The sequence below is a fragment of the Myotis nattereri genome (genome assembly GCF_964212035.1).
Source record: "Myotis nattereri genome assembly, chromosome: 11".
NCBI classification, from domain to species: domain Eukaryota; kingdom Metazoa; phylum Chordata; class Mammalia; order Chiroptera; family Vespertilionidae; genus Myotis; species Myotis nattereri.
This window is the reverse complement of record NC_138086.1, coordinates 6,529,885-6,674,063: the sequence shown is the minus strand read 5'-3', so window position 1 is coordinate 6,674,063 and position 144,179 is coordinate 6,529,885. Positions and strand designations below refer to the sequence as shown.

At 47.4% G+C, this 144,179-nt stretch overlaps 4 protein-coding genes and 1 pseudogene across 7 annotated transcripts in view; all 5 read left to right on the top strand.

The window, feature by feature from the left end:
• LOC308527291 (diamine oxidase [copper-containing]-like) overlaps positions 1-2,100 on the top strand; it is a gene marked incomplete at its 3' end in the record, with an annotated part of 6,623 nt that extends 4,523 nt beyond the window's left edge. Inside the window, exons 4-6 of the mRNA XM_081102628.1 lie at positions 506-791; positions 1,497-1,629; positions 1,831-2,100. Of these exons, the coding sequence (XP_080958754.1) occupies positions 506-791; positions 1,497-1,629; positions 1,831-2,100 (689 nt within the window). The remainder of the gene's footprint in view (positions 1-505; positions 792-1,496; positions 1,630-1,830) is intronic.
• A 12,777-nt stretch (positions 2,101-14,877) lies between these two features.
• On the top strand, positions 14,878-23,419 carry LOC308527080 (diamine oxidase [copper-containing]-like; the record flags this gene model as incomplete). Of its 2 annotated transcripts, XM_081102407.1 has the most annotated exons (5): positions 14,878-14,987; positions 19,355-20,997; positions 21,866-22,151; positions 22,816-22,948; positions 23,150-23,419. In XM_081102407.1, 4 exons carry the CDS (start codon positions 19,413-19,415, stop codon positions 23,417-23,419), a joined length of 2,274 nt encoding a protein of 757 aa, XP_080958533.1. The 2 variants fall into 2 exon arrangements, with proteins under 2 accessions (XP_080958533.1, XP_080958532.1); XM_081102406.1 differs by lacking the exon at positions 14,878-14,987 and having other exon boundaries at positions 19,413-20,997.
• Positions 23,420-34,707: 11,288 nt separating this feature from the next.
• On the top strand, positions 34,708-43,254 carry LOC308527062 (diamine oxidase [copper-containing]-like; the record flags this gene model as incomplete). Of its 2 annotated transcripts, XM_081102390.1 has the most annotated exons (5): positions 34,708-34,821; positions 39,182-40,829; positions 41,701-41,986; positions 42,651-42,783; positions 42,985-43,254. In XM_081102390.1, 4 exons carry the CDS (start codon positions 39,245-39,247, stop codon positions 43,252-43,254), a joined length of 2,274 nt encoding a protein of 757 aa, XP_080958516.1. The 2 variants fall into 2 exon arrangements, with proteins under 2 accessions (XP_080958516.1, XP_080958515.1); XM_081102389.1 differs by lacking the exon at positions 34,708-34,821 and having other exon boundaries at positions 39,245-40,829.
• Positions 43,255-46,829: 3,575 nt separating this feature from the next.
• On the top strand, positions 46,830-96,249 carry LOC308527290 (diamine oxidase [copper-containing]-like; annotated as a pseudogene). Its single transcript has 7 exons — positions 46,830-46,870; positions 54,142-54,318; positions 55,240-55,287; positions 92,228-93,812; positions 94,660-94,945; positions 95,627-95,759; positions 95,980-96,249. The product of its transcript is annotated as a diamine oxidase [copper-containing]-like (transcript).
• Positions 96,250-110,527: 14,278 nt separating this feature from the next.
• LOC308527481 (diamine oxidase [copper-containing]-like) lies at positions 110,528-131,691 on the top strand (the record flags this gene model as incomplete). The annotated part of the gene is made up of 6 exons (XM_081102803.1): positions 110,528-110,637; positions 111,559-111,606; positions 128,035-129,623; positions 130,481-130,766; positions 131,088-131,220; positions 131,422-131,691. Exons 3-6 carry the CDS (start codon positions 128,039-128,041, stop codon positions 131,689-131,691), a joined length of 2,274 nt encoding a protein of 757 aa, XP_080958929.1. The 5' UTR covers positions 110,528-110,637; positions 111,559-111,606; positions 128,035-128,038.
• Positions 131,692-144,179: the final 12,488 nt, after the last annotated feature.

Here is a 144,179-nt window from a genome sequence, read left to right as displayed (position 1 = left end):
CCCGGGGTGTGGCAGCCTGGACCCTGTCCCTGCCTTGGGGCTGGGCTGACCCCTGGGTCGGGTGGGTTGGGTAGAAAGGTGCGCTCAGGGTAGCAGAGAGGACAATGCCTCGATGTCAGCAAGGTCGCTGCTGCCTGGCACCTGGAGGTGGACGCAGCACAATTGGGGTTACTTGCTGTGTCTCCTGGGTTAATGGTGTCACCGCGGCATAGGCCGCCTGGCAGGATGTGGCCTGACATAAGTCAGAACCGCCCACAGAACCAGAAAGGTGGCTCCCTTTCCTAATCCCGCCCTCCCCACCCGGCTCAGCCCCCTTCACCCACGCCCTGGGCACAGCAGGTGGTGGACACAGCCCCTGCCTGGGGAAAGATGGCCGCCCCTCTCTGGGGCTGCAGGACAGCCCAAAGCCTGGGACGTGGTCTGGGGTGGAGAACCCAGTGTAAAATGGGGGGAGGGGTACTTTGGGTGCTGGATCCTCATTCTGCATCTCCCTTCACACACACAGGCACCAAGAATAGCTTCCAGACGCTGGGCATGAAGCTAGAAAACATCACCAACCCCTGGAGCCCGGAGCACCGGCTGGTCCAGCCAACCCTAGAGCAGACGGGGTACCACCGCGAGCGCCAGGCAGCCTTCCGCTTCGGACGGACTCTGCCCAAGTACCTGCTCTTCACCAGCCCCAAGGAGAACCGCTGGGGCCACCAGCGCAGCTACCGGCTGCAGATCCACTCCATGGCTGAGCAGGTGCTGCCGCCCGACTGGCAGGAGGAGCGGGCTGTCACCTGGGCCAGGTAAGGAGGCCTGGGAGGTTGGGGTGGGGGAGGACTGGAGGCCCTGCCCTGTGTTTCCCTGAACCACGTCCAGCACTGCCAGGGGTGAACTCTCCTCAAAGCTTTATTTAATAGTCAGATCACACAAAGCAAAGCAAGGGGAGTGGTCAACATGTTTAAATGTTCTTGCGAGTTTTAAATCTATTTCCTTACTCAAGCCTTGTTTTAGCAGCACTTACTGCACCTACAACAGCCCATTAGCTACCTAGGACCAAGGGAGGTCTCTAAGGTCAATCTTAATTGTGCTAGGAGGGCTCTGCCCTCCAAGTTGGGACTTGTATGAGGTTCTGCCACAGGTCAGTCCAAGGCTTGACTCTATAACCTCTCCCTACATTTCCCTGTGTCTGGGGTGGCTGTGTTTCTGTCTATGAGACTCTGGGTCTGTGTGTGTGTGTGATTATGTGTGTTTGTGCGTGCATGTGTGTGTGTGTGTGTGCGTGCATGTGTGAGTGTGTGTGTGTGTGTGTGTGTTACAGGGCGTGGCTCTGTATTTGAGGACTCCTGTTCTGAGCACATGAGCCACCGCTGACCCTGGGTCAGACTGACAGGCTCCCAAGACATGATGTGGAAATCGGGGAAAGCCACGTCACTGACCCTGCACATGTGCCCCGGGAGGGGCTGGGCCACCCCCAGTGCCCAGAGCCACCTGGCTGCTCTGCCCGACAGGTACCCCCTGGCAGTGACCAAGTACCGGGAGTCTGAGCTGTGCAGCAGCAGCATCTACAACCAGAATGACCCCTGGGACCCGCCTGTGGTCTTTGAGGAGTTTCTTCGAAACAATGAGAACATTGAAGAAGAGGTACTGGCCCCACCTTCTTCCAGCCCCAGCCCCAGACTAGAGCTGCGCCCTATCCCGGGGCCTGTGCCAGCAGCACCTCGCTGTGTAGAGAGCAAGCTCACTGTCCCCAGAACTGCCCATTCCTTATGAGGAGAGCTTGAGGGGTCGTCCACCCCTCGCCTCTCCGAGACCGTCAGCACTGCCCACCCCTCTCTCCCACAGGACTTGGTGGCCTGGGTGACAGTGGGCTTCCTGCACATCCCCCACTCAGAGGACATCCCCAACACGGCCACCCCCGGGAACTCCGTGGGCTTCCTGCTCCGGCCCTTCAACTTCTTCCCTGAGGACCCATCCCTGGCATCCAGGGACACCGTGATTGTGTGGCCCCGGGACAAAGGCCCCAACTACGTGCAGCGATGGATCCCTGAGGAGGGCGGGGACTGCTGGAAGCCTACCCCCTTTAGCTACAATGGGACTTACAGGCCCCTGTGAAGGGCCGCTGCCCCCAGCTAACTCCTCACTAGAAGCCCGATTCCCCCACCCCACCCAGGAATGGATAATAAACCCTCCAGGGCTCAGCTCCAAGTACTGCTTCTTGTGGGGGGCACAGCGGGCGAGACACACCCCTGCCCTTGGCCTCCATTCACCTTATCTACTCTATCCCAGAAAAGACCTCCATTACAAAGGCACATGGCAGCCCCTGATACACGAACTTTACCTGTCACATTGGTTTTGAAAGCCTGAGGCTGACAGCTCCCTCTAGGGTGGCTATGGTGGAACTCCCCTACATCACCAAGGGGCGAGCAAATTAGCGCAACGCTATGGGAAATATCTAGCAAAATTGCTGACACCTTTACCCTTGGACACATTGATCCAGTGTCTAGCAGTTTATCCCAGAGATCTGCTCACAAACACAGAAAAAAGTGTGTACACAGTGACTCACTACAGAGCTGTTTGTCATAGCAACGTCTGGAAACAACCCAAACATCCATCTATGGGAGAGAGCTTGCAGGTCTGAGTAAACTATGTCACGTCCACACGGTGCAATTCTAGGGGGTCGTAAAAGAAGCGTGAAGGAGCACTTTCTCTGTAACGATGGGGGGGAACCTAAGGAAGTAAACAACATGGGTATAGAACAGTGATGGCGAACCTTTTGAGCTCGGCGTGTTTGCATTTTGGAAAACCCTAACTTAACTCTGGTGCCGTGTCACATATAGAAATTTTTTGATATTTGCAACCATAGTAAAACAAAGATTTTTATTTTTGATATTTATTTTATATATTTAAATGGCATTTCACAAAGAAAAATCAACCAAATAAATGAGTTCACGTGTCACCTCTGACACGTGTGTCATAGGTTCGCCATCACTGGTATAAAACAATCTCTACAGCGTGCCAACTTCCGCATAAGAAAGGAGGATGTATGTTGACTTATAAGACTACACACGTGTTTACATTGATTTGTAGAAACTCTAGGAAAGTGGCTGCCTGTCCTCTTAGCCCCTTCAGGCAGCTATAACAAAATGCCACAGCTGGGGCGTTTCTGAGCAGAAGTCTATTGCTCACAGCTCTGGAGGCTGGAGATCCAAGATCAAGATACCAGCAAAGTCACATGAAGGCCCTCGTCTGGCCTGCAGACTGCTGACCTCTGTCTGTCCTCACCTGTCTGAAGAAGTGCGGGGCTGGGTGCCGTGTCTGAGAGCTCTAGTCCTGCCCTGGAAGCTCCTCCCTGGTAACTAAGCTCCTCTCAAAGGCCCATCTGCTCCCACATCTCAGTGCCTTTCCCAGGCTGCACTTAGTGGGCGCCCAGCCGTGCTTGTTGAGGACTGAGGGACTGACCCACAGCTTAGGAAATGCAAATTCCAAAGTACACCTACTCCTCATACCCTGCCTCCCCCTCCCCCCTGTCCCTTTCTTGTCCCTTGGCCCTAATCATGATTGTGGCTGTTCCCTTGGCTATGACCACACTCTCTCCCCCTGTAATGAGATGGCAAGAGAACCTGAGCCTTGCCCCTGAGAAAGGAGCCCAAGAACCCCAGAGCATTCACTTCTCCCTCTCATGAGATCCGGTCCCTGGTGGTCCTCGCAGGCAATCAGTTTCCCACCTTCTTCCCTGCTAGTCCCTGGAGTCTACTTACCAGGATTTCTCTCCTTGCTTCTCCTTGCTTTAAGCCTAATGCAAACCCAGGATACAAAGGGAGACAAAAACGAGGAAGCTAGAGTCCCATCCTCAGAAGTCTAGGTCAAGCTAGGGAGACAGGCCAGAGAGACAGGGCAGTGCCACTGAGAGGGCTGTCCCCAGATGGTCATCTCATTTTCGACACTGGAAGTCTGGTCTGACCTAGAGCAAGAGTGTGACCCCAGCATTCTCGAGTTTGCAGCATCCCGGGCCCTGAAGGAGGTTCTATCGTCAGGTTCTCCTCAGGTGGGAGAAAGGAGACTAGTACATGTCCCCACCCAAGTCCTGGCCCTGACTCAAGATAGGGAGACACCAGAATCCTCATGGCCAGTCTGACTGGTCCTCTGAAAATATAGGTGCCTGGAGAAACCCAAGTCCAGCTACACGGGGTGGTCCAGCTGGCCAGCCAGGGACCAGTACTTCTTGACAGCAACCTGCCAGCACTCACAGGGCCTGAGGGCAGCAGCGATGGGACAAGGTCTCTACAGCTGGAGAACCACAGTTACAGGGGTGACAACTACGAAGTCCTGGGGCGTGGAGTTGACTCGTGGAGTCTGTGCTGGTGGCCCCTGTCTAACCCTCCAGGTTTCCTGGTGACCAGCCTCCATTGTCATCCCCCTTGGCCTCTGGGTGCCCCAAATCCTCCTTGTGGACTTACACACCTTCCAGAATCAGCCACCTGTCCTTCCTAGTGGGAGATAAGTCTCAGCTTCCATCCAAGCCAGCAGCCTGGCCTGCTGCGGACAACTGCTCACCAGGACCAGCAACATAACTTGTGGCCCAAATGAAACTGCATGCCAGGCCCCTGGTTCAAAAGTTAAGAATTTGAAGGTGGTGCTGGGTGGTGTGGCTCAGTTGGTTGGAGCATCGTCCCATGCACTGAAAGGTGGCCGGTTAGATTCTTGGTCAGGGCACATACCCAGGTTGCAGGTTCCATCCCCAGTTGGGGCACATATGGGAAGCAACCAATTGATGTTTCTCTCTCACATTGATGTTCTCTCTCTCTCTCTCTCTCTCTCTCTTCCTCTCTCTCTCTTCCTCTCTCTATGAATGTCCTCAGATGAGGATTACAAAAAAGAATAATTTGAATATGGTGACAACAGAGAATTAAACTAAGTGTGGGCCCTTCAGACTACGGCCACGTGCCCAAGAGGCTGGTTCTGCTGCCTGCACCCACAGCCGGCCTTAGCCATCCCCAGGCTGCTTCCTTTCAAGGAGCAACATGGTAATAGAGCATGTGATCTGCAAAGTACTTTCCGCCTCCCAAAAGGAAATACATATTCAATCAATATGCCTATTGCCATAATATTTCATTTTTAACCAAATTCAAGCTTATGCAAATTGCAGCAATTACACACTTAACCCTAAATTATCATGGCAGTAAACTACTTTTGCTAAAAAGACATGATTAGTTCAACGTTTTTCTCACCTGAAGATTTGCCAAGAACTAACCCTAAACCCTTGGCCAGCTACAGGCAGTTTCTCAGAGCCGTCAATCTGGCCTCTTTAATTCTCTCTGCTCTCCAAGTTAGGTGTGACGTCTGTAATTTATTACTGCACATGAGATAAGTTACCTGCCCTATTGCATTGCCTGATCCCCTGTCCTGGGGCCTCTTCCAAATCCACATCCCATAATCTGAAGTTTCTCATTTATATTTTAGAAAAATAGATAAAACTGACCCTGCACTTACCCATGACCAGCAGTCATGCTCTTGGGCATTTAGCCCAGAGAAATGGATTCCTATGTTCACACAAAAACCTGTGCACTCATGTTCACAGCAGACCGATTCATCATAGTGGACTGGAAACAACCCAAATGTCCCTCAGTGGAGAAGTCCTTGAACAACTCTGTACAACAGAGCACTGATTGGCAGTGAAAAGGAATGAACTTGTGATCCAGGCACTATGCTTGGTGAAAACAAAAGTCCATCCCAAAATGATGCATCCAGAACGATATCATCCAGATGGCATCTCAAAATGAGAAAACCGTGGAGATGGAGAAGAGGTGAGTGGGAGTGGGCGGGGCACTCGAATAAAAGAGGCAGCAGGTGATGGAGAGGTTCTGCATCTTGATTTTTGTGGTGGATTCACAAGTCCATGCCCGAGAGAAACATGGTGGAAACTGAGCCCCTCCTGTGGCCTAGCTAGCAGTGTGCCAACATCAAGGTCCTGTTGTGACTTTGAACCACAGCACTAAGATGGCACCACTGGGGAAATCAGGATTAAGGGGACTCTGATTCCTGGTACCATTTCTGCTATCCCTTGCGATTTTATAATTATTTCAAAATAAAAGCAACTTTTTACCTGAAAAAAATACATGTAGCATTCCTCAAGCAAAGGAGACCAAAGCTCTTCTTACTTTTTCAGGTTTCTTATTCCTTTAGCTGTAAATTGTTTAAAAGATATGGAACTCATAGAAACAGAGCAGATTGGTAGTTGCCAGAATCGGAATGGGTGATAGTGGTCAAAAGGTACAAACTCCAATTATAACAATTGCTGGGGCTGTAATGTGCAGCTGGTGGCTGTCGTTTACAGTACCGTATTGCACATTTGAAAGTTGGTAGGAGAGCAGATCTTAAAAGTTCTCATCACAGGAAAAAAATTGTGACTCTGTGTGGTGATGGATGTTAACAAGTTGTTGTGGTGATCATTTGCAATATTAGCATGTTTCAAATCATCAGATCATACACCTAAAACTAATGCAATGTAACATGTCAGTTACATCTCAATAAAACCGGGGAGATTGAAATGTAAAAGGAAAGAAAGGGGTACAACATGAACAAATACTGTGGCGGGGATATTTCAATAACCCTCAACTCCCCACATTCAAGAGCTGGAGCACAAGAACAAAACACTGTGCCCAAGCAATCCAGCCATTACTCTTTCAGTAACAGTAAGGACCTGAAGAAGGACAGAGAAAAGAAGCACTATTTTCCTACCTCAGGCAGCAAATCAGCATATTTTACAAGGACTCATGAATTCAAGGGTACACGTCCAAAGAGCAAGGGGCTCAGGCTGTTCCTATGCTTGTTTCCTCATCACCTCCCTGCCCTCCCTCTGCCAGGACTTCCCAGGCACTGAAGGCCTATTGTTTCTGGGCTCCCTTTCTTTTCTTTTTTTAAAATAATTTTTATTTCTTGAAGTATTACAAAGAGTATTACATAGGTCTCCTTTTTTCCTCCCCCTTGACATTCCCCATCCCCTACCCCCTAGTGTCTTGTGTCCACCGGTTATTCCTATATGCATGCATATAAGTCCTTCGGTTGATCTCTTAACCATGCCCCAAACCCTCCCCAGGCTTCCCACTGTAGTTTGACAGTCTGTTCAATTCTGCTCTGCCTCTGCATCTACCCCTGTTCATCAGTGTACTCTGGTGCCCATTATCTGTCCCAACCTCACCGGGGCCATCTCGGCCTCACTGGGGCTGTTTCAACCTCACCGGGGCCATCCCGACCTCACTGGGGCCATTTCAACCTCACCGGGGCCATCCCGACCTCACCCGGGAAGTTTCAACCTAACCAGGGCCGTCTCAACCTCACTGGGGCTGTCCCGACCTCACTGGGGGTGTTTCAACCTCATCAGGGCCGTCCCAACCTCACTGGAGCCGTCTGGACCTCACTAGGGCCATTCCGGCCTCACTGAGGACGTTTCAACCTCACCGCGGCCGTCCAGACCTCACCAGGGCCGTTTCCACCTCACCAGGGCCATCCTGACCTTGCCGGGGCCGTTTCAACCTCACCAGGGCCGTCCCAACCTCACCGGGGCCATCCCGACCTCACCGGGGCCGTCTCAACCTTTCCTGGGGCATCCCAACCTCACCGGGGCCGTCCCGACCTCACTAGGTCTGCCCCGACCTTACCGGGGCCATCCCAGCCTCACTGGGAAACACAAAGTTTGGCACTCTGTCCCCTGCCGGGCGGCTCCCCACCAGACAAAATCTCCAGGCTTTCCTGGTGGCTGAACATCCAGTATGCCTGCTCGGACTTCACCCTCCACTGAGTGCACAGACTGCCCATCTGCCGTCCCCCAGCATCCCACGCGAGACTGGAACCGGTGGGTGTGCTTGTGCACCTGCTGGTACAGCGGTTCCACATCACCAGCCCAGCCGGGCCGGCTCCAGCCTGCCCCGAACCCGACTCCGCCCCCCGAGTGCGTCCCTCCCGGATGCGAGGAGCCGAAATCTGCAGCCTGCTGGGTTGGGCTCTGTACTTGGTGCCTCTGCCCATCCTACTCAGTATCAATGCTCTTCTTTCTTTCCTTCCAGTTGTAGAGCCTCCACTGGGCCAGCTTTCCCATGGTTCCGTATGATAGCTGTTTGTCCCACAGTTGGTAGCCTCGATGTTGTGGGAGGCAGCACCCACCGTCTCTTCCTTACACCGCCTTCTTGGTTCTCCTGGGTCTGTTTCTTGAGCGCGTCTCACATGGGTGTGGGCAGTTGAAGTCTGCAATTTGTTGGGCTAGGCTTAAAAGCACAGGTGGGTCTTTTTGTGCACCTGGCACAGCTTTGATGGGGATGTAAATTGATTTGGGCTCCCTTTCTTTGTTTTTGGTGGGAGGGGGTTGGCGGGTGGGGAGGACACTTTTCCGGCACCGCCACAGGTAGGCGCTAGGTGGCACCCTGAGCTGCTGCGACTCTTGCGCCCAAGGTTTCCACCAGAACCCAGGCTCTGAGGCTATCCTACTCTTTGTACCACTGGGTCCAAGTTCATGGTCCACACCAGTGTGCCTGGGGAGGACCAGGAGGGCTGGAAGGCTAAAGACAGAGCGGCCAGATGCCTGCCTTCCTGCAGGGAATGTCTTCTCCAGGCACTGACATGTTTTGTCTGTCTGTTGCACCCCCTTACTTTTTCCTGCCCTCTCTGTTTCTCCATCTCCAGGCCCTGAAGACTGTGCCTTCACCTTCTCATCCCAAACCTCCCAGGGTGTCTCAGGCCCCCAGGGTGATTCACTTTTGAGTCAAAAGGGCAAGCCACACGCTTGCAAGAAGAGCACCTACCCAAAAGCACAGGCACTTCTCTATTGGCCAGGAAAGCACAGTTTGTTGAATTAGTGAATTATTTTAATTCTGTGGATTAGTCTCCTCTTGTCTTTACTTGAAGTAACAGAACATCTCCAAGCAGCTTAAGCATAAAGGGAGAATGTATTGGCAGGACAGTGTGAACTGGCCGTAACCAAGGAGGACTGCAGGCTGGGAGCTTGGGCCTGCAGGGAACTGCTTGGGAATCATTGTGCGGCATGCTGGTCCCTGGAGACAGCCAGGTGCCCTGGCCACAATCACAGAAGTGGCTTTCAGAAGTGACAAAGCGCTCCTACAGCCACCCAAACCCCTGGACAATTAGACTTGGCCACCAAACTCAATAGGTTAACAAGGGACAGTGCAAGTTAGAGGAGAAACCGCTTTCTCCCACATCCCCACCTTCCCCAGACTTTCTACTCTGGCCTCAAAGAGGAGATGATGCAGAAAAAGATGCAGCTGCCCCCTCCCTCTCCACAACGCCTCAGCATACAGCGCTAGTGCCATCCTCAGCTGGGAGCTGGCCTAACCTTCCCATCCCTGTCCTTTACCATCCACCCAAACTGGGGAGCGAAGCGGGGCTGCCCAGCACACCCATCATCATTCACTTCTCTCCCTTCTGAGCCTCCAGCTGGTGGGAAAGTCTGAGAATGGGCTGTGGAGGGGGGCTCAGAGCCGCCCCCCTTTACCTGCTGTGTGGGGGTCCCTCACCAGGCTTGGGGCCCACCCCCTGCTGACAATCCATGTGACCTTGCTTGCCTTTGCCTTTGCTCCTGGTTTTCTCCATCCTACCCCGGGACTCCCTGGGAAGGTGTGGCCATGGTCTGGGGCAGGATTAGTCTGTCCCCCCTGGTTTCCAAGGGATGTCTTAAGCAGACAGACCGTTGATTATGCACAATATTCCAGAAACTTGTCTGAAGAGCTTTCACGTGTAGGGCAGTAGAAAAATGAACCTCAAACCTTTTCTTTTCACACTATTAAGGTAAACATTCTGGGATGTGGACAAAGCACTTTTATAACAACCAATACAATATTTAAAACATCAACAATTTTTATCTTGGTGATTTTTTTTAATTTTTAAATCATCCAAACATTGTATCAAAGCTTTGAAACCATTAAAAAACAAAGGAGCATAAATGTTCATAAAAGGAAAGGGAAATAGCAAATCTTTCAGCATTAGGGAAAAAACATCTAATCTTCCCCAACAAAAAAGGGTTAGGGGTTCAGTGAACAATAACTTCTTGTAAAGAGGAGCCAGAAGTGTACTTGCTTTGAAAGTGCCTAGTTGTCACCTTCAGTCTTACTGAAGAAGGAGGTCACTGTGCTTTAACAATTTTTTTTTTCTGATCATCTTTTCCTTGAATTAAAAGGAGTGTCTTCAACATTAGCTAGTCAAGGTCCACCAGCACTGCCAGGGGTGAACCTGAGGAGGGGCGGTGAAGGATTAAAGAAGACAGACAAGAGAACACAGTTGGAACAAGGTGATCACTTCCTGGATGAGGAAACAGTGACACAGCCTGTAAGCAGAAGCTTTATTTTATAGTCAGATCACACAAAGCAAAACAAGGGGAGTGGACAACATGTTTAAATGAATGCTCTTGCGAGTTTCAAATCTATTATCTTACTCAAGCCTTCTTTGGGCAGCACTTGCTGGGCCTCCCACAGCCAATTAGGTACCGAGGAACAAAGGAGGACTATAAGGTCAAGTTTGTATGTGGCTCTGCCACAGGTCAGTTAGAGACTTGACCCTAAAGCCACTCTGTACATCTCTCCCCTTTTTTGTTTTTATTTACTTCCATTTACTTTATTCATTATAATCACTTGGAATTATAAGGATTATTCCAAAGTTAGGAATTCTAAAAATTTTTAAGCTACTACAATAAACATAAAACTGGAATATCAAGAACAAAAGGCTGGCTATTAATAAAACAATAACAAAACAATGCCAATGCAATACAGCAACAAGAGAGAAACCAAACTACAGACATTATAACATTTTTAGGACTATTTCTACAAAATGAAAGTTTCTTTTGCTGCTGGTGTATATCTACTCAAGACTACAGAAAACTGGCAGCTCACCAACACTATTAAGAAACAAGGCTGAGGGAGTAGCTTCCACTCCTTGCTTTTCTACCATCTGCTGGGCCTCAATCCTTACCTTCTTCAGCTGACCCCATGTTACGACCTTGGCCCCTGGCGTAACATCGTTATTTTTTTCTTCCGCATCACTATCATCCGGGCAACTCTCAGTCTTTTCAACGGAGGGACCAGGAGCTTCTCTGGGCCTATCATGGTGATGCACGTATGCTCTGGCACCCATATTGGCTGCACTGCTCCTTCTGGAAAGGAACAAACACAACCTCTGCCCCACATCATTACTGGATCTGGTCCAAACCATTGTCCAGTTTGTGAATCCTTCCCCCAGGCTAACTCAGCAGAGGCTATTGTACTGGAGGTCCGATGCCTTTCGGCTGCTGTACAACCCTCTGCATCGTAATTCAAAAAATTTAGCACATGACATCCTCCTCCCCCTTTTGTTTGTGTAGAGAGTAGATCTTTGTGTCACCTCAGGGCCCTTGAGATGTCACAAAGCTAAATTCTTGAAATATTACATTTGGAAAAGCTGTCAAGTATATCCAATTTAAATTTTTTCCGTCCCCTCCTGCTTTGCCTCAGGTGGGGAAAATAATGGTTTGTTAATTATACGTAGGCCTGGCTGGCCTTGGCTTAAACTTCCCTGGTTTGCAACCTTTATAAATTTTACACTTTCGCCGAAACCGGTTTGGCTCAGTGGATAGAGCGTCGGCTTGCGGACTGAAAGGTCCCAGGTTCCATTCCGGTCAAGGGCATGTACCTGGGTTGCGGGCACATCCCCAGTAGGAGATGTGTAGGAGGCAGCTGATCGATGTCTCTCTCATCGATGTTTCTAACTCTCTATCTCTCTCCCTTCCTCTCTGTAAAAAATCAATAAAATATATTTTAAAAAAAAAAATTTTACACTTTCACTGAACCTGCAAAGCCCCATGAGTTCCAGTGCCCATGAGCACATAAATTTTTAAAAATTTAATTTCCTCCTTGTTTTTGTTCCTGTGCTGTCTTCTACTTCTAGTTTTCTACTTAATCTGTATCTTCTAAGCAGTATCTCAGTTAGTACCTTCACTATTTACATTTCAGTCCTCTTGACTTCCATTTTTAACTTTACAGTCCTGGCTTAACTTTAAGCAAAATGCCCTGGCTTAGCATTAAGCATCACTATCAGGACTTCCATTTTGTGCTTTACACTTCTTAGACTCAACTTAAGAAATTTAAGAATTTGACTACAATTCTTTGAGCATTGTTTTAGAGATCCCTTTCCTGAGATCCTGAATTTCCCATGTTTTACACCCAGCTGCTACAAAACCTCACTCCCTACATTATTTTGACTTTCTGTGAGTGCTTCACTGGAGCATCCTTTCACCTTACAATTGTAGTTCCCCCTTACTCAGACCCCATGCTCAGGCGCCACATGAACCGTGTCCAGCATGGCCAGGGGTGAACCTGAGGAGGGGCGGTGAAGGATTAAAGAAGATAGACAAGAGAATACAGTTGGAACTAGGTAGAATCACTGTGCCTGGATGAGGAAACAGTGACACAGCCTGTAAGCTGAAGCTTTATTTTATAGTCAGAGCACACAAACCAAAACAAGGGGAGTGGTCAACATGTTTCTTGCCAGTTTCACCTTGTTTTAGCTGCACTTGCTGCACCTCCCACAGCCCATTAGGTACCTAAGAACAAGTGAGGACTATAAGGTCAAGCTTAATTATGCTAGAAGGGCTCTGCCCTCCAAGCTCAGACTTGTATGTGGCTCTGCCACAGGTCAGTCCGAGGCTTGACTCTACAACCGCTCCCTACAGTCCTTTGTAGAACAGAAACAGGTTGCACTTCTCAACATCAGGTTGTTCCTACAACTCTCTTAGAATGCAAACCTCCTCAAGTCTCCATGGTGAACCCATGACTGAAGGTGAAAGACATAAGTGAAGTCACTATATCAATCATCCTTTATGCATTTAAAGTTAATTGCCTTCTGGAATTGCAAACAAGTATCAGGTTAACTAACTATTTTCTCCTTCCTTTATCTAGCTGCCAATAAATACTGAAATCACTTGAAGTGAAAGTAGCAGGATGTTAATGATGACAAATACAAAAGTCAGCCCTGGCCAGATGGTTTGGTTGGTTGGTGCATCGTCCGGTACATCAAAGGTTGCTGGTTTGATTCCTGGCCAGGGCACATACCTAGGTTGCAGGTTCAGCACCCAGTCAGGGCACGTAAGGGAGGCAACAGATAGATGTTTCTCTCACATCAATGTTTCTCTCTGTCTCTCTCTCTCCATTCCTTCTCTCCAAAATCAATGAAAACATCCTTGGATGCAGATTTTAAAAAGAAGACAAAATAAATATAAAAGTCATCTATACTAATAACAGGATAACATGCTAATTAGACCAGATAGACTGGACATCTTCTGGCCAACCTTCCCGATGTCCTTCCTGACAAAGCCAGGGCCCGGGCAGCGCCTTCTGGGGTCCTGGGTGCTTACAGCCACCCCAGGCAGTCCTGGCCCGGGTCTCAGGTGCCTGCAGCTGGCCAGAGGAAGGGAAGCCTTGGTTCCGGGTGCCTGCAGCCAACCAGAGAGAGGGAAACCTGCGTCCCGGGTGTGAGGGCCAACACAGAGGCAGTTAGGGGTGATCAGGCAGGCAGGCGAGTGGTTAGGGGTGATCAGGAAGGAAATGGGGATAGGAGCAACCAGGCAGGCAGGCAGATGCAGTGGGTAATCAGGCAGGCAGGCAGGCAGGCAAGTGGTTAGGAGCCAGTGGTCCCGGATTGTGAGAGGGATGTCTGACTGCCGGGTTAGGCCCGATCCCGGCAGTCGGACATACCCCGAGGGGTCTCAGATTGCAAAAGGATGCAGGCCGGGCTGAGGGACCCCATCCAATGCATGAATTTTCATGCACCGGGCCTCTAGTCCTATATAATAAAAGGCTAATATTCAAATTATCCCCTTAACTGGGAGTTCAACCAGGAGGACGAACAGGGGGTGTGGCTGGCTGGCCAACTGTTCGTGGCCTCTCCCTCCCGGCCAGCCAGACCCAACCAGATATGATCAGGGCAGGCCAGCTGAACCCAACCTGTGTACAAATTTGTGCACCAGGCCTCTAGTATAACAATAAAAAATAAGCACTCAAGACTTGGTGATTAAGAAGATAAAGACCTGTTGGTTCTTTCTATCAAGCCCAAGCTTGCCCTTTTCATCTAACTAAGCCATCTTAGTACTGTGTCCCCTCCCAGCACAGGTGCCTCCCCCACCACCCAGCCCCTGTCCCTTCTCCTTTCTCTGTTCCCTCCCTGCACAGGTGCCTCCCCCACCACCCAGCTCCTGTCACTTCTCCTTTCTCTGGGCCCTGGCCACAGCCATCCTGAGGACTTTCTCCCAGCCAATCCTTCCCTTCATTCTGAATCCTTTCAGGGTCTCCGAGATGCAAAGAAGACTTCTAGAGTCTCAGCTCAGTGGCTTCACGCTTCCTGTGCTGCTCTGGCTCTGGCTCTGGCTCTGGCTCTGGCTCTGGCACAGGCTCTGACTCCCCATCCTAGACGTGGGTCAAGTTGCCTATTTTTGTTGTGGGTGTCCGACTCTATCAGCCTCCGCCTTTGTCTATCCATTCGCTTCAGCTGAGACTGCTTGTTGCTAAATTTCCTCTTGTCTTTATCTCTTGCATCTGAAACTCAGCATTTAATAAATTATGGCATCACACAACTTGCATTGCTCCCAACGGGGAATAGGACACCATAGACAGCTCCTGTGGATGGTACCCTATGGCACGAGGAATGAAAGGAAACAGACAACTAGGGCACGGGTGTTGGGAGAAACAGAAGTGAATCCCGCAGCTGAAGTGATGGAGGCCTGGGGCGTTTCCAAACTTGGGTACTTGTAGGGGCAACAGGACCCCCTGGCTGCAGAGCCCCGTCCGTGCCCATCCTCGGCCACCACCCTTGCCCTCTGAGAGCCCCCTCAGCCCTACATGGCTCCACACCTTGGTTGATCCAGCCCTCACTCTGTCCCTCCCTCTAGGGCGGGTCCAACAGAGCCATAAAGCTCCAGAAGGAGCCCAGACAAAGGCTGACTGCAGACGCGAGAGGAGCAGAGCACACAGGTATGTTCTGATGGGCCATCGGGAGAGTCTAGAAAGGGATGACTGGCAGGGGAGGGAAGCGAGGCCTGGAGTGAGGGGCCAGGAGAAATGAAGACCCGAAAGGCCCAGAAAGCCAGGGGCAACCTCCTGGAGGCGAGATGGGAAAGGCTCAGTGGGGAGCTGGATGCTATTCTCACGCGGAGAGGAGCAGAGCACACTGGCCGCCACGTTCTCCCCTATTGTGGTTTCAATGCCACAGTCCGCACCCCAGCGGCCCACTGGGGCACCACACACAGGACTGTGCTGGGGAGGATAATCTTAAAGGGACAGCCAAGTCACCTCCCTCTTCTACAGAGCAGAAAGGCATTTGGGGATAAGCAGTTCTAACAATGAGGGCCCAGCCAAGAAAAGACATTAGGAACTTAAATACATATTCCTGAGTGAACGAAGCCAGTGTGAAACGGCTACAGACTGGTGACCCCAAACTTATGACATTCTGGAAAAGGCAAAAGTATGCATATAAATAGAACAGAGTTATTAAACTTTATTTGATAAAGCTTCCCATGTGATTTCAAGTATAGTAGATCAACCTAATTTGGTTTAAAAATATTTCTTTTAAGAAAAGAGAATAAATCCTTGAATCATTCCAGGGCTCTTAAAATGTCCCAAAGCTATCTCTCGGTTAAAGTCTTGATTTTAACTTGGAAAGACTATCAAATATACATAACCCAAAGATTATATTATACACTCTTTGTAATTAGTCTAAAAGATATCAATTAAATGTAAACCGGTTTTTATATTAAAAATTTGGTTCAGACCATAGAATTATTCCTTTTTCTTTTAATCAGGCCAATAAAATATTATATCCTAGGTTGGAATTTTACCACACGTAGTACATATAAGGACTACAATATATTTTGAACTACTAATTTTTCGAGAGAGAATACAAGAATTATTTTTCTCAAAGATGAATTACTATACTTCATGTATTTTGTTATCACAATCATGTAATTTCTCTGAACTTAATTTGACCTTTAAACTCTTAGAAGCCTCAAATTTTAGGTGGCAAGTTAAATACTTAGCGTTTCTTAGATTAGTAATATATTTATATTTTTAAGGATATATTTCAAATAAAATACAAGACATATTTAAGTAATAGATTCAAATCTATGTTTTTAGATTTTTCATATGAGGCAAACTCAGATTAATATTCCAGTGTTTAGTCATTTTAAAATACCTAGATATTTAATAATTTGTATTATTTAATTCAGCAATGTTCTAAAGTTTTAAGTTACCAAAGACTTTGTAAAACTATATGTGAGGCTGGCGAATATCCCTGCCTGTCACGTGGAAAGCTGATGAAAAGGCAGGGGGAGGAGGGAGCAGGCCTGTAGCCACTTTGATTTTAAAACTGCCAAATTCTTCCTTAGAGATAACTTCTAAGGATGCTGCTGCGGGAAACACAACTGGCTCTTTCCTCTAACACAATGCAGTCAGTCTCCTCTTGAGTGACTGGATAATATCATTATTAATATATTTATAACTATTACTGAAAAGCTTTATTATAAACTAGAGGACAGGTGCATGAATTCGTGCACGGGTTGGGGTCCTTGGGGTGGCCTGCAGGGATCGGGCCGAAACCCGCAGTCCAACACCACCTGCAGATCCTACCTGCTGCTCCCACTCATCCCGGCCCCACTGCGCCTGCCCTGGGTTCATGCCCAATCAGTCCCAATTGGGAGAGGTTTGCATTGCCACAGCAGCGCTCGCCAGCCATGAGCTCTGTGTCTGGCACCCTCTGAGGGGAGTGGCTTGCGGGATCAGGTCGAAACTAGCTCTCCAACATCCCCTGAGAGGTCCTGGATTGCAAGAGTCCGCAGGTCAGGCGAAGGGACCCCACCAGTGCACGATCAGAGCTGGGGAGAGACCACAGGAGGGCTCCAGGGCATGTCTGGCCCTGTCTCGCCCAGTCCTGATCAGGCTGATCTGGGGTGGGCTGATTGGGGCTGGCAGGTTGGGGAGGGATGCAGGAGGTTGGCCAGCTGGGGAGGGACTGTGGGAGGGCTCCAGGGCATGTTCAGTCCATCTCGCTCAGTCCTGATTGTCCAGACCTCAGCAGCAAGCTACCCTACCAGTCGAAGAGTCTGCCCCCTGGTGGTCCATGCACATCATAGCGATGGGTCAACCAGTCGACTGTCTGCCCCCAGTGGTCATTGCTTGTCATAGCTAGCGATTGAGCAGCCTTAGTATATCATTAGCATATTACACTTTAGTTGAACAGTCCACTGGTCACTGGATGACCGGACACTTAGCATATTAGGCTTTTATTACATAGGATTCTTTATTTTAGTTACATCTATTTATTTATGTTTTGATAACTTTAAGATTTTAAAGCCAATTACTATTATCCAAGGCATTTTCTTTGGCAAATTCTGTAACAGAGATAACTTATTGACTTCCAGTGGCTTTAATGTGAAAGTATTATTTGATTTTTATTTTATAAAACCAGGAGTGCCCCAAGATTTGGGAGGCAACCTTGGAATGCGGTCCATTATTATCCAAGAACTACCCATTATTATGGAAACACTAATCTTGTTGCCCAAACACAGCCTGTATATTTTCTTTCTGTCATTATTGCCATCTTTTAAAGAAAAACAGTCTTGGATTTATTCTATAGCATCCGTGAAGAGATGGGGCTCAGTCCAGGAGGCCAGCCAAAATCGGGCAGGGCGCACCTTCTCTTAACCTAGCTTTTTTCTCTTCATGGGTACAGAAATCCCAAACGCATCCCTAAATTGTGAGAAATGTCTCATCTATTCAAATTTCAAATGATGGACTGGGAAATAAAAACATGGCAAAAATGAGACTTTTAATAACATGCTTGAGAGTTGGCGTCCATTTTACAGGATCACCATAAGACTGGGCAGGGGCCTTTTTTAGTTACTTCCCTTTGTCTAGGGAATTTCCCTAGGATCTCTGTTATCGGCCACGTGTTCCACTTATATTCTTTCTCTCCCCGTTCCCACCTTCTGTTTGCTTTGGGGAAATTTAAAATGGCCTGTCCATCTACTGTTTCTTTTCTATTAAATTAAAATAAAGGCATGCTTAATAAACTAACAATAAACAACAGAGACAGATAATAATCAAAAGACAAGCGCCCATAACATATAGACAAGAATTACTAAGTCAGAGTTCCTTTCATGGATCTTATCCTATTCTATTCTCCATAGTACTGACTTGCCTCTAAAATTATTTTAGCTAAAATTTGCTTGTCCCAAGGTGTCCTATGGTCATTTTCAGACAAAGCATTAAAGAGTCCTTTTGTAAAATGACAATTAGCCCCGTTTTTCTAGCTGTTGAGCCTTTCCACACTACAGGCAGAGGATCCAGGGCTTTAGGTATTACAGAATTTTGATGCGTAATACGAAGTGGGCATAATGCAGTTCAAACAAGAGCCCACATACTTAAAGATGACAAGGGCACTTGTTTATTTGAGCCTGATTTAAGGGAGTATCCTTTGACACCTAAATTTCTTTATCCTTGACCATGCAAGCTAGAAATTTACATTGATGTTTTTGCTTTTTACTCAAATTCTTCCCCATTATAGCCTGGCTGTAATAAAAGACATTCCTCGTCCACTTATGGCTCGTGACTCTGAAGCTGCAACGGGTTCTGTGCACAGTGAATTTCCCCACCTTTTCGGTGAACCTCCCACCTTCCCGGGGAATTTCCTTCTTTCTTAGTTTTTCGCTCAGGTGAATCTTCTTCTCCTGGTCCCTTAGGAGGCACCAGATGTGAATGCCACATCCATTTGTGGCTATGGTTCAGGATCCGGAAAAGGAGCCGTGCACTAACTAGACAAGAAATATTAATTTAGAACGCATAGGGGGCCAGGCGGAAAACCTTTCTCTAGTGGAGAGGCTCTCTGACTTGCGGGTCTCATTTGCTTTTATTCAATTGAATACACATTTGCCCTTTAAGAATGCATAAGGCATATCAAAGGTAAAGTTTGATAAACAGTAACAGGATTATCAGGGTAAGGATTGCCCTGAGCCATTTGGCCCACAGCAGGGCAATATTATCCTGATTTTCAGCCCTGCTGAATATCACATTGATAAGCTAATTACTGTTAGTCTTAGCCCACAGCACTAGAGGTGCAGCCATTCTGAGATAATGCACACATAAGGGGAAAGCAGAGTTGACATAGGTATGAAAATCTGCAGGACTAAACAAGGCTTACAGACAAGCGAGGAGAGTGTAGAATTAAAATCAATGGAAAGCACAGGTCTGAGCAGCCTGGGGCCCCCGCTGCGCCAACATGGCCACTGGATGGCATGGCGGCCAAGGGACGAAGCTGTGTCTGTTGGGAAACTACGGGGCCAGCCTAGTGGAAACCCATATCTTCCCATAAAACAACTAAGTTCATCTTTCCCACATTCTAGAGCCATGAGGCGAGAAAGCCCGGCCCTCGGCTGGGCCATGGCTGCCGTCCTGATGCTGCAGACGCTGGCCATGGGGAATAACTCCCCACGGACCCTGCGGAGCCAGGCCGAGGTGTTCGCGGACCTGAGTACGGAGGAGCTGAAGGCTGTGCGCAGCTTCCTCTGGTCCCGGAAGGACCTGAGGCTGGAGCCCTCCCAAGGATCAACCATCACCAAGAACACCGTGTTCCTCATTGAGATGCTGCTGCCCAGGAAGCAGCAGGTGCTGAAATTTCTGGACCACGGTCAGAGGCGGCCGGCTCGGGAGGCGCGTGCCGTCATCTTCTTCGGAGCCCACGATCATCCCAATGTCACCGAGTTTGCCGTAGGACCCCTGCCATGGCCCCATTACCTGCGCCCGCTGCCCCCCAGGCTGGGGCACCAGATGTCCTGGAACTCCAGGCCCATCTCCTCGGCGGAGTATGTCCTACTGAGCCACACCCTGCAGGAGGCCACCAAGCCCTTGCACCGATTTTTCCTGGACACCACGGGCTTCTCCTTCCAGGACTGCCACACCCGATGCCTGACTTACACCGACGTGGCCCCTCGGGGCTTGGCCTCGGGCGAGCGCCGCACCTGGGTCATCTTGCAGCGCTTTGTGGAAGGCTTCTACTTGCACCCCACAGGCCTGGAGCTCCTCCTGGACCACAGCAGCATGAACGCCCAGGACTGGGCGGTGGAGCAGGTCTGGTACAACGGGAAGTTCTACCGAAGCCCAGAAGAGCTGGCCCGGAAGTACGATGCCGGAGAGGTGGACGTGGTGGTGCTGGAGGACGTGCTCCCCAAGGACAAGGGGGCCGAGGGCAGGGATGAGCCGCCCCTCTTCTCATCCTACAAGCCACGCGGGCACTTCCCCAGCCCCATGACCGTGAAGGGCCCCCACCCGGTCCAGCCCCAAGGACCCCGCTACAGGCTGGAGGGCAACGCCGTGCTCTACGGGGGCTGGAGCTTCGCCTTCAGGCTGCGGTCCTCCACGGGGCTGCAGGTGCTGAATGTGCATTTCGGTGGGGAGCGCATTGCCTACGAGGTGAGCGTCCAGGAGGCAGTGGCGCTGTACGGAGGCCACACACCTGCGGGCATGCAGACCAAGTACAGCGACGTGGGCTGGGGTTTGGGCACCGTCACCCATGAGTTGGCCCCTGGCATCGACTGCCCAGAGACAGCCACCTTCCTGGATGCCCTCCACTACTATGATGCCGACGACCCTGTCCACTACCCCCGAGCCCTCTGTGTCTTCGAGATGCCCACGGGGGTGCCCATTCGGCGCCACTTTGACTCTGACTTCAACGGTGGCTTCAACTTCTATGCAGGGCTCCAGGGCCAGGTGCTGGTGCTGCGGACGATGTCCACGGTCTACAACTATGACTACATTTGGGACTTCATCTTCTACCCCAACGGGGTGATGGAGGCCAAGATGCACGCCACTGGCTACGTGCACGCCACCTTCTACACGCCCGAGGGGCTGCGCCACGGGACGCGCCTGCACACCCACTTGATCGGCAACATGCACACTCACCTGGTGCACTACCGCGTAGACCTGGACGTGGCAGGTAGGACTCGCTGGCGCCAAATGTCCCCAGGCCAGACCTCTGTGTACAAACATTAACTCCCGCTGTTGGAGACGATGCTGCACCCCGGACGCACACCATCAGGAGAACGTGCCCCACCTGCTCTGAGCCCGCAGGGCTGGAGTCCCTGAGCCCCCGGAAGGGGTGAACGTGAACAGCGCCCCAGTGCTGCCCGGGGTGTGGCAGCCTGGACCCTGTCCCTGCCTTGGGGCTTGGCTGACCCCTGGGTCGGGTGGGTTGGGTAGAAAGGTGCGCTCAGGGTAGCAGAGGGGACAATGGCTCCTTGTCAGCAAGGTCGCTGCTGCCTGGCACCTGGAGGTGGACGCAGCACCATTGGGGTTACTCACTATCTCCTGGGTTAATGGTGTCACCGCGGCATAGGCCTCCTGGCAGGATGTGGCCTGACATCAAGTCAGAACCGCCCCCAGAAACAGAAAGGTGGCTCCCCTACTAAACCCACCCTCCCCACCAGGCTCAGCCCCCTTCACCCATGCCCTGGGCACAGCAGGTGGTGGACACAGCCCCTGCCTGGGGAAAGATGGCCGCCCCTCTCTGGGGCTGCAGGACAGCCCAAAGCCTGGGACCCAGGGCTCAAAGAAACTGCTCACAGTCCCACCCCAACCACCACAGCTGATGTGACCTATCGCATCGTCCTCCAGTTCCCCTGTTGGTTTTTGTGTTTAATCCCTTCCTCCCACCCCACAGCTGGCTCCATGCGAACCCCCGACACCCCCTTCGCCCCTGATGGTTTGCTGTTGGACGTGGTCTGGGGTGGAGAACCCAGTGTAAAATGGGGGAGGGGTACTTTGGGTGCTGGATCCTCATTCTGCATCTCCCTTCACACACGCAGGCACAAAGAATAGCTTCCAGACGCTGGGCATGAAGCTAGAAAACATCACCAACCCCTGGAGCCCGGAGCACCGGCTGGTCCAGCCAACCCTAGAGCAGACGGGGTACCCCCGCGAGCGCCAGGCAGCCTTCCGCTTCGGACAGGATCTGCCCAAGTACCTGCTCTTCACCAGCCCCAAGGAGAACCGCTGGGGCCACCAGCGCAGCTACAGGCTGCAGATCCACTCCATGGCTGAGCAGGTGCTGCCACCCGGCTGGCAGGAGGAGCGGGCTTTTACCTGGGCCAGGTGAGGAGGCCTGGGAGGTTGTGGGCTGGGATGACTGGAGGCCCTGCCCTGTGTTTCCCTGAACCACGTCCAGCACTGCCAGGGGTGAACTCTCCTCAAAGCTTTATTTAATAGTCAGATCACACAAAGCAAAGCAAGGGGAGTCGTCAACATGTTTACAATGTTCTTGCGAGTTTCAAATCTGTTTCCTTACTCAAGCCTTGTTTTGGCAGCACTTGCTGCACCTCCCACAGCCCATTAGCTACCTAGGACCAAGGGAGGACTCTAAGGTCAAGCTTAATTGTGCTAGGAGGGCTCTGCCCTCCAAGTTGGGACTTGTATATGGCTCTGCCACAGGTCAGTCCAAGGCTTGACTCTATAACCTCTCCCTACATTTCCCTGTGTCTGCAGTGGCTGTGTTTCTGTCTGAGACTCTGGGTCTGTGTGTGTGTGTGAGTGTGTGTGTGTGTGTGTGTGTGTGTGTGTGTGTTACAGGGCGTGGCTCTGTGTTTGAGGAGGCCTGTTCTGAGCACATGAGCCCCCGCTGACCCTGGGTCAGACTGACAGGCTCCCAAGACATGATGTGGAAATCAGGGAAAGCCACGTCACTGACCCTGCACATGTGCCCCGGGAGGGGCTGGGCCACCCCCAGTGCCCAGAGCCACCTGGCTGCTCTGCCCGACAGGTACCCCCTGGCAGTGACCAAGTACCGGGAGTCTGAGCTGTGCAGCAGCAGCATCTACAACCAGAACGACCCCTGGGACCCGCCTGTGGTCTTTGAGGAGTTTCTTCAAAACAATGAGAACATTGAAGAAGAGGTACTGGCCCCACCTTCTTCCAGCCCCAGCCCCAGACTAGAGCTGTGCCCTATCCCGGGGCCTGTGCCAGCAGCACCTCGCTGTGTGGAGAGCAAGCTCAGTGTCCCCAGAACTGCCCATTTCTTATGAGGAGAGCTTGAGGGGTCGCCCACCCCTCGCCTCTCCGAGACCGTCAGCACTGCCCACCCCTCTCTCCCACAGGACTTGGTGGCCTGGGTGACAGTGGGCTTCCTGCACATCCCCCACTCAGAGGACATCCCCAACACGGCCACCCCCGGGAACTCCGTGGGCTTCCTGCTCCGGCCCTTCAACTTCTTCCCCGAGGACCCATCCGTGGCATCCAGGGACACCGTGATCGTGTGGCACCGGGACAAAGGCCCCAACTACGTACAGCGATGGATCCCTGAGGAGGGCGGGGACTGCTGGAAGCCTACCCCCTTTAGCTACAATGGGACTTACAGGCCCGTGTGAAGGGCCGCTGCCCCCAGCTAACTCCTCACTAGAAGCCCGATTCCCCCACCCCACCCAGGAATAAATAATAAACCCTCCATGGCTCAGCTCCAAGTACTGCTTCTTGTGGGGGGCACAGCGGGTGAGACACACCCCTGCCCTTGGCCTCCATTCACCTTGTCTACTCTATCCCAGAAAAGACCTCCATTACAAAGGCACATGACAGCCACTGAAACACGAACTTTACCTGTCACATTGGTTTTAAATGCCTGAGGCTGACAGCTCCCTCTTGGGAGTCTATGGGGGAACTCCCCTATGTCACAAAGGGGCGGGCAAATTATCGCAACTGTAGGGAGACGCTATGAGAAAAATCTTGCAAAATTGCCAACACCTTTACCCTTGGACACACTGATCCAATGTCTAGGGGCTTATCCCAGAGATCTGCTCACAAACACAGAAAAAAAGTGTGTACCCAGTAACTCACTACAGAGCTGTTTGTCATAGCAATGTCTGGAAACAACCCAAACATCCATCTATGGGAGAGAGCTTGCAGGTCTGAGTAAACTATGGCACGTCCACACGGTGCAATTCTAGGGGGTCGTAAAAGAAGCGTGAAGGAGTGCTTTCTCTGTACCGATGGGGGGAACCTAAGGAAGTAAACAACATGGGTATAGAACAGTGATGGCGAACCTTTTGAGCTCGGCGTGTTTGCATTTTGAAAAACCCTAACTTAACTCTGGTGCCGTGTCACATATAGAAATTTTTTGATATTTGCAACCATAGTAAAACAAAGATTTTTATTTTTGATATTTATTTTGTATATTTAAATTGCATTTCACAAAGAAAAATCAACCAAATTAATGAATTCACGTGTCACCTCTGACACGTGTGTCATAGGTTCGCCATCACTGGTATAAAACAATCTCTACAGCGTGCTAACTTCCGCATAAGAGAGGAGGATGTATGTTGACTTATAAGACTACACACGTGTTTACATTGATTTGTAGAAACTCTAGGAAACTGGCTGCCTGTCCTCTTAGTCCCTTCAGGCAGCTATAACAAAATGCCACAGCTGGGGCGTTTCTGAGCAGAAGTCTATTGCTCACAGCTCTGGAGGCTGGAGATCCAAGATCAAGATACCAGCAAAGTCACATGAAGGCCCTCGTCTGGCCTGCAGACTGCTGACCTCTGCCTGTCCTCACTGTCCGAAGAAGTGCGGGGCTGGGTGCTGTCTCTGAGAGCTCTAGTCCTGCCCTGGAAGCTCCTCCCTCGTAACTAAGCTCCTCTCAAAGGCCCATCTGCTCCCACATCTCAGTGCCTTTCCCAGGCTGCACTTAGTGGGTGCCCAGCCGTGCTTGTTGAGGGACTGAGGGACTGACCCACAGCTTAGGAAAAGCAAATCCAAAGTACACCTACTCCTCATACCCTGCCTTCCCCCATCCTGTCCCTTTCTTGTCCCTTGGCCCTAATCATGATTTTGGCTGTTCCCTTGGCTATGACCACACTGTCTCCCCCCTAATGAGATGGCAAGAGAACCTGAGCCTTGCCCCTGAGAAAGGAGCCCAAGAACCCCAGAGCGTTCACTTCTCCCTCTCATAAGATCCGGTCCCTGGTGGTCCTCGCAGGCAACCAATTTCCCACCTTCCCTACTAATCCCTGGAGTCTACATACCAGCATTTCTCTCCTTGCTTTAAGCCTGATGCAAACCCAGGATACAAAGGGAGACAAAAACGAGGAAGCTAGAGTCCCATCCTCAGAAGTCTAGGTCACCCTGGCGAGACAGGCCAGAGAGACAGCGCAGTGCCACTGAGAGGGCTGTTCCCAGACAGTCATCTCATTTTCCACACTGGAAGTCTGGTCTGACCTAGAGCAAGAGTGTGACCCCAGCATTCTCGAGTCTGCAGCATCCTGGGTCGGGGTGGCTCTATCCTCAGGCTCTCCTCGGGTAGGAGAAGGGAGACTAGCAGATGTCACCACCCAAGCCCTGACCCTGACTCAAGATAGGGAGACCCCAGAATCCTCATGGCCAGTCTGACTGGACCTCTGAAAATATAGGTGCCGGGAGTCGGTCCATCCTTGCTGCTTGACACAGTCGCTGCAGGGAAGAAACATCTGCACAGCATATGTTTCAAGGGACCTGGTGTATATGACATACTGTCCTTAATGTTTGCTCACCTTGGCGCTATGTGTTTTAACCAAGGTCACCTCTCTGAGAAAGGTTTCCCCGGGTAGGGATTTTTCCCTGAAGTTAGAGAGGGAATAAAACCCCTTAACTAAGTGCCAGGTGGGTAGTTAATCACTTTAACTATGAACAATCACGCTTAAGCTACATAATCTTTACTCCCTGGAATGGAGATAAGAAACGCCCTAACCTTTGGAATAGAGATTGATGGGATTGGAATCAACTGGTATAAATACAGATGTAACAAGACAACAGGACACAGAACCTAGAGACAGAACCTAGAGACAGAACATGGCAAAAGATCCTGGACAGAAACTGGCAACAGAACCTAGAGACAGAACCTAGAGACAGAACATGGCAAAAGATCCTGGACAGAAACTGGCAACAGAACCTAGAGACAGAACCTAGCGAGAGAACCTGGCTGAAGATCCTAGAGACAGAACCTGGCTACAGAACCTGGATACAACATGGCAAGAGAACCTGACTAGAACCTGGTGACTGAACCTGGCTGGAGAACCTAGACAGAACCTGGCGACCGAACCTGGCTAGAGAACCTAGCGAGGGAACATGGCAACAGAACCTGGCTGGAGATCCAAACCAGAACTTCGCTGGAGATCCTGACCAGAACTTGGCTAGAGATCCTGGCTAGGCTGCTGATCAACTGAACGCTGTCTCCGTGTCATTCCTTCTTCGCCGACTCCGTCCACACCTTTGGGAACCCCTGGACCTGCTGGGGTTGGACCCCAGCATCTGGCGCCCAAACAGGGAAACATAGGAATATCCCTCCATATTTGGGATGGATAGGACTGCACCATAGGGTGCAGAAAGGATGGACCGGATCCCGGCATATAGGTGCCTGGAGAAACCCAAGTCCAGCTACACGGGGTGGCCCAGCTGGCCAGCCAGGGACCAGGACTTCTTCATAGCAACCTGCCAGCACTCACAGGGCCTGAGGCCGTCAATCTGGCCTCTTTAATTCTCACTGCTCTCCAAGTTAGGTGTGACGTCTGTAATTTATTACTGCACATGAGATAAGTTACCTGCCCTATTGCATTGCCTGATCCCCTGTCCTGGGGCCTCTTCCAAATCCACATCCCATAATCTGAAGTATCTCATTTATATTTTAGAAAAATAGATAAAACTGACCCTGCACTTACCCATGACCAGCAGTCATGCTCTTGGGCATTTAGCCCAGAGAAATGGATTCCTATGTTCACACAAAAACCTGTACACTCATGTTCACAGCAGACCAATTCATCATAGTGGACTGGAAACAACCCAAATGTCCCTCAGTGGAGAAGTCCCTGAACAACTCTGTACAACAGAGCACTGATCAGCAGTGAAAAGGAATGAACTTGTGATCCAGGCACTATGCTTGGTGAAAACAAAAGTCCATCCCAAAATGATGCATCCAGAACAATATCATCCAGATGGCATCTCGAAATGAGAAAACCGTGGAGATGGAGAAGAGGTGAGTGGGAGTGGGCGGGGCATTCGAATAAAAGAGGCAGCAGGTGATGGAGTGGTTCTGCATCTTGATTTTTGTGGTGGATTCACAAGTCCACGCCCGAGAGAAACATGGTGGAAACTGAGCCCCTCCTGTGGCCTAGCTAGCAGTGTGCCCACATCAAGGTCCTGTTGTGACTTTGAAGCACAGCACTAAGATGGCACCACTGGGGAAATCAGGATTAAGGGGACTCTGATTCCTGGTACCATTTCTGCTATCCCTTGGGATTTTATAATTATTTCAAAATAAAAGGATCTTTTTACCTGAAAAATACCTGTAGCATTCCTCAAGCAAAGGAGAGTAAAGCTCTTCTTACTTTTTCAGGTTTCTTATTCCTTTAGCTGTAAATTGTTTAAAAGATATGGAACTCATAGAAACAGAGCGGATTGGTAGTTGCCAGAAACGGAATGGGTGACAGTGGTCAAAAGGTACAAACTCCAGTTATAACAATTGCTGGGGCTGTAATGTGCAACTGGTGGCTGTCGTTTACAGTACCGTATTGCACATTTGAAAGTTGGTAGGAGAGCAGATCTTAAAAGTTCTCATCACAGGAAAAAAATTGTGACTCTGTGTGGTGATGGATGTTAACAACTTGTTGTGGTGATCATTTGCAATATTTACATGTTTCAAATCATCAGATCATACACCTAAAACTAATGCAATGTAATGTATCAGTTACATCTCAATAAAACCGGGGAGATTGAAATGTAAAAGGAAAGAAAGGGGTACAACATGAACAAATACTGTGGCGGGGATATTTCAATAACCCTCAACTCCCCACATTCAAGAGCTGGAGCACAAGAACAAAACACTGCGCCCAAGCAATCCAGCCATTACTCTTTCAGTAACAGTAAGGACCTGAAGAAGGACAGAGAAAAGAAGCACTATTTTCCAACCTCAGGCAGCAAATCAGCATATTTTACAAGGACACATGAATTCAAAGGTACACTTCCAAGACCAGGGGCTCAGGCTGTTCCTATGCTCCTTTCCTCATGGCCTGCCTGCCCTCCCTCTGCCAGGACTTCCCAGGCACTGAAGGCTTATTGTTCCTGGGCTCCCTTTCTTTGTCCTTGGTGGGAGGGAGTGGGGGGGTGGGGGTGACGCTTTTCCGGCACCACCATCGGCTGGGCGCTAGGTGGCGCCCTGAACTGCTGCGACTCTGGAGCCCAAGGTTTCCACCAGAACCTAGGCTCTGAGGCTATCCTACTCTTTGCACCACTGGGTCCAAGTTCATGGTCTAGACCCCTGTGCCTGGGGAGGACCAGGAGGGCTGGAAGGCTAAAGACAGAGTGGCCAGGTGCCTGCCTTCTTGCAGGGACTTTCTTCTCCAGGCACTGACATGTTTTGTCTGTCTGTTGCACCCCCTTACTTTTTCCTGCCCTCTCTGTTTCTCCATCTCCAGGCCCTGAAGACTGTGCCTTCACCTTCTCCTCCCAAACCTCCCGGGTTGTCTCAGACCCTTGGTGTGATTCACTTTTGAGTCGAAAGGGCAAGCCACACATTTGCAAGAAGAGCATCTACCCAAAAGCACAGGCACTTCTCTATTGGCCAGGAAAGCACAGTTTGTTGAATTAGTGAATTATTTTAATTCTGTGGATTAGTCTCCTCTTGTCTTCACTTGAAGTAACAGAACCATCTGCAACCAGCTTAAGCATAAAGGGAGAATGTATTGGCAGGACAGTGTGAACTGGCCGTAACCAAGGAGGACTGCAGGCTGGGAGCTTGGGCCTGCAGGGAACTGCTTGGGAATCATTGTGCGGCATGCTGGTCCCTGGAGACAGCCAGGTGCCCTGGCCACAATCACAGAAGTGGCTTTCAGAAGTGACAAAACGCTCCTACAGCCACCCAAACCCCTGGACAATTAGACTTGGCCACCAAACTCAATAGGTTAACAAGGGACAGTGCAAGTTAGAGGAGAAACCGCTTCCTCCCACATCCCCACCTTCCCCAGACTTTCTACTCTGGCCTCAAAGAGGAGATGATGCAGAAAAAGATGCAGCTGCCCCCTCCCTCTCCACAACGCCTCAGCATACAGAGCTAGTGCCATCCTCAGCTGGGAGCTGGCCTAATCTTCCCATCCCTGCCCTTTACCATCCACCCAAACTGGGGAGCGAAGGGGGGCTGCCCAGCACACCCATCATCATTCACTTCTCTCCCTTCTGAGCCTCCAGCTGGTGGGAAAGTCTTAGAATGGGCTTTGGAGGGGCTCACAGAGCCGCCCCCCATTACCTGCTGTGTGGGGTTCCCTCACCAGGCTTGGGGCCCACCCCCTGCTGACAATCCATGTGACCTTGCTTGCCTTTGCCTTTGCTCCTGGTTTTCTCCATCCTACCCCGGGACTCCCTGGGAAGGTGTGGCCATGGTCTGGGGCAGGATTAGTCTGTCCCCCCTGGTTTCCAAGGGATGTCTTAAGCAGACAGACCGTTGATTATGCGCAATATTCCAGAAACTTGTCTGAAGAGCTTTCACGTGTAGGGCAGTAGAAAAATGAACCTCAAACCTTTTCTTTTCACACTATTAAGGTAAACATTCTGGGATGTGGACAAAGCACTTTTATAACAACCAATTCAGTATTTAAAACATCAACAATTTTTATCTTGGTGATTTTTTTTAATTTTTAAATCATCCAAACATTGTATCAAAGCTTTGAAACCATTAAAAAACAAAGGAGCATAAATGTTCATAAAAGGAAAGGGAAATAGCAAATCTTTCAGCATTAGGGAAAAAACATCTAATCTTCCCCAACAAAAAGGGTTAGGGGTTCAGTGAACAATAACTTCTTGTAAAGAGGAGCCAGAAGTGTACTTGCTTTGAAAGTGCCTAGTTGTCACCTTCAGTCTTACTGAAGAAGGAGGTCACTGTGCTTTAACAATTTTTTTTTTCTGATCATCTTTTCCTTGAATTAAAAGGAGTGTCTTCAACATTAGCTAGTCAAGGTCCACCAGCACTGCCAGGGGTGAACCTGAGGAGGGGCGGTGAAGGATTAAAGAAGACAGACAAGAGAACACAGTTGGAACAAGGTGATCACTTCCTGGATGAGGAAACAGTGACACAGCCTGTAAGCAGAAGCTTTATTTTATAGTCAGATCACACAAAGCAAAACAAGGGGAGTGGACAACATGTTTAAATGAATGTTCTTGCGAGTTTCAAATCTATTATCTTACTCAAGCCTTCTTTGGGCAGCACTTGCTAGGCCTCCCACAGCCCATTAGGTACCGAGGAACAAAGGAGGACTATAAGGTCAAGCTTGTATGTGGCTCTGCCATAGGTCAGTTAGAGACTTGACCCTAAAGCCACTCTCTACATCTCTCCCCTTTTTTGTTTTTATTTACTTCCATTTACTTTATTCATTACAATCACTTGGAATTATAAGGATTATTCCAAAGTTAGGAATTCTAAAAATTTTTAAGCTACTACAATAAACATAAAACTGGAATATCAAGAACAAAAGGCTGGCTATTAATAAAACAATAACAAAATTGCAATGCTAATGCAATACAGCAACAAGGGAGAAAGCAAACTACAGACATTTTAACATTTTTAGGACGATTTCTACAAAATGAAAGTTTCTTTTGCTGCTGGTGTATATCTACTCAAGACTACAGAAAACTGGCAGCTCACCAACACTATTAAGAAACAGGGCTGAGGGAGTAGCTTCCACTCCTTGCTTTTCTACCATCTGCTGGGCCTCAATCCTTACCTTCTTCAGCTGATCCCATGTTACGACCTTGGCCCCTTGCGTAACATCGTTATTTTTTTCTTCCGCATCACTATCATCCGGGCAACTCTCAGTCTTTTCAACGGAGGGACCAGGAGCTTCTCTGGGCCTATCATGGTGATGCACGTATGCTCTGGCACCCATATTGGCTGCACTGCTCCTTCTGGAAAGGAACAAACACAACCTCTGCCCCACATCATTACTGGATCTGGTCCAAACCATTGTCCAGTTTGTGAATCCTTCCCCCAGGCTAACTCAGCAGAGGCTATTGTACTGGAGGTCCGATGCCTTTCGGCTGCTGTACAACCCTCTGCATCGTAATTCAAAAAATTTAGCACATGACATCCTCCTCCCCCTTTTGTTTGTGTAGAGAGTAGATCTTTGTGTCACCTCAGGGCCCTTGAGATGTCACAAAGCTAAATTCTTGAAATATTACATTTGGAAAAGCTGTCAAGTATATCCAATTTAAATTTTTTCCGTCCCCTCCTGCTTTGCCTCAGGTGGGGAAAATAATGGTTTGTTAATTATACATAGGCCTGGCTGGCCTTGGCTTAAACTTCCCTGGTTTGCAACCTTTATAAATTTTACACTTTCGCCGAAACCAGTTTGGCTCAGTGGATAGAGCGTCGGCTTGCGGACTGAAAGGTCCCAGGTTCCATTCCGGTCAAGGGCATGTACCTGGGTTGCGGGCACATCCCCAGTAGGAGATGTGCAGGAGGCAGCTGATCGATGTCTCTCTCATCGATGTTTCTAACTCTCTATCTCTCTCCCTTCCTCTCCGTAAAAAATCAATAAAATATATTTAAAAAAAAAAAATTTTACACTTTCACTGAACCTGCAAAGCCCCATGAGGTCCAGTGCCCATGAGCACATAAATTTTTAAAAATTTAATTTATTCCTTGTTTTTGTTCCTGTGCTATCTTCTACTTCTAGTTTTCTACTTAATCTGTATCTTCTAAGCAATATCTCAGTTAGTACCTTCACTATTTACATTTCAGTCCTCTTGACTTCCATTTTTAACTTTACAGTCCTGGCTTAGCTTTAAGCAAAATGCCCTGGCTTAGCATTAAGCATCACTATCAGGACTTCCATTTTGTGCTTTACACTTCTTAGACTCAACTTAAGAAATTTAAGAATTTGACTACAATTCTTTAAGCATTGTTTTAGCGATCCCTTTCCTGAGATCCTGAATTTCCCATGTTTTACACCCAGCTGCTACAAAACCTCACTCCCTACATTACTTTGACTTTCTGTTAGTGCTTCACTGGAGCATCCTTTCACCTTACAATTGTAGTTCCCCCTTACTCAGGCCCCATGCTCGGGCGCCACATGAACCGTGTCCAGCATGGCCAGGGGTGAACCTGAGGAGGGGCGGTGAAGGATTAAAGAAGATAGACAAGAGAATACAGTTGGAACTAGGTAGAATCACTGTGCCTGGATGAGGAAACAGTGACACAGCCTGTAAGCTGAAGCTTTATTTTATAGTCAGAGCACACAAACCAAAACAAGGGGAGTGGTCAACATGTTTCTTGCCAGTTTCACCTTGTTTTAGCTGCACTTGCTGCACCTCCCACAGCCCATTAGGTACCTAAGAACAAGTGAGGACTATAAGGTCAAGCTTAATTATGCTAGAAGGGCTCTGCCCTCCAAGCTCAGACTTGTATGTGGCTCTGCCACAGGTCAGTCTGAGGCTTGACTCTACAGCCGCTCCCTACAGTCCTTTGTAGAACAGAAACAGGTTGCACTTCTCAACATCAGGTTTTTCCTAAAACTCTCGTAGAATGCAAACCTCCTCAAGTCTCCAAGGTGAACCCATGACTGAAGGTGAAAGACATAAGTGAAGTCACTATATCAATCATCCTTTATGCATTTAAAGTTAATTGCCTTCTGGAATTGCAAACAAGTATCAGGTTAACTAACTATTTTCTCCTTCCTTTATCTAGCTGCCAATAAATACTGAAATCACTTGAAGTGAAAGTAGCAGGATGTTAATGATGACAAATACAAAAGTCAGCCCTGGCCAGATGGTTTGGTTGGTTGGTGAATCGTCCGGTACATCAAAGGTTGCTGGTTTGATTCCTGGCCAGGGCACATACCTAGGTTGCAGGTTCAGCACCCAGTCAGGGCACGTAAGGGAGGCAACAGATAGATGTTTCTCTCACATCAATGTTTCTCTCTGTCTCTCTCTCTCCATTTCTTCTCTCCAAAATCAATAAAAACATCCTTGGATGCAGATTTTAAAAAGAAGACAAAATAAATATAAAAGTCATCTATACTAATAACAGGATAACATGCTAATTAGACCAGATAGAATGGACATCTTCTGGCCAACCTTCCCGATGTCCTTCCTGACAAAGCCAGGGCCCGGGCAGCGCCTTCTGGGGTCCTGGGTGCTTACAGCCACCCCAGGCAGTCCTGGCCCGGGTCTCAGGTGCCTGCAGCTGGCCAGAGGAAGGGAAGCCTGGGTTCCGGGTGCCTGCAACCAACCAGAGAGAGGGAAACCTGCGTCCCGGGTGTGAGGGCCAACACAGAGGCAGTTAGGGGTGATCAGGCAGGCAGGCGAGTGGTTAGGGGTGATCAGGAAGGAAATGGGTATAGGAGCGACCAGGCAGGAGGCAGATGCAGTGGGTAATCAGGCAGGCAGGCAGGCAGGCAAGTGGTTAGGAGCCAGTGGTCCCGGATTGTGAGAGGGATGTCTGACTGCCGGTTTAGGCCCGATCCCGGCAGTCGGACATACCCCGAGGGGTCTCAGATTGCAAAAGGATGCAGGCCGGGCTGAGGGACCCCATCCAATGCATGAATTTTTGTGCACCGGGCCTCTAGTCCTATATAATAAAAGGCTAATATTCAAATTATCCCCTTAACTGGGAGTTCAACCAGGAGGACGAACAGGGGGTGTGGCTGGCTGGCCAACTGTCCGTGGCCTCTCCCTCCCGGCCAGCCAGACCCAACCAGATATGATCAGGGCAGGCCAGCTGAACCCAACCTGTGTACAAATTTGTGCACCAGGCCTCTAGTATAACAATAAAAAATAAGCACTCAAGTCTTGGTGATTAAGAAGATAAAGACCTGTTGGTTCTTTCTATCAAGCCCAAGCTTGCCCTTTTCATCTAACTAAGCCATCTTAGTACTGTGTCCCCTCCCAGCACAGGTGCCTCCCCCACCACCCAGGCCCTGTCCCTTCCCCTTTCTCTGTTCCCTCCCTGCACAGGTGCCTCCCCCACCACCCAGCCCCTGTCACTTCTCCTTTGTCTGGGCCCTGGCCACAGCCATCCTGAGGACTTTCTCCCAGCCAATCCTTCCCTTCCTTCTGAATCCTTTCAGGGTCTCCAAGATGCAAAGAAGACTTTCTCTAGAGTCTCAGCTCAGTGGCTTCACGCTTCCTGTGCTGCTCTGGCTCTGGCTCTGGCTCTGGCTCTGGCTCTGGCACAGGCTCTGGCTCCCCATCCTAGACGTGGGTCAAGTTGCCTATTTTTGTTGTGGGTGTCCGACTCTATCAGCCTCCGCCTTTGTCTATCCATTCGCTTCAGCTGAGACTGCTTGTTGCTAAATTTCCTCTTGTCTTTATCTCTTGCATCTGAAACTCAGCATTTAATAAATTATGGCATCACACAACTTGCATTGCTCCCAACGGGGAATAGGACACCATAGACAGCTCCTGTGGATGGTACCCTATGGCACGAGGAATGAAAGGAAACAGACAACTAGGGCACGGGTGTTGGGAGAAACAGAAGTGAATCCCGCAGCTGAAGTGATGGAGGCCTGGGGCGTTTCCAAACTTGGGTACTTGTAGGGGCAACAGGACCCCCTGGCTGCAGAGCCCCGTCCGTGCCCATCCTCGGCCACCACCCTTGCCCTCTGAGAGCCCCCTCAGCCCTACATGGCTCCACACCTTGGTTGATCCAGCCCTCACTCTGTCCCTCCCTCTAGGGCGGGTCCAACAGAGCCATAAAGCTCCAGAAGGAGCCCAGACAAAGGCTGACTGCAGACGCGAGAGGAGCAGAGCACACAGGTATGTTCTGATGGGCCATCGGGAGAGTCGAGAAAGGGATGACTGGCAGGGGAGGGAAGCGAGGCCTGGAGTGAGGGGCCAGGAGAAATGAAGACCCGAAAGGCCCAGAAAGCCAGGGGCAACCTCCCGGAGGTGAGATGGTAAAGGCTCAATGGGGAGCTGGATGCTATTCTCACGCGGAGAGGAGCAGAGCACACTGGCCGCCACGTTCTCCCCTCTCGTGGTTTCAATGCCACAGTCCGCACCCCAGCTGCCCACTGGGGCACCACACACAGGACTGTGCTGGGGAGGATAAGCTTAAAGGGACAGCAAGTCACCTCCCTCTTCTACAGAGCAGAAAGGCATTTGGGGATAAGCAGTTCTAACAATGAGGGCCCAGCCAAGAAAAGACATTAGGAACTTAAATACATATTCCTGAGTGAACGAAGCCAGTGTGAAACGGCTACAGACTGCTGAGCCCAAACTTATGACATTCTGGAAAAGGCAAAAGTATGCATATAAATATAACAGAGTTATTAAACTTTATTTGATAAAGCTTCCCATGTGATTTCAAGTATAGTAGATCAACCTAATTTGGTTTAAAAATATTTCTTTTAAGAAGAGAGAATAAATCCTTGAATCATTCCAGGGCTCTTAAAATGTCCCAAAGCTATCTCTCGGTTAAAGTCTTGATTTTAACTTGGGAAGACTATCAAATATACATAACCCAAAGATTATATTATACACTCTTTGTAATTAGTCTAAAAGATATCAATTAAATGTAATCCGGTTTTTATATTAAAAATTTGGTTCAGACCATAGAATTAATCCTTTTTCTTTTAATCAGGCCAATAAAATATTATATCCTAGGTTGGAATTTTACCACACGTAGTACATATAAGGACTACAATATATTTTGAACTACTAATTTTTCGAGAGAGAATACAAGAATTATTTTTCTCAAAGATGAATTACTATACTTCATGTATTTTGTTATCACAATCATGTAATTTCTCTGAACTTAATTTGACCTTTAAACTCTTAGAAGCCTCAAATTTTAGGTGGCAAGTTAAATACTTAGCGTTTCTTAGATTAGTAATATATTTATATTTTTAAGGATATATTTCAAATAAAATACAAGACATATTTAAGTAATAGATTCAAATCTATGTTTTTAGATTTTTCATATGAGGCAAACTCAGATTAATATTCCAGTGTTTAGTCATTTTAAAATACCTAGATATTTAATAATTTGTATTATTTAATTCAGCAATGTTCTAAAGTTTTAAGTTACCAAAGACTTTGTAAAACTATATGTGAGGCTGGCGAATATCCCCGCCTGTCACGTGGAAAGCTGATGAAAAGGCAGGGGGAGGAGGGAGCAGGCCTGTAGCCACTTTGATTTTAAAACTGCCACATTCTTCCTTAGAGATAACTTCTAAGGTTGCTGCTGCGGGAAACACAACTGGCTCTTTCCTCTAACACAATGCAGTCAGTCTCCTCTTCAGTGACTGGATAATATCGTTATTAATATATTTATAACTGCTACTGAAAAGCTTTATTATAAACTAGAGGCCCAGTGCATGAATTCGTGCACAGGTTGGGGTCCCTTGGGGTGGCCTGCAGGGATCGGGCCAAAACCCACAGTCCAACACCACCTGCAGCTCCTACCTGCTACTCCCACTCATCCCGGCCCCACTGCGCCTCCCCTGGGTTCATGCCCAATCAGTCCCAATTGGGAGAGGTTTGCATTGCCACAGCAGCGCTCGCCAGCCATGAGCCCTGTGTCTGGCACCCTCTGAGGGGAGTGGCTTGCGGGATCGGGTCGAAACTAGCTCTCCGACATCCCCTGAGAGGTCCTGGATTGCAAGAGTCCGCAGGTCAGGCGAAGGGACCCCACCAGTGCACGATCAGAGCTGGGGAGAGACCACAGGAAGGCTCCAGGGCATGTCTGGCCCTGTCTCGCCCAGTCCTGATCAGGCCGATCTGGGGTGGGCTGACTGGGGCTGGCAGGTTGGGGAGGGATGCAGGAGGTTGGCCAGCTGGGGAGGGACTGTGGGAGGGCTCCAGGGCGTGTTCAGTCCATCTCGCTCAGTCCTGATTGTCCAGACCTCAGCAGCAAGCTAACCTACCAGTCGGAGAGTCTGCCCCCTGGTGGTCCATGCACATCATAGCGATGGGTCAACCAGTCGACTGCCCCCAGTGGTCATTGCTTGTCATAGCTAGCGATTGAGCACCCTTAGTATATCATTAGCATATTACACTTTAGTTGAACAGTCCACCGGTCACTGGATGACCAGACACTTAGCATATTAGGCTTTTATTACATAGGATTCTTTATTTTAGTTACATCTATTTATTTATGTTTTGATAACTTTAAGATTTTAAAGCCAATTACTATTATCCAAGGCATTTTCTTTGGCAAATTCTGTAACAGAGATAACTTATTGACTTCCAGTGGCTTTAATGTGAAAGTATTATTTGATTTTTATTTTATAAAACCAGGAGTGCCCCAAGATTTGGGAGGCAACCTTGGAATGCGGTCCATTATTATCCAAGAACTACCCATTATTATGGAAACACTAATCTTGTTGCCCAAACACAGCCTGTATATTTTCTTTCTGTCATTATTGCCATCTTTTAAAGAAAAACAGTCTTGGATTTATTCTATAGCATCCGTGAAGAGATGGGGCTCAGTCCAGGAGGCCAGCCAAAATCGGGCAGGGCGCACCTTCTCTTAACCTAGCTTTTTTCTCTTCATGGGTGCAGAAATCCCAAACGCATCCCTAAATTGTGAGAAATGTCTCATCTATTCAAATTTCAAATGATGGACTGGGAAATAAAAACATGGCAAAAATGAGACTTTAATAACACGCTTGAGAGTGGGTGTCCATTTTACAGGATTACCATAAGACTGGGAAGGGGCCTTTTTTAGTTACTTCCCTTTGTCTAGGGAATTTCCCTAGGATCTCTGTTATCGGCCACGTGTTCCACTTATATTCTTTCTCTCCCCGTTCCCACCTTCTGTTTGCTTTGGGGAAATTTAAAATGGCCTGTCCATCTACTGTTTCTTTTCTATTAAATTAAAATAAAGGCATGCTTAATAAACTAACAATAAACAACAGAGACAGATAATAATCAAAAGACAAGCGCCCATAACATATAGATAAGAATTACTAAGTCAGAGTTCCTTTCATGGATCTTATCCTATTCTATTCTCCATAGTACTGACTTGCCTCTAAAATTATTTTAGCTAAAATTTGCTTGTCCCAAGGTGTCCTATGGTCATTTTCAGACAAAGCATTAAAGAGTCCTTTTGTAAAATGACAATTAGCCCCGTTTTTCTAGCTGTTGAGCCTTTCCACACTACAGGCAGAGGATCCAGGGCTTTAGGTATTACAGAATTTTGATGCGCAATACGAAGTGGGCATAATGCAGTTCAAACAAGAGCCCACATACTTAAAGATGACAAGGGCACTTGTTTATTTGAGCCTGATTTAAGGGAGTATCCTTTGACACCTAAATTTCTTTATCCTTGACCATGCAAGCTAGAAATTTACATTGATGTTTTTGCTTTTTACTCAAATTCTTCCCCATTATAGCCTGGCTGTAATAAAAGACATTCCTCGTCCACTTATGGCTCGTGACTCTGAAGCTGCAACGGGTTCTGTGCACAGTGAATTTCCCCACCTTTTCGGTGAACCTCCCACCTTTCCAGGGAATTTCCTTCTTTCTTAGTGTTTCGCTCAGGTGAATCTTCTTCTCCTGGTCCCTTAGGAGGCACCAGATATGAATGCCGCATCCATTTGTGGCTATGGTTCAGGATCCGGAAAAGGAGCCGTGCACTAACGAAGACACTAGACAAGAAATATGAATTTATAAGCATGGGAAGCCAGGCGGAGAAACTTTCTCTAGTGGAGAGGCTCTCTGACTTGCGGGTCCCATTTGCTTTTATTCAATTGAATACACATTTGCCCTTTAGGAATGCATAAGGCATATCAAAGGTAAAGTTTGATAAACAGTAACAGGATTATCAGGGTAAAGATTGCCCTGAGCCATTTGGCCAACAGCAGGGCAATATTATCCTGATTTTCAGCCCTGCTGAATATCACATTGATAAGCTAATTACTGTTAGTCTTAGCCCACAGCAGTAGAGGTGCAGCCATTCTGAGATAATGCACACATAAGGGGAAAGCAGAGTTGACATAGGTATGAAAATCTGCAGGACTAAACAAGGCTTACAGACAAGCGAGGAGAGTGTAGAATTAAAATCAATGGAAAGCACAGGTCTGAGCAGCCTGGGGCCCCAGCTGCGCCAGCATGGCCACTGGTTGGCATGGCGGCCAAGGGACAAAGCTGTGTCTGTTGGGAAACTATGGGGCCAGCCTACTGGAAACCCATATCTTCCCATAAAACAACTAAGTTCATCTTTCCCACATTCTAGAGCCATGAGGCGAGAAAGCCCGGCCCTCGGCTGGGCCATGGCTGCCGTCCTGATGCTGCAGACGCTGGCCATGGGGAATAACTCCCCACGGACCCTGCGGAGCCAGGCCGAGGTGTTCGCGGACCTGAGTACGGAGGAGCTGAAGGCCGTGCGCAGCTTCCTCTGGTCCCGCAAGGACCTGAGGCTGGAGCCCTCCCAAGGATCAACCATCACCAAGAACACCGTGTTCCTCATTGAGATGCTGCTGCCCAGGAAGCAGCAGGTGCTGAAATTTCTGGACCACGGTCAGAGGCGGCCGGCTCGGGAGGCGCGTGCCGTCATCTTCTTCGGAGCCCACGAGCATCCCAATGTCACCGAGTTTGCCGTGGGGCCCCTGCCATGGCCCCACTACCTGCGCCCGCTGCCCCCCAGGCCGGGGCACCAGATGTCCTGGAACTCCAGGCCCATCTCCTCGGCGGAGTATGTCCTACTGAGCCACACTCTGCAGGAGGCCACCAAGCCCTTGCACCGATTTTTCCTGGACACCACGGGCTTCTCCTTCCAGGACTGCCACACCCGATGCCTGACTTACACTGATGTGGCCCCTCAGGGCTTGGCCTCGGGCGAGCGCCGCACCTGGTTCATCTTGCAGCGCTTTGTGGAAGGCTTCTACTTGCACCCCACAGGCCTGGAGCTCCTCCTGGACCACAGCAGCATGAACGCCCAGGACTGGGCGGTGGAGCAGGTCTGGTACAATGGGAAGTTCTACCGAAGCCCAGAAGAGCTGGCCCGGAAGTACGATGCCGGAGAGGTGGACGTGGTGGTCCTGGAGGACGTGCTCCCCAAGGACAAGGGGGCCGAGGGCAGGGATGAGCCGCCCCTCTTCTCGTCCTACAAGCCACGCGGGCACTTCCCCAGCCCCATGACCGTGAAGGGCCCCCACCTGGTCCAGCCCCAAGGCCCCCGCTACAGGCTGGAGGGCAACGCCGTGCTCTACGGGGGCTGGAGCTTCGCCTTCAGGCTGCGGTCCTCCACGGGGCTGCAGGTGCTGAATGTGCATTTTGGTTGGGAGCGCATTGCCTACGAGGTGAGCGTCCAGGAGGCAGTGGCGCTGTATGGAGGCCACACACCTGCGGGCATGCAGACCAAGTACAGCGACGTGGGCTGGGGTTTGGGCACCGTCACCCATGAGTTGGCCCCTGGCATCGACTGCCCAGAGACGGCCACCTTCCTGGATGCCGTCCACTACTATGATGCCGACGACCCTGTCCACTACCCCCGAGCCCTCTGTGTCTTCGAGATGCCCACGGGGGTGCCCATTCGGCGCCACTTTGACTCTGACTTCAACGGTGGCTTCAACTTCTATGCAGGGCTCCAGGGCCAGGTGCTGGTGCTGCGGACGACGTCCACGGTCTACAACTATGACTACATTTGGGACTTCATCTTCTACCCCAACGGGGTGATGGAGGCCAAGATGCACGCCACTGGCTACGTGCACGCCACCTTCTACACGCCCGAGGGGCTGCGCCACGGGACGCGCCTGCACACGCACTTGATCGGCAACATGCACACTCACCTAGTGCACTACCGGGTAGACCTGGACGTGGCAGGTAGGACTCGCTGGGGCCAGACGTCCCCAGGCCAGACCTCTGTGTACAAACATTAACTCCCGCTGTGGGAGACGATGCTGCACCCCGGACGCACACCATCAGGAGAACGTGCCCCACCTGCTCTGAGCCCACAGGGCTGGAGTCCCTGAGCCCCCTGAAGGGGTGAACATGAACAGCGCCCCAGTGCTGCCCGGGGTGTGGCAGCCTGGACCCTGTCCCTGCCTTGGGGCTGGGCTGACCCCTGGGTCGGGTGGGTTGGGTAGAAAGGTGCGCTCAGGGTAGCAGAGGGGACAATGGCTCCTTGTCAGCAAGGTCGCTGCTGCCTGGCACCTGGAGGTGGACGCAGCACCATTGGGGTTACTCACTGTATCTCCTGGGTTAATGGTGTCACCACGGCATAGGCCTCCTGGCAGGATGTGGCCTGACATCAAGTCAGAACCGCCCCCAGATTCAGACAGGTGGCTCCCTTTTCTAACCCCGCCCTCCCCACCCAGCTCAGCCCCCTTCACCCACACCCTGGGCACAGCAGGTGGTGGACACAGCCCCTGCCTGGGGAAAGGTGGCAGCCCCTCTCTGGGGCTGCAGGACAGCCCAAAGCCTGGGACACAGGGCTCAAAGAAACTGCTCACAGTCCCACCCCAACCACCACAGCTGATGTGACCTATCGCATCGTCCTCCAGTTCCCCTGTTGGTTTTTGTGTTTAATCCCTTCCTCCCACCGCACAGCTGGCTCCATGCGAACCCCCGACACCCCCTTCGCCCCTGAAGGTTTGCTGTTGGGCGGGGTCTGGGGTGGAGAACCCAGTGTAAAATGGGGGAGGGGTACTTTGGGTGCTGGATCCTCATTCTGCATCTCCCTTCGCACACACAGGCACCAAGAATAGCTTCCAGACGCTGGGCATGAAGCTAGAAAACATCACCAACCCCTGGAGCCCGGAGCACCGGCTGGTCCAGCCAACCCTAGAGCAGACGGGGTACCCCCGCGAGCGCCAGGCAGCCTTCCGCTTCGGACAGGATCTGCCCAAGTACCTGCTCTTCACCAGCCCCAAGGAGAACCGCTGGGGCCACCAGCGCAGCTACCGGCTGCAGATCCACTCCATGGCTGAGCAGGTGCTGCCGCCCGGCTGGCAGGAGGAGCGGGCTTTCACCTGGGCCAGGTGAGGAGGCCTGGGAGGTTGGGGTGGGGGAGGACTGGAGGCCCTGCCCTGTGTTTCCCTGAACCACGTCCAGCACTGCCAGGGGTGAACTCTCACCGAAGCTTTATTTAATAGTCAGATCACACAAAGCAAAGCAAGGGGAGTGGTCAACATGTTTACAATGTTCTTGCGAGTTTCAAATCTATTTCCTTACTCAAGCCTTGTTTTGGCAGCACTTGCTGCACCTCCCACAGCCCATTAGCTACCTAGGACCAAGGGAGGTCTCTAAGGTCAAGCTTAATTGTGCTAGGAGGGCTCTGCCCTCCAAGCTGGGACTTGTATGTGGTTCTGCCACAGGTCAGTCCAAGGCTTGACTCTATAACCTCTCCCTACATTTCCCTGTGTCTGCAGTGGCTGTGTTTCTGTCTGAGACTCTGGGTCTGTGTGTGTGTGTGAGTGTGTGTGTGTGTGTGTGTGTGTGTGTGTGTGTTACAGGGCGTGGCTCTGTATTTGAGGAGGCCTGTTCTGAGCACATGAGCCCCCGCTGACCCTGGGTCAGACTGACAGGCTCCCAAGACATGATGTGGAAATCAGGGAAAGCCACGTCACTGACCCTGCACATGTGCCCCGGGAGGGGCTGGGCCACCCCCAGTGCCCAGAGCCACCTGGCTGCTCTGCCCGGCAGGTACCCCCTGGCAGTGACCAAGTACCGGGAGTCTGAGCTGTGCAGCAGCAGCATCTACAACCAGAACGACCCCTGGGACCCGCCTGTGGTCTTTGAGGAGTTTCTTCAAAACAATGAGAACATTGAAGAAGAGGTACTGGCCCCACCTTCTTCCAGCCCCAGCCCCAGACTAGAGCTGTGCCCTGTCCCGGGGCCTGTGCCAGCAGCACCTCGCTGTGTGGAGAGCAAGCTCAGTGTCCCCAGATCTGCCCATTCCTTATGAGGAGAGCTTGAGGGGTCGTCCACCCCTCGCCTCTTCGAGCCCATCAGAACTGCCCACCCCTCTCTCCCACAGGACTTGGTGGCCTGGGTGACAGTGGGCTTCCTGCACATCCCCCACTCAGAGGACATCCCCAACACGGCCACCCCCGGGAACTCCGTGGGCTTCCTGCTCCGGCCCTTCAACTTCTTCCCCGAGGACCCATCCGTGGCATCCAGGGGCACCGTGATCGTGTGGCCCCGGGACAAAGGCCCCAACTACGTGCAGCGATGGATCCCTGAGGAGGGCGGGGACTGCTGGAAGCCTACCCCCTTTAGCTACAATGGGACTTACAGGCCCGTGTGAAGGGCCGCTGCCCCCAGCTAACTCCTCACTAGAAGCCCGATTCCCCCACCCCACCCAGTAATGGATAATAAACCCTCCATGGCTCAGCTCCAAGTACTGCTTCTTGTGGGGGGCACAGCGGGTGAGACACACCCCTGCCCTTGGCCTCCATTCACCTTGTCTACTCTATCCCAGAAAAGACCTCCATTACAAAGGCACATGACAGCCACTGAAACACGAACTTTACCTGTCACATTGGTTTTAAATGCCTGAGGCTGACAGCTCCCTCTTTGGAGTCTATGGGGGAACTCCCCTATGTCACAAAGGGACGGGCAAATTATCGCAACTGTAGGGGGATGCTATGGGAAAAATCTTGCAAAATTGCCAACACCTTTACCCTTGGACACACTGATCCAATGTCTAGGGGCTTATCCCAGAGATCTGCTCACAAACACAGAAAAAAGTGTGTACACAGTGACTCACCGCAGAGCTGTTTGTCATAGCAATGTCTGGAAACAACCCAAACATCCATCTATGGGAGAGAGCTTGCAGGTCTGAGTAAACTATGGCACATCCACACGGTGCAATTCTAGGGGGTCGTAAAAGAAGCGTGAAGGAGTGCTTTCTCTGTACCGATGGGGGGAACCTAAGGAAGTAAACAACATGGGTATAGAACAGTGATGGCGAACCTTTTGAGCTCGGCTTGTTTGCATTTTGAAAAACCCTAACTTAACTCTGGTGCCGTGTCACATATAGAAATTTTTTGATATATTCAACCATAGTAAAACAAAGATTTTTATTTTTGATATTTATTTTATATATTTAAATTGCATTTAACAAAGAAAAATCAACCAAATGAGTTCACGTGTCACCTCTGACACGTGTGTCATAGGTTCGCCATCACTGGTATAAAACAATCTCTACAGCGTGCCAACTTCCGCATAAGAGAGGAGGATGTATGTTGACTTATAAGACTACACTCGTGTTTACATTGATTTGTAGAAACTCTAGGAAACTGGCTGCCTGTCCTCTTAGTCCCTTCAGGCAGCTATAACAAAATGCCACAGCTGGGGCGTTTCTGAGCAGAAGTCTATTGCTCACAGCTCTGGAGGCTGGAGATCCAAGATCAAGATACCAGCAAAGTCACATGAAGGCCCTCTTCTGGCCTGCAGACTGCTGACCTCTGCCTGTCCTCACTGTCTGAAGAAGTGCAGGGCTGGGTGCCGTCTCTGAGAGCTCTAGTCCTGCCCTGGAAGCTCCTCCCTCATAACTAAGCTCCTCTCAAAGGCCCATCTGCTCCCACATCTCAGTGCCTTTCCCAGGCTGCACTTAGTAGGGCGCCCAGCCGTGCTTGTTGAGGGACTGAGGGACTGACCCACAGCTTAGGAAAAGCAAATCCAAAGTACACCTACTCCTCATACCCTGCCTTCCCCCATCCTGAACCTTTTTTGTCCCTTGGCCCTAATCATGATTTTGGCTGTTCCCTTGGCTATGACCACACTGTCTCCCCCCTAATGAGATGGCAAGAGAACCTGAGCCTTGCCCCTGAGAAAGGAGCCCAAGAACCACAGAGCGTTCACTTCTCCCTCTCATAAGATCTGGTCCCTGGTGGTCCTCGCAGGCAACCAATTTCCCACCTTCCCTACTAATTCCTGGAGTCTACATACCATCATTACTCTCCTTGCTTTAAGCCTGATGCAAACCCAGGATACAAAGGGAGACAAAAACGAGGAAGCTAGAGTCCCAGTCCTCAAAAGTCTAGGTCACCCTGGCGAGACAGGCCAGAGAGACAGCGCAGTGCCACTGAGAGGGCTGTCCCCAGACAGTCATCTCATTTTCCACACTGGAAGTCTGGTCTGACCTATAGCCCGAGTGTGACCCCAGCATTTTCGAGTGTGCAGCATCCTGGGTCAGGGTAGCTCTATCCTCAGGCTCTCCTCAGGTAGGAGAAGGGAGACTAGCAGATGTCCCCACCCAAGCCCTGACCCTGACTCAAGATAGGGAGACCCCAGAATCCTCATGGCCAGTCTGACTGGACCTCTGAAAATATAGGTGCCGGGAGCCGGTCCATCCTTGCTGCTTGACACAGTCGCTGCAGGGAAGAAACATCTGCACAGCATATGTTTCAAGGGACCTGGTGTATATGACATACTGTCCTTAATGTTTGCTCACCTTGGCGCTATGTGTTTTAACCAAGGTCACCTCTCTGAGAAAGGTTTCCCCGGGTAGGGATTTTTCCCTGAAGTTAGAGAGGGAATAAAACCCCTTAACTAAGTGCCAGGTGGGTAGTTAATCACTTTAACTATGAACAATCACGCTTTAGCTACATAATCTTTACTCCCTGGAATGGAGATAAGAAACGCCCTAACCTTTGGAATAGAGATTGATAGGATTGGAATCAACTGGTATAAATACAGATGTAACAAGACAACAGGACACAGAACCTAGAGACAGAACCTAGAGACAGAACATGGCAAAAGATCCTGGACAGAAACTGGCAACAGAACCTAGAGACAGAACATGGCAAAAGATCCTGGACAGAAACTGGCAACAGAACCTAGAGACAGAACCTAGCGAGAGAACCTGGCTGAAGATCCTAGAGACAGAACCTGGCTACAGAACCTGGATAGAACATGGCAAGAGAACCTGACTAGAACCTGGTGACTGAACCTGGCTGGAGAACCTAGACAGAACCTGGCGACCGAACCTGGCTAGAGAACCTAGCGAGGGAACATGGCTACAGAACCTGGCTGGAGATCCAAACCAGAACTTCGCTGGAGATCCTGACCAGAACTTGGCTAGAGATCCTGGCTAGGCTGCTGATCAACTGAACGCTGTCTCCGTGTCATTCCTTCTTCGCCGACTCCGTCCACACCTTTGGGAACCCCTGGACCTGCTGGGGTTGGACCCCAGCATCTGGCGCCCGAACAGGGAAACCTAGGAAAGTCCCTTCGTATTTGGGACGGATAGGACTGCACCATAGGGTGCAGAAAGGATGGACCGGATCCCGGCATATAGGTGCCTGGAGAAACCCAAGTCCAGCTACACGGGGTGGCCCAGCTGGCCAGCCAGGGACCAGGACTTCTTCATAGCAACCTGCCAGCACTCACAGGGCCTGAGGCCGTCAATCTGGCCTCTTTAATTCTCACTGCTCTCCAAGTTAGGTGTGACGTCTGTAATTTATTACTGCACATGAGATAAGTTACCTGCCCTATTGCATTGCCTGATCCCCTGTCCTGGGGCCTCTTCCAAATCCACATCCCATAATCTGAAGTTTCTCATTTATATTTTAGAAAAATAGATAAAACTGACCCTGCACTTACCCATGACCAGCAGTCATGCTCTTGGGCATTTAGCCCAGAGAAATGGATTCCTATGTTCACACAAAAACCTGTGCACTCATGTTCACAGCAGACCGATTCATCATAGTGGACTGGAAACAACCCAAATGTCCCTCAGTGGAGAAGTCCCTGAACAACTCTGTACAACAGAGCACTGATCAGCAGTGAAAAGGAATGAACTTGTGATCCAGGCACTATGCTTGGTGAAAACAAAAGTCCATCCCAAAATGATGCATCCAGAACGATATCATCCAGATGGCATCTCAAAATGAGAAAACCGTGGAGATGGAGAAGAGGTGAGTGGGAGTGGGCGGGGCACTCGAATAAAAGAGGCAGCAGGTGATGGAGAGGTTCTGCATCTTGATTTTTGTGGTGGATTCACAAGTCCACGCCCTAGAGAAACATGGTGGAAAATGAGCCCCTCCTGTGGCCTAGCTAGCAGTGTGCCAACATCAAGGTCCTGTTGTGACTTTGAAGCACAGCAAGATGTCACCACTGGGGAAATCGGATTAAGGGGACTCGGATTCCTGGTACCATTTCTGCTATCCCTTGCGATTTTATAATTATTTCAAAATAAAAGGATCTTTTTACCTGAAAAATACCTGTAGCATTCCTCAAGCAAAGGAGACCAAAGCTCTTCTTACATTTTCAGGTTTCTTATTCCTTTAACTGTAAGTTGTTTAAAAGATATGGAACTCAGAAACAGAGTAGATTCGTAGTTGCCAGAAATGGAATGGGTGACAGTGGTCGAAAGGTACAAACTCCAGTTATAACAATTGCTGGGGCTGTAATGTGCAACTGGTGGCTGTCGTTTACAGTACCGTATTGCACATTTGAAAGTTGGTAGGAGAGCAGATCTTAAAAGTTCTCATCACAGGAAAAAAATTGTGACTCTGTGCGGTGATGGATGTTAACAAGTTGTTGTGGTGATCATTTGCAATATTAGCATGTTTCAAATCATCAGATCATACACCTAAAACTAATGCAATGTAACATGTCAGTTACATCTCAATAAAACCGGGGAGATTGAAATGTAAAAGGAAAGAAAGGGGTACAACATGAACAAATACTGTGGCGGGGATATTTCAATAACCCTCAACTCCCCACATTCAAGAGCTGGAGCACAAGAACAAAACACTGTGCCCAAGCAATCCAGCCATTACTCTTTCAGTAACAGTAAGGACCTGAAGAAGGACAGAGAAAAGAAGCACTATTTTCCAACCTCAGGCAGCAAATCAGCATATTTTACAAGGACACATGAATTCAAAGGTACACTTCCAAGACCAGGGGCTCAGGCTGTTCCTATGCTTGTTTCCTCATGGCCTCCCTGTCCTCCCTCTGCCAGGACTTCCCAGGCACTGAAGGCTTATTGTTCCTGGGCTCCCTTTCTTTGTCCTTGGTGGGAGGGGGTGGGGGGGTGGGGATGACGCTTTTCCGGCACTGCCATCGGCTGGGCGCTAGGTGGAGCCCTGAGCTGCTGCGACTCTCTAGCCCAAGGTTTCCACCAGAACCTAGGCTCTGAGGCTATCCTACTCTTTGCACCACTGGGTCCAAGTTCATAGTCTAGACCCCTGTGCCTGGGGAGGACCAGGAGGGCTGGAAGGCTAAAGACAGAGTGGCCAGGTGCCTGCCTTCTTGCAGGGACTTTCTTCTCCAGGCACTGACATGTTTTGTCTGTCTGTTGCACCCCCTTACTTTTTCCTGCCCTCTCTGTTTCTCCATCTCCAGGCCCTGAAGACTGTGCCTTCACCTTCTCCTCCCAAACCTCCCGGGTTGTCTCAGGCCCTTGGTGTGATTCACTTTTGAGTCAAAAGAGCAAGCCACACGTTTGCAAGAAGAGCACCTACCCAAAAGCACAGGCACTTCTCTATTGGCCAGGAAAGCACAGTTTGTTGAATTAGTGAATTATTTTAATTCTGTGGATTAGTCTCCTCTTGTCTTTACTTGAAGTAACAGAACATCTCCAAGCAGCTTAAGCATAAAGGGAGAATGTATTGGCAGGACAGTGTGAACTGGCCGTAACCAAGGAGGACTGAAGGCGGGGAGCTTGGGCCTGCAGGGAACTGCTTGGAATCATTGTGCGGCATGCTGGTCCCTGGAGACAGCCAGGTGCCCTGGCCACAATCACAGAAGTGGCTTTCAGAAGTGACAAAACGCTCCTACAGCCACCCAAACCCCTGGACAATTAGACTTGGCCACCAAACTCAATAGGTTAACAAGGGACAGTGCAAGTTAGAGGAGAAACCGCTTCCTCCCACATCCCCACCTTCCCCAGACTTTCTACTCTGGCCTCAAAGAGGAGATGATGCAGAAAAAGATGCAGCTCCCTCCTCTCTCTCCCCCACGCCTCAGCATACAGAGCTAGTGCCATCCTCAGCTGGGAGCTGGCCTAACCTTCCCATCCCTGCCCTTTACCATCCACCCAAACTGGGGAGGGAAGGGGGGCTGCCCAGCACACCCATCATCATTCACTTCTCTCCCTTCTGAGCCTCCAGCTGGTGGGAAAGTCTGAGAATGGGCTGTGGAGGGGCGCTCAGAGCCGCCCCCCATTACCTGCTGTGTGGGGGTCCCTCACCAGGCTTGGGGCCCACCCCCTGCTGACAATCCATGTGACCTTGCTTGCCTTTGCCTTTGCTCCTGGTTTTCTCCATCCTACCCCGGGACTCCCTGGGAAGGTGTGGCCATGGTCTGGGGCAGGATTAGTCTGTCCCCCCTGGTTTCCAAGGGATGTCTTAAGCAGACAGACCGTTGATTATGCGCAATATTCCAGAAACCTGTCTGAAGAGCTTTCACGTGTTGGGCAGTAGAAAAATAAACCTCAAACCTTTTATCTTCCCACTATTAAGGTAAACATTCTGGGATGTGGACAAAGCACTTTTATAACAACCAATTCAATATCTAAAACATCAACAATTTTTATCTTGGTGATTTTTTTTAATTTTTAAATCATCCAAGCATTGTATCGAAACCATTAAAAAACAAAGGAGCATAAATGTTCATAAAAGGAAAGGGAAATAGCAAATCTTTCAGCATTAGGGAAAAAACATCTCTATCTTCCTCAACAAAAAGGGTTAGGAGTTCATTGAACAATAACTTCTTGTAAAGGGGAGCCAGAAGTGTACTTGCTTTGAAAGTGCCTAGTTGTCACCTTCAGTCTTACTGAAGAAGCCAGTCCCTGTGGTTTAAAAATTCTTTTTTTTTTTTTGATCATATTCTCTCGAGTTAAAAGGAGTGTCTTCAACATTAGCTAGTGAACCCCCTCCAGCACTGCCAAGGGTGAACCTGAGGAGGGGCGGTGAAGGATTAAAGAAGACAGACAAGAGAACATACTTGGAACAAGGTGGATCACTGCCTGGATGAGGAAACAGTGACACATCCTGTAATCTGAAGCTTCATTTTCTAGTCAGATCAAACAAAGCAAAGCAAGGAGAGTGGTCAACATGTTTACAATGTTCTTGCGAGTTTCAAATCTATTTCCTTACTTAAGCCTTGTTTTGGCAGCACTTGCTGTACCTACCACAGCCCATTAGGTATCTAGGAACAAAGGAAGACTATAAGGTCAAGCTTAATTGTGCTTGAAGGGCAGAGCCCTCCTGGAATTTGTATGTGGCTCTGCCACAGGTCAGACCCGGGCTTGAGTCTATAGCCATTCCCTACATCTCCCCCCTTTTTTGTTTTTATTTACTTCCATTTACTTTATTCATTATAATCACTTGGAATTATAAGGATTATTCCAAAGTTAGGAATTCTAAAAATTTTTAAGCTACTACAATAGACATAAAACTTGAATATCAGGAACAAAACTCTGGCTATTAATAAAACAATAACAAAACTATGCCAATGCAATACAGCAACAAGGGAGAAACCAAACTACAGATATTTTAACAATTTTAGGACTATTTCTACAAAATGAAAGTTTCTTTTGCTGCTGGTTTATATCTACTCAGAGTCCTGACATTTGGCTGCACAAGACTTTACAGAAACTGGCAGCTCACCAACACTGTTAAGAAACAGGGCTGAGAGAGTAGCTTCCACTCCTTGCTTTTCTACCATCTGCTGGGCCTCAATCCTTACCTTCTTCAGCTGATCCCATGTTGGCACCTTGGTCCCTGGCGTAACGTCATTATTCTTTTTTTTCCGCATCGCTATCATCCAGGCAACCCTCAGTCTTTTGAACAGAGGGACCAGGAGCTTCTTTGGGTCTACCATGGTGATGCACATATCACTCTGGCACCCAAATTGGCTGCACTGCTCCTTATGGAAAGACACAAACACAACCTCTGCCCCACATCATTACTGGATCTGGTCCAAACCATTGTCCAGTTTGTGAATCCTTCCACCGGGCTAACTCAGCAGAGGCTACTGTACTGGAGGTCCGATGCCTTTCAGCTGCTGTACAACCCTCTGCATCGTAATTCAAAATTTTAGCACATAACATCCTTCTCCCCTTTCTGTTTTTGTAGAGAGTAGATCTTTGTGTCACCTCAGGGCCCTTGAGATGTCACAAAGCTAAATTCTTGAAATATTACATTTGGAAAAGCTGTCAAATATATCCAATTTAAATTTTTTCCTTCCCCTCCTGCTTTGCCTCAGGTGGGGAAAATAATGGTTTGTTAATTATACGTAGGCCTGGCTCGCCTTTGCTTAAACTTCCCTGGTTTGCAACCTTTATAAATTTTACACTTTCACTGAACCTGCAAAGCCCCATAAGGTCCAGAGCCAATGAGCACATAAATTTTTAAAAATTTAATTTATTCCTTGTTTTTGTTCCTGTGCTATCTTCTACTTCTAGTTTTCTACTTAGTCTGTATCTTCTAAGCAATATCTCAGTTACTAACTTCACTATTTACATATCAGTCCTTTTGACTTCCATTTTTAGCTTCACAGTCCTTAGCAATATGCCCTGGCTTAGCTGTAAGTGTCACTATCAGGACTTCCATTTTGTGCTTTACACTTCTTAGACTCAACTTAAGAAATTTAAGAATTTGACTACAATTCTTTAAGCATTGTTTTAGCGATCCCTTTCCTGAGATCCTGAATTTCCCATGTTTTACACCCAGCTGCTACAAAACCTCACTCCCTACATTACTTTGACTTTCTGTGAGTGCTTCACTGGAGCATCCTTTCACCTTACAATTGTAGTTCCCCCTTACTCAAGCCCCATGTTCCGGCGCCACATGAGCCCTGTCCTGCATGGCCAGGGGTGAACCTGAGGAGGGGCGGTGAAGGATTAAAAAAGATAGACAAGAGAATACAGTTGGAACTAGGTAGAATCACTGTGCCTGGATGAGGAAACAGTGACACAGCCTGTAAGCTGAAGCTTTATTTTATAGTCAGAGCACACAAACCAAAACAAGGGGAGTGGTCAACATGTTTCTTGCCAGTTTCACCTTGTTTTAGCTGCACTTGCTGCACCTCCCACAGCCCATTAGGTACCTAGGAACAAGTGAGGACTATAAGGTCAAGCTTAATTATACTAGAAGGGCTCTGCCCTTCAAGCTCAGACTTGTATGTGGCTCTGCCACAGGTCAGTCTGAGGCTTGACTCTACAGCCGCTCCCTACAGTCCTTTGTAGAACAGAAACAGGTTGCCCTTCTCAACATCAGTTTGTTCCTACAACTCTCCTAGAATGCAAACCTCCTCAAGTCTCCAAGGTGAACCCATGACTGAAGGTGAAAGACATAAGTGAAGTCACTATATCAATCATCCTTTATGCAATTAAAGTTAATTGCCTTCTGGAATTGCAAACAAGTATCAGGTTAACTAACTATTTTCTCCTTCCTTTATCTAGCTGCCAATAAATACTGAAATCACTTGAAGTGAAAGTAGCAGGATGTTAATGATGACAAATACAAAAGTCAGCCCTGGCCAGATGGTTTGGTTGGTTGGTGAATCGTCCGGTACATCAAAGGTTGCTGGTTTGATTCCTGGCCAGGGCACATACCTAGGTTGCAGGTTCAGCACCCAGTCAGGGCACGTAAGGGAGGCAACAGATAGATGTTTCTCTCACATCAATGTTTCTCTCTCTCTCTCTCTCCCTTCCTTTGTCTCCAAAATCAATAAAAACATCCTTGGATGCAGATTTTAAAAAGAAGACAAAATAAATACAAAAGTCATCTATACTAATAAAAGGATAACATGCTAATTACACCAGATAGAATGGACATCTTCTGGCCAACCTTCCCGATGTCCTTCCTGAGAAAGCCAGGGCCCGGGCAGCGCCTCCTGGGGTCCTGGGTGCTTGCAGCCACCCCAGGCAGTCCTGGCCTGGGTCTCAGGTGCCTGTAGCTGGCCAGAGAGAGGGAAGCTTGGGTCTCGGGTGTGAGGGACAACACAGAGGCAGTTAGGGCCGCTCAGGCCGGCAGGCGAGTGGTTAGGGGTGATCAGGAAGGAAAAGGGGATAGGAGCAATCAGGAAGACAGGCAGATGCAGTGGGGCAATCAGGCAGGCAGGCAGGCAGGCAAGTGGTTAGCAGCCAGCGGTCCCGGATTGTGAGAAGGATGTCTGACTGCTGGTTTAGGCCCGATCCCGGCAGTCGGACATCCCCCGAGGGGTCTCAGAGTGCGAGAGGGTGAGGCCAGGCTGAGGGACCCCCATCCCATGCATGAATTTCGTAAATGGGGCCTTTTGTCCTATGTAATAAAAGGCTAATATTCAAATTTTTCCCTTAACTGGGAGCTCAACTAGGAGTTCGAACAGGGGGCGCGGCTGGCTTGCCAACAGTCCACTGCTTGTACCTCCCGGCCGGGCAAGCCCAATCAGACCCGATCAGGGCATGCCGGCCGAACCCACCCTGTGCACAAATTTGTGCTCCAGGCCTCTAGTATAACAATAAAAAATAAGCACTCAAGACTTGGTGATTAAGAAGATAAAGACCTGTTGGTTCTTTCTATCAAGCCCAAGCTTGCCTTTGTCAACTAACTAAACCATCTTAGTACTGTGTCCCCTCCCTGCACAGGTGCCTCCCCGACCACCGCCCCTGTCCCTTCTCCTTTCTCTGGGCCCTGGCCACAGCCATCCTGAAGACTTTCTACCAGCCAATCCTTCCCTTCCTTCTGAATCCTTTCAGGGTCTCCAAGATGCAAAGAAGACTTTCTCTAGAGTCTCAGCTCAGTGGCTTCACGCTTCCTGTGCTGCTCTGGCTCTGGCTCTGGCTCAGGCTCAGGCTTAGGCTGCCCATCCTAGACGTTGGTCAGGTTGCCTATTTTTGTTGGTGGTGTCCAACTCCATCAGCCTCCACCTTTGTCACTCCATTCACTTCAGCTGAGACTGCATATTGGTAAATTTCATCTGGTCTTTATCTCTGTTTTCTGAAACTTAACATTTACTTTAATAATTTATGGCATCACAAAACTCACATTGCTCCCAACAGGGAATACGACACCTTAGACAGCTCCTGTGGACGGGGCCCTGTGGAAGGAGGAATGAAAGGAAACAGACAACTAGGACACGGTTTTGGGAGAAACAGAAGTGAACCCCGCAGCTGAAGTGATGGAGGCCTGGGGCATTTCCAAACTTGGGTACTTTTAGGGGCAACAGAATCCCCTGGCTGCGGAGCCTCATGCAGATCCTCGGCAACCACCCCTGCTCTCTGGGAGCCCCTGAGCCCTACGTGGGTCCCCACCTTGGTTGACCCAGCCCTCACCCTGTCCCTCCCAATAGGGCGGGACCAAAAGAGCCATAAAGCTCCAGAAAGAGCTCAGACAAAGGCTGACTGCAGAGGCGAGAGGAGCAGAGCACACAGGTATGTTCTGATGGGCCATCGGGAGAGTCGAGAAGGGGATGACTGGCAGGGGAGGGAAACGAGGCCTGGAGTGAGGGGCCAGGAGAAATGAAGACCCGAAAGGCCCAGAAAGCCAGGGGCAACCTCCTGGAGGCGAGATGGTAAAGGCTCAGTGGGGAGCTAGATACGATTCTCAGGCGGAGAGGAGCAGAGCACACTGGCCGCCACGTTCTCCCCTCTGGTGGTTTCAATGCCACAGTCCACACCCCAGCTGCCCACTGGGGCACCACACACAGGACTGTGCTGGGGAGGATAAGCTTAAAGGGACAGCCAAGTCACCTCCCTCTTCTACAGAGCAGAAAGGCATTTGGGGATAAGCAGTTCTAACAATGAGGGCCCAGCCAAGAAAAGACATTAGGAACTTAAATACATATTCCTGAGTGAACGAAGCCAGTCTGAAACGGCTACAGACTGCTGAGCCCAAACTTATGACATTCTGGAAAAGGCAAAAAATTATGGAGATGGTAAAAGATCAGGGGTTGGGGTGGGGAGGGCTGAGTAGCTGAGCAGAGAGGATTTTTAGGGCAGTGAAACTACTCCGTAGGATTAGCAATGGCGGTTACATGTCAGTACACATCTGTCCAAACCATAGAATGTACAGCACCAAGAGTAAACTATGGACTGTGGGTACTAATGAAATGTCAGTGTAGGTTCACTAATTGTAACAAATGTACCACTTTGGTGAGGAGTGTTGAAAATGGGAAAGACTGTACATGTGGGGGAAGAAGGCAGACGGGGAATCTTTGTACCTTTGTCCAATTTTGTTGTGAACCTAGAACTGCTCTAAAAAGTAAAGTCTACTTTAAAAAGATGTTGACCCAAAATGTAATAGTAAAACAAGAGCTCACCCCATAGCCTTCTGTGATCTCTGGCTTCTCCCAGGGCCGCTGTGTCTCACCCATCTCTTCAGGCTGGACAGCACAAAGTCAGGTGAGTCCCCGCCTTGCACCAGGGCCAGGGGGACAGGACGAGGCACAGGGACAGATTGGCTGCCCTGGGGGATGGGCTATGAGTGAAGACCCTGACCACACCCACCCACAAAATAGAAGGGAAAAGGACATCTCCCTGTACCACCACCTTGGATGGCTACACCCTGAAGTGCCCTCCCAGGAGCCACAGATGGTCAATCGGCCAGAACCTGAGCGCCCCACCAAGGACACAAAGCAGCCAGGCAGCACTGGCCAACTGGTCCTCATTCAGCCATAGTCTACAGCAGGGGTGGGCAAACTTTTTGACTCGAGGGCCACAATGGGTTCTTAAACTGGACCGGAGGGCCAGAACAAAAGCATGGATGGAGTGTTTGTGTGAACTAATATAAATTCAAAGTAAACATCATTACATAAAAAGGTACGGTCTTTTTTTTTTTTTTTTACTTTTATTCATTTCAAATGGGCCGGATCCGGCCTGCGGGCCGTAGTTTGCCCACGGCTGGTCTACAGCCTAATCTCAGTCAAATCTTTCTATGCTGCTCAAATTTAAAATCTTCTGGTACCACTGAGCATCTCCTAAAGGTTGGCTTTTAAAAAGAAGAGTAGCACCGGCCATGGTGGCTCAGTGATTGAGTGTCAACCTATGAACCAGGAGGTCATAGTTTGATTCCTGGTCGGGGTATATGGCCGGGTGGCAGGCTTGATCCTTTAGGGGGTGTGCAGGAGGCATCCAATCAATGATTTTCATCATTGTTGTTTCTTTTTTTTTCTCCTTTTTTTTTAATTATATCTTTATTGTTCAGATTATCACATTAGTTACTCTTTTTTCCCACCATAACTCCTCTCCACCCAGTTCCCACCCCACCCACTGTCCTCATCCATAGGTGCATGATTATTGTCCAATCTCTTCCCTCACCCCACACCTCTTCCCCCCCCCAAGAATAGTCCATTCCCTTTCTATGTCCCTGATTCTATTACAATCTCCAGTTCATACTGTTCATCAGATTATTTATTCCCTTGATTTTTAGATTCACTTGTTAATAGATGTATATTTGTTGTTCATAATTTGTATCTTTACCTTTTTCTTCTTCCTCCTCTTCTTAAAGGATACCTTTCAGCATTTCATATAATACTGGTTTGGTGGTGATGAACTCCTTTAGCTTTTCCTTATCTGTGAAGTTCTTTATCTGGCCTTCACTTCTGAATGATAGTTTTGCTGGATAAAGTAATCTTGGTTGTAGGTTCTTGGTATTCATCACTTTGAATATTTCTTGCCACTCTCTTCTGGCCTGCATGGTTTCTGTTGAGAAATCAGCTGACAGTCATATGGGTACTCCCTTGTAGGTAACTGACTGTCTTTCTCTTGCTGCTTTTAAGATTCTCTCTTTGTCTTTTGCTCTTGGCATTTTAATTATGATGTGTCTTGGTGTGGTCCTCTTTGGATTCCTTTTGTTTGGGGTTCTCTGAGCTTCCTGGACTTGTATGTCTATTTCTTTGACCAGGTAGGGGAAGTTTTCTGTCATTATTTCTTCAAATAGGTTTTCAATATCTTGCTCTCTCTCATCTTCTGGCACCCCTATAATTCGGATGTTGGTACGCTTGAAGCTGTCCCAGAGGCTCCTTACACTATCTTCGTATTTTTTTATTCTTTTTTCATTTTGCTTTTCCGGTTGGGTGTTTTTTGTTTCTTTGTATTTAAAATCTTTGACTTGATTCTTGCGATCCTCTGGTCTGTTGTTGGGAGTCTGTATAATGTTCTTTATTTCAGTCAGTGTATGCTTAATTTCTAGTTGGTCCTTTATCACAACATCGAGGGTCTCTTTAGATTTCTTGAGGATCTCACTACATTTATCAGCGGTCTCACCAGTCTTCTTGAAGATCTCACTATATTTATCAGCGGTCTCACCAGTCTTTTCGAGGGCCTTATTAAGTTTATCGGCGGCTTCTAGACAGTTCTTTAAAGACCTTAAAAGTGTGGTTTTGAACTCTATATCCAGCAGTTTGCTTTCCTCCGATTCTGTCGTTTGTGTCCTGTTTCTTTGTCTCGGCATTTTTTATGCTTCGCTGTGTCGATAGAGTTCCTTTCTGTGCTAAGTGTCCCAATTACCTGAGGTAGACGCTCTTGGTGCACCCCCTTGTGGGCTTTGTACACAGTCTTGTTGTAATTAAGCCTTGATTGTTGTAGTTATCACTGTGAGGAATTGACCTCCAGGCCAATTGGCTGTGAGAATCAGCTGTGTCTGCAGTGGGAGAACTTCTGTGCTGGAGACACCCCTCTGGGAGAAGACTTGCTTCGATGGGGCTTTGGTGCTCACTGAGTCTGCCTCCTGAGTGTGTCTTTTATGGTTCCACAGAGCTGCAAACTGGATGGTCCCACTCTGACCTCTGGGCTTCCTGGCTCCTGGATCTCTAGGGAGGTGCTAATCTAGCCTTTGCCTGAGGCTATCCAGCAAAAGTCTCCCTGCAGGGCTTGGGCGGGGCGAGTCCCACGGGATCAACAGGGCGGGGTTAGCAATTATGGCTGCTCTCAGTCTTGCCCTCAGAGGCTCTGCTTCTCAGTGTCCCAGTAATTGCTGCAAGCCCCATGGAGAGAAAGCTGCCCTAGGGTTCTGAGCGATGCCAGACAGTCCCGCTTCTCCCGTATGAGTCTGGGTCCCTAGAGTCTTGCCCGGAGCTGGAGCTCAGACTCTGAGACTCCCTCCCAATTGAAAACAACAACCACACCTTCAGCCCCAGCCCGCTCCGCATGCACTCCACACCTTAGTATTTTACTTCAGCACTGCGCCTCCTCTGAGTCTCGGTATGTTTTACTCTTTCCTCCTAGTTGTAGAACTTCCACTCAAGCCAGCCTTCTTGTGGTTCTTGATGATGTCCATTCCGTCTTTTAGTTGTATTTTTGAAGTGGTTGTTCGAGGCAGCTAACTCCGATGTTTACCTATGCCGCCATCTTGTTTCTCCGAGGTGATCCCCATCATTGTTGTTTCTATCTCCTTCTGAAATAAATAAAGAAGAGTAGCTTGGGATTATTGAGTGCTTCCTAGAAGGTAAGCACAGTTCTAAACACATTATTCTACTGACCAATTGATTTCTCTCTAGAAAAATCAATTGTGCATTGGCCCAACTAGGTACTGTTGTTGTTTATTTCCATTGTACAGTTGAGAAGCCCAGAGAGTTTAAGCAACCTGCCCAAGGTCACACAGCTGGTCCTACGGGCGGGACATGTAGCTCTTGAACCCAGGCAGCCTGACACCAGAGCCCACTCTTTGAACTTCTGCACTGCATTTCAAATTTTAGAATGAAAAAAATTCTGGTGTATCAAAAATATAGCTCTACTATTAATACCCATGTCAACATAAGAAATATCCAAACCTATAGATAATTTTCATAAGGGTTTATTTGAGCCAAAACTGATGACAAGTGACAGGAAGCAGGATCTCAAGTCCTCCTGAGAATGACAGTTTGTAGTCTCAGTTATACATTGGGAGTTGAGAAAGATGACATGAAGATGCAAGAAAGCAAGGGCCAATGCACAATTGACAAGATTGTATGCTCCCTTGAAGATGGTTACACCTCAGAGGGAATGAAAAAGAGGTTCACTGTGGTATTTCAGAGGTGTATTAACCTAGAATCTTGATCTCAGATAAACAACAACATGGCCAGGGCTGGCTTAAAAACTTCTCATGGCCCAGGCCATCACTGCCCATGACGTGACCAGGGAAGGGTTTATGATTTATCACTGCACCCCCTTTTTGTCCACACAGAGGACACAAGAAGTGTATTTGGAGAGGTGCCCCGTGTCACAGGCTCTGGCTGAGTCACCCTAAAGGTGGAGTGTGAATGCCACATTCATTTGCGGCTAGGGTTCAGGATCTGGAAAAGGGGCCATGCACAAATGAATACACTAGACAAGAAATAAGAATTTAGATGGCATGGGGGCCAGGCAAAAAAAACCTTTCTCTAGTGGAGAGGCTCTCTGACTTCTGGGTCCCATTTCCTTCTATTCACTTGAATACACATTTGCCCTTTAGGAATGCATACAGGCATATCAAAGGTAAAGCTTGGTAAACAGTAAAAGGATTACCAGGTTAGGGGATTGCCTTGAGCCATTTGGCCAAGAGCAGGGCAATACTATACTGAATATTGGTCTTAGCCTCCAGCATTTCCCCATTTTTGTTTTCTTAATAAATTTAGAAAGGTGTATGCCATTTGCAGAGCTTGAGTCCTTTTAAGACTTTTCATTCCAAATCTGCAGACTAGAAATAAACATATAAGAACAAGAATGAGACAGAGTTCTTTCATGTCCTTTTTAAATTGCTGCCAGGCATTTAAGGAATTAGTCTGTAGTAGGCCTCTTTCTGGGTCATTAGTTCTTTGTGGGTCCCCTTCCCAATTACTATCCCTGTGACATGACAGCAATGATATTCAAGTTCTGGATTGTGGGCAGACGGTGGGCAATGACAATGCAGGTCCGACCTTCTTTGCCTTTGTTCAGGGCAACCCGCACCATCGCACAACGGATGACTGCTAGCATGGAAGGCTTCTTCACCATCCCCCAGGTCATTTCTGGACTATTCTCCTCTTTCTTGTTCTCCTCCCATTCCTTCTCTTCAGCAAGTTGCCCAGGGCCACTGCTATCTGTGGCTGAAGCAGCCCACTGTCTGCAGCCACTGGTACAGGGTGAAGCTCAGGTGCAAGGTCCTCCCTTGGATTAATGTTACAGGAATCCACACAGACTTGGAGGAGTTTTCTGGAAATACATAAGCATATCCTTGACCAAAAGTTAATAAAGGGACCCTTCCATAAACCAGACTCTGGGTCTTTCCATTTGACCAGACCATTTTCCTTTAGCTTATTCTGACACCAGTGTAATTCTATGGGTGTCTTGCCATCAGCATTACAAGTGAAAAAATTTTAAGTAATTAAGGCTTGATGTAGTTTACTTACAGGAGATTTCTCCACTATTCCCCCTTTTTGTTTTTAAAATTGGGAACATGAAAGAGGGATATTACTTGGTAATCTGTTTTGCCTGCTGCCGAGTTAATGAGAATTGTTTAGACAACATTTTGGCAGGCTGATGTAAAAGCTGATGAGATTCTGTGGCCTGATTTACTAAAGTAACTAATTGATCGGCATATGCATTTCCTTTTGTTGAAGGACCAGGACCTGTTTAAATAGTATAAATAGACTTTGGTCACTGAGCCATTTTAGTTGAGTAGTTGCAACTCTGTTTACCAGGCCAGCAGCATATACAGTTCAGAAATAATATTAAGAGGCTTTTGGAAATTCTGCAATGCAGCCTTGATAGCTTCTAATTCAATTGTTTGTACAGAAGTATGACTGATCTGGATGACTCAGTCTGAATTCATTGCATGATAACTAGTTTTACTATTAGATGAACCATTAGTAAACTAGTTAATGCTCTAGGAATAGGTTCCTGTATAGTATTTTTGGTATAATAATAGGGGCGTGATATAAAAATTGTAGTAACTTGTTTTTTAGTAGGTGACAACTAAGTTCCCCTAAATATTCACTTATTTCAATTTGCCAATTTAAATCAGTCTGAAATAAGGTTTATTTTCTAACTTCATTTGTCCTTGGGTGTGGACAGCAAATGATAGAAATTGGATTTTTGTTATCAGTCTTTTTGAGTATATAGACATAAGCTTTCTTTAGGAAGGCAAAATGCAAATTATTTGCTCTTAAGTGTCCTTGGTTTAGGGAAGATAGGATTTACTAGATGGCTCCAAACCACTTGGCATTTATATTTTCTAGATGGTTGCAAACTGCTGTTACATGCAAGCCACGAAATTAGAAAATAATTCTGTAGGTCTTTATATATGAAAGGACAGAGCAGGACTGATAGCTGTGTCCTTAACCCCTCTTCCAAGAAAAAGCCACAGAATGTATCAGTTACTCAGCCTGCCCTTATCTCAGCCAATGGGAAAGCGGGGGAAACTAGCCCAAGGCCAAAAGTATGCTAGCCACCCCCCTGTCTTTGTGTAACCAGACCCTAGCTGCACCCTGCCCTTGCATCACTAGCCCCCGGCCCTTAGTCAACCAACCGGAATCAGCCAAATCAGTAGTCAGAGTGTGCCCCCACCCCCCGACCCCAAGCCCTATAAATTCTTTGCTCTCTTGGGACTCAGGGCTCTCTCTTGCATCCAGTAATGGAGGCAGGGTGGGGGGAACGAAGCGAGCTTGAATAAAAGACTCTGCTTTTGCATCGGATTTGGTGCTCCCTGGTGGATCTTTGGGGGGGTCTTGAAATCTGGGCATAACAATATATACTTCATAAAAACTTTCTTAGTATACTGAATAAATTTGTCATTTATCCCATAGAGATTTTTAGATAAGGTCTTAACTAATTAATGTTCTCTAATAATTTCTAAAAGTCATTTAAAGTCTTAAGGCAATCTTTTCATATTTCTACCTTTTGAGGACTAATATATTGACTTTTAATTACAGTTTCTAGATATGTAAAGAGCATTTTCCGCTGTATTTCCTCCCAGAGTGATCTCTAAGCCACAGTTAAGGAGTTTCCTTTAAACACCTTTTCTTTCTTTTAAACAGAGCAACAAACTTGGTTGCTATTCAGAAAACACTTTAGGAGAGAGGTATGCTGACCAATACTGCACTGCAGTATTGTTTCTACATTTGAAGTAAAAGTAACTCTCTTTTTACTTATGGTGTCTCATTAACAGTGAGATTTAATGCTTGAATAATGACTTTTAGTTTACTTTGTAAATAGTAACAAAAGATTTTAAAATTTCTTCTTCTATTAAGCTTAAATTTGCTCTTAAACAACATTTTTTGGCTAGTGCTCATTTGCATATGTATGCAAATTTTACTTTGGACTTTGTTAGAACCAATTGCTCATAAAATATTGGCTTCCCATATAAATAAGTTTATATAAGACCGTGATTATTTTGTAAAAAGCCAATCCATCAAGTAATCAAAGCATGCATTTTTATTGAAAAAGTAAAGTAAGCAAACCTATGCATTTGACCTGTGAAGTACAGTTGCCACCCTACCCCCGAGCCTATCTGAAAAGCAGGCTATCCGAGGCACTGTGTATGCAACCTTGTCCCATCAAGCTTAGAGGTTGAAACCTTATATTTAAAATGTATGCATATAAATAGGACACAGTTATTAATTTCTATTTGATAAAGCTTTCCACATGATTTCAAGTATAGTAGATCAACCTAATTTGTTTAAAAATATTTATTTAAAGAAGAGATAATAAATCCTTGAATCATTCCAGGGCCCTTAAAATATTCCAAAGCTATCTCTCGGTTAAAGTCTTGAAATTTAACTTGGAAAGACTATCAAATATACATAACCTAAAGATTATACTATACACTCTTTGCAATTATTCTAAAAGATATCTATTAAAAAATGGTGGCAGAGTAGGAGGATGCTGCATGGTAATGCTCCCAGGAACAAGCTGGATTACAACTGAAAGACGAGAAGGCTTTCTGAATAAACAACAGAAAACTCACAGGAGAGAACCCTGATACCAAAGGACCGAAGGTGGAGCCAGCATAGAGACTGGTAGGAGGGGCAGAGACGTGACCCTCAGAGGGGAACTGAAGTGCCAGAGAGATATCCTCAAAGTGAACGCCATAACAAGAGATAAGGAAGGCAACTTCATAATACTAAAGGGATCAATACAACAAGAACATATAGCCCTGATAAACATATATGCAACCAATGCAGGAGCACCCAAATACATAAAAAAGCTCCTGGAAGATATCAAAGGAGAGATTGACAACAATACAATCATAGTTGGAGACTTTAATACACCACTGACATCACTGGATAAATCCTCTAGACAAACAATCAGCAAAGAAACAGCAATCCTAAATGACTCACTAGATCAGATGGACTTAATTGACATCTTCAGAACACTTCACCCCAAGGCCACGGAATATACATTCTTCTCAAGGGCTCATGGGACATATTCAAAACTAGACCACATATTGGGTCACAAACAAAGTCTCCCCAAATTCAAGAAGATTGAAATCATACCAAGCATCTTCTCAGACCACGATGGCATAATATTAGAAATAAACTACAATAAAAACAACCCCAAATACTTAAACACTTGGAAGCTGAATAGCATGTTATTAAATATTGATTGGGTTGCCAATGAGATCAAAGAAGAAATTAAAAACACCCTGGAAACTAATGACAATGAAAACACAACAATCCAAAACCTATGCGACACAATGAAAGCAATCCTGAGAGGGAAGTTTATAGCTCTACAGGCCTATCTCAAAAAACAAGAAAAAAAAGCCGAAACCGGTTTGGCTCAGTGGATAGAGCGTCGGCTTGCGGACTGAGAGGTCCCAGGTTCGATTCCAGTCAAGGGCATGTACCTGGGATGCGGGCATATCCCCAGTAGGAGGTGTGCAGGAGGCAGCTGCTCGATGATTCTCTCTCATTGATGTTTCTAACTCTCTGTCTCTCTCCCTTCCTCTCTGTAAAAAATCAATAAAATATATTTTTATAAAAAAAAAAAAAACAAGAAAAATGATAGTAAATCATCTAACTCTACAACTAAAAGAATTAGAAAAAGAGCAACAAGAAAACCCCAGAGTGAGCAGAAGGAAGGAGATAATAAAGATTAGAGCAGAAATAAATGACATAGAGACCAAAAAAACAATACATAAAATCAATGAAACCAAGAGCTGGTTCTTTGAAATGATAAACAAGATTGACAAACCTCTAGCCAGGCTCACCAAGAAGCAAAGAGAGAGGACCCAAATAAACAAAATCAGAAATGATAGAGGCGAAATAACAACAGACCCCACAGAAATACAAATGATTGTTAAAAAGTACTATGGTCAGCTCTACTCCAACAAACTAGACAACCTGGAGGAAATGGACAAATTCCTAGAAAAATACAACATTCCAAAACTCAATCAGGAAGAATCTAAAAATCTCAACAGGCCAATAACTATGGAAGAAATTGAAGCAGTCATCAAAAAGCTTCCATCAAACAAAAGCCCAGGACCAGACAGCTTCACAGGGGAGTTTCACCAAACATTCAAGGAAGAACTAAAACCTATCCTCTTCAGACTACTACAAAAAATCCAAGAGGAAGGAACACTTCCAAGCTCATTCTATGAAACCAGCATCACCCTAATACCAAAACCAGGTAAAGACAACACAATGAAAGAGAATTACAGGCCAATATCCCTCATGAACATAGATGCCAAAATCCTCAACAAAATCTTAGCAAATCAGATCCAGCAGTACATCAGAAAGATCATACACCATGACCAAGTAGGATTTATCCTAGTGATGCAAGGATGGTACAATATCCGCAAATCAATAAACGTGATACATCACATAAACAAATTGAAAGAAAACAAACACATAGTCATATTAATTGATGCAGAAAAAGCATTTGACAAAATCCAACACCCATTTTTGATAAAAACTCTCAGGAAGGTGGGAGTAGAAGGATCATACCTCAACATAATAAAAGCCATATATGACAGGCCCACAGCCAACATCATACTCAATGGACAAAAACTAACACCATTTCCCCTAAGAACAGGAAGAAGACAGGGATGCCCACTCTCACCACTCCTGTGCGATATAATACTGGAAGCATTAGCCATTGCAATTAGACAAGAAGAAGACATAAAAGGCATCCAAATTGGAAAAGAGGAAGTAAAACTGTCCTTATTTGCAGACGACATGATATTATACCAAAAAAAACCCTAAAAACTCCATCAAAAAACTATTAGACTTAATAAATGAATTCGGCAAAGTAGCAGGATACAAAATTAACACCAAGAAATCTATGGCATTTCTATACACCAATTGTGAGCTTACAGAAAGAGAGACTAAAAAAACAATCCCACTTACCATCGCACCAAAAAAATTAAGCTACCTAGGAATAAACTTAACTAAAGAGGTAAAAGACCTCTACTCAGAAAACTACAGGACATTGAAAAAAGAGATAGAGGAAGACATAAACAGATGGAAAAACATACCATGTTCTTGGATTGGTAGAATCAACATCATTAAAATGTCCATACTACCCAAAGCAATCTATAAATTCAACGCACTTCCCATTAAAATACCAACGGCATATTTCACAAGCCCAGAACAAACTCTCCAAAAACTCATCTGGAATAAAAAAAGACCCTGAATAGCTGCAGTGATCCTGAAAAAGAACAAAGTAGGTGGGATCTCAATACCAGATATCAAGCTGTATTACAAAGCCACTGTTCTCAAAACTGCCTAGTATTGGCACAAAAGCAGACATATAGATCAATGGAATAGAATAGAGAGCCCAGAAATCGGCCCGAACCAATATGCTCAATTAATATTTGACAAAGGAGGCAAGAATATACAATGGAGTCAAGATTGTCTCTTCAATAAATGGTGTTGGGAAAATTAGACAGATACATGCAAGAAAATGAAACTAGACCACCAACTTACACCATACACAAAAATAAACTCAAAATGGATAAAGGACTTAAATGTACAATGAAAAACCGTAAAAATACTAGAAGAATCCAAAGGCAACAAAATCTCAGACATATGCTGAAGCAATTTCTTCACCAATACAGCTCCTAGGGCACTTGAAACTAAAGAGGAAATAAACAAATGGGACTACATCAAAATACAAAGCTTCTGCATAGCAAAAGAAACCATCAACAAAACAATGAGAAAGCCCACTGTGTGGGAAAACATATTTGCCAATGTCATATCTGATAATGGCCTAATCTCCAAAATTTATAGGGAACTCATACAACTTAACAAAGGAAGATAAACAATCCAATCAAAAAATGGGCAAAGGACCTAAATAGACACCTTTCAAAAGAGGACATTCAGAAAGCCAAGAGACATATGAAAACATGCTCAAAGTCACTAATCATCTGAGAGATGCAAATCAAAACAATGAGGTACCATCTCACACCTGTCAGAATGGCTATCATCAACAAATCCTCAAACGACAAGTGCTGGAGAGGATGTGGAGAAAAAGGAACACTCGTGCACTGCTGGTGGGAATGCAGACTGGTGCATCCACTATGGAAGACAGTATGGAGTTTCCTCAAAAAACTAAAAATCAGAGAACCCAGATGGCGGCGTAGGATGTAGACCTGTGTGTACTGCCTCCCACAACATCATTGAAATTACCAACTGTAAGACAAACAACCTCCATTCAGAATCATGGGAAAGTTGGCCCAGTGGAAGTTCTACAACTGGAAGGAAAGAAAGAAGCACAGTGAGACTGAGTAGGAGCTACAGAGGCACCAAAAACAGAGGTACAAACTCGCGTGCCAGGCGGGTTGCAACTGGATGCGTGGGTTTTTTTTTCAATCGGAAGGCATTACAAACTCTCGAATCCTCTGGGCTTGCTTGGGGCGGGTCTCTGAGGCCCCTGACCCCACAAGGAGAGGTGGCATGGCCTTGCAGCAGTCAGAAAGCAAGGGAGGCTCTGGTGCGCAGCTCCTCGCCGGCACTGGGGGACACGAAGTCCGGGAGTCCCAGAGTCCCGGAGAGGTGAGGAGCCACAGAGACACCGCCATTGCTATTTGCTCTGCCCTGGCAACTCCCTGAGACGCTGCCCTACTCAATTTACATTCCCATCCAAGCTGTGCCAGAGGCACAAGAGGAAACGCCTATGCTTGTACAAACTCTGGAATCTTCTGGGCTTGCTCAGGGAGGGTCTCTGAGGCCCCAGGCCCCACGGGGAGAGGCAGCACGGCCTTGCAGCAGTCAGAAAGCAAGGGAGGCTCTGTTGCACAGCTGCTCACTGGCACTAGGGGATGCGAAGTCCCAGAGCCCCAGAGAGGAGGGAAGCCGCGGAGACGCCATTGCTATATGCTCCCCGCCCCCCGTGACTCCCTGAGACCCCGCCCTACTCAATTTACATCCCCATCCAAGCTGTGCCAGTGGCACAAAAAGACCCACCTGTGCTTTTGCAGCCTAACCCAACAAACTGCAGACTTCAACTCCTTGCACCCATGGGAGATACACTCAAGAATGAAAGGGCAAGGCTATGCCCTCCATCTTACCCTGGATCCTCCATTTTTGGGCAGCAGCCTTAGCCATGTGCTTGGCAAGGAGCTTCTTCCCGGAAACCCAAGCCTCTGCTAGCCACACCTAGGATTTCTTTAAACTAACCAATGACAAGGGAAGTGCACACCATAGACACAATCACATCCTGTGTAACAAGACCCCGACTTGCACCTGGCCAATAGGCAGGGCCCACAGTCCTCTCTCCTCCCCTTACTCCAACCCCCCTATAAAATCCCTCTTCCCACAGGGCTAGCTCTCTGCGCCCCCCTCCCCCCAGCTGCTGCATCAGCAAGTGTGGTCAGGGAACTCGAGCTAGCCCAAATAAAGACTCTATCTGCTTTTTCATCGGACTCGGCTGGCTCCCTGGTGGTCTATTGGGGATCCTGAAATCTGGGCTTAACATTTGGGGGCTCGTCCAAGATCCCCAAGACCCTCGAGGGACCCCCGATCCAAAGAGTCTGACTAACTGCGGTAAGTGTCTGTGTGTTGTGTGTTCTGTCCTGTGTGAGCTCATTTCTGAAATTCTGTAGTTCCCGAAGTGGTCTAGGTAGACGCACTGGAGGACCACAGGCCGGAGGAGTCAGAAGACGTTCCCCTCCTCCTCTGGAGGGATGAGGAATCCCCTCACCTCTGGAGGGATGCAGAATCCCCTCACAAGGATCTGAGACGAGGTGGATCGCTCCCGCCGGTTGGTGTACAGCCATTGTCTAGCTTTCGGTTTTGCTTCCACGGAGTTGGAAGGTTGTTTTGGTTTTGCTTCCATGGAGTTGGAAGACTGTACTTTTGGGCCCTTTAGTTGTCTGTGTTTGTGGGTTTTTTTCTGTTTTATTCTGTGGACTTACTGGATGGACATTATGGGACAGACTCAAATTACTCCTTTAAGCATTATGGTCATTTTAAAGTCAGGAGCTGGGCCAAACCTGCTTTCCAGCTCAGGTGTTGTTTCCCAGAGCCTCTGGGAACTTGAGACCTTGGAGTTTACTGAATCAAATGATAAAAACTTATACCTAGGTATCTTCAAGTGACATAATACTGAATTAAATGAGATCTGAGCATGCCTCCTACAAAATCTAGAGGACAGTATTGATTCTGTTGGTTGATTATGTCTTGTATTTTTGAAGTTTATTCTTAAAAATGTTACTGATTGAGAAATGCTGAATATTTGATTTGCCAGCTAAAAGTTTAAGGTTCGGGTTGAACTGGGAAAAATTGTGTGTTGTGGTAGCTAAATGCCTTTGCTTATTGGTCTGATTAAAAAAAGAGGATTAATTTTTTCACCTCAACTGAAAATTTTTAATACAAAAACCAGTTTAAATTTAATTGATATTCTTTAAGATAATTATAAAAGGTATAAACAGCTCATGAGATTTCTGTTTGTCTGAAGATAAATAGCTTATGTCAAAGTCTTTAAAAGGGACTGATAGCAGTAATCCAAATTCTAAAGTGAAGTATGGTAACAATTATTTCAGGTATTTCAAAGAGATTAGGGTAGGCTATAGAGCTCCCTTAGGAACTGGGAAATTGTTAGGAATTAGATGGATTGTTTAAACTCTGAATGAATGTCTGGTGAAAGAATGTGAGTCAGGAGGGAGGGAGCCTGCCCTCTCCTTTCATTTGTGTGGCTCCACGACTTCGGTGAGGCGGGCATCTGAGTGAGGATCTGTGAAAAGAGGTCACTCCCTCCCTTGTCTGTCTCTCATCACCGATCATCATGAGGTCGGGACAAAGTTTGGACTAGAAAGCTACTTTGATTTATTCTACGTTCTGTTGATACGCTTGGCTGAATGTTTGGGCTGGCCCCTTAATAGTCTGCAAATAGCCTCTCGGCAGCTACGAGAATTATTTTTCTCAGAGTCTTTTGCTCACTATTAAAGGGGGAATCAGCCCACTTAGTTAATATAAATTTCTGTCTATCAGTTGCTCTTACATGGGTTGTAAATTCGCTGTATTAAATTGAAATCTTGAATTTCTAGGGTAGATTTAAAGGCTAAAATAAAGGCTGGTGAGGTTCCAAGATTATTTGTTAAGAAAACCAAGAGAGAAGTCTTTTCAAGTTAACTGTTTGCTTAGCAAATTAACAGACTAGTAAATTTCAAAGAACTTGTTATTTATGGTTTTCTGATCTATTTGGTGGACACAAAGGGCTTACAGCTCCGCAGGATGGAGAGATTTACATAACCTGGTCTTTCCCTTCCTCCCTCATCCTGATTCATCTGTAACTGATTTCAGGTGGCCTCCAGGCTTTCAACCGGCCTGGGCTGAGACAAGGGGGTTGGGGGAGTTAGCAGTTCTGCAGACCGCTAGAAAAGCGGAGGAGGAACAAAGCTGAAGTCCCCAGCCGCCCTGGTGATTTAGAACTTTTTGCTAGGCAGACTCAGCCCCTGAGAGCCAGGTCAAAGAAGGGGGGCTGAATGCCTGAATTGCCCACTGCAATGCCTGAAAGAAGAGGCAGCAGCGAGAGAGTGGGCAGAAAAGGGGCTGTTGCCAGCGGTGCAGCTAAGGGCTCACAGGTGCGAGCAGCTGCAGGCGAGTGCTTCGCTGCTGGCTACATCCAGTGCATACATGAGGTGCACACGTTCGTATCCACGTGCCAGGCCATCAACGCCACTGTCACCGCCAGCTCCTGAACCACCTGCTTGAGTCCATGCCACTGTGAGAGGGCAGTGGCTTCTGGGATTTTCTGGAGGACGCTCTGGCCAGGCCCCCCGGGAGACCCTAGGCGAAGCAGCTGGCTCACAGGAGGGGCTGATATCCCCTTCCAATGCACTCCCTTGGAAGAGGCCTGATTGCTGCTCTGCCACAAAGAGAACTGGTAGAAAGGCAAGAAAGCAGGGCCCTGTAACTAATAAACAGGGTTCACAAAAGGGCACTTTCCCTGGACCTGGGAGCCATCAGGACTTTGGGATTCTCCAAGGGAAGGGGAGCCTGGCTCAGAGACTGGCCGAGGCCTTGTTGGGTTGGGAGAACTGGAGGCTGCGTATTGAACTTATAGACTGCATTTTGCTGAGCAGAGGCCCAGACCCAGTGGTATATGGGTTAAGCTACCTGTGTACAGCAGAACAACTTTCTCCTGTGCCAGAATACATTTTAAGGAAATTGGACAGACTGTGTTTATTGCTAGAAAGAAGGACTGGCCGCAGTACACAGCCCTGACAGTAACCTGCAGAAAACTGTATAAAAGACTCAGATGGAGGACGGAAGATGGCAGCGATATAGGCAGATGCATCCCAGGTCGTGTCCCGGAGCAAATGGAGTGAGCAGCTGAAACTATTAACACCCACCCCGAATTGGTGAAATTACTCAGCTGGTGAGGCGGTTTGCAGCTGGGAAGGGCAGATCTGCCCTGGAAAGGTAAAAAAAAAACCAGGGATTTGGGCAGGAAAGTTTGCTAGACCTCTGAGCCCAGAGGGTTGGAGGGAGACCTCATGGCAGACAGCAGTGTCCCTTGGGACAAGCACAGCCCCTTACTGGGGAAAGGAGAAACGCGGATTCCTGGCGCCTCCAGGGGATTTGAGAGCTGGGTTCTGTGATCATGGAGGACTGAGCCTAAAGGGGGCAGCCTGAAGAGCTGACCAGACCATGCAGTGCCGGTAAGAGAAGAGCTTACAGAAACCAAGCCTTCCCCGTTTCCGCGGGCGGAGTTTGTTTGTTTGTTTTCACTGAATCCTGTTCATAAGACATTTTGGATACAGACACTCACCTGTGCTGAAGAGAGGGAGAAGGTGCGGACGAATGGAATCTGGGGAGAGACTGAGAAGAGAGGGGGGGGCCAGGAGAGGTGGCAGCGAATTGAGTGCTGGGGCCCAGGACTGGGGCAGCCATTCTCTCAGGAGAGTGAGAGTCCTCCCCCAGCCACCAGGCAAGGAGCACAGCCACACCCAGATTCTACCCTGAACGAGATCAAGGATGAAAATAATCTGATCAGTCCCTGGGAGTTAACAGGGTCTGGCCTATAGAGGGATTTTCAAACCCAGCAACAACACAGAGCAGGTAACTATTAAGGAACCAGCTCTGGATAGTTGACCTCCCCAAACAGTTTTAAGTGGCATAGAGAAGCCGTATAGCCTCAGAGGCCAACCTCAGAATACTGCCACCCAGAGGCTGAGCCACAAACTGACTCTTTGCTAAACACAAAATAAGGCAGTCTGGGAAACAAATACGGCCTGCTTTAAAATAAGGACTGTGGTTTTCAACACAGAGGAACAGTGCATCACAGGGAAATTCAACACTCTCCTGAATACCTGGCAGGACTAAGGCGAGCCAGACTGAAGACTAGAAGAACCGAAGGACTTCACTACTGCAATTTTTTTTTCTTTTTTCACCTTTTAACTAAGAAACCAATTTTTTTTCTTCTTTTTCCATCACCTGATTTTACCCTTTTAATTACTACATTCTTATTTTTAACCAGTATTATTACTGCTACCATTTTACCATTTTTTAAAGTGCCATTTTATTTTTTCTTTATTTTATTTTGGGATTAGTGTTCTCCATTCTATTTTCATCATTATATTATTGGTTGTTTCTAGTTTGTATTCATCTCCAGGGAGCTGTTGCTGGAATTTGTTGGGATTAGTGGCTGTTCTATAGGAGCTTTCTCCTCATATAAATAGTCTCTTCCCCTCTTCCACTTCATTCTCTCTTTTCATTCCTTTTTTTTCTTTTCTTTTCTCTCTTTTATTTTCCCCCCCTCCTTTTTCCCAATTTCATTTTTGCACTCCTTTTTTTGGTCCCTACTTTTCTTTTCTTTTTTCTCTTTTATCTTTTTCTCTTCCTTCTTCCTTACCCCCTAATTTTCTTAATTTGGGTGGTCACCTTAATTTGGAGTTATTAATATCGTGAATATATTTATGTTTAGTGCCTGGTACGTGGTGCCTTGTTGTGTTGTATTTTGTGCCTTTAAATCAATGCAGCAGATCCAAGATACAGCAACCTCCTGAGCACCACACCCTCTGCTGAGGAACAGCAGCTGTACATGAAACCTCCCCCCACCAGACAGAAGAGCCACCACAGCTGTGAACAGCACCCACCAGAGGAGCTGCTGCCAACTGAGGAGCAGCTGCTACCGCACCTGCCCGAAGAACAACCACAGACCAAGGAGTCACTGCCACCCAGGGAGCAGCCACTGAACGACTCAACATCTAGATATGTCAGTGAGATCAAACATGGGTAGACAAAGAAACCCCCAAAGGAAAGAGAAGGAGGACTCTCCAGAAAAGCAGCTAAGTAATACAGAGGCATGCAACATGACAGAAAAAGAATTCAGAATAAGGGTCCTAGAGTGCATAAACCGGATGGAGGAAAAAATCAACAACCTCTGCAAGAAGCTAGAAGAAAGAGATGAAAAAGTCAACTACCTATGCAAGAAGCAAGAAGAAACAGATGAAAAAATCAATAACATATGGAAGAAGCTAGAAGAAACAGATGAAAAAATCAACAACTTAAGTAAGACCCAAGAAGAAATGAAGAGTGGTATAGCTGCAATAAAAAACACCATTGAAAGTATCAACAGTAGACTAGGAGAAGCGGAGGACCGAATTAGTGAATTAGAAGGCAAGGAAGCAAAACACACACAAAATGTACTGCAATTGGAGAAAAAAATTAAAAGACAGGAGGAGAGCCTAAGGGAGCTTTGGGACAACATGAAACGAAACAACATACGAATAATCGGGGTGCCAGAACAACAGAAAGATGAACAAGGACTAGAAAACCTATTCGAAGAAATAATATCAGAAAACTTCCCTGAGGTGGGGAAGAAAAAAGTCACACAAGCCCAGAGAGTCCCAAAAAAGGTGAACCCGAAAAAACCCACACCAAGACACATCATAATTACCATGGCAAATGTTCAGGACAAAGAGAGAATCTTACTGGCTGCAAGAGAGAGACGGAAAGTTACATACAAGGGATCTCCCATTAGATTATCAAATGATTTCTCAACAGAAACACATCAGGCCAGAAAAGAATGGACGGAAATTTACGAAGTGATGCAAAGCAAAAGACTGAATCCAAGAATACTCTATCCAGCAAGGCGATCATTCAAAATTGAAGGGGAAATAAGAAGCTTCACAGACAAAAAAAGGCTAAGGGAGTTTATCACCACCAAGCCAGCAATGCAAGGAATGCTAAAGAAACTGGTATAAAAAGAAGAAATAAAAAGCTCAGAAAGAAAACAGCCCCACAAAAAAAGAAATGGCTACAAATGAGTACCTTTCAATAATAACTTTAAACGTAACGGACTAACTGCTCCAACCAAAAGACATCAAGTGGCTGAATGGATAAAAAAACATGACCCATACATCTGCTGTCTACAAGAAACCCACCTCATTAGAAGGGACTCACACAGACTGAAAGTGAAAGGATGGAAAAATATCTTTCAGGCAAATGGAAAGGAAAAGAAAGCTGAGGTAGCAATACTTATATCGGACAAAATAGACCTCAAAGTGAAGGCCATAACAAGAGATAAGGAAGGCCACTTCATAATCCTAAAGGGATCAATACAACAAGAAGATATACCTCTGGTAAACTTATATGCACCCAATGCAGGAGCACCCAAACTCATAAAAAAAAACTTCTGGAAGATATCAAAGGAGAGATCGACAACAATACAATCATAGTAGGGGACTTTAATACACCACTGACAGCACTGGATAAGTCCTCTAGACAAACAATCAGCAAAGAAACAGAAATCCTAAATGACTCACTAGATCAGATGGACTTAATAGACATCTTCAGAACACTTCACCCCACAGCCATGGAAAATACATGCTACTCAAGTGCTCATAACACATACTCAAAAATAGTCCACATATTGGGTCACAAGCAAAGTATCCCCAAATTCAAGAAGATTGAAATCATACCAAGCATCTTCTCAGACCACAATGGCATAATATTAGAAATAAACTACAATAAAAACAACCCCAAATACTCAAACACCTGGAAGCTGAATAGCATGCTAATAAATATTGACTGGGTTACCAATGAGATCAAAGAAGAAATTAAAAACATCCTGGAAACTAATGACAATGAAAACACAACAATCCAAAACCTATGGGACACAATGAAAGCAATCCTGAGAGGGAAGTTTATAGCTCTACAGGCCTATCTCAAAAAACAAGAAAAAATGGTAGTAAATCATCTAACTCTACAACTAAAAGAATTAGAAAGAGAGCAACAAGAAAACCCCAGAGTGAGCAGAAGGAAGGAGATAATAAAGATTAGAGCAGAAATAAATGACATAGAGACCAAAAAACAATACAAAAGATCAATGAGACCAAGAGCTGGTTCTATGAAAGGAGAAACAAGATTGAAAAACCTCTAGCCAGACTCACCAAGAAGCAAAGAGAGAGGACCCAAATAAACAAAATCAGAAACGATAGGGGCGAAATAACAACAGTCCCCACAGAAATACAAATGATTATTTAAAAAATACTATGGACAGCTCTACTCCAACAAATTAGACAACCTGGAGGAAATGGACATATTCCTAGAAAAACACATTACAAAACTCAATCAGGAAGAATCTAAAAATCTCAACAGGCCAATAACTATGGAAGAAATTGAAGCAGTCATCAAAAAGCTTCCATCAAACAAAAGCCCAGGACCAGACGGCTTCACAGGGGAGTTTCACCAAACATTCAAGGAAGAACTAAAACCTATCCTCTTCAGACTACTACAAAAAATCCAAGAGGAAGGAACACTTCCAAGCTCATTCTATGAAGCCAGCATCACCCTAATACCAAAACCAGGTAAAGACAACACAATGAAAGAGAATTACAGGCCAATATCCCTCATGAACATAGATGCCAAAATCCTCAACAAAATCTTAGCAAATCGGATCCAGCAGTACATCAGAAAGATCATACACCATGACCAAGTAGGATTTATCCCAGGGATGCAAGGATGGTACAATATCTGCAAATCAATAAACGTGATACATCACATAAACAAATTAAAAGAAAAAAACCACATGGTCATATCAATTGATGCAGAAAAAGCATTTGACAAAATCCAACACCCATTTTTGATAAAAACTCTCAGGAAGGTGGGAATAGAAGGATCATACCTCAACATAATAAAAGCCATATATGACAGGCCCACAGCCAACATCATACTCAATGGACAAAAACTAACACCATTTCCCCTAAGAACAGGAACAAGACAGGGATGCCCCCCCTCACCACTCCTGTTCAACATAGTACTGGAAGTGTTAGCCATTGCAATTAGGCAAGAAGAAGAAATAAAAGGCATCCAAATTGGAAAGAGGAAGTAAAACTGTCCTTATTTGCAGACGACATGATATTATACATACAAAACCCTAGAGACTCCATGAAAAAGCTACTAGACTTAATACATGAATTCGGCAAAGTAGCAGGATACAAAATTAACGCCAAGAAATCTGAGGCATTTCTATACACTGATAGTGAACTTTCAGAAAGAGAGATTATAAAAACAATCCCGTTTACCATCGCACCAAAAAAACTAAGCTACCTAGGAATCATCTTAACTAAAGAGGTAAAAGACCTCTACTCAGAAAACTACAGGACGTTGAAAAAAGATATAGAGGAAGACATAAACAGATGGAAGAACATACCGTGTTCATGGATTGGTAGAATCAACATCATTAAAATGTCCATACTACCCAAAGCAATCTATAAATTCAACGCACTTCCCATTAAAATACCAATGGCATACTTCATAGATCTAGAACAAACTCTCCAAAAATTCATCTGGAATAAAGAAAGACCCCGAATAGCTGCAGCAATCCTGAAAAAGAACAAAGTAGGTGGGATCTCAATACCAGATATCAAGCTGTATTACAAAGCCACTGTTCTCAAAACTGCCTGGTACTGGCACAAGAATAGGCATATAGATCAATGGAATAGAATAGAGAGCCCAGAAATCGGCCCGAACCAATATGCTCAATTAATATTTGACAAAGGAGGCAAGAACATACAATGGAGCCAAGATAGTCTCTTCAATAAATGTTGTTGGGAAAACTGGACAGATATATGCAAGAAAATGAAACTAGACCACCAACTTACACCATACACAAAAATAAACTCAAAATGGATAAAGGACTTAAATGTACGACAGGAAACAATAAAAATTCTAGAAGAATCCAAAGGCAACAAAATCTCAGACATATGCCGAAGGAATTTCTTCACCGATACAGCTCCTAGGGCACTTGAAACTAAAGAGAAAATGAACAAATGGGACTACATCAAAATAAAAAGCTTCTGCACAGCAAAAGAAACCATCAACAAAACAATGAGAAAACCCACTGTGTGGGAAAACATATTTGCCAATGTCATATCTGATAAGGGCCTATTCTCCAAAATTTATAGGGAACTCATATAACTTAACAAAAGGAAGATAAACAACCCAATCCAAAAATGGGCAAAGCACTTCTAGGAATATATCCCAAGAAACCAGAAACACCAATCAGAAAGGATATATGCACCCCTATGTTCATAGCAGCACAATTCACCATAGCTAAGATCTGGAAACAGCCTAAGTGCCCATCAGTAGATGAATGGATTAGAAAACTGTGGTACATCTACACGATGGAATACTATGCTGCTGTAAAAAGGAAGGAACTCTTACCATTTGCAACGTCATGGATGGAACTGGAGAGCATTATGCTAAGTGAAATAAGCCAGTCAATGAAGGAAAAATACCACATGATCTCACTCATTCATGGATAATAGAGACCATTATAAACTTTTGAACAATAATAGATACAGAGGCAGAGCAGCCTCAAACAGATTGTCAAACTGCAGCAGGAAGGCCGGGGAGGGTTGGGGGGCAGTTGGTAGGGGGGTAAGAGATCAACTAAAGGACTTGTATGCATGCATATAAGCATAACCAATGGACATAAGACACTGGGGGATAGGGGAGGCTAGGGAACTGTCTAGGGCGGGGGGATAAAATGGACACATATGTAATACCCTTTGTAATACTTTAAGCAATAAATAAAAAATAAATTAAAAAAAATTAAAAAAAATAATTATCTCACAAAAGTAAAAAAAAAAAAAAAAAAAAAAAAATGGGCAAAGGACCTAAATAGACACCTTTCAAAAGAGGACATTCAGAAAGCCAAGAGACATATGAAAACATGCTCAAAGTCACTAATCATTTGAGAGATGCAAATCAAAACAACAATGAGGTACCATCTCACACCTGTCAGACTGGCTATCATCAACAAATCAACAAACGACAAGTGCTTGAGAGGATGTGGAGAAAAAGGAACACTTGTGCACTGCTGGTGGGAATGCAGACTGGTGCAGCCACTATGGAAGACAGTATGGAGTTTCCTCAAAAAACTGAAAATGGAACTCCCATTTGACCCTGTTATCCCACTTCTAGGAATATATCCCAAGAAACCAGAAACACCAATCAGAAAGGATTTATGCACCCCTATGTTCATAGCAGCACAATTCACCATACCTAAGATCTGGAAACAGCCTAAGTGCCCAACAGTAGATGAATGGATTAGAAAACTGTGGTACATCTACACAATGGAATACTATGCTGCAGTAAAAAAGAAGGAACTCTTACCATTTGCAACGGCATGGATGGAACTGGAGAGCATTATGCTAAGTGAAATAAGCCTGTCAATGAAGGAAAAATACCACATGATCTCACTCATTAATGGATAATAGAGACCATTATAAACTTTTGAACAATAATAGATACAGAGGCAGAGCTGCCTCAAATAGATTGTCAAACTGCAGCGGGAAGGCCGGAGAGGGTTGGGGGCAGGAGGTAGGGGAGTAAGAGATCAACCAAAGGACTTGTATGGATGCATATAAGCATAACCAATGGACATAAGACACTGGGGGATAGGGGAGGCTAGGGGACTGTCTAGGGCGGGGGGAAAAATGGACACATATGTAATACCCTTTGTAATACTTTAAGCAATAAAATAAATAAATAAATAAATAAAATAAATAAAAACTCAGATGATGCCTGCATCTTCATGGACATGGCTCCAAAGAGACAAGGACAATTTTACCTTATATAGGAAGGTCAAGAGTAGACTTTAGTATCTCATGTTTAGTAGCAGAAGATTTAGCTGCCTGAAGCGGCCATGGTGCCAATAGTATGTTTCATTGCATTAATATGTTGTGTAAGAGACAGTTGACAGTTGGCAGCCTGTATACTGTCTTGCAGGCCTGCGTGACCATGCCCATGTCAGGGGTAGTACAAACCTCAACTGTAGAAAACTGGGAAAGGCCTGTTTGGAATAAAAGGTCTGAGGCATGGTTATGCATAGAAAGAAAGTTTAAAGGCTAATTTAAAAGTACAGACCAGTAAGCCAGGGAGAGTACATTCTGCCTTCCTAAACAGAGGGTAAATAGTTATGCCAAAGTACTTAGGGGGGACTGATAAAAGAAATCCAACAGTAACTGTTTTGTTATAACTCTGAAGAATAAATGAAAAGGAATTGGCAAGGAAAATCCGAAAATCTTAGAGCAGATACTGCAGGCAGGCCTGATGGCAGCTGCATGGCTTGGCTTCCTGGCCCTATGGGGCACATTAAGGATTCAATCATGAAATTCCAGCAAAGGTAGTCAGTTACCATTCTTGTTGTGTTTATGCAAACATCAGGACAGTAGATAAATTAATCTTGATTTGGCTTTTTGATAGCCATAGAGGAATTTTAAGAAAAATCCTATTTCAATAGAGGTTGTTAAAACTAAAATGGTTTCTTTCCCTTCCACTGGACCATTTGTTATAGTTTGTCTCTGCTAGGTCACAAGCCCACCTCCTTCAGTGCCCAGGACAGAAGGGAGCCTGAGTGGAAGGTGACCTCTAACCAGACACACCCACTGCTGATCACCCTCAAGAAGAGAGCGGACCTCGCATCCTCCTAATGCTGTTGACTTTCGGCCCCTGCATCATCAGCAGGCTAGTTCAGTTTGTCAAGGAGTGGGTAGGGATTGTGCAGATGATGGTTCTACACACCCAGTACAGGACTCTAGCAGAGAAATGCAAACCGACCCATGATTAGGCCTGTAAGTCTCAAGACAAGGGGGGAATGAAAGGGTGAGGGTTACACCCTCCATCTTACCCCAGATCCTCCATTTTTGGGAAGCAGCCTTAGCCATGTGCTTGGCAAGGAGCTTCTTCCCGGAAGCCCAAGCCTCTGCTAGCCACACCTAGGATTTCTTTAAACTAACCAATGACAATCAAGGGAAGTGCACACCATAGACACAACCACATCCTGTGTAACAAGACCCCGACTTGCACCTGGCCAATAGGCAGGGCCCACAGTCCTCTCTCCTCCCCTTACTCCAACCCCCCTATAAAACCCTTCTTCCTACAGGGCTAGCTCTCTGCCCCCCCTCCCCGCCGCTGCATCGGCAAGTGTGGTCGGGGAGCTCGAGCTAGCCCGAATAAAGACTCTATCTGCTTTTGCACCTGACTCGGCTGGCTCCCTGGTGGTCTACTGGGGATACTGAAATCTGGGATTAACAAAGAACAGACCCAGGAGAACCAAGATGGCAGTGTAAGGTACAGACCTGTGCCTTCTGCCTCCCACAAACAACATCAAAACTACCAACTATAGGACAAACAGCTATCATACGGAACCATGGGAAAGCTGGCCCAGTGGAAGCTCTACAACTGGAAGGAAAGAAAGAAGAGCATTGAGACTGAGTAGGATGTGCAGAGATACCAAGTACAGAGCCCAACCCAACAAACTGCAGATTTCAACTCCTTGCATAGAAAGAAGAGCATTGAGACTATGTAGGATGTGCAGAGGCACCAAGTACAGAGCCCAACCCAGGCAGGTTGCAGATTGCGGCTCCTCGCATACGGGAGGGATGCACTCGAGGGGCGGAGTCGGGTTCATGGGAGGCCGGGGCCGGGCCCGGCTCAGCTGGCGATGTGGAACCGCTGTACCAGCAGGCGCACAACCATGTCCACCGGTTCCAGTCTCGCGTGGGACGTTGGGGGACGGCAGACGGGCAGTCTGTACATTTGATGGAGGGTGAAGTCCGAGCAGGCGTGCCAGATGTTCAGCCACCAGGAACGCCTGGAGATTTTGTTTGGCGGGGAGCCGCCCAGCAGGGAACAGAGTGCCAAACTTTGTGTTGCCCCGGTGAGGTTGGGACGGCCCCGATGAGGTTGAAACAGCCCCGGTGAGGTCGGGATGGCCCTGGTGAGGTTGGGACGGCCCTGGTGAGGCCGAAATGGCACCAGTGAGGTCGGAACGGCCCTGGTGAGGTCGGGACGGCCCCGGTGAGGCCGCGACGGCCCCGGTGAGTTATGGCACCAGTGAGGTCAAGACGGCCCCGGTGAGGTCAGGACAGCCCCAGTGAGGCCGCGACGGCCCCGGTGAGGTATGGCACCGGTGAGGTCAAGACTGCCCCGTTGAGGTCGGGACAACCCGATGAGGTCGGGATGGCCCTGGTGAGGACGAAACGGCCCTGGTGAGGTTGAAACGGCCCTGGTGAGATCAAGACAGCACCGGTGAGGCCAAAACGGCCCCAGTGAGGTCGAGACAGCCCCGGTGGTCCCGAAACAGCCCCAGTGAGGTTAGGACAGCTCCAGTGAGGTCGGGACAGCTCTGGTGAGGTCGAAATGGCTCTGGTGAGGTCAGGACAGCCCCGGTGAGGCTGAAACGGCCCCGGTGAGGTTGGGATGGCCCCAGTGAGGTTAGGACGGCCCCGGTTAGGCCGCAACGGCCCCAGTGATGTTGAAACGGCCCCAGTGAGGTCGGGACAGCCCCGGTGAGGCCGCGACGGCACAAGGGAAGTCGGGACGGCCCCAGTGAGGTTGGGACGGCCCTGGTGAGGCCGAAACGGCTCTGGTGAGGTTGGAATGGCCCCGGTGAGGTTGAGACGTCCCCCGTGAGGTCGGGACGGCCCCAATGAGGTTGAAACGGCCCCGGTGAGGCTGAAACGGCCCCAGTGACGCCGAGACAGCTCCGGTTAGGCCTAGATGGCCCCAGTGAGGTTGGGACGGCCCCTGTGGGGTCGGGACGGCCCCGGTGAGGCCAAAACAGCCCCAGTGAGGTTGAGATAGCCCCGGTATGGTCAGGGCGGCCCCAGTGAGGTTGGAACGGCCCTGGTGAAGTTGCAACGGATAATGGGGACCAATATAGACTGATAAACAGGGGCAGATGCAGAGGCAGAGCAGCATTAAACAGACTGTCAAACTACAGTGGGAAGCCTGGGGAGGGGTTAAGAGATCAACCAAAGGAATTATATGCATGCATATAAGAATAACCAAGGGACACAACACACTAGGGGGTAGGGAAGGCCGGGGGAATGTCAAGGGGGCAGGGGGAAGGAGACATATGTAATACTCTTTATAATACTTCAAGAAATAAAAATTATTTAAAAAAAAAACAAAACAAAAAACTAAAAATGGAACTCCCATTTGACCCTGTGATCCCTCTTCTAGGAATATATTCCAAGAAACCAGAAACACCAATCAGAAAGGATATATGCACCCATATGTTCATAGCAGCACAATTCACCATACCTAAGATCTGGAAACAGCCTAAGTGCCCATCAGTAGATGAATGGATTAGAAAACCGTGGTACATCTATATGATGGAATACTATGCTGTAATAAAAAGAAGGAACTCTTACCATTTGCAACGGTATGGGTGGAACTGGAGAACATTATGCTAAGTGAAATAAGCCAGTCAGTGAAGGAAAAACACCACATGATCTCACTCACTCATGGATAATAAAGACCATTATAAACTTATGAACAAAAATAGGTACAGAGGCAGAGCTGCCTTGAACAGACTGTCAAACTACAGCGGGAAAGCCGGGGAGGGTTGAAGGGCGGGACGGGGGGAGTAAGAGATCAACCGAAGGACTTGTATGCATGCATATAAGCATAACCAATGGACATAAGACACGGGAGGGTAGAGGAGGCCAGGGGATTGTTAAGGGCGGGGGAAAAGGAGACATATGTAATACTCTTTGTAATACTTTAAGCAATAAAACAATAAAAAAATAATAAAATAAAAGGTATCAATTAAATTTAAAACGGTTTTATATTAAACATTTGGTTCAGACCATAGAATTACTCCTTTTTTTAAATCAGGCTAATAAATTATATCCTAGGTTGAAATTTTACTACACATAGTACATATAAGGACTACAATATATTTTGAACTACTAATTTTTCTAGAGAGAATACAAGAATTATTTTTCTCAAAGATGAATTACTATACTTTATGTATTTTGCTATCACAATCATAAAATTTCTCATAACTTAATATGAACTTTAAACTCTTAGAAGCCTCAAATTTTAGGTGGCAAGTTAAATACTTAGCATTTCTTAGATTAGTAATATATTTATCTTTTTAAGGATATATTTCAAATAAAATACAAGACATATTTAAGTAATAGATTCAAATCTATGTTTTTAGATTTTTCATATGAGGCAAACTCAGATTAATATTCCAGTGTTTAGTCATTTTAAAATACCTAGATATTTAATAATTTGTATTATTTAATTCAGCAATGTTCTAAAGTTTTAAGTTACCAAAGACTTTGTAAAACTATATGTGAGGCTGGCGAATATCCCCGCCTGTCACGTGGAAAGCTGATGAAAAGGCAGGGGGAGGAGGGAGCAGGCCTGTAGCCACTTTGATTTTAAAACTGCCACATTCTTCCTTAGAGATAACTTCTAAGGATGCTGCTGCGGGAAACACAACTGGCTCTTTCCTCTAACACAATGCAGTCAGTCTCCTCTTGAGTGAGTGGACTTTCATTATTAATATATTTATAACTGCTACTGAAAAGCTTTATTATAAACTAGAGGACTGGTGCAGGAATTCGTGCACGGATGGAGGTTCCTTGGGGTGGCCTGCAGGGATCGGGCGGAAACCCGCAGTCCAACACCACCTGCAGCTCCTACCTGCTGCTCCCACTCATTCTGACACCACTGCGCCTGTCCTGGGTTCACGCCCAATCAGTCCCAATTGGGAGAGGTTTGCACTGCCACAGCAGCACTCACCAGCCATGAGCCCTGTGTCTGGCGCCCTCCGAAGGGAGTGGCTTGCAGGATCGATTCGAAACTGGCTCTCCAACATCCTCTGAGGGGTCCTGGATTGTGAGAGGCCGCAGGTCAGGCCGAGGGACCCCACCAGTGCACGATCAGAGCTGGAGAGGGATAACAGGAGGGCACCAGGGCATGTCCAGCCCTGTCTCGCCCAGTCCTGATCAGGCCAATCTGGGGTGGGCTGATTGGGGCTGGCAGGTTGGGGAGGGATGCAGGAGATTGGCCAGCTGGGGAGGGAGTGTGGGAGGGCTCCAGGGCGTGTCCAGCCCATCTCGCTCAGTCTCGATTGGCCGGACCCCAACAGCAGGCTAACCCACCAGTCGGAGCACCTGCCCCCTGGTGATCCGTGCACATCATAGCAACAGGTCGACCAGTCAACTGTCTGCCCCCAGTGGTCATTGCTTGTCATAGCTAGAGATTGAACGACCTTAGTATATCATTAGCATATTACAGTTTGATTGGTTGAACAGTCCACCGGTCACTGGATGACCAGACACTTAGCATATTAGGCTTTTATTACATAGGATTCCTTATTTTAGTTACATCTATTTATTTATGTTTTAATAACTTCAAGATTTGAAAGCCAATTATTATTATCCAAGGCATTTTCATTGACAAATTCTGTAACAGAGATAACTTATTGACTTTCAGTGGCTTTAATGTGAAAGTATTATTTGATTTTTATTTTATAAAAACAGGAATGCCCTTCTCTAACCAGTTTGGCTCAGCGAATAGAGCGTTGGCCTGAGGACTGAAAGGTCCCAGGTTCGATTCTGGTCAAGGGCATGTACCTTGGTTGCGGGCACATCTCCAGTAGAGAGTGTGCAGGAGGCAGCTGATTGATGTTTCTCTCTCATCGATGTTTCTAACTCTCTGTCCCTCTCCATTTCTCTCTGTAAAAAGTCAGTAAGACATATTTTTTTAAAAAGAAAAACCAGGGCCGAAACCGGTTTGGCTCAGTGGATAGAGCGTCGGCCTGCGGACTGAAAGGTCCAAAGTTCGATTCCAGTCAAGGGCATGTACCTGGGTTGCGGGCACATCCCCAGTGGGAGATATGCAGGAGGCAGCTGATTGATGCTTCTCTCTCATCGATGTTTCTAATTCTCTATACCTCTCCATTTCTCTCTGTAAAAAGTCAATAAAATATATTTTTAAAAAAAGAAAAAACAGGAGTGCCCCAAGATTTGGGAGGCAACCTTGGAATGCGGTCCATTATTATCCAAGAACTACCCATTATTATGGAAACACTAATCTTGTTGCCCAAACACAGCCTGTATATTTTCTTTCTGTCATTATTGCCATCTTTTAAAGAAAAACAGTCTTGGATTTATTCTATAGCATCCGTGAAGAGATGGGGCTCAGTCCAGGAGGCCAGCCAAAATCGGGCAGGGCGCACCTTCTCTTAACCTAGCTTTTTTCTCTTCATGGGTACAGAAATCCCAAACGCATCCCTAAATTGTGAGAAATGTCTCATCTATTCAAATTTCAAATGATGGACTGGGAAATAAAAACATGGCAAAAATGAGACTTTTAATAACACTCTTGAGAGTGGGTGTCCATTTTACAGGATTACCATAAGACTGGGCAGGGGCCTTTTTTAGTTACTTCCCTTTGTCTAGGGAATTTCCCTAGGGTCTCTGTTATCGGCCACGTGTTCCACTTATATTCTTTCTCTCCCCGTTCCCACCTTCTGTTTGCTTTGGGGAAATTTAGTAATGGCCTGTCCATCTACTGTTTCTTTTCTATTAAATTAAAATAAAGGCATGCTTAATAAACTAACAATGAACAACAGAGACAGATAATAATCAAAAGACAAGCGCCCATAACATATAGACAAGAATTACTAAGTCAGAGTTCCTTTCATGGATCTTATTGTTATGCCCAGATTTCAGGATCCTCAAAAGACCACCAGGGAGCCAGCCGTGTCCAATGCAAAAGCAAAGAGTCTTTCATTCAAACCCGGGTCTGGCTCCCCTACCCTCCTTACTGACACAGCAGCAGGTGGCAGAGAGAGACCTAGCCCAGTGTGAAGAGGAGTTTTATAGGGGGGTGGAGTAAGGGGAGGAGAGGGGACTGTGGGCCCTGCCGATTGGCCAGGCATAAGTCGGTGTCTTGTTACACAGGATGTGGTCATATCGATGGCGTGCACTTCCCTTGATTGTCATTGGTTAGTTTAGAGAAATCCTGGGTGTGGCTAGCAGAGGCTTGGGCTTCCGGGAAGAAGCCTTGCCGAGCACATGGCTCTGCCTAAAAATGGAGGATCCGGGGTAAGATGGAGGGCATAGTCCTCGCCCTTTCACTCCCCCCTTTGTCTTGGTACTTCTGGCTCAATCATGAGATGGACTGCATTTCTATTTCACCGTTGCTAGAGGCCCGTACTGGGCACACAGAACTATCAACTGAACTATCCCTATAAGCTTAACAAATGGTCCGGTTGAAGGGAAACAAACCATTTTAGTTTTAACTTCTATTGGAATAGGATTTTTCTTCTTAAAATCCCTCCATGGCTATCAAAAAGCCAAATCAAGATTAATTTATCTACTGTCCTGATGTTTGAATAAACACAAGAATGGTAACTGATTACCTTTGCTGGAATCTCATGGTTGAATCTTAATGTGCCCTGTAGGGCCAGGGAGCCAAGCCATCCAGCTGCCATCAGGCCTGCCTGCAGTATCCGCTGAGTTAGGTGAATCCCTCACCTGTAGCAACTCCACCTGAGCCCACGCTTCAGGCTTTAAGGCCCATCTCAGTAGCCCTCCTACTCGTTGCGTCCCAGAGTGTGTGAGGATTCCTCAGGGACGCAGAGGCATCTTTATGACTCCCCTTCTACTCTTACCAACCACCAGTTATGGTAGGGCATCGGCCTGACGCTCCAGCGCCAGCCATCTTCAGGGCTCCCAAGCAGGATACCAGGCTTTCTTCGTGGCATTCTTACTGGCTTCAAGTGTTTAGAGCTCAGACAGGGCTCTTTAAAACATGATTCTCCAGTCAAAGTTTTCCGTTAATAAAACCACTATTAGGAGCTAGTCTTATTGAATCTATGCAAAGAAATGTATGGCCATGACTTATTTAGCATTGCCAGATTTTGGAGTAATTACATAAGGAGAAAAACATACTGATCTAGTCTAAGATTTTCTGACTTTCCTTGCCAATTATTTTTCAGAGTTATAACAAAACAGTAATTCTTGGCATTAAACCTTCTTTCTATGCATTCTAAACAGGCCTTTTCCAGCTTATTACCCCTGACATGGGCATGGTCACGCAGGCCTGCAGGCAGTACACAGGCTGCCAACTGTCAACTGTCTCTCAACAGTGACCAAAACCTGATGGGCACCCTTCCCTGCCCAGTTGGGCACCTGCCCTCTTGGCAGCTAGACACCCTTTACTTTTGGGGGTCACCCCACACAGTCTCCTTCCAGGACAGCCAACATACATTCAAAACCTGCAAAAGAATCAAAGGTTAATATAACATATCAATACAATGAAACATCATGGCCGCTTTAGGCAGCCAAATCTTCTGCTACTAAACATGTGACCCCATAAATTGTCCTTGTCTCTTTGGAGCCTTGTCCATGAAGATGCAGGCATTATCTAAGTGTATTACACAGTATTGTGGGGGCTCCTGGTGGCAGGAGTGATCGCGAACAATGTTACCAGAATCAGGCAGGTCGAGCATGCTGTAGCTTGAGCTGGTTGCATTGATCTCGATCGACGCTCCATTTGGTGACGAAGTCTTCCTGGTCACGGATGGGTCCGCTGACCGGACGTGAGTGTGATAGACCCAGGTCGCGACGCCGTCTACCTTGAGAGCTTTGGGGCTCGTCAGCACCACAGTGTAGGGACTCTTCCAACATGGCTCTAGGGTCTCCCGGCGGTGCCTTCTGACATAGACCCAATCTCCTGGTCTGTGCTGATGAGGAGTTGGGGTTGGGCTGGTCTCGTAGATGGCATGGAGGCACGGCCAAATGTCCTGGTGCGCCCTCTGTAGCCCTCTCAAGGAAAGAGATTGTTAAAGAAAAGGGTTTTATAGGGGGTGGCCTGCCAAGCATGATAGGAGAGCCACCCAGTCCCCGCCAGTCTCCAAGTCAGATTCCTCCTCTCTTGGAGAACTTCAAAGTCCTGATGGCTTCTAGGTAACCCTGTTTATTAGTTACAGCGCTCTGCTTTCTTGCCTTCTACCAGTTCCCTTTGTGGCAGAGCAGCAACCAGGCCTCTTTCAATGGACTGCCCTAGAAGGGGGTATCAGCCCCTCCTTTGCTAGCAGCAACAGGTACCAAACCTTTCAGTACATTTGACCAGCTTCATTCCCGCCCACCTTTACAGATTCTAAGGCCCATTGTCTTCCTTTAACCAGCAAGCCAAATGACACTGGCCTGTATTATTTAATTCAGCACACGCAGGGGGAAGGGCCCATGAAATCTCTGCCCTGAGGAACTATGAGCCCCACCCTTAAATGTCCCAATTAGACTAGAAAAGCCACAAATACCTTTTAAATCTACCCCAGAATTCCAAAATCCCAACCCAGCACAGAATATCACATAGCAAATCAAAGTTCCCAGCAAACAAACAGACAGAGATGTTTACTAGTTAGACAGGCCGATTCCACCTCTGACAGAGCAAGAGCCCTTGGGCGGCTGCTCAGGGCGCTTTGCTATCTGTCAGAGCACTCAGCCTTAAAGAAATCAAGCATGTGCCTTTTTTCCCCACAGACTTCCACACTTACATGAACAAATAATTATACCCAAGTAAACATACAAACATCAAATAAATTACACTTACATTTACACCTACACCCTTTCAGTGAACAAGTACTTTTACAGTCTTGGGATCTTGGGCAGATAACAGGAACACTGCCCAAGTCCCCTGATGGGGGCCTGACAGGAACAGATGTGGGGGCCTCCCTTTCCCACATCCCAGGACAGGATTCTTGACCTATGTCTCATCCAGATAGAAACGGTACTCATATTGAACAAGGAAATCAACACTAAATAGACACGATAACTAGATACATTCCCCATTAAGAAGTTTGAGGTGCATGCCACATTTATACCACAAAATACCAACAAATCAGTTTCAGTTGTGTTGAGATACAGAACAAGTCCCTGAACAGAGGCAGTAGAAAACTGCCTAGGAATGCTTCTTTTCTACCTTTTTAAAAGATAGGCCAGATTCGAACCCTTAGCCAGTCCAAGTTTTGACTTCCCTCCGGAAGTCTCAGAGATGGTGAACACCATCTAGAAGCCATTCCTCCTGATACAGGACAAGTCCCTTAGAGATCCTTGATAATCTACATCAGTAATCCATTCACACAATCCCCAAAAAGTTAAAGAGGAAGGAAAGAACCATTCAATGTCCTTCAAGAGGATTTCGGCGAAACAACAAAATAGACAGACTAAACACATTGGAAAACCAAGGCCAGAACTATCCTCTGACGTTTCAGGGGTACCAAGGAAGGAGAAGTTAGGCCGCGTCCAGCCCTTCTCACAATCCACCACCAGTGACCAGTCCCAGCTCACTGGTCTACCATCTATTTAACATTTCTCTTTCCTCCCATCACACCAAAGCCATGCTTTCCAGGTAGCTAGAACTTTTAGCCTTAATTTTTAGGTGATTAGCAATACATAAGAGACACAGAAATTTCACTAGTTAAACAATTTTAAACAACAAAGATACATATTTAAGCAATAAGGACAGATCAATTTACAGAAACCAGTTTCTACCTGAAATAATCGTACTTTACTTTAGAAATTGGATTACTGCTATCAGTCCCTTTTAAAGACTTTGACATAACCTTTAATTGTCCTTAGTTTAAGGAAAGCAGGGTTTTCTAGATTTCTTAAAAATAAATCTGAGAGGCAAGCACACTTCCTGCCCCATCGACATTTCTGCAGCAAAACTCTGCCTTAAAACTCCACCCCTGACTAAATCAGAGGGAGGGGCCTTTGCTGTTTAAACTGGTCCTTGCATCAAAAATTTTCAGTTTAGGTCACAAAAATCAATCCTCCCTTTTCAATCAGACAAATAAGCAAAGGCATTTAGTTATTATAATTACATAATTTTTCCCAATTCAATTTGAAACAAAAAATTTTAGCTGGCAAGTTAAATTTCACTAGTTAAACTTCAAAAATGCAAAACATTTTAGCATTTGTTCAATTTAGCAAACTCCCAATGCCTTGGGCTGCCTTTGACTGGACATTCTTTCTCCCAAGGATGAGAAACTGGGAAGCAAAGCTGTCTTTAGAAGTTGCCACTGGCGGGAAATTTTTGCCCACCTGCTTGTTCTGTTGGGGGAAAGGAAGCTAGCCCTTCCTCCATTAAGAAAAGCTTTCATAATTAACAAAGGACCAGTTGTGTTTTTTTTTACCTTGGAACAACCTTTAAAAACTGTTCTTTATTATGGAAATGCCAATCTTTCTGCTAGAATCTAGCTAGCATTTTTTCCCCTGGGTAAATGATCAGTCTTGGGCTCCATCCTGCACATTTGTAAGTAGATTCCAGCTCCAAACTCTATCCAAAATCGGATGGTGCGCACATTAGTTTTAAGCCAGCTTTTCTCCTTACACGTGCACAGAAATCCCAGACACATTTACTTGGGGAGGGGGTGACCTGTTTTCACAGATCCTCACTCAGAGGGCTGCCCGACCGCCACACAAAGGAGAGGAGAGGGCAGTCCCCCTCCCTCCACACTCACACACTTTCACCAGACATTCATTCAGAGTTTAAACAATAACAACTTCCCAACTGCTGAGGGAGCTCTAAAGCCTCCCCCAATCTCCTTGAAATGATCAATCACCATATCCAAAGGTGCAGTCTGAGTCCATCCCATAACGTCCGTCCAGTACAAACACAGAAAACTAAACAGGGCCCGAAAATAAAGCCTTCCAACTCCATGGAAGCAACTAGACGATGGCCTTACGCCAAACCGGAGGGAGCGACGCGCCTCGTCTCAAATCCGCGAGGGGAAACTACATCCCTCGTGAGGGGCATACTCATCCCTCCTGGGGAGCAGAATGTCTTCCAACTCTCCCCCGCCCGTGGTCCTTCAGCGGTACGTCCACCTAGACCCCTCGGGCACTTACGGATTCCAGAATGAGCTCGCACAGAACAGAACACACAACGATACAAACACCTACCGCGGTCAGTCAGACTCTTCGGATCGGGGGTCCCTCGATGGTCTTGAGAACCCCGGGCGAGCCCCCAAATGTTATGCCCAGATTTCAGGATCCTCAAAAGACCAACAGAGAGCCAGCCGTGTCCGATGTAAAAGCAAAGAGTCTTTTATTCAAACCCGGGTCTGGCTCCCCTACCCTCCTTACTGACACAGCAGCAGGTGGCAGAGAGACCTAGCCCGGTGTGAGGAGGAGGTTTATAGGGGGGTGGAGTAAGGGGAGGAGAGGGGACCGTGGGCCCTGCCAATTTGCCAGGCACAAGTCGGTGTCTCGTTAAACAGGATGTGGTCATATCGATGGCGTGCACTTCCCTTGATTGTCATTGGTTAGTTTAGAGAAATCCTGGGTGTGGCTAGCAGAGGCTTGGGCTTCCGGGAAGAAGCCTTGCCGAGCACATGGCTCTGCTCAAAAATGGAGGACTCACGGTAAGATGGAGGGCATAGTTCTCGCCCTCTCACTTATCCTATTCTACTCACCATAGTACTGACTGGCCTCTAAAATTATTTTAGCTAAAATTTGCTTGTCCCAAGGTGTCATATGGTCATTTTCAGACAAAGCATTAAAGAGTCCTTTTGTAAAATGATGATTAGCCCCATTTTCTCTAGCTTTTGAGCCTTTCCACACTAGAGGCAGAGGATCCAGGGCTTTAGGTATTACAAAATTTTCATGCTCAATACGAAGTGAGCATAATGCAGTTCGAACAAGAGCCCACATACTTAAAGATGACAAGGAAACTTGTTTTCCTTGAGCCTGATTTAAGAGAGTACCCTTTGACACCTAAATTTCTTTATCCTTGACCATGCAAGCTAAAACTTTACAAGGATGTTTTTGCCTTTTACTCAAATTCTTCCCCATTATAGCCTGGTTGTAATAAAAGACGTTCCTCGTCCACTTATGGCTCGTGACTCTGAAGCTGCAACGGGTTCTGTGCACAGTGAATTTCCCCACCTTTTGGGTGAACCTCCCACCTTTCCAGGGAATTTCCTTTTTTCTTAGTTTTTCCCTCAGGTGAATCTTTTCCTGGTCCCTTAGGAGGCACCAGATGTGAATGCCGCATCCATTTGCGGCTATGGTTCAGGATCTGGAAAAGGGGCCGTGCACAAATGAATACACTAGACAAGAAATATGAATTTATAAGCATAGGAAGCCAGGCGGAGAAACTTTCTCTAGTGGAGAGGCTCTCTGACTTGCGGGTCCCATTTGCTTTTATTCAATTGAATACGCATTTGCCCTTTAGGAATGCATAAGGCATATCAAAGGTAAAGTTTGATAAACAGTAACAGGATTATCAGGGTAAGGATTGCCCTGAGCCATTTGGCCCACAGCAGGGCAATATTATCCTGATTTTCAGCCCTGCTGAATATCACATTGATAAGCTAATTACTGTTAGTCTTAGCCCACAGCAGTAGAGGTGCAGCCATTCTGAGATAATGCACACATAAGGGGAAAGCGGAGTTGACATAGGTATGAAAATCTGCAGGACTAAACAAGGCTTACAGACAAGCGAGGAGAGTGTAGAATTAAAATCAATGGAAAGCACAGGTCTGAGCAGCCTGGGACCCTGCTGTGCCAGCATGGCCACCGGCTGGCATGGCGGCCAAGGGACAAAGCTGTGTCTATTGGGAAACTACAGGGGCAGCCTAGTGGAAACCCATATCTTCCCATGAAACAACTAAGTTCATGTTTCCCACATTCTAGAGCCATGAGGTGAGAAAGCCCGGCCCTCGGCTGGGCCATGGCTGCCATCCTGATGCTGCAGACGCTGGCCATGGGCAATCATTCCACACAGACCAGTGCAGCCAGGCCGGGGTGTTCGCGGACCTGAGCACCAAGGAGCTGAAGGCTGTGTGCAGCTTCCTCTGGTCCCGGAAGGACCTGAGGCTGGAGCCCTCCCAAGGATCAACCATCACCAGAAACTCCATTTTCCTCATTGAGATGCTGCTGTCCAGGAAGCAGCAGGTGCTGAAATTTCTGGACCACGGTCAGAGGAGACCGGCTCGAGAGACGCGTTCCATCATGTTCTTCGGAGCCCAGGAGCATCCCAATGTCACTGAGTTTGCCGTGGGGCCCCTGCCATGGCCCCACTACCTGCGCCCGCTGCCCCTCAGGCCTGGGCACCAGATGTCCTGGAACTCCAGGCCCATCTCCTCGGCAGAGTATGTCCTACTTAACCACACCCTGGAGGAGGCCATCAGGCCCTTGCACCGATTTTTCCTGGACACCACCGGCTTCTCCTTCCAGGACTGCCACACCCGATGCCTGACTTTCACCGAAGAGGCCCCTCCGGGCTTGGCCTCGGGCGAGCGCCGCACCTGGTTCATCTTGCAGCGCTCTGTGGAAGGCTTCTTCTTGCACCCCACAGGCCTGGAGCTCCTCCTGGACCACAGCAGCATGAACGCCCAGGACTGGGCGGTGGAGCAGGTCTGGTACAACGGGAAGTTCTACCGAAGCCCAGAAGAGCTGGCCCGGAAGTACGATGCCGGAGAGGTGGGGGTGGTGGTCCTGGAGGACCCGCTCCCCGAGGGCAAGGGAGCCAAGGGCAAGAAGGAGCCGCCCCTCTCCTGGTCCTACAAGCCACACGGGCATTTCCCCAGCCCCATGACCATGAAGGGCCCCCACCTGGTCCAGCCCCAAGGCCCCCGCTACAGGCTGGAGGGCAACACCATACTCTACGGAGGCTGGAGTTCGCCTTCAGGCTGCGGTCCTCCACGGGGCTGCAGGTGCTGAATGTGCATTTTGGTTGGGAGCGCATTGCCTACGAGGTGAGCCTCCAGGACGAGTGGCGCTGTACGGAGGCCACACACCTGCGGGCATGCAGACCAAGTACAGCGACGTGGGCTGAAGTTTGGGCACCGTCACCCATGAGTTGGCCCCTGGCATCGACTGCCCAGAGACGGCCACCTTCCTGGATGCCCTCCACTACTACGATGCCGACGACCCTGTCCACTACCCCGAGCCCTCTGTGTCTTCGAGATGCCCACGGGGGTGCCCATTCGGCGCCACTTTGACTCTGACTTCAACGGTGGCTTCAACTTCTATGCAGGGCTCCAGGGCCAGGTGCTGGTGCTGCGGACGACGTCCACGTTCTACAACTATGACTACATTTGGGACTTCATCTTCTACCCCAACGGGGTGATGGAGGCCAAGATGCACGCCACTGGCTACGTGCACGCCACCTTCTACACGCCCAAGGGGCTGCGCCACGGGACGCACCTGCACACCCACTTGATCGGCAACATGCACACTCACCTGGTGCACTACCGCATAGACCTGGACGTGGCAGGTAGGACTCGCTGGGGCCAGACGTCCGTGTGCCAACACTGATTCCCACTGTGGGAGACGATGCTGCACCCCGGACGCACACCATCAGGAGAACGTGCCCCACTTGCTCTGAGCCCACATGGCTGGGGTCCCTGAGCCCCCGGAAGGGGTGAACGTGAACAGCGCCCCAGTGGTTGTGGCAGCCTGGACCCTGTCCCTGCCTTGGGGCTGGGCTGACCCCTGGGTCGGGTGGGTTGGATAGAAAGGTGCGCTCAGGGTAGCAGAGAGGACAATGGCTCGTTGTCAGCAAGGTCGCTGCTGCCTGGCACCTGGAGGTGGACGCAGCACCATTGGGGTTATTCCCTGTGTCTCCTGGGTTAATGGTGTCACTGCGGCATAGGCCTCCTGGCAGGATGTGGCCTGACATCAAGTCAGAACCCCCCCCCAGAAACAGAAAGGTGGCTGCCCTCCTAAACCCACCCTCCCCACCAGGCTCAGCCCCTGTAACCCATGCCATGGGCACAGCAGGTAGTGGACACAGCCCCCGCCGGGGAAAGGTGGCCACCCCTCTCTGGGGCTGCAGGACAGCCCAAAGCCTGGGACCCAGGGCTCAAAGAAACTGCTCACAGTCCCACCCCAACCACCACAGCTGCGGTGAGCTATCACATCGTCTTCTGGTTCCCCTGTATGTTTTCGTGTTTAATCCCTTCTCCCAACCCACAGCTGGCTCCAAGCGAAGCCCCGACACCCCCTTCGCCCCTGATGGTTTGCTGTTGGAAGAGGTCTGGGGTGGAGAACCCAGTGTAAAATGGGGGGAGGGGTACTTTGGGTGCTGGATCCTCATTCTGCATCTCCCTTCACACACACAGGCACCAAGAATAGCTTCCACACACTGGGCATGAAGCTAGAAAACATCACCAACCCCTGGAGCCCGGAGCACCGGCTGGTCCAGCCAACCCTAGAGCAGACGGGGTACCCCCGCGAGCGCCAGGCAGCCTTCCGCTTCGGACAGGATCTGCCCAAGTACCTGCTCTTCACCAGCCCCAAGGAGAACCGCTGGGGCCACCAGCGCAGCTACCGGCTGCAGATCCACTCCATGGCTGAGCAGGTGCTGCCGCCAGACTGGCAGGAGGAGCGGGCTTTCACCTGGGCCAGGTGAGGAGGCCTGGGAGGTTGGGGGCTGGGATGACTGGAGGCCCTGCCCTGTGTTTCCCTGAACCATGTCCAGCACTGCCAGGGGTGAACTCTCACCGAAGCTTTATTTAATAGTCAGATCACACAAAGCAAAGCAAGGGGAGTGGTCAACATGTTTACAATGTTCTTGCGAGTTTCAAATCTATTTCCTTACTCGAGCCTTGTTTTGGCAGCACTTACTGCACTTCCCATAGCCCATTAGCTACCTAGGACCAAGGGAGGACTCTAAGGTCAATCTTAATTGTGCTAGGAGGGCTCTGCCCTCCAAGCTGGGACTTGTATGTGGTTCTGCCACAGGTCAGTCAAAGGCTTGACTCTATTACCTCTCCCTACATTTCCCTGTGTCTGGGGTGGCTGTGTTTCTGTCTATGAGACTCTGGGTCTGTGTGGCAGTGTGTGTGAGTGTTTGAGTGTGTGTGTGTGTGTGTGTGTGTGTTACAGGGCGTGGCTCTGTGTTTGAGGAGGGGAGTGGAAGGCCTGTTCTGAGCACCTGAGCCCCCGCTGACCCTGGGTCAGACTGACAAGCTCCCAAGACATGATGTGGAAATAGGGGAAAGCCACATCACTGACCCTGCAGATGTGCCCCGGGAGGGGCTGGGCCACCCCCCGTGCCCAGAGTCACCTGACTGCTCTGCCCGGCACGTACCCCCTGGCAGTGACCAAGTACCGGGAGTCTGAGCTGTGCAGCAGCAGCATCTACAACCAGAACAACCCCTGGGACCCGCCTGTGGTCTTTGAGGAGTTTCTTCGAAACAATGAGAACATTGAAGAAGAGGTACAGGCCCTGCCTTCTTCCAGCCCCAGCCCAAGACTGGAGCTGTGCCCTGTCCTGGGACTTGCACCCCGTCCCAGGGCCTGTGCCAGCAACACCTCGCTGTGTGGAGAGCAAGCTCAGTGTCCCCAGAACTGCCCATTTCTTATGAGGAGAGCTTGAGGGGTCGCCCACCCCTCGCCTCTCCGAGCCCATCAGCACTGCCCACCCCTCTCTCCCACAGGACTTGGTGGCCTGGGTGACAGTGGGCTTCCTGCACATCCCCCATTCAGAGGACATCCCCAACACGACCACCCCCGGGAACTCCGTGGGCTTCCTGCTCCGGCCCTTCAACTTCTTCCCCGAGGACCCATCCGTGGCATCCAGGGACACCGTGATCGTGTGGCCCCGGGACAAAGGCCCCAACTACGTGCAGCGATGGATCCCTGAGGAGGGCGGGGACTGCTGGAAGCCTACCCCCTTTAGCTACAATGGGACTTACGGGCCTGTGTGAAGGGCCGCTGCCCCCAGCTAACTCCTCGCTAGAACTCCATTGCCCTACCCCACCCAGGAATAAATAATAAACCCTCCAGGGCTCAGCTCCAAGTGCTGCTTCTTGTAGGGGGCACAGTGGGCGAGACACACCCCTGCCCTTGGCCTCCATTCACCTTGGTCAACTCTATTCCAGAAAAGACCTCCATTACGAAGGCACATGACAGCCACTGACACACGTACTTTACCTGTCACATTGGTTTTAAAAGCCTGAGGCTGACAGCTCCCACTTGGGAGCCTGTTGGGCAACTCCCCTACGTCACCAAGGGGCGGGCAAATTAGCGCAACTGTAGGGAGACGCTATGGGAAAAATCTAGCAAAATTGCCAACACCTTTACCCTTGGACACACGGATCCAATGTCTAGGGGCTTATCCCAGAGATCTGCTCACAAACACAGAGAAAAGTATGTACACAGTGACCAACTGCAGAGCTGTTTGTCATAGCAACATCTGGAAACAACCCAAACATCCATCTATGGGAGAAAGCTTGCAGGTCTGAATAAACTATGGCACGTCCACACGGTGCAATTCTAGGGGGTCGTAAAAGAAGCATGAAGGAGCGCGTTCTCTGTACCGATGTGGGGTGGGGGTGGGGAAACCTAAGGAAGAAAAGAGCATGGGTATAAAACAATCTCTACAGCGTGCCAACTTCCGCATAAGAGAGGAGGATGTATATTGACTTATAAGTCTACGCACGTGTTTACATTGATTTACAGAAACTCTAGGAAAGTGGCAGCCTGTCCTTTTAGCCCCTTCAGGCAGCTATAACAAAATGCCACAGGCTGGGGGGCTTCTGAGCAGAAGTCTATAGCTCACAGCTCTGGAGGCTGGAGATCCAAGGTCAAGGTGCCAGCAAAGTCACATGAAGGCCCTCTTCTGGCTACAGACTGCTGACCTCTGCCTCTCCTCACCTGTGCTAAGAAGTGCGGGGCTGGGTGGAGTCTCTGAGAGCTCTAGTCCTGCCCTGGAAGCTCCTCCCTCATAACTAAGCTCCTCTCAAAGGCCCATCTGCTCCCACATCTCAGTGCCTTTCCCAGGCTGCACTTAGTGGGCGCCCAGCCGTGCTTGTTGAGGACTGAGGGACTGACCCACAGCTTAGGAAATGCAAATTACAAAGTACACCTACTCCTCATACCCTGCCTTCCCCCATCCTGAACCTTTTTTGTCCCTGGCCCTAATCATGATTTTGGCTGTTCCCTTGGCTATGACCACACTCTCTCCCCCCTAATGAGATGGCAAGAGAACCTGAGCCTTGCCCCTGAAAAAGGAGCCCAAGAACCCCAGAGCATTCACTTCTCCCTCTCATGAGATCCCGTCCTTGGTGGTCCATGCAGGCACCACCTCCTTCCCTGCTAGTCCCTGGAGTCTACTTACCAGGATTTCTCTCCTTGCTTCTCCTTGCTTTGAGTGTGATGCAAACCCAGGATACAAAGGGAGACAAAGACGAGGAAGCTAGAGTCCCATCCTCAGAAGTCTAGGTCACGCTAGGGAGACAGGCCAGAGAGACAGGGCAGTGCCACTGAGACGGCTGTCCCCAGACGGTCATCTCATTTTCGACACTGGAGGTCTGGTCTGACCTAGAGGCCAAGTGTGACCCCAGCATTCTCGAGTCTGCAGCATCCCAGGCCAAGAAGGTGGATCTATCCTCAGGCTCTCCACGGGTGGGAGAAGGGAGACTAGCAGATGTCCCCACCCAAGCCCTGACCCTGACTCAAGATAGGGAGACCCCAGAATCCTCATGACCAGTCTGACTGGTCCTCTGAAAATATAGGTGCCCTGGAGAAACCCAAGTCCATCTACACGGGGTGGCCCAGCTGGCCAGCCAGGGACCAGGACTTCTTCACAGCAACCTGCCAGCACTCAAGGGCCTGAAGGCAGCAGCGATGGGACAAGGTCTCTACAGCTGGAGGACCACAGTTAGAGGGGTGTCAACCACAAAGTCCTGGGGCTTGGAGTTGACTTGTGAAGTCTGTACTGGTGGCTCAGGCTGCTGCCCAAAAATGGAGGATCCGGGGTAAGATGGAAGGCGTACCCTTCGCCCTCTCTTTCCCGCCCTGGGCCTGCCTGCAGTATCTGCTCTAAGATTTTCTGATTTTCCTTGCCAATTCCTTTTCATTTATTCTTCAGAGTTATAACAAAACAGTAACTGTTGGATTTCTTTTATCAGTCCCCCCTAAGTACTTTGGCATAACTATTTACCCTCTGTTTAGGGAGGCAGAATGTATTCTCTCTGGCTTACTGGCCTGTACTTTTAAATTAGCCTTTAAACTTTCTTTCTATGCATAACCATGCCTCAGACCTTTTATTCCAAACAGGCCTTTCCCAGTTTTCTACAGTTGAGGTTTGTACTACCCCTGACATGGGCATGGTCACGCAGGCCTGCAAGACAGTATACAGGCTGCCAACTGTCAACTGTCTCTTACACAACATATTAATGCAATGAAACATAATATTGGCACCATGGCTGCTTCAGGCAGCTAAATCTTCTGCTACTAAACATGAGATACTAAAGTCTACTCTTGACCTTCCTATATAAGGTAAAATTGTCCTTGTCTCTTTGGAGCCATGTCCATGAAGATGCAGGCATCATCTGAGTCTTTTATACAGTTTTCTGCAGGTTACTGTCAGGGCTGTGTACTGCGGCCAGTCCTTCTTTCTAGCGATAAGCACAGTCTGTCCAATTTCCTTAAAATGTATTCTGGCACAGGAGAAAGTTGTTCTGTTGTACACAGGTAGCTTAACCCTTATACCACTGGATCTGGGCCTCTGCCCAGCAAAATGCAGTCTATAAGTTCAATACGCAGCCTCCGGTTCTCCCAACCCAACAAGGCCTCAGACAGTCTCTGAGCCAGGCTCCCCTTCCCTTGGAGAATCCCAAAGTCCTGATGGCTCCCAGGTCCAGGGAAAGTGTCCTTTTGTGAGCCCTGTTTATTAGTTACAGAGCCCTGCTTTCTTGCCTTTCTACCAGTTCTCTTTGTGGCAGAGCAGCAATCAGGCCTCTTCCAAGGGAGTGCATTGGAAGGGGCTATCAGCCCCTCCTGTGAGCCAGCTGCTTCACCTAGGGTCTCCCGGGGGGCCCGGCCAGCGCGTCCCCCAGCAAATCCCAGAAGCCGCTGCCCTCTCACAGTGGCATGGACTCAAGCAGGTGGTTCAGGAGCTGGGCGGTGACAGTGGCGTTGATGGCCTGGCACGTGGATACGAACGTGTGCACCTCATGTATGCACTGGATGTAGCCGGCAGCGAAGTGCTTGCCTGCAGCTGCTCGCACCCGTGAGCCCTTAGCTGCACCACTGGCAACAGCCCCTTTTCTCCCCACTCTCTCGCTGCTGCCTCTTCTTTCAGGCATTGCAGTGGGCAATTCAGGCATTCAGCCCCCCTTCTTTGACCTGGCTCTCAGGGGCTGAGTCTGCCTAGCAGAAAGTTCTAAATCACCAGGGCGGCTGTGGACTTCAGCTTTGTTCCTCCTCCGCTTTTCAAGCGGTCTGCAGAACTGCTAACACCCCCAACCCCCTTGTCTCAGCCCAGGCCAGTTGAAAGCCTGGAGGCCACCTGAAATCAGTTACAGATGAATCAGGATGAGGGAGGAAGGGAAAGACCAGGTTATGTAAATCTCTCCATCCTGCGGAACTGTAGCCCTTTGTGTCCACCAAATAGATCTGAAAACCATAATTTGCTAAGCAAATAGTTAACTTGAAAAGATTTCGCTATTGGTTTTCTTAACAAATAATCTTGGAACCTAGCCAGCCTTTATTTTAGCCTTTAAATCTACCCTAGAACTTCAAGATTTCAATTTAATACAGCGAATTTACAACCCAGGTAAGAGCAACTGTTAGACAGAAGCCAAGCATATCAACAGAAACTAGAATAAATCAAAGTAGCTTTCTAGTCCCAACTTTGTCCCAACCTCATGATGATTGGTGATGAGAGACAGACAAGGGAGGGGGTGACCTGTTTTCACAGATCCTCACTCAGATGCCCACCTGACCGAAGTCGTGGATCCACACAAAGAAGAGGAGAAGGCAGGGCCCCTCCCTCCACACTCACATACTTTCACCAGACATTCATTCAGCAAAGGCATTTAGCTACCACAACACACAATTACTCCCAATTCAATCCGAACCTTAAACTTTTAGCTGGGAAATCAAATATTCAGCATTTCTCAATCAGTAACATTTTTAAGAATAAACTTCAAAAATGCAAGACATAATCAACCAACAGATTCAATTCTGTCCTCTAGATTTTTCATGAGGCAAATTTAGATTAATATTTTAGCATTTGTTATTTCAGAATATCTAATTCAACTTAGCAAACTCTCAAAGCCTTGGGCTGCCATTGACTGGAAACCAGTAACCATTAAAATGCAAATTAGTTACATTCTTTCTCCCAAGGATGAGAAACTGGGAAGCAAACCTGTCTTTAGAAGTTGCCACTGGTGGAAATTTTTGGCCTACATGCTTGTTCTGTTGGGGGAAGGGAGGCTAGCCCTTCCTCCATTAGAAATTGCCTTGGGAAGCCAGCCTTAATTAAAGGGCATACCCATCTTTTACCTGGGCTACTTAGATTTTTATAATTAATATATTTCAATAATTCTTGAGATTCAAATCCAAATTATTATTTTAAGGCATATTCTTCAGCAAATTCCCATAACAAAGACAATTTTACTGAATTTCCTTTTCAGCCTTGAAGTCAACCTTTTAACAACCTTCATTAGTATTTAAAAACTGTTCTTTATTATGGAAATGCCCATCCTGCTGCTAAAATCGAGCCAGTATCTTTTTTTTCCTTTGGGTAAAATTTGCTATCTTTCCTAGGAAATAATCAGTCTTGGGGATTTATTTTGTACATTTGTAAAGAGATTCCAGCTCAAAACTCTATCTAATATCCAAAATCGGACGATGTGCGCATTAGTTTCAAGCCACTTTTCTCTTTACATGTGCACAGAAATCCCAGACGCATTTTTAAATTTTGTAAAACTTTTCAATTACAAGGACTTTAAATTATTTGCTACTACCACCAAGATCTCCACCTGCGGCGGCTCCACCCGGGCCCACACCCTAGGCTTCAAGGCTCACCGCAGCGGTTCTGGAAAACCACACCTGAGGCTGGCAAGCAGGTTTGGCCCAGCCCTTGACTTTAAAATGACCATAATGCTTAAAGGAGTAGTTTGAGTCTGTCCCATAATGTCCGTCCAGTAAGTCCACAGAAAAAAACACAAACACGTACAACTGAAGGGCCCAAGAGTACAGTCTTCCAACTCCATGGAAGCAAAACCAAAACAGCCTTCCAACTCCTCGGAAGCCAAACAGAAAGCTAGACGATGGCCGTACGCCAACCAGTGGGAGCGACCTGCCTTGTCTCAGATCCTCGAGGGGAATACTCGTCCCTTGTGAGGGGAATACTCATCCCTCGTGAAGTGAGCTCACACAGGACAGAACACACAGCACACAGACACTTACTGCAGTCAGTCAGACTCTCTGGATCGGGGGTCCCTCGAGGGCCTTAGGGACCCCAGGCGAGCCCCCAAATGTTAAGCCCAGATTTCAGGATCCCCAAAAGACCACCAAGGAGCGCTGAGTCCGATGCAAAAGCAGAGAGTCTTTATTCAAGCTAGCTTGAGCTCCCCCCACACATTCGCCGATGCAGTGGCAAGCAGCAGAGAGAGAGCTAGCTCTGTGGGAAGAGGGGTTTTATAGGGGGGTTGGAGTAAGGGGAGGAGAGAGGACTGTGGGCCCTGCCGATTGGCCAGGTGCAAGTCGGGGTCTTGTTACACACGATGTGGTTGTGTTTATGGTGCGCACTTCCCTTGATTGTCATTGGTTAGTTTAAAGAAATCCTAGGTGTGGCTAGCAGAGGCTTGGGCTTCCGGGAAAAAGCTCCTTGCTGAGCACATGGCTAAGGCTGCTGCCCAAAAATGGAGGATCTGGGGTAAGATGGAGGGCATAGCCCTCGCCCTCTCAACAACAGAGAATTAAACTAAGTGTGGGCCCTTCAGACTACGGCCACGTGCCCAAGAGGCTGGTTCTGCTGCCTGCACCCACAGCCGGCCTTAGCCATCTCCAGGCTGCTTCCTTTCAAGGAGCAACATAGCAATATAGCATGTGATCCACAAAGTACTTTCCACCTCCCAAAAGGAAATACATATTCAATCAATATGCCTATTGCCATAATATTTCATTTTTAACCAAATTCAAGCTTATGTAAATTGCAGCAATTACACACTTAACCCTAAATTATCATGGCAGTAAACTACTTTTGCTAAAAGGACATGATTAGTTCAATGTTTTTCTCACCTGGAGATTTGCCAAGAACTAACCCTAAACCCTTGGCCAGCTGCAGGCATTTCTCAGAGCCGTCAATCTAGCCTCATTAATTCTCTCTGCTCTCCAAGTTAGGTGTGACGTCTGTAATTTATTACTGTAATTTATTATCAGGCTCTATTGCATTGCCTGATCCCCTGTCCTGGGGTGGCTTCCAAATCCACATCCACAATTTGGAGTTTCTCATTTATATTTTAGAAAAATGGATAAAACTGACCCTGCACTTACCCATGACCAGCAGTCATGCTCTTGGGCATTTAGCCCAGAGAAATGGATTCCTATGTTCACACAAAAGCCTGTGCACTCATGTTCACAGCAGACCGATTCATCATAGTGGACTGGAAACAACCCAAATGTCCCTCAGTGGAGAAGTCCCTGAACAACTCTGTACAACAGAGCACTGATTGGCAGTGAAAAGGAATGAACTTGTGATCCAGGCACTATGCCTGGTGGAAACAAAAGTCCATCCCAAAATGATGCATCCAGAACAATATCATCAAGATGGCATCTCGAAATGAGAAAACTGTGGAGATGGAGAAGAGGTGAGTGGGAGTGGGCGGGGCATTCGAATAAAAGAGGCAGGAGGTGATGGAGGGGTTCTGCATCTTGATTTTTGTGGTGGATTCACAAGTCCACGCCCGAGAGAAACATGGTGGAAACTGAGCCCCTCCTGTGGCCTAGCTAGCAGTGTGCCCACATCAAGGTCCTGTTGTGACTTTGAAGCACAGCACTAAGATGGCACCACTGGGGAAATCAGGATTAAGGGGACTCTGATTCCTGGTACCATTTCTGCTATCCCTTGTGATTTTATAATTATTTCAAAATAAAAGGATCTTTTTACCTGAAAAATACATGTAGCATTCCTCAAGCAAAGGAGACCAAAGCTCTTCTTACTTTTTCAGGTTTCTTATTCCTTTAACTGTAAATTGTTTAAAAGATATGGAACTCATAGAAACAGAGCAGATTGGTAGTTGCCAGAAACGGAATGGGTGACAGTGGTCAAAAGGTACAAACTCCAGTTATAACAATTGCTGAGGCTGTAATGTGCAGCTGGTGGCTGTCGTTTACAGTACCGTATTGCACATTTGAAAATTGGTAGGAGAGCATATCTTAAAAGTTCTCATCACAGGAAAAAAATTGTGACTCTGTGTGGTGATGGATGTTAACAAGTTGTTGTGGTGATCATTTGCAATATTAGCATGTTTCAAATCATCACATCATACACCTAAAACTAATGCAATGTAACATGTCAGTTACATCTCAATAAAACTGGGGAAACTGAAATGTAAAAGGAAAGAAAGGGGTACAACATGAAGAAATACTGTGGCGGGGATATTTCAATAACTCTCAACTCCCCACATTCATGAGCTGGAGCACAAGAACAAAACACTGCGCCCAAGCAATCCAGCCATTACTCTTTCAGTAACAGTAAGGACCTGAAGAAGGACAGAGAAAAGAAGCACTATTTTCCAACCTCAGGCAGCAAATCAGCATATTTTACAAGGACTCATGAATTCAAGGGTACACGTCCAAGAGCAAGGGGCTCAGGCTGTTCCTATGCTCATTTCCTCATGGCCTCCCTGCCCTCCCTCTGCCAGGACTTCCCAGGCACTGAAGGCCTATTGTTCCTGGGCTCCCTTTCTGTGTTCTTGGAGGTGGAGGGGAGGGGAGGTAGGGGGGTAGCGTTTTTCCGGCACCGCCACCGGCTAGGCGCTAGGTGGCGCCCTGAGCTGCTGCGACTCTCGCACCCAAGGTTGCCACCAGAACCTAGGCTCTGAGGCTATCCAACTCTTTGCACCACTGGGTCCAAGTTCATGGTCCAGACCCTTGTGCCTAGGGAGGACCAGGAGGGCTGGAAGGCTAAAGACAGAGCGGCCAGATGCCTGCCTTCCTGCAGGGAATGTCTTCTCCAGGCACTGACATGTTTTGTCTGTCTGTTGCACCCCCTTACTATTTCCTGCCCTCTCTGTTTCTCCATCTCCAGGCCCTGAAGACTGTGCCTTCACCTTCTCCTCCCAAACCTACCAGGTTGTCTCAGGCCCCCGGGGTGATTCACTTTTGAGTCAAAAGGGCAAGCCACACATTTGCAAGAAGAGCATCTACCAAAAAGCACAGGCACTTCTCTATTGGCCAGGAAAGCACAGTTTGTTGAATTAGTGAATTATTTTAATCCTGTGGATTAGTCTCCTCTTGTCTTGAAGTAACAGAACCATCTCCAAGCAGCTTAAGCATAAAGGGAGAATGTATTGGCAGGACACTGTGAACTGGCCGTAACCAAGGAGGACTGCAGGATGGGAGCTTTGGCCCGCAGGGAACTGCTTGGGAATCATTGTGGGGCATGCTGGTCCCTGGAGACAGCCAGGTGCCCTGGCCACAATCACAGAAGTGGCTTTCAGAAGTGACAAAACGCTCCTTCAGCCACCCAAACCCCTGGACAATTAGACTTGGCCATCAAAGTCAATAAGTTAACAAGGGACAGTGCAAGTTAGAGGAGAAACCTCTTCCTCCCACATCCCCACCTTCCCCAGACTTTCTACTCTGGCCTTAAAGAGGAGATGATGCAGAAAAAGATGCAGCTGCCCCCTCCCTCTCCACAACGCCTCAGCATACAGAGCTAGTGCCATCCTCAGCTGGGAGCTGGCCTAAGGTTCCCTGTTCTTTATCATCCACCCAAACTGGGGAGCGAAGGGGGGCTGTCCAGCACACCCATCATCAATCACTTCTCTCCCTTCTGAGCCTCCAGCTGGTGGGAAAGTCTGAGACTGGGTTTTGGAGGGGCTCACAGAGCCGCCCCCCATTACCTGCTGTGTGGGGGTCCCTCACCAGGCTTGGGGGCCCACCCTCTGCTGACAATCCATGTGACCTTGCTTGCCTTTGCCTTTGCTCCTGGTTTTCTCCATCATACCCCAGGATTACGTGGGAAGGTGTGGCCATGGTCTGGGGCAGGATTAGTCTGCGCCCCCTGGTTTCCAAGGGATATCTTAAGCAGACAGATCTTTGATTATGTGCAATATTCCAGAAACCTGTCTGAAGAGCTTTCACTTGTAGGACAGTAGGAAGATGAACCTCAAACCTTTTATCTTCCCTCTGTTAAGGTAAACATTATGGGATTTGGACAAAGCACTTTTATAACAACTGATACAATATTTAAAACATCAACAATTTTTATCTTGGTGATTTTTTTTAATGTTTAAATTGTCCAAGCATTGTATCGAAACCATTAAAAAACAAAGGGCATAAATGTTCATAAAAGGAAAGTGAAATAGCAAATCTTTCAGCATTAGGGAAAAACATCTCTATCTTTCTCAACAAAAAGGGTTAGGGGTTCAGTGAACAATAACTTCTTGTAAAGGGGAGCCAGAAATGTACTTGCTTTGAAAGTGCCTAGTTGTCACCTTCAGTCTTACTGAAGAAGCCAGTCCCTGTGGTTTAAAAATTGTTTTTTTTTCTGATCATATTCTCTTGAGTTAAAAGGAGTGTCTTCAACATTAGCTAGTGAACCCCCTCCAGCACTGCCAGGGGTGAACCTGAGGAGGGGCGGTGAAGGATTAAAGAAGACAGACAAGAGAACATACTTGGAACAAGGTGGATCACTGCCTGGATGAGGAAACAGTGACACATCCTGTAATCTGAAGCTTCATTTTCTAGTCAGATCAAACAAAGCAAAGCAAGGAGAGTGGTCAACATGTTTGCAATGTTCTTGCGAGTTTCAAATCTATTTCCTTACTTAAGCCTTGTTTTGGCAGCACTTGCTGTACCTACCACAGCCCATTAGGTATCTAGGAACAAAGGAGGACTATAAGGTCAAGCTTAATTGTGCTTGAAGGGCAGAGCCCTCCTGGAACTTGTATGTGGCTCTGCCAAAGGTCAGTCACGGGCTTGAGCCTATAGCCATTCCCTACATCTCCCCCCTTTTTTGTTTTTATTTACTTCCATTTACTTTATTCATTATAATCACTTGGAATTATAAGGATTATTCCAAAGTTAGGAATTCTAAAAATTTTTAAGCTACTACAATAGACATAAAACTTGAATATCAGGAACAAAACTCTGGCCATTAATAAAACAATAACAAAACAATGCCAATGCAATACAGCAACAAGGGAGAAACCAAACTACAGATATTTTAACATTTTTAGGACTATTTCTACAAAATGAAAGTTTCTTTTGCTGCTGGTTTATATCTACTCAGAGTCCTGACATTTGGATGCACAAGACTTTACAGAAACTGACAGCTCACCAACACTATTAAGAAACAGGGCTGAGAGAGTAGCTTCCACTCCTTGCTTTTCTACCATCTGCTGGGCCTCAATCCTTACCTTCTTCAGCTGACCCCATGTTGGCACCTTGGTCCCTGGCGTAACGTCATTATTCTTTTTTTTCCACATCGCTATCATCCAGGCAACTCTCAGTCTTTTGAACAGAGGGACCAGGAGCTTCTTTGGGTCTACCATGGTGATGCACATATCACTCTGGCACCCAAATTGGCTGCACTGCTCCTTATGGAAAGACACAAACACAACCTCTGCCCCACATCATTACTGGATCTGGTCCAAAACATTGTCTGGTTTGTGCATCCTTCCACCGGGCTAACTCAGCAGAGGCTATTGTACTGGAGGTCCGATGCCTTTCGGCTGCTGTACAACCCTCTGCATCGTAATTCAAAATTTTAGCACATAACATCCTTCTCCCCTTTTTGTTTTTGTAGAGAGTAGATCTTTGTGTCACCTCAGGGCCCTTGAGATGTCACAAAGCTAAATTCTTGAACTATTACATTTGGAAAAGCTGTCAAATATATCCAATTTAAATTTTTTCCTTCCCCTCCTGCTTTGCCTCAGGTGGGGAAAATAATGGTTTGTTAATTATACGTAGGCCTGGCTGGCCTTTGCTTAAACTTCCCTGGTTTGCAACCTTTATAAATTTTACACTTTCACTGAACCTGCAAAGCCCCATGAGTTCCAGTGCCCATGAGCACATAAATTTTTAAAAATTTAATTTCCTCCTTGTTTTTGTTCCTGTGCTATCTTCTACTTCTAGTTTTGTACTTAGTCTGTATCTTCTAAGCAGTATCTCAGTTAGTACCTTCACTATTTACATTTCAGTCCTTTTGACCTCCATTTTTAACTTTACAGTCCTGGCTTAGCTTTAAGCAAAATGCCCTGGCTTAGCATTAAGCATCACTATCAGGACTTCCATTTTGTGCTTTACACTTCTTAGACTCAACTTGAGAAATTTAAGAATTTTACTACAATTCTTTGAGCATTGTTTTAGAGATCCCTTCCCTGAGATCCTGAATTTTCCATGTTTTAAACCCAGCGGCTACAAAACCTCGTTCCCTACATTACATTGACTTTCTGTGAGTGCTTCACTGGAGCATCCTTTCACCTTACAATTGTAGTTCCCCTTTACTCAGGCCCCATGTTCGAGCGCCAAAGCCTGGTCCAGCATGGCCAGGGGTGAACCTAAGGAAGGGCAGTGAAGGGTTAAAGAAGACAGATAAGAGAATACAGTTGGAACTAGGTAGAATCACTGTGCCTGGATGAGGAAACAGTGACACAGCCTGTAAGCCGAAGCTTTATTTTATAGTCAGAGCACACAAACCAAAACAAGGGGAGTGGTCAACATGTTTCTTGCCAGTTTCACCTTCTTTTAGCTGCACTTGCTGCACCTCCCACAGCCCATTAGGTACCTAGGAACAAGTGAGGACTATAAGGTCAAGCTTAATTATGCTAGAAGGGCTCTGCCGTTTAAGCTCAGACTTTTATGTGGCTCTGCCACAGGTCAGTCTGAGGCTTGACTATACAGCCGCTCCCTACAGTCCTTTGTAGAACAGAAACAGGTTGCAGTTCTCAACATCAGGTTGTTCCTACAACTCTCTTAGAATGCAAACCTCCTCAAGTCTCCAAGGTGAACCCATGACTGAAGGTGAAAGACATAAGTGAAGTCACTATAACAATCATCCTTTATGCATTTAAAGTTAATTGCCTTCTGGAATTGCAAACAAGTATCAGGTTAACTAACTATTTTCTCCTTCCTTTATCTAGCTGCCAATAAATACTGAAATCACTTGAAGTGAAAGTAGCAGGATGTTAATGATGACAAATACAAAAGTCAGCCCTGGCCAGATGGTTTGGTTGGTTGGTGCATCATCCGGTACATCAAAGGTTGCTGGTTTGATTCCTGGCCAGGGCACATACCTAGGTTGCAGGTTCAGCACCCAGTCAGGGCACGTAAGGGAGGCAACAGATAGATGTTTCTCTCACATCAATGTTTCTCTCTCTCTCTCCATTCCTTTGTCTCCAAAATCAATAAAAACATCCTTGGATGCAGATTTTAAAAAGAAGACAAAATAAATACAAAAGTCATCTATACTAATAAAAGGATAACATGCTAATTAGACCAGACAGAATGGACATCTTCTGGCCAACCTTCCCAACGTCCTTCCTGAGAAAGCCAGGGCCCGGGCAGCGCCTCCTGGGGTCCTGGGTGCTTGCAGCTAGCCCAGGCAGTCCCAGCCAAGGTCTCAGGTGCCTGCAGCTGGCAGAGGGATGGAAGCCTGGGTTCCGGGTGCCTGCAGCCAACCAGAGAGAGGGAAGCTTGGGTCCCAGGTGTGGGGGCCAACATAGAGACAGTTAGGGGCGATCAGGCAGGCAGGGGAGTGGTTAGGGGTGACCAAGAAGGAAAAGGGGATAGGAGCAACCAGTCAGGCAGGCAGATGCAGTGGGGCAATCAGGCAGGCAGGCAGGCAAGTGGTTAGGAGCCAATGGTCCCGTATTGCGAGAGGGTTGTCTGACTGCCGGTTTAGGCCTGATCCCGGCAGTCGGACATCCCCCAATGAGTCTCATATTGCGAGAAGGTGCAGGCCACGCCTTGGGACCCCACTCCCATGCACGAATTTTGTGCACCGGGCCTCTAGTCCTATACAATAAAAGGATAATATTCAAATTGTAACCCTTAACTGGGAGTTCAACTAAGAGTTCTAACAGGGGGCATGGATGGCTGGCCAACTGCCTGCAGCCTGTCCCTCCCGGCCAGGCCAACCCAATCAGACCCGATCAGGGCAGGCCAGCCGAACCCAACCTGTGCACAATTTTGTGCACCAGGCCTCTAGTATAACAATTAAAAAATAAGCACTCAAGACTTGGTGATTAAGAAGATAAAGACCTGTTGGTTCTTTCTATCAAGCCCCAACTTGCCCTTGTAATCTTACAATACTAAGCCATCTTAGTACTGTGTCCCCTCCCTGCACAGGTGCCTCCCTGACCCCCGCCCCTGTCCCTTCTCCTTTCTCTGGGCCCTGGCCACAGCCATCCTGAGGACTTTCTCCCCAGCCAATCCTTCCCTTCCTTCTGAATCCTTTCAGGGTCTCTGAGATGCAAAGAAGACTTCCTCTAGAGTCTCAGCTCAGTGGCTTCACGCTCCCTGTGCTGCTCTGGCTCTGGCTCTGGCTCAGGCTCTGGATCCCCATCCTAGACGTTGGTCAGGTTCCCTATTTTTGTTGTTGGTGTCTGACTCTATCAGCCTCCACCTTTGTCCCTCCATCCGCTTCAGCTGAGACTGCTTGCTGGTAAATTTCGACTTTTCTTTATCTCTGTCCTCTGAAACTCAACATTTACTTTAATAAATTTTGGCATCACACAGCTCACATTGCTCCCAACAGGGAATACGACACCTTAGACAGCTCCTGTGGACGGGGCCCTGTGGAAGGAGGAATGCAAGGAAACAGACAACTAGGACACGGGTGTTGGGAGAAACAGAAGTGAACCCCGCAGCTGAAGTGATGGAGGCCTGGGGCGTTTCCAAACTTTAGTACATCTAGGAGCAACAGGGCCCCCTGGCTGCAGAGCTCCGTGCCCATCCTTGGCCACCATCCCTGCCCTCTGGGAGCCTCTGACCCCTACGTGGCTCCACACCTTGGTTGACCCAGCCCTCACCCTGTCCCTCCCAATAGGGCGGGTCCAACAGAGCAATAAAGCTCCAGAAGGAGCCCAGACAAAGAGTGACTGCAGAGGCGAGAGGAGCAGAGCACACAGGTATGTTCTGATGGGCCATCGGGAGAGTCAAGAAGGGGATGACTGGCAGGGGAGGGAAGCGAGGCCTGGAATGAGGGGCCAGGAGAAATGAAGACCCGAAAGGCCCAGAAAGCCAGGGGCAACCTCCCGGAGGTGAGATGGTAAAGGCTCAATGGGGAGCTGGATGCTATTCTCACGTGGAGAGGAGCAGAACAAACTGGCCGCCATGTTCTTCCCTCTCGTGGTTTCAATGCCACAGTCCACACCCCAGCTGCCCACTGGGGCACCACACACAGGACTGTGTTGGGGAGGATAAGCTTAAAGGGACAGCCAAGTCACCTCCCTCTTCTACAGAGCAGAAAGGCATTTGGGGATAAGCAGTTCTAAAAATGAGGGCCCAGCCAAGAAAAGACATTAGGAACTTAAGTACATATCCTGCGTGAACGAAGCCAGTCTGAAATGGCTACAGACTGGTGACCCCAAACTTATTACATTCTGGAAAAGGCAAAAAATTATGGATATGGTAAAAGATCAGGGGTTGGGGTGGGGAGGGCTGAGTAGCTGAGCAGAGAGGATTTTTAGGGCAGTGAAACTACTCCGTAGGACTAGCAATGGTGGTTACATGTCAGCACACATCTGTCCAAACCATAGAATGTACAGCACCAAGAGTAAACTATGGATTGTGGGTACTAATGAAATGCCAGTGTAGGTTCACTAATTGTAACAAATGCACCACTCTGGTGAGGCGTGTTGATAATGAGGGAGACTGTACATGTTTGGGGCAGAGGGCAGATGGGGAGTCTTTGTACCTTTGCCCAATTTTGTTGTGAACCTAGAACTGCTCTAAAAAGTAAAGTCTACTTTAAAAAGATGTTGACCCAAAATGTAATAGTAAAACAAGAGCTCACCTCGTAGCCTTCTGTGATCTCTGGCTTCTCCCAGGGCCGCTGTGTCTCGCCCATCACTTCAGGCTGGACAGCACAAAGTCAGGTGAGTCCCCGCCTTGCACCAGGGCCAGGGGGACAGGACCAGGCACAGGGACAGATTGGCTGCCCTGGGGGATGGGCTATGAGTGAAGACCCTGACCACACCCACCCACAAAATAGAAGGGAAAAGGACATCTCCCTGTACCACCACCTGGGATGGCCGCACCCTGAAGTGCCCTCCCAGGAGTCACAGATGGTCAATCGGCCACAACCTGAGTGGCCCACAAAGGACACAAAGCAGCCGGGCAGCACTGGCCAACTGGTCCTCATTCAGCCATAGTCTACAGCCTAATCTAAGTCAAATCCATCTACACTGCTTGAATTTAAAATCTTCTGGTACCACTGAGCATCTCCTAAAGGTTGGCTTTTAAAAAGAAGAGTAGCACCGGCCATGGTGGCTCAGTGATTGAGTGTTGACCTACGATTCAGGAGGTCATAATTCAATTCCTGGTTGGGGTATATGCCCGGGTGGCGGGCTTGATCCTTGTAGAGTGCGTGCAGGAGGCAGCCAATCAATGATTCTCATCATTGGTGTTTCTATAAAAATATTTTTTTAAGAAAGAAGAGTAGCTAAGGATTCTTGAGTGCTTCCTAGAAGGTAAGCACAGTTCTAAACACATTATTCTACTGACCAATTGATTTCCCTCAAAGCTCTAGGAACTAGGTGCCGTGGTTGTTTATTTCCATTGTACAATTGAGAAAATGGAAGCCCAGAGAGTTTAAGCAACCTGCCCAAGGTCACACAGCTGGTCCTAGTGGTGGGATATGTAGCTCTTGAAACCAGGCAGCCTGATCCCAGAGCCCACTCTTTGAACTTCTGCACTGCATTTCAAATTTTAGAATGAAAAAACTTCTGGTGTATCAAACATAGTTCTACTATTAATACCCATGTCAACGTAAGAAACATCCAAACCTATAGATAATTTTCATAAGAGTTTATTTGAACCAAAACTGATGACAAGTGACAGGAAACAGTATCTCAAGTCCTCCCAAGAATGACAGTCTGTAGTCTCACACATTTGGAGTTGAGAAAGATGACATGAAGATGCAAGAAAGCAAGGGCCAATGCACAATTGACAAGATTGTGTGCTCCGTTGAGTATGGTTACACCTTGGAGGGAAAAAGAGGATCATTGTGGTATTTCAAAGGTGTGTTAACCTAGATCAGTGGTCGGCAAACTCATTAGTCAACAGAGCCAAATATCAACAGTACAATTAAAATTTCTTTTGAGAGACAAATTTTTTAAACTTAAACTATATAGGTAGGTACATTGTTATTTTTTTAAAAAATATATTTTTATTGATTTTTTACAGAGAGGAAGGGAGAGAGATAGAGAGTTAGAAACATCAATGAGAGAGAAACATCAATCAGCCGCCTCCTGCACATCTCCTACTGGGGATGTGCCCGCAACCCAGGTACATGCCCTTGACAGGAATTGAACCCAGGACCCTTAGTCCGCAGGCCAACGCTCTACACACCGAGCCAAACCGGTCTCGGCTAGGTACATTGTTATTAACTTAACTAGAGGCCCGGTGCACAAAAATTTGTGCACTCGGGGGGGAGAGGGGTCCCTCAGCCCGGCCTGTGCCCTCTTGAAGTCTGGGACCCCTCAGCGGATGACCACCTGCTGGCTTAGGCCCGCTCCCCAGGGGATTGGGCCTAAGATGGCAATCAGACATCCCTCTGGCAGCCCGGCAGCCCTCGGGGGATGTCCACTTGCCAGTGGGGAGCAGGCCTAAACTGCAGTCAGACATCTTAGTGCTGCTGAGGAGGCAGGAGAGGCTCCCACCACCACCACTGTACTGGCAGCCATCAGCCTGGCTTGTGGCTGAGCAGAGCTCCTCCCATGTGAGAGCACCCTGACCACCACAGGGCAGCTACTGCATTGAGCGTCTGCCCCCTGGTGGTCAGTGTGTGTAATAGTGACCAGTCATTCCCAGTCATTAAGCTGTTAGGGTCAGTTTGCATATTACTCTTTTACTATATAGGATAGAGGCCTGGTGCACAGGTGGGGACCGGCCAGTTTGCCCTGAAGGGTGTCCCGGATCAGGGTGGGGGTCCCGCTTGGGTGCCTGGCCAGCCTGGATGAGGGGATGATGGCTGTTTGCAGCTGGTCACACCCCCTTCAGGGTGTGGGTCCCCACTGGGGTGCCTGGCCAGTCTGGGTGAGGGGCTGAGGGCCGTTTTCAGGCTGGCGGGTGACTGAAGCTCCCAACCTCTCCTTTTTTTCTTTCTTTTTTTATTCTGGGATTTATTTACCTTCTATGGCTGTCACTGGAGCTGAGAGCCGGCTTTAGCTCTGAGGCTCGGCTCCAGCTCTGAGACTTCCGCTGCTGAAAGCAGGAATCTGGGTTTGTTTGGCTTCTATAATTGAAACACTGTTGCAGCTCCAGCTCTGAGGCCCGGCTGGCTGAAAGCAGGTTTCTGGGGTTTGTTTAGCTTTTATAATTGCAACATTATTTCTTAGAGTGCAGCTCAGAGGCAAGCAGTGGAAGGCGGGGATCCTGGGCTTCCTCCTTCACTGGAGCAAGCAAGCCTCCTGTTCGCTTCAGCTGCCTGGCTGCCGGCCGCCATCTTGGTTGGCAGTTAATTTGCATATCGCCCTGATTAGCCAATGGGAAGCGTGTCAAAGGTACGGTTAATTACCATGTTTGTCTATTATTAGATAGGATTAGGGTACACCTAAGGCTTAGGAAGACCCACACTCAAGGGTCCAAAGAGCCAAGTTTAGCTTGTGAGCCGCAGTTCGCTTACCACTGGTCCCAGATAAACAACAACATGGCCACGGCTGGCTTAAAAATCTATCATGGCCCAGGCCATTGCTGCCCACCATGACCTGCCCAAGGAAGGGTTTATGATTTATCACTGCACACCTTTTTGTCTACACAGAGGACACAAGAAGTGCATTTGGAGAGGTGTCCTGTGTCACAGGCTCTGGCTGAGTCACCCTAAAGGTGGAGTGTGAATGCCACATTCATTTGTGGCTAGGGTTCAGGATCCGGAAAAGGGGCCGTGCACAAATGAATACACTAGACAAGAAATAAGAATTTAGATGGCATGGGGGCCAGGCAAAAAAACATTTCTCTAGTGGAGAGGCTCTCTGACTTCTGGGTCCCATTTGCTTTTATTCACTTGAATACACATTTGCCCTTTAGGAATGCATACAGGCATATCAAAGGTAAAGCTTGGTAAACAGTAAAAGGATTACCAGGTTAGGGGATTGCCTTGAGCCATTTGGCCAACAGCAGGGCAATACTATGCTGAATATTGGTCTTAGCCTCCAGCATTTCCCCATTTTTGTTTTCTTAATAAATTTAGAAAGGTGTATGTATGCCATTTGCAGAGCTTGAGTCCTTTTAAGACTTTTCATTCCCCATCTGCAGACTAGAAATAAACATATAAGAACAAGAATGAGCCGAAGCCGATTTGGCTCAGTGGATAGAGCGTTGACCTGCAGACTGAAAGGTCCCAGGTTCGATTCCAGTCAAGGACATGTACATGGGTTGTGGGCACATCCCCAGTGGGAGATGTGCAGGAGGCGGCTTATCAATGTTTCTCTCCCATCAATGTTTCTAACTCTCTATCTCTCTCCCTTCCTCTCTGTAAAAAATCAATAAAATATATTTTTTTTAAAAAAAAGAAAGAAAGAAACTGCCTACTTAAGCAGAGTTTTTTTAAAAAAAAAAAAAAAAAAAAAAAAAGAACAAGAATGAGCCAGAATTTTTTCATGTCCTTTTTAAATTGCTGCCAGGCATTTAAGGAATTAGTCTGTAGTAGGCCTCTTTCTGGGTCATTAGTTCTTCGTGGGTCCCCTTCCCAATTATTATCCCTGTGACATGACAGCAATGATATTCAAGTTCTGGATTGTGGGCAGACGGTGGGCAATGACAATGCAGGTCCAACCTTCTTTGGCTTTGTTCAGGGCAACCCGCACCATCACACAACTGATGACTGCTAGCATGGAAGGCTTCTTCACCATCCCCCAGGTCATTTCTGGACTGCTTCTCCTCTTTCTTGTTCTCCTCCCATTCCTTATCTTCAGCAAGTTGCCCAGGGCCACTGCTATCTGTGGCTGAAGCAGTCGACTGTCTGCAGCCACTGGTACAGGGTGAAGCTCAGGGTGCAAGGTCCTCCCTTGGATTCATGTTACAGGAATCCACACAGACTTGGGGGAGTTTTCTGGAAATACACAAGCATATCCTCAACCAAAAGTTAATAAAGGGACCCTTCCATAAACCAGACTCGGGATCTTTCCATTTGACCAGACCATTTTCCTTTAGCTTATTCTGACACCAGTGTAATTCTATGGGTGTCTTGCCATCAGCATTACAAGTGAAAAAATTTTAAGTAATTAAGGCTTGATGTAGTTTACTTACAGGAGATTTCTCCACTATTCCCCCTTTTTGTTTTTAAAATTGGGAACATGAAAGAGGGATATTACTTGGTAATCTGTTTTGCCTGCTGCCGAGTTAATGAGAATTGTTTAGACAACATTTTGGCAGGCTGATGTAAAAGCTGATGAGATTCTGTGGCCTGATTTACTAAAGTAACTAATTGATCGGCATATGCATTTCCTTTTGTTGAAGGACCAGGACCTGTTTAAATAGTATAAATAGACTTTGGTCACTGAGCCATTTTAGTTGAGTAGTTGCAACTCTGTTTACCAGGCCAGCAGCATATACAGTTCAGAAATAATATTAAGAGGCTTTTGGAAATTCTGCAATGCAGCCTTGATAGCTTCTAATTCAATTGTTTGTACAGAAGTATGACTGATCTGGATGACTCAGTCTGAATTCATTGCATGATAACTAGTTTTACTATTAAATGAACCATTACTAAACTAGTTAATGCTCCAGAAATAGGTTCCTGTATAGCATTTTTGGTATAATAATAGGGGTGTGATATAAAAATTGTAGTAACTTGTTTTTTAGTAGGTGACAACTAAGTTCCCCTAAATATTCACTTATTTCAATTTGCCAATTTAAATCAGTCTGAAATAAGGTTTATTTTCTAACTTCATTTGTCCTTGGGTGTGGACAGTAAATCATACTAATTAGATTTTTGTTATCAGTCTTTTTGAGTATATAGACATAAGCTTTCTTTAGAGAGGCAAAATGCAAATTATTTACTCTTAAGTGTCCTTGGTTTAGGGAAGATAGGATTTACTAGATGGCTCCAAACCATTTGGCATTTATATTTTCTAGATGGTTGCAAACTGCTGTTACATGCAAGCCACGAAATTAGAAAATGATTCTGTAGGTCTTTCTATATACTTCATAAAAACTTTCTTAGTATATTGAATAAACTTGTCATTTCTCCCATAGAGATTTTTATTTTTTTTAAATATATTTTTTATTGATTTTTTTTTACAGAGAGGAAGGGAGAGGGATAGAGAGTTAGAAACATCAATGAGAGAGAAACATCTATAAGCTGTCTCTTGCACACACCCTACTGGGGATGTGCCTGCAACCAAGGTACATGCCCTTGACTAGAATTGAACCTGGTACCCTTCAGTCCACAGGCTGATGCTTTATCCACAGAGCCAAACCATTAGGGCTCTCATAGAGATTTTTAGATAAAGTCTTAACTAATTAATGTTCTCTAATAATTTCTAAAAGTCATTTAAAGTCTTAAGGCAATCTTTTCATATTTCCACCTTTTGAGGCCTAATATATTGACTTTTAATTACAGTGCCTAGATATGTGAAGAGCATTTCCCTCTGTATTTCCTCCCAGAGTGATCTCTAAGTCACAGTTAAGGAGTTTCCTTTAAACACCTTTTCTATCTTTTAAACAGAGGAACAAACTTGGTTGCTATTCAGAAAACACAATAGGAGAGAAGTATGCTGGCCAATACTGCAATGCATACATTTCAAATAAAAGTAACTCTCTTTTTAGTTATGGTGTCTCATTAACGGTGAGATTTAATACTTGAATAATGACGTTTAGTTTACTTTGTAAAGAGGAACAAAAGATTTTAAAATTTATCCTTCTATTAAGCTTAAATTTACTTTTAAACAGCATTCTCTTTGGCTACTGCTCATTTGCATATGTATGCAAATTTGACTTTGGACTTTGTTAGAACCAATTGCTCATAAAATAGTGGCTTCCCATATAAATGAGTTTATAAAAGACCTTGATTTTTTTGTAAAGAGCCAATCCATCAAGTAATCAAAGCATGCATTTCTATTGAAAAAGTAAAGTAAGCAAACATATACATTTGACCTATAAAGTACAGATGCCACCCCACCCCCAGCCTATCTGAAAAGCAGGCTGTCTGAGGAACTGTGTATGCAACCTTGTCCTGCCAAGCTTAGAGGTTGAAACCTTATACCATTTAAAATATATGCATATAAATAGGACACAGTTATTAATTTCTATTTGATAAAGCTTCCCACGTGATTTCAAGTATAGTAGATCAACCTAATTTGGTTTAAAAATATTTCTTTAAAGAAGAGAGAATAAATCCTTGAATCATTCTAGGGCCCTTAAAATGTCCCAAAGCTATCTCTCGGTTAAAGTCTTGAAATTTAACTTGGAAAGACTATCAAATATACATAACCCAAAGATTATATTGTTGTAATATACCCCGCGAATCACAGAAGGACGCCTCAAGAAGTCTAATTAAAGAGTCACATTTATTGCAATCCGGGACTATGAGAGGCCATTCCCAAATCTCACAGCAATAAGATGGTGGCAAAACCAGACTTAGATAGGCAAAAATTACAAAGGTATTGATTACATCCCAGGGTTTGGAATGTGGCACCTGGCTCGCAAAAAAAAGCAGATTACAGAAGCAGAATTAAGCATGTTAATTACAGTTTCGGGTATCGGAGTCACTGAATTGACAGAAATACATTATCTAGAGCCCTCGGGTCTCCCAACCACTGAGTTGTCAGGACAACTTAGAGTAATTGTGCTGTCCTGGTCTCGGGACCACTGAGTCAGCTGGAACGCACCATTTGTGGCCACTAAAACAATTTAGGGTAATTGTGCTGTCCTGTTTCCAGGTACAGAAGAATGTGCTTCGATAACCAGTAAGATCACAATCAATGGGATAGTCATTCAATCAATACTTCATTCCCCACTGGTTTTATGTACATGAGTCAAATCATGGACTCATCTTCATTAGTTAGGGGATTGTACTGCCCCCTACTACAAGTAGTTAGACCGAATTAATTTTTCTAAACTGCCAGCTTGGCACATTTAATTTTTCCTGCTCTCCTGTCCCCTAGCACATCTAGCCCCACTTGGCCATGGACTTTCTCACTGGCTAGTAAAAATGTTCTTACAGTTACCAAGTGCTCTAGTGCCACGGTCCCCGTCAGTACTGTCCTCACTTAAGTCCAGTTCCCCTCCTGCGGGTGTTGAGCCTCCTCCTGGCTTGCGTGGAGCCCAGGCTAGGGATCCCGCTGGCTGCCGGGATCAAGGCCGTTTTCTGGTGCAGGAGCTGGGAGTGGTGTAGTCAGGTCTGGATGCCGTCAGCAGGGCAACAGTGTATAGTCCTTTCCAAGTTGGGGTGAGCCCTTGGGTCATGAACTTCTTTACCCACACCGAGTCCCCAGGCTGGAAAGGGATGTACAGGGTCCGAGGTGGCACTGGCAGGGCGTCTCGAACCAGCTTATGGGTGGCTCTCTGGGTATACTGCAGAGCCTGCAAGGACTTGAGCAAGGAGCTTTTAATTCCTCCCCTAACTTTGGGTAGGATCGGGGGAAGTCTACCAAACATGATTTCAAAAGGAGAGAATCCCTCCCCGTTGGGGGTACACCTGGCCTGTAAGTAGGCAAAGGCAGGAGGTTGGTCCAGTTTTCACCGGTTTCTGGGATAAATTTAGTTAAAGTCCTTTTAGAGTCCTGTTCATACCTGCACTGAATTTGTGGCCGGTATGCACAATGGAGTTTCCAATTTATGCTTAAGACCTTAGCTATACTTTGAGATACCTTGACTACAAGGCGGGGCTGTTATCTGATCCTATAACTGCTGATAGCCCAAATCTAGGTATAATCTCCAGGAGTAATTTTCTAACCATTATAGAGGCAGTTTCTGTCCTGGTGGGCCAGACTTCAACCCATCCTGAGAAAGAGTCTATAAAAACTAGCAGGTACTCATACCCTGATGCCGGTGGCTTAATCTCTGTGAAATCCACCTCCCAATGCTCTCCTGGGGAGTTTCCCCGGGCCTGAATTCCCAGGGGGACCCCCGTTACCTTGCATATTTACCTGTGACCTGTCTCACAAAAGTTCAGAAGTCTTGGTGACACCTATGTGGGTAGCCTGGTGTAACTGGGCAACTAAAGTCTGACCTAGAGCCTCTGGGACCAACAGTCTGCCATCTGGTAGAGTCCACCAACCATTTGGTCCTCTGGTAGTGTGCTTCTGTTCTGCCAATACCTTCTCTTGTAAAGGCCCCACTGGTTTTTGGGCGGCTTCCTTGGCAGCTTGGTACTGGGTGACCCTGGTGTTTGACATCCATCTCTCCAGAGCACCTCAAAGGAGGGCTTCCACATCATGGGGTGTTGTCAGGGCTAGTTCCTGGCCCAAAGTCAGCTTATCTGCCTCCTTTACCAGCAATGCTGTGGCGGCCACTGCCCAGAAGCACGCTGGCCACCCTGCAGCCATGGGGTCTAGTCTCTTAGACAGATAGGCCACAGGTCTCTTCCAAGGACCTAGAGTCTGGGTGAGAACCTCTTTGGCAATGCCCCTTACCTCACTCATGTAGAGATGGAAGGGCTTCCTGACGTCTGGCAAGGCTAGGGCAGGTGCTGAGACGAGAGCCTTCTTTAGCTCCTCAAAGGCCCGTTGTTCCACTTCGGTCCAGTTTAGCAATCTCCGCGAACGCCAGTATCCACAGATGGCAGTATCCAACTGCCCCTAAGAATTCCCGAACCCAAGCTGGAGTGGCAGTGGCTTGCATTTGGACTACTACAGGTGCTTGATGACTTGCTAACCCCAGGGGGGTTGTTTTCTGCCCAAACCATGGGAAAGAGATGTTGTAATTTCCCCAAGTAAGCAGTCACCTTGGCCCTTTCCTGCAAGAGATATTCATCTGAGAGAGGACAGGTTAGAAGAATACAGACAGGGGACGATGGGTCCGGGCTTGGTTTCCTTGGATCCACGGTGAAGTGTGCTCCATCCCCCTCAAAGGATATGGTGGCTTGTAGTTTCTGTAAGAGATCACGTCCAAGAAAGGGGTATGGGCAAACTGGCATGACCAGAAACGAATGTGTTACCATGTTCTTTCCAATGTCCACAGTCCTCTTTGATGTCCAAGGAAAAAGGCAGTTTGTCCAGTGGCTCCCTGGACCGATGTCTTCTTAGATGTTATGGGTCCCATTGGCTCTGTCAAGACTGAATAGGCTGCCCCAGAACACACCAGGAAACTAAAAAATTATTATTCTGAGCTCTAAGGGGTTCAAGGAAAAGGAGTCCTGGCGTTATTAGTCCCCTTCCCTGAGTGTAAATCCTTCAGAGAGCTTGGGTTTTCCCCTCAGCCTTCCGCTTTCCTTTGTTGACCTACCAGGATATTCTCTCTTCCAGTGCCCCTACTTCCTACAATAGGCATACTAATTCCTTCCTAGTTTCCTGCCAGCCTTTTCTTTCCTTAAGCCCTGTTTCTCCTCTGGGGTGTCCCTACTGTTAATGACTTTCTGGGCTACCTCTACCAGCTGTGACCAATTCATTCCTTCTACTGCCTTTTAAGCACCCCGCCCCCAGCCACAAACCCCCAACAGAACACGGTGAAAAATGTCCAAGGAGGCCTTGTCCCTGGGAGTTCTTGGGTCTCATTGGGGTGCAGGGAGACACAAGGAGGCACAGGGAAATTTCCCTCCTCTCACGCCTACCAAAACAACCCCTCAGGGGATGAGAGGCAATTACAACCCCGGTGAGCAGAGGGTGCGGGAGATGCCAGCAGATAGGCGGAGGCAGGGAGCTCGGCGCAGGTCCCCGGGTGACCAGTGGAGGTGCTTCTGCCACAGGGGAAAGGCATTTTCATCTGGCAGCCCTTTTCTCTCTGTTCCCACTGGGAAAAAGCACTTGCCCCCAGCCAGCAATGGTGGCATGGTGGGGGGCAGCAGCCCTTAGCTGACCAGGGAAATACGCCCTGCATGTTACAAAGCACTCCTGTGGCATTGGGTTGGGTACCAAGCTCCTGCCATCGTACCCGTCCCCTGTGACAGAGCAGCAATCAAGTCTCTCCTAAGAGAGTGCACTGGAAGGGGATATCAGCCCCTCCTCTGCTAGCAGCAACAGGTACCGAACCCTTTCAATACATTTGACCAGCTTCATTCCTGCCCACCTTTACAGATTCCAGGGCCCATTGTCTTCCTTTAAGCAGCAAGCCAAATGACACTGGCTTGTATTATTTAATTCAGCACAGGCAGGGGGAAGGGCCCATAAAATCTTTGCCCTGAGGAACTGTGAGCCCCACTCCTAAATGTCCCAATCAGACTAGAAAAGCCACAAATACCTTTTAAATCTACCCCAGAATTCCAAAATCCCAACCCAACACAGAACTATCACAGAGCAAATCAAAGTCCCTAGTACACAAACATAGACAGAAATTTTTACTAGTTAGGCGGGCCGATTCCACCTCTGACAGAGAGCAAGCACCCTTTGGGAAAAGAACCCAGTGGCCTCTCGGGGATGTTTTGCTATCGGTCAGAGCATTCGGCCTTAAATCAAATATATTTTTTTCTCGAGGACTTCCACACTTACATGAACAAATAATTATACTTAAGTAGACATACAAACATCAAATAAACATCCACACTTACACCCTTTCAGTGAACAAGTACTTTTACAGTCTTGGGATCTGAGCAGATAACAGGAACACTGCCCAAGTCCCCTGATGGGGGCCTGACAGGAACAGATGTGGGGGCCTCCCTTTCCCACATCCCAGGGCAGGATTCTCGACCCATGTCTCATCCAGACAGAAATGGTACTCATACTGAACAAAGAAAACAAGACTAAACAGACATGACAACTAGATACATTCCCCATTAAGAACTTTGAATCACCACGGAAACTCAGGAGATGTTTAAAAGGTGTTTTTTCAAGGGAAACAAAACGAAACAGAAACAAACAAAAATACTTTTACACCGGCGCATGCCACATTTACACCACAAAATACCAACAAATCAGTTTCAGTTGTGCTGAGATACAGAACAAGTCCCTGAACAGAGGCAGTAGAAAACTGCCTAAGAATGCTTCTCTTCTACCTTTTTTAAAAGACAGGCCAGACTCGAACCCTTTGCCAGTCCGAGTTTTGACTTCCCTCCTCCTGGAAGTCCCAGAGACGGTGAATACCATCTAGAAGCCATTCCTCCAGATACAGGACAAGTCCCTTAGAGATCCTTGATAACCTACATCAGTAATCCATTCACACAATCCCCCAAAAGTTAAAGAGGAAGGAAAGAACCATTCAATGTCCTCCAAGAGGATTTCGGCGAAACAACAAAATCAACAGACTAAACACATTGGACTCACAAATACATTGGACTCACAAACAAAAACAAAAACCAAAAAAGCTCAAAAACAAATCTAAATCCAAAACCAAAAAGGCTCACAAAAATCCAAAACCAAAAAGGCTAGTAAAGACAAAACCAGACAAATGCAACCTAAGGTTGCCCAGACCAGGACCCCCAGACGCCGTCGCGTCGGGCGGTCGAACTCCGAGGTTCCACTGCATCCAGCCCTCTTTTGAGTCCACTACCAGTGACTGGTCCCAGAACTCCAGAACTTACCTCTAGAGGTTTTTCAGGTGACTCCAATAAATTTTTTAGGGATGGGCCAATGTCCCCTGCCCGTTCGCTGGATCCGAAGGGAGTTCTCTGGGGCCCTGGAACTTCTCAGGTTGCACACCCCCTAGAGACCCCTCAGTCTCCACGAATGACTCAGGGGAGGTTTTGCCTCCCTTTGCGTCCAAAACAGCACCTCTAAGGAGCTGCATCTCGCTGGGGCCTCCAAATGTTGTAATGTACCCCGCAAATGACAGAAGGACGCCTCAAGAAGTCTAATTAAAGAGTCACATTTATTGCAATCCGGGACTATGAGGGGCCATTCCCAAATCTCATAGCAATAAGATGGTGGCAAAACCAGACTTATATAGGCAAAAATCACAAAGGTATTGATTATATCCCAGGGTTTGGAATGTGGCACCTGGCTCGCAAAAAAAAGCAGATTACAGAAGCAGAATTAAGCATGTTAATTACAGTTTCGGGTATCGGAGTCACTGAATTGACAGAAATACATTATCTAGAGCCCTCGGGTCTCCCGACCACTGAGTTGTCAGGACAATTTAGAGTAATTGTGCTGTCCTGGTCTAGGGACCACTGAGTCAGCTGGAATGCACCACCTGTGGCCACTAAAACAATTCAGGGTAATTGTGCTGTCCTGTTTCCAGGTACAGAAGAATGTGCTTCAATAACCAGTAAGATCACAATCAATGGGACAGTCATTCAATCAATACTTCAATATTATACATTCTTTGTAATTATTCTAAAACATATCAATAAAATTTAAAACGGTTTTCATATTAAACATTTGGTTCAGACCATAGAATTAATCCTTTTTTTTAAATCAGGCCAATAAAATATTATATCCTAGGTTGAAATTTTACTACATGTAGTACATATAAGGACTACAATATATTTTGAACTACTAATTTTTCGAGAGAAAATACAGGAATTATTTTTCTCAAAGATGAATTACTATACTTTATGTATTCTGCTATAACAATCATATAATTTCTCTCAACTTAATTTGACCTTTAAACTCTTAGAAGCCTCAAATTTTAGGTGGCAAGTTAAATACCTAGCATTTCTTAGATTAGTAATATATTTATCTTTTTAAGGATATATTTCAAATAAAATACAAGACATATTTAAGTAATAGATTCAAATCTATGTTTTTAGATTTTTCATATGAGGCAAACTCAGATTAATATTTCAGTGTTTAGTCATTTTAAAATACCTAGATATTTAATAATTTGTATTATTTAATTCAGCAATGTTCTAAAGTTTTAAGTTACCAAAGACTTTGTAAAACTATATGTGAGGCTGGCGAATATCCCCGCCTGTAATGTGGAAAGCTGATGGAAAGGCAGGGGGAGGGGGGAGGAGGCCCGTAGGCACTTTGATTTTAAAACTGCCACATTCTTCCTTAGAGATAACTTCTAAGGTTGCTGCTGCAGGAAACACAACTGGCTCTTTCCTCTAACACAATGCAGTCAGTCTCCTCTTGAGTGACTGGATAATAATATCATTATTAATATATTTATAACTATTACTGAAAAGCTTTATTATAAACTAGAGGCCCAGTGCATGAATTCGTGCACTGGTTGGGATCCCTTGGGGTGGCCTGTGGGGATCGGGCCAAAACCCGCAGTCCAACACCACCTGCAGCTCCTACCTGCTACTCCCACTCCCGCTCATCCCGGGCCCACTGCGCCTGTCCTGAGTTCGCGCCCAATCAGTCCCGATTGGGAGAGGTTTGCACTGCCACAGGAGTGCTCACCAGCCCTGTGTCTGGCGCCCTCCGAAGGTAGTGGCTTGCGGGATCAGGTCAAAACTGGCTCTCCAACATCCTCTGAGGGGTCCTGGATTATGAGAGGCCACAGGTCAGGCCAAGAGACCCCACCAGTGCACGATGGGAGCTGGGGAGGGACCACAGGAGGGCTCCAGGGCATGTCCGGCCCTGTCTCACCCAGTCCTGATCAGGCCGATCTGGGGTGGGCTGATTGGGGCTGGCAGGTTGGGGAGGGATGCAGGAGGTTGGCCAGCTGGGGAGGGACTGCGGGAGGGCTCCAGGGTGTGTCCAGCCCATCTCGCTCAGTCCTGATTGGCCAGACCCCAGCAGCAAACTAACCTACCAGTTGGAACACCTGCCCCCTGGTGGTCCGTGCACATCATAGCAACAGGTTGACCAGTCCACTTTCTGCCCCCAGTGGTCATTGCTTGTCATAGCTAGCAATTGAGCAACCTTAGTATATCATTAGCATATTACACTTTGATTGGTTGAACAGTCCACCGGTCACTGGATGACCGGACACTTAGCATAGTCGGCTTTTATTATATAGGATTCTTTATTTTAGTTACATCTATTTATTTATGTTTTAATAACTTCAAGATTTTAAAGCCAATTATTATTAACCAAAGCATTTTCTTTGGCAAATTCTGTAACAGAGATAACTTATTGACTTTAAGTGGCTTTAATGTGAAAGTATTATTTGATTTTTATTTTGAAAAAACAGGAATGCCCTGCTCTAACTGGTTTGGCTCAGTGAATAGAGCGTTGGCCTGCGGACTGAAAGGCCAAAGTTCGATTCTGGTCAAGGGCATGTACCTTGGTTGCGGGCACATCTCCAGTAGAGAGTGTGCAGGAGGCAGCTGATTGATGCTTCTCTCTCATCGATGTTTCTAATTCTCTATACCTCTCCATTTCTCTCTGTAAAAAGTCAATAAAATATATTTTTAAAAAAAGAAAAACCAGGAGTGCCCCAAGATTTGGGAGGCAACCTTGGAATGCGGTCCATTATTATCCAAGAACTACCCATTATTATGGAAACACTAATCTTGTTGCCCAAACACAGCCTGTATATTTTCTTTCTGTCATTATTGCCATCTTTTAAAGAAAAACAGTCTTGGATTTATTCTATAGCATCCGTGAAGAGATGGGGCTCAGTCCAGAAGGCCAGCCAAAATCGGGCAGGGCGCACCTTCTCTTAACCTAGCTTTTTTCTCTTCATGGGTACAGAAATCCCAAACGCATCCCTAAATTGTGAGAAATGTCTCATCTATTCAAATTTCAAATGATGGACTGGGAAATAAAAACATGGCAAAAATGAGACTTTTAATAACACTCTTGAGAGTGGGTGTCCATTTTACAGGATTACCATAAGACTGGGCAGGGGCCTTTTTTAGTTACTTCCCTTTGTCTAGGGAATTTCCCTAGGATCTCTGTTATCGGCCACGTGTTCCACTTATATTCTTTCTCTCCCCGTTCCCACCTTCTGTTTGCTTTGGGGAAATTTAGTAATGGCCTGTCCATTTACTGTTTCTTTTCTATTAAATTAAAATAAAGGCATGCTTAATAAACTAACAATAAACAACAGAGACAGATAACAATCAACAGACAAGCGCCCATAACATATAGACAAGAAGTACTAAGTCAGAGTTCCTTTCATGGATCTTATCCTATTCTATTCTCCATAGTACTGACTGGCCTCTAAAATTATTTTAGCTAAAATTTGCTTGTCCCAAGGTGTCCTATGGTCATTTTCAGACAAAGCATTAAAGAGTCCTTTTGTAAAATGACAATTTGCCCTGTTTTACTAGCTGTTGAGCCTTTCCACACTACAGGCAGAGGATCCATGGCTTTAGGTATTACAGAATTTTGATGCTCAATACTAAGTGGGCATAATGCAGTTCGAACAAGAGCCCACATACTTAAAGATGACAAGGAAACTTGTTTTCCTTGAGCCTGATTTAAGAGAGTACCCTTTGACACCTAAATTTCTTTATCCTTGACCATGCAAGCTAAAACTTTACAAGGATGTTTTTGCCTTTTACTCAAATTCTTCCCCACTATAGCCTGGCTGTAATAAAAGACGTTCCTCGTCCACTTATGGCTCGTGACTCTGAGGCTGCAAAGGGTTTTGTGCACAGAGAATTTCCCCACCTTTTGGGTGAATCTCCCACCTTTCCAGGGAATTTCCTTTATTCTTAGTTTTTCCCTCAGGTGAATCTTCTTCTCCTGGTCCCTTAGGAGGCACCAGATGTGAATGCCGCATCCATTTGCGGCTATGGTTCAGGATCTGGAAAAGGGGCCATGCACAAACGAATACACTAGACAAGAAATATGAATTTAGAAGGCATAGGGGGCCAGGTGGAAAACCTTTCTCTAGTGGAGAGACTCTATGACTTGTGGGTCCCATTTGCTTTTATTCAATTGAATACACATTTGCCCTTTAAGAATGCATAAGGCATATCAAAGGTAAAGTTTGATAAGCAGTAACAGGATTATCAGGGTAAGGATTGCCCTGAGCCATTTGGCCCACAGCAGGGCAATATTATCCTGATTTTCAGCCCTGCTGAATATCACATTGATAAGCTAATTACTGTTAGTCTTAGCCCACAGCACTAGAGGTGCAGCCATTCTGAGATAATGCACACATAAGGGGAAAGCAGAGTTGACATAGGTATGAAAATCTGCAGGACTAAACAAGGCTTACAGACAAGCGAGGAGAGTGTAGAATTAAAATCAATGGAAAGCACAGGTCTGAGCAGCCTGGGGCCCCCGCTGCGCCAGCATGGCCACTGGATGGCATGGCGGCCAAGGGACGAAGCAGTGTCTGTTGGGAAACTATGGGGCCAGCCTAGTGGAAACCCCGTATCTTCCCATAAAACAACTGAGTTCATGTTTCCCACATTCTAGAGCCATGAGGCGAGAAAGCCCGGCCCTCGGCTGGGCCATGGCTGCCGTCCTGATGCTGCAGACGCTGGCCATGGGGAATCACTCCCCACAGACCCTGCGTAGCCAGGCCAGGGTGTTCGAGGACCTGAGCACCAAGGAGCTGAAGGCTGTGCGCAGCTTCCTCTGGTCCCGGAAGGACCTGAGGCTGGAGCCCTCCCAAGGATCAACCATCACCAAGAACTACGTGTTCCTCATTGAGATGCTGCTGCCCAGGAAGCAGCAGGTGCTGAAATTTCTGGACCACGGTCAGAGGCGGCCGGCTCGGGAGGCGCGTGCCGTCATCTTCTTCGGAGCCCAGGAGCATCCCAACGTCACCGAGTTTGCCGTGGGACCCCTGCCATGGCCCCACTACCTGCGCCCGCTGCCCCCCAGGCCTGGGCACCAGATGTCCTGGAACTCCAGGCCCATCTCCTCGGCGGAGTATGTCCTACTGAACCACACCCTGGAGGAGGCCATCAGGCCCTTGCACCGATTTTTCCTGGACACCACAGGCTTCTCCTTCCAGGACTGCCACACCCGATGCCTGACTTACACCGACGTGGCCCCTCAGGGCTTGGCCTCGGGCGAGCGCCGCACCTGGATCATCTTGCAGCGCTTTGTGGAAGGCTTCTTCTTGCACCCCACAGGCCTGGAGCTCCTCCTGGACCACAGCAGCATGAACGCCCAGGACTGGGCGGTGGAGCAGGTCTGGTACAACGGGAAGTTCTACCGAAGCCCAGAAGAGCTGGCCCGGAAGTACGATGCCGGAGAGGTGGACGTGGTGGTGCTGGAGGACCCACTCCCCAAGGACAAGGGAGCCAAGGTCAAGAAGGAGCCGCCCCTCTTCTCTTCCTACAAGCCACGCGGGCACTTCCCCAGCCCCATGACCGTGAAGGGCCCCCACCTGGTCCAGCCCCAAGGCCCCCGCTACAGGCTGGAGGGCAACGCCGTGCTCTACGGGGGCTGGAGCTTCGCCTTCAGGCTGCGGTCCTCCACTGGGCTGCAGGTGCTGAACGTGCGTTTCGGTGGGGAGCGCATTGCCTACGAGGTGAGCGTCCAGGAGGCAGCGTCGCTGTACGGAGGCCACACACCTGCGGGCATGCAGACCAAGTACAGCGACGTGGGCTGGGGTTTGGGCACCGTCGCCCATGAGTTGGCCCCTGGCATCGACTGCCCAGAGACGGCCACCTTCCTGGATGCCCTCCACTACTACGATGCTGACAACCCTGTCCACTACCCCCGAGCCCTCTGTGTCTTTGAGATGCCCACGGGGGTGCCCATTCGGCGCCACTTTGACTCTGACTTCAACGGTGGCTTCAACTTCTATGCAGGGCTCCAGGGCCAGGTGCTGGTGCTGCGGACGACGTCCACGGTCTACAACTATGACTACATTTGGGACTTCATCTTCTACCCCAACGGGGTGATGGAGGCCAAGATGCACGCCACTGGCTACGTGCACGCCACCTTCTACACGCCCGAGGGGCTGCGCCACGGGACGCGCCTGCACACCCACTTGATCGGCAACATGCACACTCACCTGGTGCACTACCGCGTAGACCTGGACGTGGCAGGTAGGACTCGCTGGGGCCAGACGTCCGTGTGCCAACACTGATTCCCACTGTGGGAGACGATGCTGCACCCCGGACGCACACCATCAGGAGAACGTGCCCCACCTGCTCTGAGCCCGCAGGGCTGGAGTCCCTGAGCCCCCTGAAGGGGTGAACGTGAATAGCGCCCCAGTGCTGCCCGGGGTGTGGCAGCCTGGACCCTGTCCCTGCCTTGGGGCTGGGCTGACCCCTGGGTCGGGTGGGTTGGGTAGAAATGTGCGCTCAGGGTAGCAGAGAGGACAATGCCTCGATGTCAGCAAGGTCGCTGCTGCCTGGCACCTGGAGGTGGACGCAGCACCATTGGGGTTACTTGCTGTGTCTCCTGGGTTAACGGTGTCACTGTGGCATAGGCCTCCTGGCAGGATGTGGCCTGACATCAAGTCAGAACCACCCCCAGAACCAGACAGGTGGCTCCCATTCCTCACCCCACCCTCCCCACTCGGCTCAGCCCCCTCCACCCACGCCCTGGGAACAGCAGGTGGTGGACACAGCCCCTGCCTGGGGAAAGACGGCCGCCCCTCCATGGGACTACAAGACAGCCCAAAGCCTGGGACCCAGGGCTCAAAGGAACTGCCCACAGTCCCACCCCAACCACCACAGCTGATGCGACCTATCGCATCGTCCTCCGGTTCCCCTGTTGGTTTTTGTGTTTAATCCCCTCCTCCCACCCCACAGCTGGCTCCATGCGAACCCCCGACAACCCCTTCACCCCTGATGGTTTGCTGTTGGACGTGGTCTTGGGTGGAGAACCCAGTGTAAAATGGGCGGAGGGGTACTTTGGGTGCTGGATCCTCATTCTGCATCTCCCTTCACACACACAGGCACCAAGAATAGCTTCCAGACGCTGGGCATGAAGCTAGAAAACATCACCAACCCCTGGAGCCCGGAGCACCGGCTGGTCCAGCCAACCCTAGAGCAGACGGGGTACCCCCGCGAGCGCCAGGCAGCCTTCCGCTTCGGACAGACTCTGCCCAAGTACCTGCTCTTCACCAGCCCCAAGGAGAACCGCTGGGGCCACCAGCGCAGCTACAGGCTGCAGATCCACTCCATGGCTGAGCAGGTGCTGCCGCCCGGCTGGCAGGAGGAGCGGGCTTTCACCTGGGCCAGGTGAGGAGGCCTGGGAGGTTGGGGGGCTGGGGGAAGCTCTACCCTGTGTCTGGTGTGGCTGTGTTTCTATGAGACTCTGGGTCTGTGTGGCAGTGTGTGTGTGTGTGTGTGTGTGTTACAGGGCGTGGCTCTGTGTTTGAGGAGGGGAGTGGAAGGCCTGTTCTGAGCACCTGAGCCCCCGCTAACCCTGGGTCAGACTGACAGGCTCCCAAGACATGATGTGGAAATCGGGGAAAGCCACATCACTGACCCTGCAGATGTGCCCCGGGAGGGGCTGGGCCACCCCCATGCCCAGAGCCACCTGACTGCTCTGCCCGACAGGTACCCCCTGGCAGTGACCAAGTACCAGGAGTCTGAGCTGTGCAGCAGCAGCATCTACAACCAGAACGACCCCTGGGACCCGCCTGTGGTCTTTGAGGAGTTTCTTCAAAACAATGAGAACATTGAAGAAGAGGTACTGGCCCCACCTTCTTTCAGCCCCAGCCCCAGACTAGAGCTGTGCCCTGTCCCGGGGCCTGTGCCAGCAGCACCTCGCTGTGTGGAGAGCAAGCTCACTGTCCCCAGATCTGCCCATTCCTTATGAGGAGAGCTTGAGGGGTCGTCCACCCCTCGCCTCTCCGAGCCCGTCAGCACTGCCCACCCCTCTCTCCCACAGGACTTGGTGGCCTGGGTGACAGTGGGCTTCCTGCACATCCCCCACTCTGAGGACATCCCCAACACGGCCACCCCCGGGAACTCCGTGGGCTTCATGCTCCGGCCCTTCAACTTCTTCCCCGAGGACCCATCCGTGGCATCCAGGGACACCGTGATCGTGTGGCCCCGGGACAAAGGCCCCAACTACGTGCAGCGATGGATCCCTGAGGAGGGCGGGGACTGCTGGAAGCCTACCCCCTTTAGCTACAATGGGACTTACAGACCTGTGTGAAGGGCCCCTTGTTATAGTAATCATTATGGCACCTAATGTTAGGACCTTAGAATGTAAGACTTAAAGCATGTGAACCTGTGTGGACTGTTATAGTAATGCTAGATATAGGAATGCTGTGTGGGACCCAGGAATGCACCCTTGTAGCTCTGCTTAGTACTGATAAACAACCTATCTGATGGGAACGCTCAAAGCCTATACATACCCATAGATTAACAGACCCTGGGTAGATCCACACATGGCAGCCGCTGATAACACACACACCAACAAAGACCACGTCTACAGAGGGCTATAAGATTAGACAGTGTAATGGACCCAGCAGCTCATAGCTCTCCTGTCGCCAGAGCGTGAGGACCTGTGTGTGCTCACGTCTTGGTTCCCAGCACCAAACTCTGCCCAATTAACTGTCGATTGACAAAAGAGCCAGCAGCCAACGGCGCTGTCTACCCCTTTGTGTGTGTCAGCGAGCATCGCCGGGTGGATCCTTCCCAGCGTCTGAGACCCATCAGGAACTGGTAAATAAACCCCCTGTGTGCTTGCATCTAACCTGTTTGTCTGTGTGTAATTTCTCTGTCTCGGCTCAGATCTCAGTGCTGTCTCTGTGAAAGTGTCTGACCAGAAGGTATTGGCGCAGGCCTCAAGCGGATGGTCCAGACAACCTGTGCATGTCCCACTTAGGAGCAACACCTTTATGGGAAACCCCCGCACCTCGACATAGGTGACAGGCCTTAAATATATAAAAATAGAAACTTGCCCTAACCATTTTGGCTCAGTGGATAGAGCATCAGCCTGTGGACTGAAGGGTCCCAGGTTCAATTCCAGCCAAGGGCACATGCCCAGGTTTCAGACTTGATCCCCAGTAGGGGGGCGTGCAGGAGGCAAACAATCAATGATTCTCTCTCATCATTGATGTTTCTATCTCTCTCTCTCCCTCTTCCTTCCTCTCTGAAATCAATAAAGAAATATATTTAAAAATAAAAATAAAAAAAATAAAAATACAAACTTATTTGGGACATTCCTGCCCCCAGCTAACTCCTCACTAGAAGCCTGAGTCCCCCACCCCACACAGAGACGGATAATAAACCCTCCAGGGCTCAGCTCCAAGTGCTGCTTCTTGTAGGGGGCACAGCGGACGAAACACAACCCTGCCCTTGGCCTCCATTCACCTTGTCTACTCTATCCCAGAAAAGACCTCTATTACGAAGGCACATGACAGCCAATGAAACACAAACTTTACCTGTCACATTGGTTTTAAAAGCCTGAGGCTGACAGCTCCCTCTTGGGAGTCTATGGGGGAACTCCCCTACGTCACCAAGGGGCAGGCAAATTAGCGCAACTTTAGGGAGACGCTATGGGAAAAATCTAGCAAAATTGCCAACATCTTTACCCTTGGACACATTGATCCAATGTCTAGCGGTTTATCCCAGAGATCTGCTCACAAACACAGAGAAAAGTATGTACACAGTGACCGACTGCAGAGCTGTTTGTCATAGCAACGTCTGGAAACAACCCAAACATCCATCTATGGGAGAGAGCTTGCAGGTCTGAATAAACTATGGCACATCCACACGGTGCAATTCTAGGGGGTCGTAAAAGAAGCATGAAGGAGCGCGTTCTCTGTACCGATGTGGGGTGGGGGTGGGGAAACCGAAGGAAGAAAAGAGCACGGGTATAGAACAATCTCTACAGCGTGCCAACTTCCGCATAAGAGAGGAGGATGTATATTGACTTATAAGTCTAAGCACGTGTTTACATTGATTTACAGAAACTCTAGGAAAGTGGTTGCCTGTCCTCTTAGTCCCTTCAGGCAGCTATAACAAAATGCCACAGGCTGGGGGGCTTCTGAGCAGAAGTCTATTGCTCACAGCTCTGGAGGCTGGAGGTCCAAGGTCAAGGTGCCAGCAAAGTTACATGAAGGCCCTCGTCTGGCCTGCAGACTGCTGACCTCTGCCTGTCCTCACCTGTCCGAAGAAGTGCGGGGCTGGGTGCCGTCTCTGAGAGCTCTAGTCCTGCCCTGGAAGCTCCTCCCTCATAACTAAGCTCCTCTCAAAGGCCCATCTGCTCCCACATCTCAGTGCCTTTCCCAGGCTGCACTTAGTGGGTGCCCAGCCGTGCTTGTTGAGGGACTGAGGGACTGACTCACAGCTTAGGAAATGCAAATTCCAAAGTACACCTACTCCTCATACCCTGCCTTCCCCCATCCTGTCCCTTTCTTGTCCCTTGGCCCTAATCATGATTTTGGCTGTTCCCTTGGCTATGACCACACTGTCTCCCCCCTAATGAGATGGCAAGAGAACCTCAGCCTTGCCCCTGAGCCTTCTCCCTTGTTGGGTGTTTCCTTCCCATGTCCTGCATGGATCAGGGTTCAGGAACTGGAAGCAGAGCCGCACACAAATGAAAGAGAAGACAAGAGATAATTTGGAAATATTGGGGGACCAGGCGGACAAGTCCAACTCAAGGGGAAGGACTTCTTCCCATGCTCAGGCCTCACCATGCTTTTATTGATCTGGGATGCACCCATAGCATAGCCCTTAAGCAGGTGACCACCTAGTAACAAGCAGACTAGCCCATCAGCAAGGATTTACATAATAATAATTGGGGGAGTAGTTTCAGCTACCACTGTCTGGACAAACAGAGGTGGTGCCTAGCTCCGACCTTTGCTAGGGCTTCAAAGGCACCCAGCCTTCGGGGGGGTTCTCTATCTATGCTTATCAGATAGTGAAGGCAATAAACTGTTTCGCATACTCCCTCTCATGAGATCCGGTCCCTGGTGGTCCTCACAGGCAACCAACTTCCCACCTCCTTCCCTGCTAGTCCCTGGAGTCTACTTACCAGCATTTCTATCCTTGCTTCTCCTTGCTTTAAGCCTGATGCAAACCCAGGATACAAAGGGAGACAAAAACGAGGAAGCTAGAGTCCCATCCTCAGAAGTCTAGGTCACCCTGGGGAGACAGGCCAGAGAGACAGCACAGTGCCACTGAGAGGGCTGTCCCCAGACGGTCATCTCATTTTCGACACTGTAAGTCTGGTCTGACCTAGAGCCAGAGTGTGACCCCAGCATTCTCGAGTCTGCAGCATCCCGGGCCGAGAAGGTGGCTCTATCCTCAGGCTCTCCACGGGTGGGAGAAGGGAGACTAGCAGATGTCCCCACCCAAGCCCTGACCCTGACTCAAGATAGGGAGACCCCAGAATCCTCATGACCAGTCTGACTGGTCCTCTGAAAATATAGGTGCCCTGGAGAAACCCAAGTCCAGCTACACGGGGTGGCCCAGCTGGCCAGCTAGGGACCAGTACTTCTTCACAGCAACCTGCCAGCACTCAAGGGCCTGAAGGCAGCAGCGATGGGACAAGGTCTCTACAGCTGGAGAACCACAGTTACAGGGGTGACAACCACGAAGTCCTGGGGCGTGGAGTTGACTCGTGGAGTCTGTGCTGGTGGCCTCTGTCTAACCCTCCAGGTTCCCTGGGGACCAGCCTCCATTGTCATCCCCCTTGGCCTCTGGGTGCCCCAAATCCTCCTTGTGGACTTACACACCTTCCAGAATCAGCCACCTGTCCTTTCTAGTGGGAGATAAGTCTCAGCTTCCATCCAAGCCAGTAGCCTGGCCTGCTGCGGACAACTGCTCACCAGGACCAGCGACATAACTTGTGGCCCCAAATGAAACTGCAGGCCAGGCCCCTGGTTCAAAAGTTAAGAATTTGAAGGTGGTGCTGGGTGGTGTGGCTCAGTTGGTTGGAGCCTCGTCCCATGCACTGAAAGGTGGCCGGTTAGATTCTTGGTCAGGGCACATACCCATGTTGCAGGTTCCATCCCCAGTTGGGGCAGATATGGGAAGCAACCAATTGATGTTTCTCTCTCACATTGATGTTCTCTCTATCTATCTTCCTCTCTCTAATAATGTCATCAGATGAGGATTACAAAAAGGAAGACGAATATGAAGATGGTGACAACAGAGAATTAAACTAAGTGTGGGCCCTTCAGACTAAGGCAGGGGTCCTCAAACTTTTTATTTTATTTTTTTTAATTGTTTTATTGCTTAAAGTATTACAAAGAGTATTACATACGTCTCCTTTTTTTCCCGCCCTTAACAATCCCCGGGCCTCCCCTACCCCCTAGTGTCTTATGTCCATTGATTATGCTTATATACATGCATACAAGTCCTTCCGTTGATCTCTTAGCCTGCCACCTCCGCCCCTAAATCCTCCCCGGCTTTCCCGCTGTAGTTTGACAGTCTGTTCAAGGCAGCTCTGCCTCTGTATCTATTTTTGTTCATAAGTTTATAATGGTCTTTATTATCCATGAGTGAGTGAGATCATGTGGTGTTTTTCCTTCATTGACTGGCTTATTTCACTTAGCATAATGCTCTCCAGTTTCGTCCATGCCGTTGCAAATGGTAAGAGTTCCTTCTTTTTTACTGCAGCATAGTATTCCATTGTGTAGATGTACCACAGTTTTCTAATCCATTCATCTACTGTTGGGCACTTAGGCTGTTTCCAGATCTTAGCTATGGTGAATTGTGCTGCTATGAACATATGGGTGCATATATCCTTTCTGATTGGTGTTTCTGGTTTCTTGGGATATATTCCTAGAAGTGAGATCACAGGGTCAAATAGGAGTTCCATTTTTAGTTTTTTGAGGAAACTCCATACTGTCTTCCATAGTGGCTGCACAAGTCTGCATTCCCACCAGCAGTGCATGAGTGTTCCTTTTTCTCCACATCCTCTCCAACACTTGTCCTTTGTGGATTTGTTGATGATAGCCATTCTGACAGGTGTGAGATGGTACCTCATTGTTGTTTTGATTTGCATCTCTCGGATGATTAGTGACTTTGAGCAAGTTTTCATATGTCTCTTGGCTTTCTGAATGTCCTCTTTTGAAAGGTGTCTATTTAGGTCCTTTGCCCATTTTTTGATTGGATTGTTTATCTTCCTTTTGTTAAGTTGTATGAGTTCCCTATAAATTTTGGAGATTAGGCCATTATCAGATATTACATTGGCAAATATGTTTTCCCATGCAGTGGGCTTTCTTGTTGTTTTGTTGATGGTTTCTTTTGCTGTGCAGAAGCTTTTTATTTTGATGTAGTCCCATTTGTTCATTTTCTCTTTAGTTTCCAATGCCCTAGGAGCTGTATCGGTGAAGAAATTGCTTCTGCAAATGTCTGAGATTTTGTTGCCTTTGGATTCTTCTAGTATTTTTATGGTTTCCCATCGTACATTTAAGTCCTTTATCCATTTTGAGTTTATTTTTGTGTATGGTGTAAGTTGGTGGTCTAGTTTCATTTTCTTGCATGTATCCGTCCAATTTTCCCAACACCATTTATTGAAGAGACTATCTTGGCTCCATTGTATGTTCTTGCCTCCTTTGTCAAATATTAATTGAGCATATTGGTTCGGGCCGATTTCTGGACTCTCTATTCTATTCCATTGATCTATATGTCTGTTTTTGTGCCAATACCAGGCAGTTTTGAGAACAGTGGCTTTGTAATACATCTTGATATCTGGTATTGAGATCCCACCTACTTTGTTCTTTCTCAGGATCGCTGCAGCTATTCGGGGTCTTTTTTTATTCCAGATGAATGTTTGGAGAGTTTGCTCTAGGCTTGTGAAATATGCCATTGGTATTTTAATGGGAAGTGCGTTGAATTTATAGATTGCTTTGGGTAGTATGGACATTTTAATGATGTTGATTCTACTAATCCAAGAACATGGTATGTTCTTCCATCTGCTTATGTCTTCCTCTATCTCTTTTTTCAACGTCCTGTAGTTTTCTGAGTAGAGGTCTTTTACCTCCTTAGTTAAGTTTATTCCTAGGTACCTTAATTTTTTTGGTGTGATGGTAAACGGGATTGTTTTTTTAGTCTCTCTTTCTGTAAATTCACTATTGGTGTATAGAAATACCATAGATTTCTTGGCGTTAATTTTGTATCCTGCTACTTTGCCGAATTCATTTATTAAGTCTAATAGTTTTTTGATGGAGTCTTTAGGGTTTTTTATGTATAATATCATGTCATCTGCAAATAAGGACAGTTTTACTTCTTCTTTTCCAATTTGGATGCCTTTTATTTCTTCTTCTTGTCTAATTGCAATGGCTAATACTTCCAGTACTATATCGAAAAGGAGTGGTAAGAGTGGGCATCCCTGTCTTGTTCCTGTTCTTAGGGGAAATGGTGTTAGTTTTTGTCCATTGACGATGATGTTGGCTGTGTGTTTGTCATATATGGCTTTTATTATGTTGAGGTATGATCCTTCTATTCCCACCTTCCTGAGAGTTTTTATCAAAAATGGGTGTTGGATTTTGTCAAATGCTTTTTCTGCATCAATTGATATGACTATGTGTTTTTTTTCTTTCAATTTGTTTATGTGATGTATCACGTTTATTGATTTGCGGATATTGTACCATCCTTGCATCCCTAGGATAAATTCTACTTGGTCATGGTGTATGATCTTTCTGATGTACTGCTGGATCTGATTTGCTAAGATATTGTTGAGGATTTTGGCATCTATGTTCATGAGGGATATTGGCCTCTAATTCTCTTTCATTGTGTTGTCTTTCCCTGGTTTTGGTATTAGGGTGATGCTGGCTTCATAGAATGAGCTTGGAAGTGTTCCTTCCTCTTGGATTTTTTGTAGTAGTCTGAAGAGGATAGGTTTTAGTTCTTCCTTGAATGTTTGGTAAAACTCCCCTGTGAAGCCATCTGGTCCTGGGCTTTTGTTTGCTGGAAGCTTTTTGATGACTGCTTCAATTTCTTCCATAGTTATTGGCCTGTTGAGATTTTTAGATTCTTCCTGATTGAGTTTTGGAATGTTGTATTTTTCTCGGAATTTGTCCATTTCCTCCAGGTTGTCTAATTTGTTGGAGTAGAGTTGTCCATAGTATTGTTTAACAATCATTTGTATTTCTGTGGGATCTGTGGTTATTTCGCCTCTATCATTTCTGATTTTGTTTATTTGGGTCCTCTCTCTTTGCTTCTTGGTGAGCCTGGCTAGAGGTTCATCAATCTTATTTATCCTTTCAAAGAACCAGCTCTTGGTTTCATTGATTTTCTGTTTTGTTTTTTTGGTCTCTATGTCATTTATTTCTGCTCTAATCTTTATTATCTCCTTCTTTCTGCTCACTTTGGGCTTTTCTTGTTGCTCTCTTTCTAATTCTTTGAGTTGTAGAGTTAGATGATTTACTATCATTTTTTCTTGTTTTTTGAAATAAGCCTGTAGAGCTATAAACTTCCCTCTCAGGATTGCTTTCATTGTGTCCCATAGGTTTTGGATTGTTGTGTTTTCATTGTCATTAGTTTCCAGGATGTTTTTAATTTCTTCTTTGATCTCATTGGTAACCCAATCAATATTTAATAACATGCTATTCATCTTCCAAGTGTTTGAGTATTTTGGGTTGTTTTTATTGTAGTTTATTTCTAATATTATGCCATTGTGGTCTGAGAAGATGCATGGTATGATTTCAATCTTGTTGAATTTGGGGAGACTTTGTTTGTGACCCAATATGTGGTCTAGTTTTGAATATGTCCCATGAGCCCTTGAGAAGAATGTATATTCCGTGGGCTCGGGGTGAAGTGTTCTGAAGATGTCAATTAAGTCCATCTGATCTAGTGAGTCATTTAGAATTGCTGTTTCTTTGCTGATTGTTTGTCTAGAGGATTTATCCAGTGATGTCAGTGGTGTATTAAAGTCCCCTACTATGATTGTATTGTTGTCAATCTCTCCTTTGATATCTTCCAGGAGTTTTTTATGTATTTGGGTGCTCCTGCATTGGGTGCATAAATGTTTATCAAGGTTATATCTTCATTTTTTTTTATTTTTTTTTAAAATTAAATCTTTATTGTTCAGATTATTACTTTGTTCCTCTCACCACCCCCATAACCCCCCTCCTCCCAGTTCCAACCCCACCCTCCGTCCTCACTCCCCACCCACTGTCCTCATCCATAGGTGCACGATTATTGTCCAATCTCTTCCCGCATCTCCCACACCCCTTTCCCCGCCATGAGAAGTCAGTCCATTCCCTTTCTATGTCCCTGTTTCTATTATAATCACCAGTTCATTCTGTTCAACAGATTATTTATTCACTTGATTCTTAGATTCACTTGTTGATAGGTGCGTATTTGTTGTTCATAATTTGCATCTTTACCTTTTTCTTCTTCTTCCTCTTCTTAAAGGATACCTTTCAGCATTTCATGTAATACTGGTTTGGTGGTGGTGAACTCTTTTAGCTTTTCCTTATCTGTGAAGCTGTTTATCTGACCTTCAATTCTGAATGATAGCTTTGCTGGATAAAGTAATCTTGGTTGTAGGTTCTTGCTATTCATCACTTTGAATATTTCTTGCCACTCCCTTCTGGCCTGCATAGTTTCTGTTGAGAAATCAGCTGACAGTCGTATGGGTACTCCCTTGTAGATAACTGAGTTTCTTGCTGCTTTTAAGATTCTCTCTTTGTCTTTTGCTCTTGACATTTTAATTATGATGTGTCTTGGTGTTGTCCTCTTTGGATTCCTTTTGTTTGGGGTTCTCTGCACTTCCTGGACTTGGAAGTCTATTTCTTTCACCAGGTAGGGTAAGTTTTCTTTCATTATTTCTTCAAATAGGTTTTCAATATCTTGCTCTATCTCATCTTCTGGCACCCTTATAATTTGGATGTTGGTATGCTTGAAGCTGTCCCAGAGGCTCCTTACACTATCTTCGTATTTTCAGAATCTGTTTTCATTTTGCTTTTATGGTTGGGTGTTTTTTGCTTCTTTGCATTTCAAATCTTTGACTTGATTCTTGCGATCCTCTGGTCTGCTGTTGGGAGTCTGTATAATATTCTTTATTTCAGTCAGTGTGTGCTTAATTTCTAGTTGGCTCTTTATCACAACATCGAGGGTCTCATTAGATTTCTTGAGGATCTCACTATATTTATCAGCGGTCTCACCAGTCTTTTCAAGGGCCTTACTAAGTTTATCGGCAGCTTCTAGACAGTTCTTGAGAGACCTTAAAAGTGTGGTTTTGAACTCTATATCATTCTGCTTTCCTCCATTTCTGTCATTTGTGTCCTGTTTCTTTGTCTCCGCATTTTTTATGCTTTCTTGGTGCACCCCCTTGTGGTCTTTGTGTGCAGTCTTGTTGTAGGTAAGCCTTGATTGTTGTAGGTAATACTTTGGGGGGGGGGGGGATTTGACCTCCAGGCCAACTGACTGTGAGAATCAGCTGTGTTTGCAATGGGAGAACTTCTGTCCTCTAGGGGGGTGCTAAGCTCGCCTTTGCCTGAGGCTATCCCGCAAATGTCTCTGTGCAGGGCTTGGGCGGGGCTGGTCCCAGGGGATCAACAGGGCGGGTGGAGCGAGCAGTTATGGCTGCTCTCAGTCCTGTCCCCAGAGGCTCTGCCTCTCAGTGTCCCATCAACTGCTGCAAACCTCGGAGAGAAAGCTGCCCCTGAGCTCCGACTGATGCCAGACAGTCCTGTTTCTCCCGTTTGAGTGTGGGTCCCCAGAGACTTGCCAGGAACTGGAGCTCAGAGCCTGAGACTCCCTCCATATTGAAACAGACAACCGTGCCCTCAGCCGCCAGCCCGCTCCGCACGCACCTCCGCACCTTTGTATTTTTCTTCAGCACTGCGCCTCCTCTGAGTCTCGGTATGCTTTTCTCTTTCCTTCTAGTTGTAGAATTTCCCCTCAGCCAGCCTTCCTGTGTTTCTAGGTGATGTCCGTTCCGTCTTTTAGTTGTATTTTTGAAGTGGTTGTGCGAGGAAGCAATCTCCAGTGTTTACCTATGCCGCCATCTTGGTTTCTCCCAGGGTTATATCTTCTTGTTGTATTGATCCCTTTAGTATTATGAAGTGGCCTTCCTTATCTCTTGTTATGGCCTTAACTTTGAGGTCCATTTTGTCCAATATACGTATTGCTACCCCAGCTTTTTTTTCATTTCCATTTGCCTGAAAGATATTTTTCCATCCCTTCACTTTCAGTCCATGTGAGTCTCTTCTTCTGAGGTTGGTCTCTTGTAGACAGCAAATGTATGAGTCATGTTTTTTTTATCCATTCAGCCACTCGATGTCTTTTGGTTGGAGCATTTAGTCCATTTACGTTTAAGGTTATTATTGAAAGGTACTTGTTTGTAGCCATTTCTTTTTTTGTGTGGCTGTCTTCTTTCTGAGCTTTTTATTTCTTCTTTTTACACCAGTCCCTTTAGCATTTCTTGCATTGCTGGCTTGGTGGTGATAAACTCCTTAGCCTTTTTTTGTCTGTGAAGCTTCTTATTTCCTCTTCAAGTTTGAATGACAGCCTTGCTGGATAGAGTATTCTTGGATTCAGTCCTTTGCTTTGCATCACTTTGTAAATTTCTGTCCATTATTTTCTGGCCTGATGTGCTTCTGTTGAGAAATCATTTGATAATCTAATGGGAGATCCCCTGAATGTAACTTTCCATCTCTCTCTTGCAGCCTGTAAGATTCTCTCTTTGTCCTGAACATTTGCCATGGTAATTAAGATGTGTCTTGGTGTGGGTCTTTTCGGGTTCACCTTGTTTGAGACTCTCTGTGCTAGTGTGATTTTTTTCTTCCCCACCTCTGGGAAGTTTTCTGATATTATTTCTTCAAATAGGTTTTTCAACCCTTGTTCCTCTTTCTGTTGCTCTGGCACCCCTATTATTTGCATGTTGTTTCATTTCTTGTTGTCCCATAGCTCCCTTAAGCTCTCCTCCTGTCTTTTAATTTTTTTCTCCAATTGCTGTTCAGTTTGGGTGTGTTTTTTCCCCCTGTCTTCTAATTCGCTAATTCAGTCCTCTGCTTCTCCTAGTCTACGGTTGAAACTTTCAATGGTGTTTTTTATTGCAGCTATAGCACTCTTCATTTCTTCTTGGTTCTTACATAATTTATTGATTTTTTCATCTGTTTCTTATTGCTTCTTGCATAAGTTGTTGAGTTTTTCCTCCATCCGGTTTATGCACTCTAGGACCCTTAATCTGAATTCTTTTTCTGTCATGTTGCATGCCTCTGTATCACTTAGCTGCTTTTCTGGCGAGTCCTCCTTTTCTTTCCTTTGGGGGTTTCTTTGTCTACCCATGTTTGATTGTACCACCATATCTAGATGTTGAGTCGTTCAGTGGCTGCTCCTTGGGTGGCAGTGGCTTCTCGGGCTGTGGTTGCTCCTTGGGCGGTTGTGGTAGCAGCTGCTCCTCAGTTACTAGCAGCTCCTCTGGTGGGTGCTGTTCAGAGTTGTGGTGGCTCCTCTGGCTGGTGTGGGGAGGCTTCACACACAGCTGCTGTTCCTCAGACAGAGGGTGTGGTGGTCAAGACACTGCTGTTCCTTGCATCTCCTCAAACTTTTTAAACAGGGGGCCAGTTCACTGTCCTTCAGACTGTTGGAGGGCCGGACTATAGTTTAAAAAAAACTATGAACAAATTCCTATGCACACAGCACATATCTTATTTTGAAGTAAAAAAAAAAAATGGGAACAAATACAATATTTGTATTTGCATGTGGCCTGCAGGCCGTAGTTTGAGGACCCCTGCGCCTGAACAAACTCTGTACAACAGAGAACTGATCAGCAGTGAAAAGGAATTACTTGTGATCCAGGCACTATGCTTGGTGAAAACAAAAGTCCATCCCACAAAAATGCATCCAGAACGATATCATCCAGATGGCATCTCAAAATGAGAAAACCATGGAGATGGAGAAGAGGTGAGTGGGAGTGGGCGGGACATGGGAATAAAAGAGGCAGCAGGTGATGGAGGGGTTCTGCATCTTGATTTTTGTGGTGGATTCACAAGTCCACACCCGAGAGAAACATGGTGGAAACTGAGCCCCTCTTGTGGCCTAGCTAGCAGTGTGCCAACATCAAGGTCCTGTTGTGACTTTGAACCACAGCACTAAGATGGCACCACTGGGGAAATCGGGTGAAGGGGACTCTGATTCTTGGTACCATTTCTGCTATCCCTTGTGATTTTATAATTATTTCAAAATAAAAGGATCTTTATACCTGAAAAAATACATGTAGCATTCCTCAAGCAAAGGAGACCAAAGCTCTTCTTACTTTTTCAGGTTTCTTATTCCTTTAGCTGTAAATTGTTTGAAAAGATATGGAACTCATAGAAACAGAGCAGATTGGTAGTTGCCAGAAATGGAATGGATGACAGTGGTCAAAAGGTACAAACTCCAGTTATAACAATTGCTGGGGCTGTAATGTGCAGCTGGTGGCTGTCGTTTACAGTACCGTATTGCACATTTGAAAGTTGGTAGGAGAGCAGATCTTAAAAGTTCTCATCACAGGAAAAAAATTGTGACTCTGTGTGGTGATGGATGTTAACAAGTTGTGGTGATCATTTGCAATATTTACATGCTTCAAATCATCACATCATACACCTAAAACTAATGCAATGTAACATGTCAGTTACATCTCAATAAAACTGGGGAAACTGAAATATAAAAAGAAAGAAAGGGGTACAACATGAACAAATATTGTGGCGGGGATATTTCAATAACCCTCAACTCCCCACATTCATGAGCTGG